General features: G+C 45.6%; 2 protein-coding genes, 2 long non-coding RNA genes and 1 other non-coding gene across 7 annotated transcripts; 4 read left to right on the forward strand and 1 right to left on the reverse strand.

Annotated features, from left to right (window-relative positions):
• LOC106507693 lies at positions 10,989–19,500 on the forward strand. Its single transcript, XR_002345768.1, has 3 exons — positions 10,989–11,155; positions 15,812–16,052; positions 16,487–19,500. It is a non-coding gene; the product is annotated as an uncharacterized LOC106507693 (long non-coding RNA).
• MIR184 (microRNA 184) lies at positions 15,183–15,265 on the forward strand. Its single transcript, NR_031535.1, has one exon. It is a non-coding gene; the product is annotated as a microRNA 184 (primary transcript).
• On the reverse strand, positions 33,520–101,713 carry LOC110261544. 2 transcript variants are annotated; one of them, XR_002345770.1, is made up of 6 exons: positions 101,467–101,713; positions 86,542–86,650; positions 86,272–86,332; positions 74,913–75,016; positions 37,307–37,449; positions 33,520–33,750 (listed from the first exon to the last, which is right to left on the reverse strand). It is a non-coding gene; the product is annotated as an uncharacterized LOC110261544 (long non-coding RNA). The 2 variants fall into 2 exon arrangements; XR_002345769.1 differs by lacking the exons at positions 86,272–86,332; positions 86,542–86,650; positions 101,467–101,713 and adding an exon at positions 76,177–78,099.
• Positions 75,012–91,267, forward strand: ANKRD34C (ankyrin repeat domain 34C). The gene is made up of 2 exons (XM_005656254.3): positions 75,012–75,761; positions 86,185–91,267. The coding sequence occupies exon 2, from the start codon at positions 86,229–86,231 to the stop codon at positions 87,834–87,836; it is 1,608 nt and encodes a 535-aa protein (XP_005656311.1). The 5' UTR covers positions 75,012–75,761; positions 86,185–86,228; the 3' UTR covers positions 87,837–91,267.
• Positions 101,795–112,413, forward strand: TMED3 (transmembrane p24 trafficking protein 3). 2 transcript variants are annotated; one of them, XM_021098044.1, is made up of 4 exons: positions 101,795–102,093; positions 103,813–104,061; positions 105,590–105,766; positions 111,568–112,413. In XM_021098044.1, the coding sequence occupies exons 1-3, from the start codon at positions 101,929–101,931 to the stop codon at positions 105,737–105,739; spliced, it is 564 nt and encodes a 187-aa protein (XP_020953703.1). In that variant the 5' UTR covers positions 101,795–101,928; the 3' UTR covers positions 105,740–105,766; positions 111,568–112,413.

The raw sequence follows: 144,179 nt of genomic DNA on the forward strand, positions 1-144,179 counted from the left end.
TGCAGGGAGCAAGCTGACTGAGGCATCCTTATTTTGTGAGGGCTCCATCTTCAGTAGTTTTCTTGTTTGCTCTGGCAGGAAACACTAGGCTCCTCTCTGTTTTGGGCTGGAAGTAGCATATGTCACTTCCTCTTGAAGCCTGTTGGCCAGAGCAGGTCACATGACCCAGCAGCAAGGCACCTCTGGGAGGGGCTGGAGGTCTGGGGATTTTTTTTTTTTTTTTAATGAGTTATAAAACTCTCATTGTTTCTTCTTCTCCTCCTCTTCCGATTCCTTCTCCCCCTCCCCCCTCCTCTCCTCCTATTCCTCCATGTGCATGATGTTTTTAAAATGTGTAGAGGATTTTTTCCCATCATAATTTTTTTTTTGTCTTTTTTTTAGGGCCGCACCCGAGGCATATGGAGGTACCCAGGCTTTAATCGGAGCTGTAGCTACTGGCCTACACCACAGCCACACCCACGCCAGATCTGAGCCACGTCTGCGACCTACACCATGGCTCACGGGCAATGCTGGGCAATCCTTAACCCACTGAGCAAGGCCAGGGAACAAACCCAAAACCTCATGGTTCCTAGTCGGATTCATTTCCACTGCACCACAACAGGAACTCCCCATCATAATTTTTAACTGCAGTGTTTCTTAAGGTTAATATTGATAGGTGTTTGGGAATAGATATTTTATTAAGAAAGTATTTTAAGTTCACAAAGTTTTTTTGTTAATAGTAGATATTGGATATTATAAAACACCTTTTTTCAACCATCTGTTGACACAATGTATTTTTTGTCCTTTTATATCCTATTAATGTGATAATAATCATTTTTTTGGAGCATTACACTTAATCCCTAAGGAGTAACAGAGGAGCTGGCTTTGCATCTGAGAGCCTTTAAAAACGGACCTAGAGTCAGTTCCTGTTGTGGCTCAGCAGAAATGAATCTGACTCGTATCCATGGGGAAACAGGTTCGATCCCTGGCACCACTCAGTGGTTAAGGATCTGGTATTGCCGTGAGCTGTGGTGTAGGTCAAAGACATTGCCTGGATCTGGCATTGCTGTTGCTGTGGCTGTGGTATAGGCTGGCACTTGTAGCTCTGATTCGACCCATAGCCTGGGAACTTCCATATGCTGCAGTTGCAGCTCTAAAAATACACACACACACACACACACACACACACACACACACTGACTTTAAAAGGAATTTTTCAGTCTTACGTTCTGTCGTCTCTCCAACCTCACTTCAGGACACCCGAGGATGAGCATCCACAATCAAACACAAAATTTTTGTAACCCCTCACGTTGTTCACTTTGTCTGATGCACAGTACCCTTATCTTCCAAATGGGGGCCCCCTAAACAATCTTCAGAGCTAGGGTGACCAGGTGTCCTTGTTTGCCCGGGATGGTTCTGGTTCGTACCTACTGCCCGAGGGGATTTTCCACTCTCAGCTATGTCCTGGGTTGGATAGTGAGTTATAGGGTCACCTTCTCCTTAGATAAATTGTCCCAACACCCCCTACCCCCATAAGGGTTGACTTTCTCCTTTCCTGTGCAGAATTTCACTGTGGCATTTATTACAATGCATTAGCCATGATTGTTGGTTGAGCGAATGAGTGAACGTCACGACCTCGTTTTTTCCTTTTTCATAAGAGAAGCTCTCCTTGCCGAGCACCTCCCTTCTCACGGCATTTCTGATGGGCACAGGCCGTGCTGCTTGGCCAGCTGGCACCAGCAGCCACACACCCTCAGAGCAGTGGAGACAGGACCCTGGAAGGGATGTGTGCTGAAAGCCTGCTTCTTCAGGGCTGCTGTGAAATGCAAACGGTGGGGCTTGGGGCCTGCCAAGGACAGAGGAGGGCGTGGAAGGCTGGAGGAGGGACAAGAGGAGAACGGGAGAGACGAAAGGGAAGAACGGGGAAGGAGAGAGAAGGAGGAAAGTGGCAGATTGGAGAGAAAGGGAGGGATGGCGGAGAAGCCGAGGAGGAGGAAAAGGAGTCGAGGCCGCCCCAGAACAAGCCTTGCCCCCTCATTGCTCTTATGCAGCTATTTCGGGGGCGCTAATTTCTTAGCTATTTGGGGAAACTTTACAGGCATATTCACCTCTCTTGAATGTCTAGGGCCTCAGCAGCCTGTGATTGCAGAATAAGGTCACATTCCTCCTAAGTACTCAAATGAAAATAGGACAAACCTGACTGCCTTTGGTGTTAGGACAAAACCCCCCGAAGGATTCCCCCAGCCCCATTTCTGGGGCGTCTCAGTGCAGTCTCATGGGTGTGCAGAGGATGGAGTTGGTCAAGCCCTGGCACTCTGGGCCCCTCTTTCCTCTGCTCCTTGCTGCCTCTGGTGTCCGTGACCCTGGGTGGGCCCCATCCCTCAGGGTTCAGCCATTCCAGTGATTCTCCTGCTCCCACCACCCTGGTCTCAGGGGAGATGGACTCAGGTTCCCCTTTGCTCCTTAGGTCCTTTGCTCAATTTCCTACTACACAGCAGACCCTGGACCTTAAGATTTAATGAAGTTTTATTGAGAGTTAAAAGAGAATGGAGAAGAAACACAGAACACAGGTCAGGGGGAAGCTTGCAAAGATACCTCTCTTTAGGATCTCTTGTTGTTGTCTTTTTAGCGCCACACCCACGGCATATGGAGGTTCCCAGGCTAGGAATCCAATCAGAGCTATAGCTTCGGCCTATACCACAGCCACAGCAACGCAGAACCCGAGCTGCAACTTCGACCTACACCACAGCTCAGGGCAACGCCGGATCCTTAATCCACTGAGCGAGGCAGGGACCGAACCCTTGTCCTCATGGATGCTAGTTAGATTCGTTTCCACTGAGCCACGATGGGAACTCCCTCTTTAGGGTCCTTTTGAGGGACCTCCCAGCTTGGTCTTCATCCTGCAGGCTTTCTACATGGTGCCCTCACTGCCCTACCCCCTTCCCCATGGCCATGTGGCCCCTGAGATGAACCATCCCTCTTCATTAGTTATGTGACCTTGTGTAAGATTCCACAGCCCATCGCCCAAACAGTGTCTTCAACCAATAGCAACAGTTTATTTTGCTCAGCCAGGGGCAGTTCCCATTCAGGGTCAATGGGGGGTTGGGGCGGGGTCCTCTCAAAGCCTTCTTTGCTTTCATATCTGGCACCTGGGCCAGGGAGATGCACAGAGCAGGTGCTCCTAGTGCAGCAGCCTCAGGGCAGCTGGCTCCTTAGAGTGATATACATGGATCTATAAGGTTCAAGGGATCTGGAGCAAGTGTCCCAAGTGAAACCAGAAGAAGCTCTGTGGCCATTTCCCACCAAGCCTGGAAGCCACACAGCAGCCCTTCCATCTCATATCCTTCATTGAGGCAGCCACAATCCACCATGCCCACAACCCAGGCTCAAAGGGCGGGCCACGGGCCCCACCTCTGGATGGGGTGAGTGTCAAAGACTTTGAGGACATGTTTTAGACCCATGACACCATCCAGTCAAATGGGCTGGTAATACCAGTTCACAGAGAGTCGATGCACCCAGTTTATTTACCCCAACTTTTCCTAGTGCCCATCTTGGTTAGTCTGGTTTTTCAGCCACGGTCCCCAGTGTCAGAGAAAACTCTCCATGTGTAGCCACCCTTTCTATTTTCTGCTACTTCCTGGGGAAGGGGTGCCCGGAAGGGCGCTCAGAGGATCAACAGGTACGGACATTTTAACCCTACCCTGCTCTTTCCAGGTTAAAATATCTTGTTGAGAGAAAACATGTAATCGAATATAATAGCCTCGAATATATTCAAAGATATCCTGAGAAGACAGCAAGGAAAACAAAAATATATTGTTTTAACAGAATATGTTGTTGTTAAAGCTATTTGAAGACACGAGAAGCTTTCTGAGCTGGATTGAACTTTCCGCACCTGGGTTGTGTGTGTACATGGGCCGGGGGGCGGGGGTGTTCGGTGCGGGGGTGGAGGGCTGGCTTACATTCCACCTTCACGATGCATAATAACAACACTTTTGCTGAAATGCAGATAGGTTCACAGCTCTAAAAACAGCTCCTGCGCTCTGCAGGAGAAGGCTACCCCTTTTGAAAGTCTGATGTGTCCTCACTAGTTGGGGCCAGGACAAAGCAGAGAGGACATGACAGGACCCAGCTATGCAGAGAATTGCCCCAATTACAGGCCCACACTCACTCAAAGTAGTGTTTCACTGCCTTTTAGAAACGTCAGCCCAGGTCCCCATCCCAGTCTTTCTTACTTGATTTTCTGGCTGTCCCAGCAGCCACATGATTTTGTGCAGTGTACTGTGGAGAATATACAAGCATTTGAATAAGATTGTTTTGAGCTCCATATTTCCTTTTTTTTTTACAGCTGTACCTGTGGCATATGGAAGTTCCCAGGCTAGGGGTTGAATCAGAGCTGCAGCTGCAATCATGCCACAACCACAGCAACACAGGATCCAAGCTGCATCTGCAACCTACACCACAGCTTGCAGCAATGCCGGATCCTTAATCCACTGAGCAAGGCCAGGGATTGAACCAATATCCTCATGGAGATTACGTCAGGTGCTTAACCCAATGAGTCATAGTGGGAGCTCCCATCTTTCCCTTCTTAAGGATAGGACTGTTTAACCGAAGGTTGAGAATCTCTCTTGTTTGCTAATAAGCTCTGGGTCTCCTTGACCAAGACCAAGAAGAGATCTGGAGATGTGGCTGTTGTTTGAACGGTTGTCTTGAGAGCAAACCTCCCCAGGCTTAAATTGTCAGATGATTGTCTCTAGAATTGACTTCTCTTTGCCATATAGACACATAGGCTTTGGAAGGGGCTACTTTTTTTTTTTTTTTTTTGGTCTATTTTTTGCCATTTCTTGGGGTGCTCCCGCGGCATATGGAGATTCCCAGGCTAGGGGTCTAATCGGAGCTGTAGCTGCCAGCCTACGCCAGAGCCACAGCAACGCAGGATCCGAGCCGTGTCTGCGACCTACACCACAGCTCACGGCAACGCCGGAACCTTGACCCACTGAGCAAGGGCAGGGATCGAACTCTCAACCTCATGGTTCCTAGTCGGATTCGTTAACCACTGCACCACAACGGGAACTCCTGGAAGGGGCTACTTACTTTTAAGTTTTTGCAAGGTTCATGGAATATTAGAACTTGAATTTCTTTGGCTGTGAACTTAGCCAGTGACCTTGGGAGGGACATGGTACTTGGTTAAACCCTTTCACAGCAAGTTGGCCTAGAGGATTCAGCCCTCTTGAGAATCAAGAGACTAGAGTCTTAGTTCCAGCTCTGTCCTTAACCTGGTGGGTGACTTTGGGCAAACTGCTTCTCCTTTGGTGTCTTTAAATGCCCCACTTGAGAAGGATGGAGCTGAACTTGTTCAATCCCTAGAGACATCACAGTTCTAAAACTGGGTGGTGTGTGACTGAGTAAGACCTCCCCTGAGGGTCTTACTTTGTTTTAGAATTTCTTCCATCTTTCTCCTGATGGTTCCATATAGAAAAGAGGGCTTGGGCATGGAGGAGAAGCACTTAGCATATTCTTGGAAAAAGGCATTTAAAAGGGCAGGGAGATGGTCTTAGGTGGGGATTTTCCAAAGCACACTCTTAGACAAAGACTTGAGTACCAGTGGTTCATTTAGGAAGCTGAGTGGGGAAATGAGACAGGAAAGAGACGGAGTCTAACACAGGGTGTGTGAGCAGGGTAGTGCTGTGGGCAGCTGGGGTGCCATCCTGCTGGAGACCTCTGGGACAACAGAATTGCCCACCAGAGGGTGAGACTGCTGGGATGGTTTCCCCCCAGAGGTGTTAACTCCCCAGCATGTGCAGCTTGCCCTTGGCAGAAGCCAAGAAAAGTCTCTGGGATGCAGCTGTAGATGTTTGTAGCCATGGGCGTGCACGGGATGCCGAAGCCAAGAGGATATGGGTGTGGTGTTGACAACATCTGCTCCCGCTCATGCTACGTGGAACATTTTTCCGATTTTCTTGGCTGTTCATTGTACTCTGCATACAAGATATACATTCCGAGAAATTCCATAGTTACTTATGCAAGTTTTGGAGTCTTTTGATGTTCCATTTTGTTTGGGGGACAGAGATTGTACTGAATGGGAAGGAAATGTCTCATTGGGCAAGAGGCTGGAGACATGGGATGGATAGGGGTGGGTGTGATTATGTTGAGATCACAGGATGTTGGATGAACTTAGGGAATGTGGGAGGAGCCTGTGGACAGAAAAATGACTGAGACCCTGAGAAGGAGAAGTTCAAGTGTGGAAATAAGGATACACATGGAACTTAGATGCCCCAGAGGACTGTGTACATGAGGCGGGCCTGGCATCTTTCTCCCCAAGGTGCTCCCAGCTAGTGCAAAGTTGCCAAAGGTTCATTAGTTTACCCTTTTCCCCTTATTTTACATGTACTGTTGTTGTGGGGAAGGAACTCTTAAAAAGTGCCACACAGCCACTTGGATAAGTTTTTGAGGGCATCCACCATGGCAGACAGAACACTCAACATTCAGGGCATCTCAAGAGACCATGTAGTGAAAATGAACTACAGTGGGAATGGGAGGCAGGGCAGTAAGGACCAGGAGGGCGATGCAAATGCACAACTGGGCCAGAACAGAGCAGGTGACCTTCCTTCCAACCACCAGGATCAGGGCAGGCATCTCAGAGGCATCTGAGCTGGGCTTGGGTTTGGAAGAACAGGCAGCGGGCGTGAAGAAAACCACGATGGACAAAGGGATGGAAAAGGGAGAACATTTTTTGAGAGCAGTTGAGAACATTTTTGCATTTTGCTGGCTGGTCTGAAGTGGCCGAGACGTAGGCTTCACACAAGAATATTTTGGACAACATGCGGTCAGGTTGTTCAGAGCCCTGAATGTCGAGCTGAGGTGACAGGAGCGGACTCTGAGGGTGGTGGCAGCCCCTGAAGCTGCCAGAGCAAGGTGGGGTGAGTCTGTGGGGTCTTTCTAGAACAAATTTGAGTGTGACTCATGACTCAGAGGCCCCCAGTTGAGAAAGAAGTGGATAGGAGCTTGGTGAGGGCAGCTGGTGTGCTCGCACTGAGACAGCGTCTTGAGCATGGCGGTTTCTGAAACGCTGCATCTAGTTTTGGTTTTCTTTCTCCTGGACAGCAAGGCACAGATCTGGGGCTTGAACCCTGGTCTTCTGGCCCCTCAACAATTGCTTTCCTCCAACAAATCTGAATTTTTTAAAACAGGTCTTGGCACTGGAGGCAGTATTGACACAAACTTAAATTCCTGAAGAGCCGCTTGCCCAAGAAATCAGTTCCCTGCTCATTCATTCATTCATTCATTCACCAAATATTTATAGACTGTCTACTCTCTGCTAGTCCCTGTTCTAGGGACGTTGGAAGCAGCAAGGAACAAAACAGGCGTTCCTCTTGTGGCTCAGCAGAAATTAATCCGACTAGGATCCATGAGGATGCATGTTTGATCCCTGCCTTTGCTCAGTGGGTCGGAGATCCAGTGTTGCTGTGAACTGTGGTGCAGGTTGCAAATGAGAATGGGATCCCGCTATTGCTATGACTGTGGTGTAGGCTGGCAGCTGTAGCTCTGATTCATCTCCTAGCTTGGGAACCTCCATATGCTGAGGGTGTGGTCCTAAAAAAGCAAAAAAAAAAAGGAACCAAACAGAGAAATGTCTTGTCCTCCCAGGGTTTATATTGGAGTGGGGGAGACAGAGACGAAATGAAGGATAAACAGGTGGGTGAGATGTTTTTTCACATCCTTGCCCAGCTCCTCACACCTTCCAGGTGAGAGGCCCCTCTCCCCTGCCTGGCCTTCCAGACACCCCTCAGCCTGGGCCCGGCCACCTCCCCAGCCTCTTCTGCGACCCCTCCCCCACCTCGCCCGGAGATCCAGCCCAAAGGCTCCTTGGATTTGCTCCACTTGCACCCAGTTTTCTTCCCTGGCTCTGAGTTGGGCTGCACTAGAAACTTAGAACCCAAGTCTTCCGGGACCATTCCAAAATCAATTTATTGATTGTTTTCTTGTCTTTCTTATGTAAAGTCCCAAGATAGGACAAAATTGTACCCTGATCTCAAGTTTGATTGGGAAATTCTGGCCCCATTTCCATACCCCTATTTATCTTTTCTTCAAAAAATTTTGTTTTTGTTTTTTTTGTTTTTTTGCTTTTTAGGGCTGCACCAGTGGCCTATGGAGCTACAGCTTCTGGCCTACACCACGGCCATAGCGACTGGGGATCCGACCTGCATCTGTGATCCACACCACAGCTCAGGGCAACGCCGGACCCTTAACCCACTGAGTGAGGCCAGGGATTGAACCCACATCCTCATGGATACCACTCAGATTTATTTCTGCTGAACCATGACAGGAACTCCCATTTTTTTTTTTTATTATAGTTGATTTACACTGTTCTGTCAATTTCTGCTGTACAGCAAAGCGACCCAGTTATACATTTATATACATTCTTTTTTTCTCATTATCCTCCCTCATGTTCCATCACAAGTGATTAGATATAGTTCCCCGCGCTATACAGCAGAACCTCATTGCTTAGCCACTCCAAAGGCAATAGTTTGCATCTGTTAACCCCAAACTTGTGCATCCCACTCCTCCTCCTCCCCCTCAGCAACCCTAGAGCCCAGCTCATAGCTGGTGCTCAGAGAGCGCTTCCTCGGCCAAGCCAGCGTGCAGACTGCCATGTGGGGTTCAGAGGGAGCAGATGCTGCCAGTGGTCCTCAGGATCGGTATTCAAGGGGGAAGTAGCTGGTTTTTGACCTGCAGCCTCTGGCTCTGAGGCAGGCTGACAGCTGAGCTGGAACCAACTTCAAAGCCATGTGGCTTCCCTGGCTCTCAGGACGGGGTCTGCGCCGTCTCTGCAGGCCAGGCCTGGTACATGTTTATTACGCTTCCTAACATATTAACTGCAGGTGCAGAGCCCTGTCCTGGGCGTAGGTCACCTGTTACCCCTGGATGTTCTCTGAGGACTGATTTGAGCAAGCCTGCATGCGGATGAGCAGAGCCCGGGGCGCGCTGCAGCTCAAAGGGGCCAAAGCAAACACTGGGTGTCTCAGCGGAGCACATTCCTGAGCTCATTAAACTGGGGGAAGTGAGCCCAGCCGGATGGAGACGGGGGAGGAGACAAGTTGCAGCCCCTGAATGCAACCAGGCAGAGCAGTCTGCTGGAAGGGGCTCGGCACCCAGCATTTTCCTTTCCCCCACCTGTCCTGACCCCATCCCTGACACAGCCTCTTACACCCCCCAAACCATGGGGCAAGTACTTTGGTCCAACTTTAGGGGGAGGGGGTTGGCTGGTTGCCGGTCACCATCAGCCCCGCCCGTAAGGACTTACGAACAGGCGGGCAGACAGGCTGTGGTGGAACCAGTCAGCCGGCAGGAAAGGATTATGTGAGATGGAAAGCGAATGTGACAGACCACGCCGCTGGAGACCTGGGAGGGTGGGGATTTCATAACCCATGAGACTCAACCGAGGCCAAAGGAGTTATCAAAAGCACCAGGTGGGATCCGCAGGGGAACTTCTTGGATGAGATGCCCATGAAAGATGAGCAGGGTGTGGTTCAGCTTCTCAGCAGTCACTCTGCTTCACCTTCAAGCCTGCCTTCTTGACCATGACCGTCCTTTGGGTTCCGGGCTAATGAATGGTAAATTGTTTTAAGAGGCATGCGTGACTTGGGGTGTTTGTGAGAGGCATTGAAGGTGACGTCCACTCCCATGTTTGTCCCTTAGAAAGGGAGGGTGACGCAGGAGAAATCGGGTGGACAGAGAAATATCTGGGATTTAATTCTGACAAGCTGTGAAGCCTTGGACCAGTTGCTTAACCTCTCTGAGCCTGTTTTTTATTCTACACAAAGAAGACGGTGATGCTTTGAGTAGAACTAGTCCCCCCCCCCCAATTTATTGTCGCGGAAGTGGGAAAACTCAAGTCAAATATGTACATAAAAGTATATTTTAGAGCATACATATTGAGAGCGTCATAAGTGGTTTTAGAATGTGTTTTGTAAAAATCCAGGAAGACACAACAAAAGGAAGAGAGGGAGGCTGGACAGTGTTTCATTTCTGGGGCCACAGAGTGAGTGAGCCACGGGGGCAGCTTGTGTTTGATCATGTGGGACAGAGGATCCAGCTGTCATGACCCTGTGCAGGCAGCCCCTCCAGACTCCCTGGCTAGGGGGCCCCCTCCTTGTGTTGATGCGTTTTAGTAACTAAATTCATGTGTTTTTGAAGTCAGCTTTTTTTTTTTTTTTTTTTTTCCGGCCACACCTGCCACATAAGGAAGTTCCCAGGGTAGGGACTGAATCCTAGCCAGAGCAGTGGCAACACCAGATCCTTAACTGCTAGGTCACCAGGGACCTCCCGAAGTAAGTCTTAATTGAGCAGAGCCATACATTGTCTTAGGACTTAGCCAGAGAAGATGGGCTGGAGTGAGTTTAGGAGCGGAAGAAGCCTTGGGTAGAAAATCAAATGTCTGCATTGAATGTGCACAGCTCATGTGTGTCTGACGCATGGGGCACTGCTTGGGGTTTCTCCTTCTGGCATGGCAGTGATTATTGTAAATAATCCAGGGTTGCCGTTTCCTGGTGGTGCAGCAGGTGAAGGATCCAGTCTTGTCACTGCTGTGGCTTTGGTGAAAGCTATGGCGCAGGTTCGATCCCTGGCCCCAGAACTTCTACATGCTGCAGCTGCAGCCAAAAAAAGAAAAAAATCCAACAGGTGCCATGGGATTATCCTCCTTTTCCATTGGACAGTCTTGCTCTCTGGACAGGACCTTGGAAGGGAGCTCATTCTCCTGGGAGAGTTTTATGAGTTTGACATTCTGTTGTCTCCATAGCTTCTCAGGATCTTTGCTGCCCCCATCCCGCCCCAAATACACACTGCTCAGGGCTGCTGAGAGGATGAAATGAAGTACTATATAAAGATGAGCTGAGCCCAGCAGCATCTACCTACTGTAGATGTTATGCAAATATAAGTATCATTACTTGTCTCCTTTAGTTATTTAAAGAATGCGTTAAGTTTAAAATTAACTAAGGGCACCATTCCGAGTGACTGCCGCTGCATTAATTCAGACATTTACCACCTCTCAGCTGCACTGAACAACAGCTGCCTGGCTGGTTCCTGTGCTGCCCTCCTCTTCCAAATCTTTGGCCCTTTTTACCTTGAATCGGATGTGACTTTCCTCAGAACTCTGGAGCTTCCCGTTGCCTGCCAGGTAGGACCCAAACTCATTCACCCGATGTTCAAGGTGGGGTGATTAGGCCCCTCTTACACCTCCAGCCTCATCTGACACCAGCACCCACATCAGGCTCTTTGCTCTTCCCTAACTGAGCTGCTCCCTTCACCTTTCAATCCCTTCCTTCTCCTCTGCTCCAAGGCAGAGGTCCAATGTCACCTTCTCCCAGCTGCCCCCAGGCAGAGTGAACGGCCCCCTTCAGACATAGGTCAGTACCAGCCCTGAGCTCTCATTTCCTTGAACACAGAGACTGAACTCACACCTCCCTCCCATGGCTCAAGCCATCCTTGGCAATGAAGGGTCTCAGCCGTTGGATGAATTATAATGAAAAAGCCCCATGCAAATGAATCCAACAGAAAGGTTAGAAGGAATATACATGTTAAGCAATCTGTCTTATTTAAACACCCACATGAATATCACGTGGACTAGGGAATCCAGGCAAGACGAGAGGGGCCTTTGACATTTCTCTCTTTCTGGAGTTCCCGTCGTGGTGCAGCGGAAACGCATCCAACGAGGAACCATGAGGTTGCAGGATCGATCCCTGGCCTCGCTCTGGCATTGCCGTGAGCTGTGGTGTAGGTCGCAGATGCGGCTCGGATCTGGCGTGGCTGTGGTGTAGGCTGATGGCTACAGCTCGGATCTGGCGTGGCTGTGGTGTAGGCTGATGGCTACAGCTCCGATTGGACCCCTAGTCTGGGAACCTCTGTATGCTGCGGGTGCGGCCCTAAAAAGACAATAAATGAATAGATAAATAAAAAAATAAAGAAAAAGAAAAAGAAAAAGAAATTTAGCTCTTTCTACCTGCCAAAGTGTTAGCTTGTAGACTGGGCGTGGAGGAGAGCATGGAATTCTATTTTCAGACACTCTCTAGGACGGAACAGTCCAGAGTACCTTTCTAGTTTCCAAGCTCATGTTAGTGTTTACAGAGACCAAGGCGTGTATCGTGAAGACAAGGATTATGGGATCCCTGAGATGTGGGACCGTTGCTTTCATGGAAAAAGAAAGGAACCATTGCGTTTCCTCCTGTCACAGATTGGGTCTTTGAGGCGTGTTGCCTGGGCCCTGCAACTCCAGCGGCTGGTCAGTTACCAGTTTCCCCTCCTCTCCTTGCTCAGGAGCCCAGGTCCTCTCTGCCAACACCTGCTTTCTGATCAGCACCATGTACATGCTCTGATCTAGGGTCAAAGACAAGAGAGCAGCAGCCTTGGGATTGTGGCTGAGTTTCAACCTGGGCTCTGGTTTCCCATGTATAAAACGAGGGGGTTGGACCAAAGAGGAACACATGTACTGTCACCCCACAGTCCTAGCCTCCCCAAGAAGCCGACCTTAGAGACGCTCCAGTGAGCTGAGACCAGTTCAGGTCAGGGCCTGCCTTCCACACACCTGGCCTCCTTGAACAAGCAAGCGCACACCTACCTCCTCCAGTCCTGGAAACTGGCTTGATTGTTCCATTGCCCAGAGTCCCTGATTCCATTTGTTTTTCTGAGCCCTGGACTATTTGTTTATTTATTTATCTTTTTAGGGCCGCCCCTGTGGCATATGGAAGTTCCCGGACTAGGGGTGGAATCAGAGCTGCAGCTATAGGCCTCACCACAGCCACAGCAACGCCAGATCCTTAAACCCACTGAGCAAGGCCAGGGATCAAACTCGCATCCTCATGGATACTAGTCAGATTCGTTACTGCTGCTGAGCCACCACGCCAACTCCCTGAGCCCTGGCCTCTATGTAATTTACTCTCAAGAGTTTGAAGGCTGGGGCCATATAATCGCTTGGCCCTGAATAAAGGGCTGGTTTCCAAAGCCCTGTGGGTCATGACCCCGCGCCTTCTCTACAGGACACAGATGGAGCAGAAGCTTATCCACAGGACTTGACTGGTCTGGCCCCAGAGAGCCCGTCCAAGGGGCCCAAGCAACGCACCTTCCAGAACATCAGCTGAAATAGCTGCCACCTGGAGGGCGGGTCCTAGGCCAAGATCACTGTCAGTGATGGTATTATCTTATTAATGATAATAGCTATTCAACTTCTGTTGAATTGTCTGTGCCTAGGGCTTTTTCTTCTCTCTCTTTTTTAGCTTAGGGCTTTTTACAGCTCACCTCACCTAACCTTTACTACAACCCTATGAAGTAACACTGTCAGGACAGTCTCGGCCATTCTGTAGACGTGCAAAGTGAGGCTCTGAGTGACGTACCCAGTGCCAGTAACCGACAAAGCCAGGATTTAAATCCAGCCTAATTAACCACAACGTCCATGCTTTCAACCTTATACCATATATCTATTTTAATCCTTAGACCAACCCATTCGAGGTAGCTATTAGAACCCCCTTTTGCAGAAGAAGCTAAGATTTAGAGAGTGTAAGACACCTGCTGAAGGCTAGGTAACCAAAAAGCAGCTTATGTGAATTTGAACCTAAGAATAAATGCTTCCTGTAATTCCCTTTGTGGCTCAGTGGTTAACGAACCCGACTAGGATCCATGAGGATGTGGGTTTGATCCCTGGCCTTGATCAGTGGGTTAAGGATCTGGCGTTGCTGTGAGCTGTGGTGTAGGTCACAGATGTGGCTCAGATCCTGAGTTGCTGTGGCTGTGGCATAGGCAGGCAGCTGTAGCTCCAATTCAACCCCTAGCCCGGAAACTTCCATATGCCACGGGTGAGGCCCTAAAAAGCAAAAAACAACAACAAAAAGAATAAGCACTTCCCATCCCTTTTTTCATTTAATTCTCACAAAAATCCTGGGAGTTGGGTGACACCGTTTTTTCATTTGTTTGGTTGTTTTTTTGCCATACCCATGGCATATGGAAGTTCCTGGGCCAGAGCTTGAATCTGAGTCTTAGCTGCAACCTACACCACAGCTGCATCAACACAGAATCCTTAACACATGGGCTGGGCCAGGGATTGAACCTGCACCTCTGCAGTGACCTAAGCTTTTGCAATCACATCCTTAACTCACTGCACCAGAGCGGGAATCCCATGGTACCATGTGTTTTATAGATCAAGTACCAAGGCTCAGAGATGCGGTCACTTGCTCTAGGTCACACAACCAGAAAGTGAGTGGCAGGCAGCTGGGAACCAACACTGACAGTCTGCACACAACGTGATGCACTAATCTATAGAGAGCTCCCTGGTGGCTCAGCGGGTTAAGGACCTGGCATTGTCACTGCTGTGGCTCTGGTCACAACTGTGGCACAGGTTCACTCCCTGTGAACTGCATGTCATGGGTGTGGCCAAAAAATGGATTACTATAGAGAAACCCATTCCTGAAAATTGGTGCCATCCTGACACAGAAGCATCTTAAAGTCTCCACAATTGAAGCCGAGTCAGTAGTGTTTGGTTTCCAAAGACTCTGTGTGTGGAACGGTGTGGAAGGCCAACCACCAAGAGGGAAGGATCCAGCATGATGGGGTGGTGAGCTCCGACACTATTAGACCCAAGCTCCACCCCAGCCTGATCCCATCAAGGCCCCACAGCACAGTAGACACAACCAGCCCCAGCAGATTTGCAGCTGATGGGTCCTGGCCTGGGGCCAGCACCTCTGGAGGACCAATCCTGGCAGGAGGAGGAGACTCAGAGTAGGGACTTTATGAATGGCCTGTGGGTGTGGGTTTAGACGCAGAGCCAGGGAGGAGGAGAACAAGCCGAGGGCCCCCTGCCTCAGACCTGCAGGAGCTGCTGGGTAAAGACTTTGCTAACTTTGGTTTATTTACTAATTTAAAATTTTCAATTAACTTAAAAAATCAGTTTTTTAAAAAAAACATGCAAAAAATCCACTGTTTGCGATAGTTATCCAGGGCTGCATGTCTCTATGACCGTGTGCAGAGGCAGAAAAGCCTGGCCAAAGGTCAACAGGAGTGACTCCAGGAGAGCCCGGAGCAAAGCAGAAGGGCTCGGAGAGGCTTTGGGGGCGGGGGAGGAGTCGCAGGGAGGGTCAAGGGTGCATGTTTTCACCTGGAAATCACATGTCGGTTTTCCTCACAAAGCTTCATCAAAACGTCGCCGCTGCCACCACAGGCCAGTCACATCCCCTTATCACTTTTCCAGCCAGCTTTGTGACTCTAAATGTTGGACGGAGAACTGATAAGGGTAGGTGATTGACACTCACAGCCTCTGGAAGCCCCGAGGGTCACCTGTAGGTGTGTGTGGGGGGGTGGGTACCCAGTGCTCCTGCTCGGATGCCCCGGCACAGCAGGGCAGGGAGTCCGAGGAGAAGGACCTCGCAGGCCTCCGGGAGCCTGGGCTCTGCTCCCTGCGGAGGATGCTGGCAGCTCTGAGGTTTTGTGTGCAGGAAGGTCTTCACTTGGTTTATTCAAAATGTGCTTTCTGTGACTGGGTAAGGGCCCCTGTGAGAATCGCAGTGGAGTGGCTGGCGTGCTTGCTTATTCCTGAGGCTTCCTCACAATAGTCGGGGGTAAAAAAGAGGCTAAAGGGCTTTGGAGTTTTAGGCAATCTTAACTAAAAAAAAAAAAAAAAAAAAAAAAATGAGAGCAGGAATTTCCATCTGATTGGAGTGAAAGTCCCATCCCAGATGTTTTCCTCAGCCAACGACAGAGAGTCACTCAACTCAATGTGTAAGAACTGTATGTTACGACAGAACGTTTCAAGGCACTGGCTAAACTTATATTCTTTCTATTTCTATTAAAGGTAATTATTTATAATGTTGTTGATTCAGAATGATCCTTTAAACTTTGCTTCTACGAAGGCACACTCAAAACTTTTCTGTCGAATGGGCCAGTGATGGTAATCGCTCGACACAAGCAAGTCTAACGACACCTGCGTGTAAAGGCAAAATCATGGATTCATGTTCCCACAACTACAGGTGCTTCTGTGTCTTGGAACGTGCATACAGATTAACAGGCAGTGGAGTGCACCCCAACTTGAACAGGTACATTTTTTTTTTTTTGCTCAATTAAATCTTACATTTTCCCTCAAGAGTACACGGTGTTTTCACATTAAGAGGCCACACTGAACACAGTGGCTCTCAAATTCAGCTGCACACTGGAACCATCTGGGAATTGTGAATGATCCTGAAGCACAGCTAATTACATCAGAACTTCCTGCATACGGCTTGGGTGCCGGAAGACTGTGAACCCAGGCCTTTGTGTTCACATGGGGGCTCCTCGCTATAATGCCGTGGCACATAGCCTTGGGTACCAGCTATCGATGCCTGGGTCCCACCTCTATTGATTCAGATTTAATCAGTCCAGGCATGGCACTGTAGCTGTGCCCAGGTGACCGGAGTGTACAGCTGTAATCTGGGCGTCCAGTGGATAAGTCTTTAACTTTCATTAAGCCTGGGTTTCCTTTATCCTTCAACAGAACCATGCTGGGCCTGAATGTCCCCTCCCAGCCCTTCCTGCTCCAAGAGGTGGCTGAGGTCCCCTCTTCTTTCACAGGAAGTGATTCAGCACCTGGAGGTCTCCGCTTTGGGTCCAAGAGCACAGAGCACGGCTTCAGGGGGGTGGACGGACAGAGGCTGCGGCGAGCGGCAGAGAGCACAGCCCAGAGACTCAGCACCTCCTTCAGACAGAAAGAGGCCAGTTAGGGGCTGGCCGGTCAGCAAGGGAGCCATGTACAAGAGGGGCTGAGAACTCCCCATCCTCCCGTGGGGCCTGTGAGGCTGGAAGTACCTGGCAGTCACCTGGCAAGATTCTGTTGAGTGCAGAACGACAAACAGAACACCTCTCTTTGCAGTCAACTCTCCAAAGGTTTTGGGTTATGTCCACAGTTGATCACTCTATCTTTGTGCAGTGTGAGTGCTCTCCTATTTTTTTTTTGTTTGTTTGTTTTTTTGTCCAGTCCAAAGACTTCTATGTAGAAAGAGAAAAATACCTTAGATTAGCCTTTGGATTTTAAGAATATTAGTGATTAAAAGTAGAGCTCACATTTCTTTAGGGCTAACTGGGAACATCTCTGTGCAAAGCCCTTTACTTTGAAACTGTCATAACTTTTATTTTTAAATTACATCATTTAAGTATCACACCCACAGTCTGAGCTAGGTACTACTCTTGCCATCTCCAGTTTACTGCTGGGAATTTGAGGGCCCAAAGAAGCTCTGTACCAGGCACCAGGCCACGCAGTACGTGGCAGAGTTGGATTTTGAATCCAGGATGGTCAGACCCTGAAGGCAATGTGTGCAACCACTGTGCAATCGGAGCGACCTTGGATATGTGGCAGAGTCGTACCTCAATTTACAGATGTGGTGATAGGCGAGAGGAGGCAGGGCAATTTTTAACCTATGTAATGTCCATTCATCCCTCCAAAGTGCCCCGAGAGGCAGGTTTTAGCGTCACACACAAGTTGCAGATGGGGAAACTGCGATGCAGAACAGATCACCTGCCCAAGGACACAGGGCAGATAAGCAGAAGTGTGGGGACTGAGTCACCTCTTCTGGATCCGTTGCCCACACTCCTTCTACCACTCACGCTGCGGGGATTGGCAGGGCACGACAGGCTTGGTCTACCCTATCCCCCTGTCCCCCACCTCCGAATCCCAAGCACCCTGTACATGGTGGGCTCACAATGAATGTTTGCTGAAGAAAAGCCCCTCAGACCTGCCATGCACAGCGGCAGCATCAACCCTCCCAGCCCCCACACTCCACCAAATGCAGCCTTTAGAAATTCAAGCTCTCATGCCATCTCCCCAAGAAGGACCTTTGGTGGACGTGTCTCACCCGCGGACCCGCTCCTCTGAGTATAGTTACCTTCTACACCCAGATTCCAAGTCAGGGATGGCACAATATTAGCTCCTGGCAAGGACCAAAGGCCACCCCAGCCAAAAGGTAGCGGGGGGCTCTGGGTGGTGATTCAGGAAATCTGTCTGGGTTAAACTCACCTATTGACACAAGTAGATCTGGTGTCATCCCCAGCCTTAATTTCCCCATTTCCAGATGGCAGACGTTGTCCTTTGGGTTCTCCTGAGGCCTGCATGCCGCCCCCAGGACCCAATGCCTGGGGTCAGGGAGAGGGGAGGCCCCTGAGTTGCACTGTCTATAGAGACCCATGGTGCAGGTTGTGTGTGTGGGGGGCAGTCCCCCCCTTCCCTCACTGCTCCAGGCTGCTGCCTGATTGCCCCTGAAAAGAAGGCTTACTTCTGCCTGGAAAGCCCTGAGGCAGCGGATTTCAGTGTGAGTAAGCGATTCCAGGGGCATTCAGGGGAATGCGGTCTGGTCTGGAGTGCACAAAGCCGCCCCCAGTTAGATTCAAAAGGAGGAGGAAGCCTGGGCTTTCTCAGAGGCCAGGCATGCAGCCCCAAAATTAAATCCCTGCAAAGGAATGTCTTCATCTTTATGGATGCAGGAAGAGTCCAGTGTTTCATAAAAGGAATGAGGGACAGCAAAGCCAGCTTCAGGAAATTCCCTTCATCCTGGATGGAGATCTAAACCGCTCAGATCCCAGGCCCCTCCTGCCTCCAGCCCTCACCCCAGGGCAACCTCTAGGTGAACTTGCTTGATTTGAAGGCGGGTGCACAAGCCCCTCCCATTTCTGCCACTGTGGATACTCCAGGCTGGGACAGAACAGAGTAGGGTGCTGCGTTGGGGCTTTACCGCTCCTACAGTGCTTGCACAGTACTTTGCTTAATTCAGTCTTTACGGATGGGGAAACCAAAGCTCACAGAGGTCTCTGTCCTTGGCCTAGATCACACAGCCAGGCCTCTGGTGAGAGAGGCCTCTGCAAGGCAGCCTCCCTTGCCGCCAGGGCCATGCCCACCCCTAGACTGGGCACAGCATCTATTGCCACACACACCTCCCTCAAACATAAGCTGGGTGTTTGTCTGCCATAAATAGGAGAAAGTGTGCTTCTGGAGGGCAGGGCCTCCAACTTTCATGTATTAGCTCTTAGCTCAAGGCCAACCACGGGGAAGGCTAAGCGTTAATATCACTGAATGAATCCTGTGCTTTCCTCGCCTCACAAGGCCAGGGATCCTGATAACCAGAAAAAGAATCACAATGACAGCAGACAATGTTTGCATCTTGCTTATCAGCATTTTGGAGCCAGAGGCACGTTTGATTCCTGCAACAACCCCAAGCCCCAGTCAGTATATCTATTAAGTGGCCAGAAGACCAGAGCTCACATAAACCACAGGGCTTGCTTGGGCTCCTGGGTGAAAAAGGTGGAGCAAAACTGCTATCCAGCTCCTCCAGTTCCAAATCCTGAATGATCATATACAATTATTATTTTTTTTGAATGCCCTCACTCACAACATATAGAAGTACCCTGGCCAGGGACTGAATCTGAGCTGCAGCTGCAACATATGCCACAGCTATGGCAACACCAGATCCTTTTAATCCACTGTGCCAGGCTGGGGATTGAACCCTTACCCTCCCAGAGACAATGCTGGGTCCTTAACCTGCTGTACCACAGTGGTAACTCCTGTAATTATTTTATCTAATCAGTAAATACCTGGAGTTCCCTGGTGGCCTAGTGGTTAAAGATGTGGTGTTGCTGTGGCTCAGGTGTGTGTGATCCATGGGAACTTTTGCATGTCATGAGCACAGCCAAAAAATATAAAATAAAATAAAATTTAAAAAATAAAATAAAAGCAAGCACTCATATATTTTTTGCTATATGCCAGGCAGTACTCTAACCTGAATGGCAAACATTAACTTATTTAATCATCTAGAAATGACACAATGAGGAATGTATTATTATTTATTATCATCTACTTGACTTCTGAGGAAACTGAGGCAGAGAGGCATTTGGGAACCGGATAGGCCACACAGCTGGGAAGGGCCAAGCTGGGATTTTCCTCAGGAAGTCCGAGCTCTCACCACTTGGCTACACTACCTCTCATTCAGAGTGACTATTCATAAGCCTCTGCTCTGTGCCAGGCACTGGTCTCACTTCATTTAATTCTCACAGGAGCTCCTGGAGCAGATCTGGGCATCCCCAGCTGAGACTCAGAGTGATGTTGGTGGTGAGTGATGGAGATGCATTAGGAGCAGGTCTGTTTGATTCCAGAGCCTGGGATCTGTGCTTCCTGTGGCCCTGAGCTGGCTTCTTGCTCATTTTTCAGTGGTCCAAGAGGCTGTGTCCACACCCTTAGCTGTGACTCAGAAGTGCTGTGGTGCAGGTGGGGTTGGGAGCTGGGGTCTTGGTAAAGCTGAAGTTTCTAAATTAGCAGAATTAAAGCAGAACCCCTAATTTGGGGGCATAGTCTGGGGCTTTGAGAGTGGCTTGGGTGGGGCGCCACCAACCCTTGAAGTCGGGGCTCTGGGCACTGGTGCCAGGAGAATGAAAACGCCCTAATGTAAGATTAAATTCTCCAAACCGAAATGCTGGATTGAGCGGCACACACATTTTTGAAAAAATTTTTAATAAATATTGCTAATTTGTCCTCCTCTGATCTATTTTAGCAGATTGTTTCTTCATTGTGCCAACAACTATTTCTGTGTAACTGACTGCTGTAAAATTTGGTGGCTTAAATGACAATACTTCTTTTGGACACAAGGCTGCCACTGAGGCAGGGCTGGGTGGCTCTGACTTGTTTCTCCTTCATGCAGTGTCAGCTGGGGCTGTTCCATCTGGGTTCAGAGAGTCCACTTTCTTTTTGCCTTTTCTAGGGCTGCTCCCATGGCATATGGAGGTTCCCAGGCTAGGGGTCTAATCGGAGCTGTAGCTGCTAGCCTATGCCAGAGCCACAGCAACGTGGGATCCGAGCCACGTCTGCGACCTACACCACAGTCATGGCAATGCCAGATCCTTAACCCACTGAGCAAGGCCAGGGATCGAACCTGAAACCTCATGGTTCCTAGTCGGATTCGATAACGCACTGCACCACGATGGGAACTCCAGAGTCCACTTTCAAGACGTCTCATTCATATGCTGGCAAGTTGGTGCTGGTTATCAGCTGTGAGCTTACCATGAACACATGCACGTGACTTCCTTGTGGGGGCTGCCTGGGTTTCCTCACCACGTGGAGGCTGAGCTGCAAGAACAGGGAACTGGGAAGTATCGGGAAGACAATGTGTCACTTTCCATGGCTAGCTTTGCAAGCCATACCTCATGGATTCCACTGGGGTCCCAAATCCAGATTTAAAAGGAGGAAACCCAGACCCCATTTCATGACTGGCGGAATGTCAAAGTCATAGAGTAAAAAGATCATGTGGGAGGGAAGATACTATTGCAGTCGTCCTTGGCAAACAGAATCTGCCACATATTAATCTGGGCAGCCAAGTTTTACAACTTTTCTAGAGCCTGACCTCTGATATTATTTTTCTAGTTAAAAGAGTTCTGAGTTGTTCAAAGGCAGGCCTAGGCCAGCATCTCATACTTTGAACAAGGATTTTAAGAATGTTAGCACTTCTGAGTTGGAAGAGGCAGCCCCCTATCGGAGTGTGTTCCAACAGTCTTTCATGGAATGGTGCCCTTGTTAACGCTGACCTTACATGTGGGGTTAACTGGGGGGACTTGGGGGCATCTATGCGGCTACGTGAAAAATGTCATTACTCTTTTTTAAGGGCATATAATTAAGATGAGTAAAATAACACTATAGCAGGGAAATCACTAAATCCTGAATTTGTATGAAACTTACACATAATATATTTTCAAGTTTTTTTAATGAGAAATGAGTTTGCATTTATTTATTTTTTAATAGTCAAGTTTTATATTGAAATGGCCACATGAAACTTCTGATCAAGTTTTTTTTTTTTGCTTTTTAGGGGCGCACCTGTGTCATATAGAAGTTCCCAGACTAGGGGTCGAATTGGAGCGATAGCCGCTGGCCTACACCACAGCCTCAGTAACATGGGATCCAAGCTGAGTCTGTGACCTACGTGACCTACACCATAGCTCATGGCGACGCCAGATCCCCAACCCACTGAGGGAGGCCAGGGATCAAACTTGCATCCTCATGGATCCTAGTCGGGTTGGTTAACTGCTTAGCCATGAAGGGAACCCCCAAGATTTTTTTGTTGTTGTTGCACTGTGGCCAGGGATCAAAACTGAGCCATAGCTGCAAATTATACCACAGCTGTGGCGACAATGGATCCTTAACGTACTGTGCTGGAGTGGGGATTGAACCTGTGCCTCAGGAGCAACCTGAGCCACTGCAGAGACAATGCCCAATTCTTAACCTGCTGTGCCACAGTGGGAACTCCAAGACTTTTAAACTCAAAACACTGACTAGGGGAGTTTCCGCTGTGGCATAGTGGGTTAAAGATCTGAGTGTAGCAGTTCAGGTTGCTGTGGAAGCATGGGTTTGATCCTGGACCTGGAGCAGTGGGGTAAAGGATCTGGTGTTGCACGTGTAGGTTGCAGCCGCGGCTCAGATTCCATCCCTAACCTGGGAACTTCCATATGCTGAAACTGTGGCAAAAACAACAACAACAACAAAACACCTTACTAGAAATTTTCCCACCCAAGTACATGATAAATTCAGAACAACAGCAACAGAATTAAGAGCAACTGTCATCTTATGAAATCGTTTAAATAATCTAACAGTCCTTTCTTTTATTTCTTTGATCCTTGTGATGCTGAATTTTTTTGTTTTTTGTTTTTGGCTAAAATGGATTTTGAGTCATACTTTTCTCTATCAAAATTTTGAAAATCATCCATGAAGCTCTATTTTGCAAAAGTGTACACACGGAGCAGTCACCTGCAAATACTGGGCAGGTCACAGATGTCAGCAGAGATTCAGGATAGCTGCCTGCTCTCCACACCCAGCTTTCAGCCATATCTTATCTGTGAAAGGCAGGCCATGCTCAGCAGCAACATTACAGTAGATGCCAGGGCAGAGGGTACCTCTTGGCAGCACGCAGGGCTTGTAGCCTGGGGAGACTGCTCTGGGACTCCAGCCCTCCACTTCTGCCTTTCCAACATCTTGCAGCCTGCAAAGGCCCCAGTGCACTGGCTGGGAAACCCTGCCTCTATTCAATGCACAAATTATCTCCCCAAATCCTCAACACACAATTGTAGGAAGTGGAGTTGAGTCCTGGCAAGAAGCTCCCTGCTGGGACACATAGGATGTGCAAGGCCAAGACTTTCCCTCCAAGAGTAGAAAAGCAGAATGACTCTGAATCGAACCCCTTATGTGCCTAAATCAGAAAGCCCTGACCAATCCATTCTTGCAAACAGCAAAAGTTAAGCAGAAGTGCAATCTAGCAATTGGACACTAGAGGGTGGACATCTGAAGCTGTTTTGGTGATTAGGGAGGGCACAGTTTGTCATATGAAGGTCACAGACATTTCAAAGTAGAGACATCTCCAATTATCTGAGGCCTCAGTCTGGGGCCTGGGTGCCTTTGAATAGTGGGAACATGATGGGGAAAAATGATGCTTATTTTCCAACGTCTTCATTCCTGCATCCATCCATCCATCCATCCACCCATCCATCCAACCACCCACCCAGTCATTCCACTGCTCATCCAGCCATTCATTCGAGAAGCACCAATTGCTCACCTACTATGCCTGGGTTTCTGCTGGGTGCTGGGGAGAGATGAGTCAGAGCCCACCCTGCCTAAGACTTCCTCAGTCTTCGGGGAGAGAGAGTGTCATAAGCAGCCAGTGACCATGTAACCTTGGGACAGTGTGAGCTCAGAGGAGGGCACAGAGGAGACTGTGGCTGGACCAAGGGCACCATGATGTATGAAGTCCCCCTACTTCCAGGTCTTTCCCCACCGGTTCTACATAGCAGGGACTGGTCGCTGGGGGGCACAGAAAGTGACCAGCAGCCTTTCCAGAATGAACTGCTACATCACTCTGCAGGCACCCAGCCCCTCTTCCTCTCTCCCTCCCCATTGGGAACCAACTCAAATCCAGCTCCAGCTTGGCATTCCTGTCCTTTCCCAGTGTGACTTCGGCTGGCCCTGGAGCGGGACCTCTCCTGGCTCTGCCACACAGCCTCATCCCTGGTCACGTTTGTGGTCCCTGAGTGGGGTCCTCACTCTCCTGCATCTCATCAGGTTGTGAACGTGAAATGAGTTGTTCAGTTTTTCTGGTCACTGCCCTGGGTGTGTTACAGTGAAGGCCTTTCCCTCTGGGTAGCAGCTCCGATAGTGGTGGCTCAGCCTACTTCCAGAAAGTTCAGTTGCTTGCAATGAGGAAGAACTCAGGTCTGTTCATTTTAAAATGTTGATCTCACGTCTATTTAAAGCCCTTCTTTTTTTTCCCCAGAGCAGGTGAGACTGGGAGCGCTAAGGTTCAGGATGTGGGCTGGAGGCTGGGCTGGGGTGAGGGGCAGGGCCAGATCTGCTGTCACCGGCCCCTGCCCTCACCCTCCTGGCATGTCTCCTAAGAGGGGGTGCAGGAGGAGAAAGGGGAAGACAGGTTTTCTTCACATCCCCATGGCAGCTGTCCCTCTGCCTGGCCAGCCACCAGCCACACTAGGCAGGATCCCTTTTCCACCCTCTTGGTGGTCAGTGGGGATGACCCTGATCTGTCTTCCTGGCTGTGGCCCGTTACACCCCCTCCCTCCAGAGAGCCCCTCCCAGCCCTGGTCACACAGGTAGGAGGATGTCTGGAGACCAAATCTAGTCTTTTCATTTTGGAAACAGCCGCTAAATTGGGATGTTCTCTTGGCACTGCCCCCCTTTCCCTTGGGGAGAAACACCCCGTTTCCCCTCCCGCAGGAAAGCGGAGGACAGAGTTCTTTTTCTTCCCAAAGGCAGCATTTCTTCAACAGCTCCTTTCCCGTTTCCTGCCCTCCCTTCTGTCCCAGGGGCTGGGCGTGGTCAGAGTTCCAGTTGGTCTCCAAACTGACACCTCTAAGTGGCCCCCGCTGCCAGGTGACTGACCCAATGCTGTGGGGGTCTCTGGACTCCAGATGTGCAGGAGTTACCGCCTCCTCTTCTCAGCTGTAGGCTTGAGTGGCCCTTTCAGAGCAGTAAGAAAAATCTGGCTAGGCACCGTATAACATGGGGACACCGGCCTGGGTCATTTATAAAGGGGTGAGGAAGCCATCCCGGCCTTCTGAGTCCAGCCACAGTGCTGTTTCTCCAAGCCACCCATCTCTCTGGGGCTCCGATCCGTAGTTCACCTACTGTAGCGACACAGGGCAGCAGGAATAGGGTGTGTGAACAGGGCTGGCCTGGGCATGTGGGTATCACTGGATGCTAGAACCTGGGCCCTGTATTTAGTTATTTATTTTTACTTTTTAGGGCTGCAACCTCAGCACATGGAGGTTCCCAGGCTAGGGGTCGAATCGGAGCTGTAGCCGCCAGCCTTCGCCACAGCCACAAGGGATCGGAGCTGCATCTGTGACCTACACCACAGCTCATGGCAACGCTGGATCCTGTTGAATCAGCCAGGTCTATGAAGTATTTTCTCAACTCCTGCAAACATAAGGGATCCCAGAGAGTTCCATGCTTTGCAGTGAGGGTGCTGTGTCTGTCAGTCACTTCCAGTCTGTTTCCTGGAAGGAGGACTGGGCACTCTGACAGCTTCTGCCTTTCTGACTGGTCTTCTGTCTGCCCTCCTTTCACCTCCTCCATGGCCTGTGGTTCCTGCCAGCCCTGAGTGCTTCTCTTTAATGACCTGCAGGATTGCCATGGCAATGAGAGATGACTGGAACCCGTAAAGTGGTGTCTTCATTAAGCTCCTCTTAAAAACTGCTGGAGCTGGAGTCTGCAAGATGCATCTTCAGGCAAGTCCTGTACCATCAAAGCACCCCTCTGGGTGAGATTCCAAACAGAAATCTATCTTCAGAGCCTCTGAGGACAGGTGTCCAGAAGAGAGCCTGGACATTTTTCCTGTGAAGGAGGAAATCTGAAACATTTCTGTTCTCTCAGCAGCCACTCTAAGTGACTCATGACTCTGCACAGAGCAGGTGCTCTATGGATGCTGGTTGACTTGAGTAGGCTGGCCTTAAACACCAGACTGCATATTGATTTCCCATAAGTGGCTGGCTCTCCCCTCCTGCACTGGAGTGGGTCCTCACCCTTATTAGTCAGCTAGCCAGGTGCTAGCAGCGAGGTCAGGACCTGAATCAGGGGCCTCTATGATGCAGGCAGGGATCCCACTCTCAGAGGGTTCAGGGTGATGGAAGATCCCTTTGAGGAGGGCACACAGGTGTGAGGTGATATCTCCACATGGTTTTGAGTTGCACTTTCCTGACAATTAGTGATGCTGGGCATCTTTCCAACATAAGTGCTGGGCATCTGAATGCCTTCTTTGGAGAAATGTCTAGTTGAGTCTTTGTCCATTTTTGTTTTGCTGTTTAGGGCTACACTTGCGGCATAGGGAGGTTCCCAGGCTAGAGGTCAAATCAGAGCTACAGCTGCCGGCCTATGCCACAGTTCATGGCAATGCTGGATCCTTAACCCACTGAGCAAGGCCAGGGATGGAACCCAAAAGCTCACGGTTCCTAGTCGGATTTGTTTCCGCTGAGCCAAGATGGGAATTCCAGTCTTTGCTCATTTTTCATTAGCATGTCTATTTATTTTGCTATTGAGTTAGTTGTAGGAGTTTTGTATATTCATGTTTGTACTTTATTGCTGCCTCCCAGATGCATCCTTTCAGTCCAGGAAGGAAGCGAGAGAAGGAGGTGATGGCTAAATCACAGGACCACCAGCAAGGGATGGGGCTCCAGCTCCTTCTCACCAAAGTCTAGGATGGTGTGAGCAAACCCATCCATCTTGAGGAACAAGAAGGGCGGTTATGAGGTGAGCCACGTGGGGCGAGGCTGTTTGGTCCTGGGGTTCCAGTTGACATTGCCGTGCCTATGCTCAGAGACAGCAGGTTTTGTATTTCCAGGGGCAGGTGCATTCGCCCCCTGCGAGATGCTGGAAGCTCTGTAGAAGGAGGGCAGCAGCTGTGGAGGAGGGATGGCAGAGAAACTGTGATGACACCTTCAATTCCTTGAAAATAAATGCCTACGTAAGAGAGCTGTGTGAAATTCTCAAAGGAGCATATGGCTGGAGGTTAGGCAACAGGGTTGGGGGCACAAGGCTGGAATCAGTATACATGGCTGTTGGTGCAGTGTGTTTTCAGGGATATAGGGACTGTTCCATCCAGCCTGGTGGTGCTGTTCAGGTATCTCGATGATACCTGAAATATCATCGAGAAAGCCTTTTGGCACAAGGCTAACATCTTAGAGTGGGTAAAACCTGAATACCAGCCAGGACTTCTTCTGTGCCATGGACTTGTTGAGAACTTTTTCTGAGGACAAGTTTTGGGAAAAGGAGCAAGGAAGAGACAGCCTCTGAAGAGGGCCGATGGGGAGTGGAACAATTTGTTAAGGGAAGAGAATTATCATGCAGCTATTATTTCCCCATCATACACATTTTCTGATTATCAGAGTAAATGCGGATTCATTGGGAAAAATAAGAAAGTATAATGATGAAAATAAAAATAACCTATTTACTATATTCCAGGGATAACGGTCCTGGACATCCTGGTGTGTATCCTTTCAGATTCTGGTTCCATGTGTGAGCTCTGGAATCAGATAAACATTCGTTGGAGTGTAGCGTCAATACCCATGCTCTCCTCCCTCACAGAACTTTCCCGTAGGGCCCTTGGAAATCCTGTTTCCAGAGTGTAATGGTCATTAACACTGGTCTCTAGATGTTTTTGAGGCTCTCATTTGTGAGCCTGCATTTCCTGGCTCCCTGGCGATTAAGTGGGACCACGTGATCATGTCTGGCCAATGAACTGTGAATGGAAGTGACATGTGCCATTTTCAGGCAAGAACTGTAAGTTGCCCAGGCAAGACCCTCTGGAGTTCTCTTTGACCCCTCTTTTGACAAATTTTCTTCCTGTGTAAAATGGGGATGATAACAATTCCTGCTTTATAGTGGTTTTGGAAGGATTAAATAAGATAATACCTGTAAATCCCTTAGCAGTGTGCTGGGCTCAAAGGAGCCCCCCTCCCCACAGTGTTACCTGGCATCATTATTGCTAATATCGGTGATCACTGGGAGCAGTTCAGCAACATCACTTGCAAAGCTTTTTTCAATTCCATTCAAAGGTTACTGAGCCTGTTCTCTTTGCCAGGGGCTGTGGTAGGCACTGTCGGCGTACCAAAGAGTACAGGAAATGCTTCTTGTTTTATGAGATCACAGACAAGAGCAGGGGCGACCACACATGCGAACACCTTGACTTCCAGGCAATGGGGGTAACTGTTCTGGAACAGAGGAATAAGCAGAGATCAAGGGTTTGGGGAAGACTCCCCAGCCCCATTCTGGGTGGGGCCAATAGAGAGTCTACCTGCCCACCTGTCTTATTTCTGTGTCTCTGCTGATTGAGCTGACATATAGCCAAGCTGCAGCTCACCAGTTTGGCTGGGTTATTTTTGGAATGATTCTGTAATAGTTTTGCCTCTCTGAGTGCAAGGAAAGCTTAACAAATGTCTTCCCTAACCCTACAGTATGCCTCCTGATGTACCCAGAGACACTAATTGGATGCCAAGCACTCGCTTTCCTGCTGAAGGAAATGTCAGGTACTAATAATATTCCATTATTAGGCCCACATAATTTCCTGCCTGGACAATTCCAACAGCCTCGTCACTGGTCTTCCTGCTTTCAATACCTTCCTGTATGGCGGATCCTCAATACTGCTACTTTGGAATTGCCACTTCTCTTCTCAAGACCTCAGTGATTCCCTATTACGTGATATGGGTCTAGGAACTAAGGGATGGAGGAAGAGTGGCCCTGCTGCCATTACCTCTGCTGACTCCCTTGAAGAATGTCTGCATCCTACTCCCCAGACCTCGGACTCAGTGGTTGAGTGGTTTTGACCCATGGGCAGGGGGTTTGATGATTCCATCAAAGGCTTTAACATGAGTTCCATTAAATTTCAAATGATGGCTGCTGCCTGCTCCCTTGGGGCTCTTTGTGCCAACAGAGAAAAAAGGAGTCCCTGTCTTGGCAATGGTAATTGACTCGCATCCTCAGGTGAGAAGAGGGCGCCTGTCATATGGAGACTTCATATTCCAGTGAAGAATATAAGTGACCCACGAGGGCCTCTCTTAGTCCTCCCCTGTCCAAATGCGATGGTGAATGGCATCAAAGGCATAATGACCAGGAGCTCAGGCCCCAGGGGAACCCATCGGAATAGGTGCTTCCGGGGAGTGGAACGTGGAGGCAGGAAATGGTGAGCATCAGCTGTGACTGCAGTGGCAAAGCTGTCCTTCACCTCAACCCCTCACCACTTTTTTTTTTTTTCTTTGAGGAAGAGAGAAAACACCTTTATTGCTTTGCCAGGCAAAGGAGGACACAGCAGGCGAGTGCCTCAGAACTACATCCTGATTTGAGAGGGGAGAGCAGGAGGTTTTACAGGTTTAGCTCAGAAGACAGGGTTATTGATCAAGGTGTCTATATTCTTCATTCATAGATCATGTGCGTCGTCAAGGCCGGTGTCAGGGGGTCCAGTGATGGTTTCTGGTGTCTTCGGGGTTATTGCTCCTTGACCTTCGCTCTGGAATGAAGACTGTGGTGTCTGGACTCACTGAGGTTCAGGTTCTTCATGCCTCCGTGCAGGACTTCAGCGAGAGACAAAGTGATAGGCAAGAAATAGATTTATTAAGATAGGACGCTTGTGAGAGATGCACTCAGGCAGGCAAGGAGGCTCTGCCTCATCCTTCTCTTTGTAAGTTTCTCCTAGGAACAGAAGCCCTCTGGAACCCTGAAGGCGCTCCTTTCAGACCTTATCCAAAGCAAGTGGATCTGAGTGGCTTGAGAGGCACTGGGGTGGACTCTGTCATTTTCCACCCAGGTTTCTCCCGCGTTCAGGACCGAAGCACAATTTATTCTCCCCGCTGCAAGGAATTGGGAGGGCTGACAGTTTTCAGCAAAGTCCCTCTTGTCAGAGATTGTCCTTGGTGAAAGACAGCCACTTCACCCAAAGTAAGGCCCTTTCCTGGTGCAGCCTGCATCTGGTGACTGGGTGAAGGGATTAAAAGACCTGGTTCCACCACCCAATTTGGGGAAACTTTTTTTTTTTTTTTTTTTTTTTTTGCTTTTTAGGGCCGCACCAGTGGCATATGGAGGTTCCCAGGCTGGGGGTCGAACTGGGGCTGCAGCTGCCAGTCTATGCCACAGTTGCAGCCATGCAGGATCCAAGCTGTGTCTGTGACCTACATCACAGCGCATAGCAACACTGGATTCTTAACTTGCTGAGGGAAGCCAGGGATTAAATCCTTTGCAACCTCACGGTTCCTAGTTGGATTTGTTTCTGCTGCACCACAACGGGAACTCCTGGGGAAACTCTTGAGGGCCATCTGAGTGCAGAATTTGCTGAGGCCTTGTCTTGGTGAATCACTGTTCCACTTCTCCTTCCGCTCAATCCTACTTCTGTTCCTACCCCACGTGTTGACCTCAGATATACATCCCAATGGGCTTCCAGTCTCCAAGTCTGCCTCCTGGGGAACTTGACCTACAACAGCTCCTTCGGCACTCCTTCCTTTATCCTGCTGCCTGAAACCCTGTTATGATGGACGGGACTCCATCCTGTGCCATGAAGATGAGAGCCACCCTCTGAGTTTTTGGAGTAAAAATCTAGTAAAGTCAGGGTCCCATATGACTGTGGAGCCACCATGGCTTATATCTGAGCTTCTGTCCTTTTAAAGTCACTGATATTTTGGGTCTTTGTGACATGCAACTGAACATTAATTCTGATACCCAAGTAGGGATGGAGAGTAAGTGACTGAATATATGCACCTGGATCTGGAGGTAGGAGTTGAAGCTAGTGATGTAAATTTGGGATTCGGATTTTCAGTTGTGGTGCCGCAGAAACAAATCCGACTGGGAACTATGAGGTTGCAGGCCTTGCTCAGTGGCTTAAGGATCTGGCGTTGCCGTGAGCTGTGATGTAGGTTGCAGACGTGGCTCGGATCTGGCATTGCTGTGGCTCTGGTGTAGGCCGGCAGCTGTAGCTCTGATTAGACCCCTAGCCTGGGAACCTCCATATGCTGAGGTAGGGTCCTAAAAAGAAAAAAAAAAAATTGGGATTCATCTGTAGAGAGATGGTATTGAAAGCCATAAGAATGTATACATACAGAGAAGAGGAACAGATTAAAGCCTGAGCCCTAGGGCACGCTAATATTTAGAAGATGGAAAAACAGAAGGGTTCAGAGAAGGAGACCACATTGGAGCAGCTACTGAGGAGGAAAACCAGGAGTGTCCAGCGCCTGAAGCCAAAGGCAGATGGTGATTCAGCAAAGATGGTCTGGTCAGTGAGTCCCCATCGCTAACCTGAAGAAACACCACGACTTGCAAGACAGCATCCAAGGCCCTTCATGGCTACTGATGCTCCCATGATACCAAACTGCTTTTGCCTCCAGCACTCACTATGCTGTTTCTTGCCTCAGTGCCTTTGCTCATGCGGCCTCCACCAGGAATGCCTTTGGCCCCTTCACTAGGGTAACTTCTACTCATCCATTCATGCTCAGCTCAGCTCGCTCTTAACTCCTCCAGGCAGCCTTCCTTGACTTCCTCCCCGCTCCTTCCTTTACAGTATCAAGTGCCTCTCCTCTGCACAGACCTCAGGTCTCCATCATGGGGCTGATAACACTGTATTTTAGACAGAACCTCACTTCCATCTCCCACAGTAGATTGCGAATCTCTTCAGGGCAGCGTGTGGCTCATTGTTATACCACAGCTAGCATGTGAAACCCAGGAAGTGCTCTACAAACGTCTATGGAATGAAGTAATAGTTCACTGCAACTTACATAGCTTATTCAGATCTCTCCATCTATTTTGGAATATCATAAATAAATCCCTTTATTAGGCTATCATGAGTATGTATCTGTTTTATTTTAAACGCTAAATACACAAAAGCTCTTTGCAAGCCGTAAGCTACCAGAGGCATCGAAGGGATGGTGGCAGGGTCAGGATTAGGGGATGGCCCCTGAAGGTCATCTCTGGGCCGAGTGCCTCCTTCCGACTGGCTGTCCCCGGCTGTCGGGAGACCCACAGGCTCTTTCCTTGCTCTTGTCGCAAGAACATTTACGTTCCGTTGTTCTCACTCTCCCCACCTACACCTTTAAAACCTCTTCTTGGAACAGCAGACTTCGCCTCCTACTCCAGACAGGTTTCTGTGCTACTCTTAATTTGGGAATAATCACTACAAATTGGATTTCTATTCAGCACCTCCTACACCTCTCTATTAACTCCAGTACGTTAACAAATACCAAAATATTCATGTAAAAATATTTCTCCCTTTAGAGAACATTGTTCCTTGTTGCGAGTTCCTCTGTTTAATGCCATCTGATCTGCGTTGACTATAGATGTAATTATAATTTTACTGAAACCTGACATTGCTCTGTCAGATGTGCAGGGAAAAGAGCTCGGATCAGCGACCAGAGAGGAGACAGCTGTGAAGAGTGGTGAAAGTCCCGGTGAACATGAACCTCCTTCTCCGTGAACCTAACAGGAGACAGAAAGAGAAGACACACCGGCGAGAAAAGAGTGGTCATGTTTGCGTAAGTGGAGGACCACGATCTCTGACCGTGGATTTGAAAGGTGTCACCAGAGATGGAAGTTTCTAACATTCGGAGCAGGTGCTCTCTAAAACCGCTGCTGAGAAGCAGCACGTCTGCCACACTTCTCACTTGGAAATCTCTATTTGGAGGGAACAGATGGGGGTAGGTGGGTGGGAAGTCCAGAGAAAGATGTCCCTTCTTGATCAGAAGTTCTAAACGGGGGGAGACATTGTCCTGCAGCAGATGCTTGGCGGTGTCTGGAGACGTTCCTGGTGGTTACAGCTAAGGCTGGGATGGGGAAGGGCTGTTGGTATTTAGTGGGTAGAAGCCAGGGAAGCTCTTCGGTATCCTTCAATGCACAAGACAGCCCCCACGGCAGGGGACCATCCAACCCCGGATGTCAATAGAGCTGAGGCTGAGACCCTGCTAGCGATGGAGAAGCTCGTTTCCTCCTTCCATTGGTAAACTGTACTCACTAGGAGTGGAGGAACTCTTTTGTTTTTCTCTGACCACAGTCTCTGTGTTTAACTGGGTACTTGTTTTAGTGGTTAACGGTATATATCTGCTCAGTGAAAACCTAGTTATATGCCATTTACCCAAAAACTCCTCTAAAAAGGCAATTCATATGAGTCACATGCAAACAAAAGGAAAAAGGCATACAAATGCCTATCAGGAAAAGGCAAATAAGAGCAGAAGTTATACATAACTATTAATAATTTAAGGCCAAAAAAAAAAAAAGACAAAAGGGGGAATTTTATAAAGGTAAAATTTACAATTTCCAATGAAATCCTTAAACACTAAGTAAAATAACATCAACATAAATTTTTAAAAGGTTGCCAAAAAATGGAAATGAATAGAAACGAGATAATAAGAGCTGTAAGATGATGTTATTTTTAGGGTAGATAGAGTTATGCCATTTGGCTTATGGTAGATATCCCCCCCAAAATAGACATGAATAATTAAATGAAGTCCACACCCTAAAAACAGACAATTCATCTCTTTTGCAAGGAGCTATGGAACTTTTATTTGAAATTATATTTAAAAACCATGACTACTATTAATATGACAAACACCAACCACTTTCAAAAAATGGAAAAATACCACATTTTCACGTTCAAAATAGAATAGATCATATTTTCTGACCCCAATGCAATCAAATTATAAATTAAAGATGAAACAGCAACAAAGAGCTTAACTCGGATTCCATCTTCATCTCTTCTTTGAACAACCCTGTCAAAGAGGAAACCAAAACAAACTCTAAAGCAGTGCTGCCCAACATGGTAATGATTATAATGTCACATGGAGTGACTGAAACGTGGCACCTGAAAATGTGGCTAGTCTGAATTGCTGTGAGCGTGAACACACTGGATTTCCAAGACTTAACATGAAAAAAACAATGTAAAATAGATCATTAATATATTTATATTATGTTTAGATGATAATGTTTGAGATATATTGGATTAAATAAAATATATTGTTAAAGTAATTTCACCTGTTTCTTCTTTTCATTTTTTTTTGCCCCCCCCCCACACTTTTTTAAAGGCCTCACCCACAGCATATGGAGGCTCCCAAGCTTGGGGTCAAATCAGAGCTGTAGCTGCCGGCCTACACCACAGCCACAGCAACGAAGGATCAGAGATGCACCTGCAACCTACACCTCAGCGCATGGAAACCCTGGATCCTCAACCACTGAGGGGAGCTAGGGATTCAACCTGCGTCCTCATGGATACTAGTCGGGTTCATTAACCACTGAGCCATGATGGGAACTCCCTTTTTACTTTTTTAATATGGATATCATACACTTAAAAATGACAGATCATGCCATATTATATTTCTATTGGTAATGCTGCTCTAGAATATGCACAAAAATAAAATGTGATGACACAATAAACACTATACATCAAACACTGTAGAATGTGGCTAAAGCAGTGTTGGGGAAAAATTATTAGCTTACATATCTATAGTAATAAATAAGAAAGAATGAAATGACATAAAATTAATCAATTCATGTAAAAATTTAGAAAACATGTTAAAACAAACCTAAGGAAAGTGGAAGGAAGACACTAATGAAGAGAAAGGCAGAAAGAAATTCGAAGAAGAAGAAACATAAAAATGGACACAGAGATTTAAGAACATAAATTCAAGATTTGCTGAAAAAATTATAAAATATGGTAAACGACTGCCTTGCCTATTTTTTAAAATTTAAAGAAAAAATTTTATTTTGTTTATTTATTTTGGGCCACATCCCCTGAATATGGAAGTGCCCTGGCCAGGGACTGAACCTGCACCACAACTGCAGCCTGTGCCACAGCTGTGGCAAGAACACGCAAACAAAATTTTAATTAAAGAAAAAAAAGAAGAATTTAAGAGTTAAAGAATGATTATAGAGTGCTTTCACAACCTCTATGGTGAAACATTAGACAATCTAGATAAAATGCATAATTTTCTAAAAAAAATTATAGGTCATCAAAACTGAATAAAGAGGAATCAGGCTATAGAAAAAACTGAGAAAGATATCTAAGACCTACCCCTTTTCTTATCCCACCCCCCAAGAATGAGGCCAGTTTCGTAGATGAAATTCCATCTGTATGGAAAATACAAGGAGTTAGATGACCTTTGAAAGGTTCAAAAGTATAGAAATCAATTGAGAAAATCATAATAAAGCTACTCTCTAAAAGTACTAAGTCCCTAGGTTTCACAGGTTAATTTCTTCCAAACCTTTAAGGAACAGATAACCGACAGTTTCCAGAAACAAGAGAGCCTCACCTAACACTTTTCCAAAACCTGATACAAAAAGGAGAAAGAAAAAAGATCAATCAATTACGACAAGCAATGCAAAAATCCTCAGTAAAATATCAGTAGGGAGAATGCAGAAGACACCAAAAGAAAGACACATGAAGTGAAACAAATCTTAAGACTGTAAGGATGGTTCAGTATCAAAAAAACTTATGCAAAAGAATGCATTTGATTTTACTCCACCTTCATTTCAATTTTTTAAATTAACAAATAGATAATTTAATGTGAAAAGCCAGAAACATTCCCGTTAAAGTCAGAAACAAGCACTCCCACTCTTGTATATGGGAAAGACATTAAAAAGTACAAAACTTGGAAAGGAAGAGGCATCTGGTTATAAAATTTATGCCAAAAATCAAACCTTCGCTATCTTACAAATAATAATCAGCTATAAAATTTAAGGGAAGAAAAGATGTCCTTTACAATAGAAACATTAAAAATACTAAGGAACAAATGTTCTAATAAATGTTAATGCAATCATAACCCTATGCCAAATTCCTATTACAAGCTATAAAAATTATTTCAGTAAGTGAAAAACCTCCCTTGTTTTCTCTGGAAAACTATTCAGTAGGATAGTTTTAATTCCTGAATTTACTCTCTAAATTCTGTACATTCCCAGTCTAATTATCAGTAGAATTTTGTTTGGAATTTGATAAAGTAAAGCTAAATTTCATCTCTTAGAATAAACACATGATTGGAGGCAGAAGAAGATCTGAAAAAGAAGAAAAAAAAGGGAGTTCCCATCATGGTCCAGTGGTAACTAACTGATTAGAATCCACGAGGACACAGGTTCCATCCTGGCCTTGCTTAGTGGGTTCAGGATCCGGTGTGTGGTGTAGTCACAGACACGGCTCGGATCCTGCATTGCTGTGGTTGTGGCTGTGGCTGTGGTGTAGGCCGGCAGCTGCAGCTCCAATTGGACCCCTAGCCTGGGAACTACCATATGCCATGGGTGTGGCCCTAAAAAGCAAGAAGAATAAAGAATATGACTATGATACTATCAGGCATATTACAACATTGTCTAAAGTCACAGATATTTTCAGGTAGGAATAGACCAAGAGATCAATGTAGGAGACTAGAGGGTTGAAAAATAAATTCAAGCACATATGAGAATTGAATTTTTGATTAAAATGGCATTATTAAATCATCAGCAAGGATGAGGCATTCCAAAAACTGCATTGGGAAACCTGGTTAGTTGAAGAAAAAAAATGATTTATTACCGTATTCTTCACATGCAAATAAACTCCATGTGGATCCAAGAGTTACACACAAAAATGGAATCATAAAAGCTAAATTAAAAGAATGACAAAAAAATAAAAATAAAAATAAGAAAATAAAATAATGATTACAGGAGTTCCTGTCATGGTGCAGCAGAAACGAATCTGACTAGGAACCATGAGGTTGCGGGTTTGATCCCTGGCCTTGCTCAGTGGGTTAAGGATCTGGCATTGCCATGAGCTGTGGTGTAGGTCAGCAGCTATAGCTCCGATTAGACCCCTAGCCTGGGAACCTCCATATTCTGCAGGTGTGGCCCTAAAGAGCAAAATTAAAAAAAGAGAATGATTACAGAGTTGTCTGTATAACTCTATGCAAATGAATTTTATTTTATTTTATTTTTTTCAGAATATGAAATATTTAATATTTATAAAAGCAGGGCATTAAAATAGCAATGTGACTTACTACTATGATTTTTGTGACACATCAAATAAATAAATGCATACCTATAGGAAATTTCCACTCAGATTTACAGATCCTCCTTTATAACAAAAGAAGTTAAACTATAAATTTCACTCCAAGGTAATGCTCTAGGAGTTCCCCTCGTGGCTCAAAATGAATTTTAAACCTTGGATTAAAACAAAGATGACTGCTCCCCCCCAAACCCAAAGGTGATTTTTTTACAGTGTTAAAAAAGAGAAGCCCCTTTTAAGATTGTGGTGAGGTGCTCCAGGAGGTAGGTTGCCCCAGGGAACTGTGGGGTCAAAAGTTCTCCTACCTGGTGAATCCCAAAGGTTAGTTGAGGTCAGTTTGGTGGCCAGGTATCCGGGAAGTGTGTTCCAGGACAAGTCTGTCCCCCAAAAGGCCCTTGCTCCCTTCTTCCTTCCTCAAGTCTGCCTACTCCTCCAGTGGTCCCTGAAGCTGAAATGCAAATAGTCAACATTAGGCCCACATTAGGCAGTATTAGCATTCCAAAGATATCTTGAAAAAGACAATCAACCTAGCTGTTAAAAATGACTAGGAATAAAGAGGTCAGAAAAGTGAGCAGTTACTAATGAATGCTCAGAATACAGCTGAATACCAGGCATCTTGAGTTAGAAAAATCCACAGCTCTCATTCACAATAACAAAATACGCTAACTACTTTGGAATAAACGCAATGCGGGATGTCAGTGCCTGGGTAGAGAAGACCCTGATGCGAGAGCAGAGGAGAATCGCGTTTTCCTGGCAAGCAAGAGTAATATGGGGAAGATATTGATCCTCCTCACGTCAATGTCTAGGGCACGTGTGGTCCGATTACCATGAATCTGGTTTTGTCTCTGCTGCTCTACATTTGCAGCAACCTTCCAAGTTGCCTCGATGCAGCTGACCAGGCTACCAGCCTGCCTAAGATTTCAGAGAGAGGTGGAGGTAGGCTTTGAGTAAATCTATGCTTCTTTAGTCTAGCATCTTGCAATTTTGAGCGTTCACCACAATCACAGGGAGGCTTCTTAAAAAACAGATTTTTTTGAGGCCTCTACCCAGAGCTTCTGATTCAGCACACCTGGGATGAGGCCCAAGAACTGGCATTTCTATCAAGTTCCCAGGAGCCACTGATGCTGGTGGTAGGGAGGCTTCCACCTGGAGACCCACTGGATTAGTCAAATACCTTAGAGGCTGAAGTAAGGGGAAGCAGGTAAAGCAGTTCTAGACTCCAAAGCTCCTAGGATTTCCCTTGGACTTGTGCAACACTGGATTAATTTCTAGCCTCATCCTCATGACTTTCAAGGCGAGGCAGGCCTGGCAAGGTGTCCTAATTGGGCACCAAACGGCTGTCATTTTCTGCTTTCTTTGGTGGGGAAGTGTTGGAGCAGCAAGTAGGGAGGGAATAGGGTTGTGTGTGTGTGTGTGTGTGTGTGTGTGTGTGTGTGTGTGTGTGTATGTCTGAACACGTGAGATTTCAAGACTCATGGGCTCTAGACACAAGTTTCCTAAAGTAAGTGCATCCTTTGTGTAACCCAGCAAATCCTCATTTAAAGCTCCAAAATTTCTCTTGAAACCTGACAAAAGAATATGGCTGGAAGAATAAATGGCTGAGAAGAATAAATAATTCAGGTGGGGGCATGAGAGCAGGGATGGGGAAGACTTATCCGCCTGGTTACAAAAACCTATTTAAAGCAACAGTAATAAAAACAGCTGGAGTGCAGATATAAAGAGAAAACCGTATATAAATCATGCCGAAGAGGGCTAAGAATTAGATCAAATGATATGAGAGACTGTATGATGCGTAAGCAGTATGGAAGGGGAAGGTTACTTAATAAATCATGTTGGAATACTGAAGACTGAATTTGAGAGAGGAATTAGATTCATCCCTTATCCTACTCGCCAAAATGAAAGTTAAATCTTTAAAAATAGGAAATCATAGAGGAAAAAGTAGCATAGACAGAATTTACCATTTACCACGCTTCTTTGGAAGTGGGGGTGGGGGTGACGGGAGCAGCTCGCTGAGTGCCTACTGTATGCCACAGGGGTCTTTATCCCATTATGATGCACAGCAACTCTGTGAGACCGGTATTACCCTCAACATTTAGATAAGGAAAATAAGGGGTAGAGAAACCCAGTTACTCTCTCAAAGTCAAAGGGGGAGCAATCAGAAGCCCCTCGCTCTGTCCACATGCTGTATTGTCCAGCTACTGCCCACCAGTCCAAGGTGCTGGGAAGATGGGGCTGCCCAGTTTAGTGCCAGTCTAGTCCTACACGGGGCTGGGATGATAGAAACTGAAACAAGTTAGAACCAAGGTTGGGGCCCAGGCAGCTTCCCAGTGGTACAGAATTAATGAGTCTGGCCAGGAGGAGAGGGGCAGTAAGTACACTCCAGGGGTCCATCTGCCAGAAGTTGAGAAGGAGGATGAGTAATTGGGTTCCTAGAAAGGTTGGGTTGGTTGATGGAGACACTGGGGCACACAAGAGCCATAATTTGTGGTCCAATCCTACTCCTTCCTTCTACCAGACATAATCTTAACTGCCCTTCCTAGGAGCCTTGAGAAGCCACATGGTATCATCAAAGAGTAGGTGGGTGGGGTGGGGGTGCCGCAAAAACTTGGGTTTAATTGTGCTTCTATAGCTTTCTAGATGTATGGCTGTGATCCAGGAACTTAACCTATCTGAGCCTTAGTTTCCTAAACTGTATATCAAGATAACAACACCCACCTCACAGAATTCATGAGGGGATTACATGGTCCAATCAGGTAAAGCATCAAGCATAATAAACTGTGCATAATAGGCGCTCTATCGATATTTATTAAATAAATGAGTTTACGTATTTGCTCAAGATGTGTATTTATTCATTAGGTCTGAAGAAAAATTAAAGCCCAGAGAAAGGAGGTTAATCTAGCTCGTTCTGCTAGGAAGACAAGAATTGCACATTTTTCATCAGTTGTAGTTGAAACATTCTAATTTGGGAAACTGGGTCAAGCCATATTGCTGCGCGTTAATTATAAGTTGTGATTCTAGCAACCTGTGGAAAGATGAGAAAATGGTCCGGCGCCTGCATTTCCCACAGCAACAAACATGCCTCCGATGACACTTTCATAATCATCACTTCTGCCAATTGCCTACATCGTGGCAGCTTACAAAGAACTGCTCACGCCCATGGTTACAGAAACCTGCCTTCAAGGAAGGTCATGGTATCCCATTTTGTGGATGAGGAAGTTAAGGTTCAATGAAGTGCAGAGCTGGAGCTGGAATTCCTGGGTGGGCATGAAGTTATCACTGTGGGACTTCAAGGCCTCTTCGAGGAGCTAGAACTCAAAGCCTCTGGCCAAGACCCTTATCATCGCCCCATCTATCTCATTGTAATGCCCTTCCCCCACTTTGAGCAACCTGGCCTACTCCTTCCTGACCCTTACTAGGAAAGCTGTGTGGCTCACTCCTCACCCCAACCCTATAGGGGCCTTATATGCCCCAACTTACCTACAAGCATATCCTTAGACCCCTCTTTGCCCAACCAATCAGCAGGTCAGCAGGTGTATCATAAGACCCCTCCTCTCTCCCTGGGCTATAAAAACAGGCAGGACCACATGCTCAGGGTCTGCTCTCCCTGATTATCAGGAAGTCATTGCACTGTGCTAGCAGCATCTCTTATCTCAATAAACCCTTCTTTCTCTTCACCTGACTATGCTGGAAAATTCTTTTCCTGACCTGCGTGCACTGACCATGACAGTCATCACTACGTTGTATGCTTGGTTACCTTGCTACGGCTTAAAGGATGGTGCCATAGAGGGTCCTGCCTGCTTCCAGCTGCCTCTGTCTCCCTGAGGCCCTCATGTGGAGGTTCAGAGGATCCCATTTGTACATGGCAGCCCATCCCCATTCCGCAGCCCATTTGGAAGGAGACAGAAGGAGTGCAACAGCCTCAATCCTGTAGACTTATGAGGCCATAGGAACTATGCATCCCTTAGTCCATCATATCATTGCATCCCAGGATCTGGCAGCACAGCCCAGATGCTGGAATCCACTCTGGAACTGCAAAGATCTAGCCAGAGACCTTGGATCAAGCCCAGCCCAGGATTAAAGGTGATGGTATTTACCCAGAGTGATAGGATGTTACACAGGTGAGGGAGAAGCTGCTGTTAGTCATCACCTACATGTGACAGGTTCACACATTGTCAATAATTCCTACAGCATCTTGTGACCCTATTCCTATTATTCTCATACTGATGATGGAACAGTGCCTTGGAGAGTGACATCTCATGCAGCATCCCAAAGTTGGTAGTTGTCTAAGATTCAAACACAGCTCTGTTTACTGTGATGCCCTGCTGTTGGCATCAAGGCCCCTGTGACGAGTTGAACTCTGAGATCCTCTCTGCTTTCTGGAGAGAGAGGAGTCACAGTCCTTGATTACGACTGCCACTGGGAAGGTAGGGGTTAAGTGTAATGCTCTGTTTGGATCCATTAACAACCACTGGGTTCCCACAGGCAGCCTGTGCAGATGGAACAGAGCCTGCCTCCTGCACGTGCGTAGGAGGATAGGACCAACAGGCAGCACCATGCTGGAGTCTGGAGCACCTGTTGCCATAAAGAGCTCCCAAACTGAGTTTTCTTACTGAGTCTGCGATTAACCTCTCTCCTCAAAACTTTTTATTTATTGATTTATTTTTAAGTGAGAATTGCAATGATTTTTAAATTAATTGATTGATTGATTGATTTTGCTTTTTAGGGCCCCACCTGTGGCATATGGAGGTTCTCAGGCTAGGGGTCAAATCAGAGCTGCAGCTGCCGGCCTACACCACAGCCACAGCAACGCCAGATCCAAGCCCAGTCTGTGACCTACACCAGGGCTCATGGCAACATCGGATCCTTAACCCACTGAGCGAGGCCAGGGATTGAACCTGCAACCTCATGGTTCCTAGTTGGATTCTTCTCTGCTGTGCCAAGACGGAAATTCCTCTCTCCAAAACCTGATTCCCTGCCTTGTTCCCTCTGACCTCAATCCTGTGCTAACTGAACACTAGTCAACCAGAGTCAGGTGACTAAAACTGTGGTTGTTGACATCATTAATGCACTAAAACTGCTGTCATAGATATGGCCATTAACATACACTCTCAGGGGGCTGCTCCAGGGCAGGATGAGTAACAGACCACAGACCCTCAGCCATGGGCCACTCGTCAGAGGATCATTAACCAGACATCTCGACTCCCGAAATGATGAGTAAGCCATGTTTTAAGATGATGTTAACTCTGGCCTCTTCATTCCTCTTTAAACCCATCTCTCCTTCCCTCCCCCTGACTCAAAGACCAAGTGGGAATGGACCTGAGGCCTGTCTTCCACTCTCTTGCTTGGCTCCCTGCAATAAATGCCGTATTAATTTTCTTCACCACAACCTGGTGTCGGCAAATTGACTTTGCTGCCCCTGGGGCCATCAGGCCCCGACTGCGTTCAGCAACAATAGAGGATGTGAGCGAAAGGCAAGAGGCCCCAGCCCAGGATGTGAGAGGAGGGCTGATTCTCTACTTCCTAGAGGAACGGCTGATGGTTGACAAGCTTGACCGAGGCAGCAGCAGCAGCTTTGCTACTGTCTTTAATGTGCAAGAGCACAATCAGATCCCTGGGAACCATCTGGAAAGTCTGTCCTTTCTGGTGTGCCCCAGTTCTAGATGAGCTGACACTAATAATACCCATTCCCTTCCTGGGCTGTGAGGAGTCAGGAGCTAATGTATGCTCTGGGCTCATTATGCAAATAACCTGTCTTGGGGCACAGACGGGGCTTGCTGATCATTCACTCTTTCCTCTCCTCTCCCAGGATTCTGGAATGGTCTGTGGCTGCCAACACACAGCCCTGGTCTTCTTCCTCCAGGGAGAAAGCCTGTATGTGAGCCACTCTTGAAAACAATGAAATTAATTGTCAGAATTGTCTTAAAACAGTTCTGGCTATGAGGATGTGCAATTAAAGCCAGTTTCTATTTCTCCATAAGAAAAGCGAAAGAAGAGGAGTTCCCGCTGTGGTGCAGTGGAAATGAATCTAAGAACTATGAGGTTGTGGGTTCGATCTCTGGCAGTGCTCAGTGGGTTTAGGATCTGGTGTTGCCGTGAGTCGTGGTGTAGCTCACAGACGTGGCTTGTATCTGGTGTTGCTGTGGCTGTGGTGTAGGCCGGCAGCTGTAGCTCCCATTAGACCCCTAGCCTGGGAACCTCCAAATGCCTCAGGTGTGGCCCTAAAAAGCAATAAAAAAAATAAAAAAATGAAAATAACAGAAAAGCTAAGGAAGAAAAAGTACTGCACTGGAGGTCTCAGGAGATGGACCTGTCCAGCTAAGGGGGTCTTTCTCTGAATTTTGGTAAAATGTGGACGTTGAGCTGGATGAGCTGTCAAGACCCAGCCCAGATGTGCTGGGTATATGATTCTAGCCAACATACATGAATGAGGGCTTGCTAGTGCATGAGTCAGAAATATTAAAATATGGTTCAAAACAAGGAGTTAAAAATGGTCATTTTCAAGGTCTTAAGTATTTGTTCAACAAATAATTACGGAATACCCCCTAAAGGTCAGGGTTGCAGGTGAAGCACTGGGAGCCAACACAGGCCCTCTTAAGAGTCTAGCTGCAGGTAGTTCCCAATGTGGCTCAGTGGTAAGGAACCCGACTAGCACCCATGAGGATGAGGGTTCAATCCCTGGCCTCACTCACTGGGTTAAGGATCTAGAGTTGCCGTGAGCTGTGGTGTAGGTTGCAGATGCAGCTTGGATCCCAAGTTGCTGTGGCTGTGGTGTAGGCCAGCAGCTGCAGCTCCAATTCAGACCCTAGCCTGGGAACTTCCATACGCTGCAGGTGCAGCCCTGAAAAGACCAAAAAAAAAAAAAAAAAAAAAGTCTCTAGCAGGGATCAGTAGCTGCACAGGGGGTGCTGGGTGTGCAGAGGTCGGAAAGGAGGCTCTTCCAATAATCCCAGCCTCCCTCCCTGGCTGACAACTTTCCCACAGGATGTGCCTGGTCCACTCTACCTCCTAAAGAAAATCTGCTGAAGCGCCGAGAGGATGTGGTAAGGAGCACCCCGTCCTGGGAGGGAAGGTGCTCATCCCTGCAGGCCGCCGCCGCCGCCGCAGGGAGCCTTCCCAGTGTCAGCGCGCAGTGACACCTCAACTTGCGCCTGAACTATTTTTAACTGGCTGTCGCCATGGCAGCATGAAAACCGCTGGGAAAGATGTGGCCTTTCTGACAGCATTCAAGATGCTGGCTGCCCTCTCTGCTCACTTAATCCTCTGCGCGCCACAGCCCGGATAATCTATATTATATCCCCGCCTTCGCCTTGGCAGAGCTAGAGCCCAGACGCCTCTCTGTGCTTCCTCACCTGCTAAGGAGGGAATTGAATAAAACAAAAAATGAAAACAAACAAAACATCTCCCCTCTGTGGGCCTGTGGTGGGAATCCAACGAGGCTGTTAAGGTATGAATGGCACTCTGCGTGGCCATGCTGGTTTCTGTTGCCCAGGAATGAGTGGCCACACCAAGCCCCCCTCTGCCTTTTACCCTCTCCTTTATGGTCTGAGGCCCCGCAGCCCTCTACAGGTGTCCATGGAGTCTGGAAATATATCATTTCCTTCTTGACAGACTGGCCATGTCCTTGACATTCTGCACCTTTGCCCACGTGTCCAGACTTTACAGACTCCCCTGCAGGACCAGGTCTAGGGCCTGCCTCCCCCAGGCCCAGGTGGGTGCTGATGCGGGCAGAGCTCTCTCTGCCTCTTCCTGCACTGCAGTTCATCCTTGTATCTCAGCCTTGTCTTTACTCCTTGAGAGCAGGGACTGCGTGTCTTTTTGCCTTTGTATCCTGGCACCCAGGACCAGGTCCTGAGGATAGCTGAAGTATCAATGAGTATTTTTTTTTTTTTTAGGGCCACACCTGGGGCATATGGAGGTTCCAAGGCTAGGGGTCAAATCAGAGCTGTAGCTGCTGGCCTATGCCACAGCCACAGCAATGCTAGATCCAAGCTGCATCTGTGACCTACACCACAGCTCACAGCAATGCCGGATCCTTAACCAACTGAGCGAGGCCAGGGATCGAACCTGCATCCTCATGGATGCTAGTCAGATTCATTTCTGCTGAGCCATGATGGGAACTCCTATCAGTGAGTATTTACTGAAGGAAGGAATACAAGTGCCAGTGGAAAGTGCAAGTGTGATGCTGTGATTTATAATAAGAAATATATATTTGGTTTGTTTCCCCATTTCTAGGAGAGCTTCTTGGAACTTCCTGAGTGCTGAGATTGAACAAGGTTTGTTACATAAATCAAGTGACTTTTGAAAGGCCCCTAGTTCGTCTCAGGTTGGGGACTGGTCACTGCAACTGACCCTGTGCTTAGAGGGTTAGAACTTTTAGTTCCACCCCTCTGATCTCTGGGGAGAAGGGAGGGGCTAGAATTGAGTTCAATCAGCAATGGCCAATGATGTAGTTAATCACGGCGACGTACAAAATCCTCCATAAAACCCCCAAGGACAGGGTTCCAAGAGCTTCCAGGCTGGAGAACAGGTGGAGGTACTGAGAGCTCTGTGCCCTTTCCCACATACCTCGCCCTCTGCACCTCTCCCACCTGGCTGTTCTTGAGTTATATATCCTTTTCTTATAAAGCAGTGATCTAGTAAGGAAAATGTTTCTTTGAGTTCTGTGAGCTATTGTAGCAAATTAATTGAACCCAAGGAGGGGGCCATTGGAACCTGCCGGCTATAGCTGGTAAGTCTATAATGGGACAACTTGGATTTGCCATTGGTGTCTGCAGCATGTTGGGGAGTGGGGAGGGGGGTAGAGGTGGGTCTTGTAGGACTGAGTCCTTAACCTGTGGGATCTGATGTTTTCTCCAGGTAGATAGTGTCAGAATTGAGTTGCACTGTGGGACTCCCAGCTGGTGTGGGAGAACACCTCAGGGTGGGGAACAACGCCCAGATGGCAGCAAGTCAATGAGGCCACCTCTGAGAAGGTGCATGAGCAAGGCTTCAGGGGTCAGGACCCAAGCCGGGGTGTGGAGGATGGAAGGGAAGGAGGTAACCTGAGCACCTCTGACTTAATCCTCATATCGTGCCCACTTTACAGAAGAGGACACTGAGGCACAGAGGGGCTGACTGCCCTGCTAGGGAGAGGCTGAGATGAAATGCGAATTCTGTGGTTTGGCTCCTAAGCTCTGGTTCTTTCCTCTCAGCCCTCAGGGAGGGGAAAAGGAGTCTGGGGGTGCATTTCCCCCAAAAAGAAGTGACAAGGAGTCCAGCGTTAGATGGAGTGAGCACTGCCTGGAGGAGAGGTACTCTCTCTGCCCAGCACTGCCAATCGTCCGCGCTTTGGGCACAAGCTCACAGGTGTATGTGTAGGATGTGCATTTTGCTTTTTCTTTCTTTCTTGCTTGCTTGCTTGCTTGCTTGCTTGCTTGCTTGCTTTCTTTCTTTCTTTCTTTCTTTCTTTCTTTCTTTCTTTCTTTCTTTCTCTCTTTCTCTCTCTCTTTCTTTCTTTCTTTCTCCCCCCCCACCCCTTTTTAGGGCCACACCCGCAGCATATAGAGGTTCCCAGGCCAGGGGTCAAATCAGAGCTGCAGCTGCCGGCCTACGCCACAGCCACAGCAACGCAGGATCCGAGCCGAGTCTTCGACCTACACCACAGCTCAGGGCAATACTGGATCCTTAATCCACTGATCGAGGCTAGGGATCAAACCTGTGTCCTCATGGATACTAGTCGGATTCCTTTCTACTGCACCACGACGGGAACTCCAGGACCTGCATTTTTCAACGGGAAGGATGAACTTCACTAGATTCTTCTAAGAGTTCTGCGCCTAAAGAAGCCCCTCACTCTGAGCATCAGGGAAAAGCACAGAGGGGCCGGATAAGAACAGGGAGCAGAAAGAAGCGACCGAAAGTGTCCTGGCTCTTACGCCCATCTCCACAGCATACCTTGTGTCCAAGGTGCCTCGCCCCTGGAAGCCAATTGTGGCTTCTCTCCCTCTACCCTTCCTCCCACTGAAGCTTCTTCCCTTCAGACCTGGCCTGGAACGCAGTCTGCCCCCTTTGGGTCACTATATGTCCGGGGGCACAGGTCTGTGAGGATTTTCTAGTTCGACTCTCAAGGACAACCAGAAATTTCTCCCTCCATCCCCAATTTTTTTTTTTTTTTTGGCTCATGGACTTATCTTCAAAGGTGCTTTCATAAAAATATATCTGAGCAGCTGAAGACGCTTACAGAATCCAGTAACTATAAGTGGCTCACACTCCAAAATTCCCAGCTAAAAACAAAAACTGGCCACAAAGGCAATGGCTGGGAAGAGGAGGCAGTGTCTGAAGGAGGCCTCCCTCGCACACTCTTACAAATAGAACTGCGGCAGACAGAGCGTGTGGCTGGGCTGTGGCTCCCAGGGGGAGGCTGGTGTGGAGGAAAGGAGTGGTTCCTGGGAGCACAAGCCTGAGATGGAGAGCCAGCGGGCCTGGACACCTGACCTCAGGGCCCTGAGCCCTGCAGAGGCTTCTGATCTGGTCTTGATTTTGCAAGAAGCCCTAGAACCAGGCCCTTGATGGAGGGAAGGAGCACATCTGGGGGAACGCAGCTTGATTCCTCCTCTGATGGGCCACGGGGAAAACTGGAGGGACCCTCTAACTGGAGAGGCGAAGACTCTGGGTCAGGGTCCTTTCAGGTCACAGCAATTTTGCTCCAGACAGGAGACAGCCCCAGGGAAAAATGCTCCGGGCTTTTGCAGCAGTTGGAACTTTCGGGAAAACCAAGGAGACATCCTATGTGTTCTGTCTGTACCGCTGAGTGACCGAGTCACCTCTTCAGCCTTTGCCCTCCCTCCCTCCCCCCTGCCAAGGTTATTCATGAAGGCTGGACTTGAACAATGGGGGTCTAATCTATGCCACGATCCCGGTCTCCTCCTCAGGCTTGTTTTGAAAAAATAACTTCTATTTTTTTTCTTATAACACAAGGAATCAACCCTTTGTAGGCGATTTAGAAAGGTAGCAGAGCGCAAAGAAAAGGAACCAGCTCTGATCCAATCGCTCAGAGATAATGACCCTTCATATTACAGCATCTAGTCTTTTCTGCAGGCATACGTATTACACACGCACAGACATATGTGTATGCACACTTATTTACATATATTTAGGGAAATACCTTTCTATCCAATGTGTCAATATTTTTAGAAAAAAGGTGTCATATTGCATTTGAGAGCTCAGACTCTGGAGCCAGGCTGCCTGGTTCTGATCGTGGCTGTTATGTGCTGCCTGTGTGGTCTGGATGGTAACCTTTCTGTGCCTCGGTTTCCTTATCTGTAGACAGGCAGATTGGTTGATGAAAAATAGTATCTCATTGTGGTCTAAAGTGGAATTCAGACATCATCTCTAGCATTTGTTATTTGTTGACTTGTTAATGATGGCCATTGTGACCAGTATGATGTGGCAGCTCATTGTAGTTTTGATTTGTATTTCTTTAATAATTAGTGATATTGAGCATTCTTCATGTGTCTGTTGGCCATCATATGTCTTCTTTGGAGAATTGCCTACTTAGGCCTTCTGCCCATTTTTCAATTGGGTTGGTTTTTTTGTTGTTGAGTTGTATGAGTTGTTTGTATATTTTAGATATTAGGCCCTTGTCTGTTGCATCATTTGCAAATATATTCTCTGTAGGTTGTCTTTTCATTTTTGCTGTGCAAAAGCTTTTAAGTTTAATTAGATACCATTGGTTTAGTTGTGTCTTTACTGTCATTATTCTAGGAGGTGGATCAAACAAGATGTTGTTGTGATTTATGTCAAAGAGCGTTCTGCATATGTTGTAGGAGTTTTATAGTATCTGGCCTTATATTTAGATCTTTAATCCGTTTCAAGTTTATTTTTGTGTATAGTATTAGGTAGCATTTTATTTTCATTCTTTTATATGTAGCTTTCCAGTTTTCCCAGCACCATTTATTGAAGAGACTATCTATCTTCCACTGTATGTTCCTGCTCTCTTGGTCATAGATTAGTTGACCATAGGTGCTTGGGTTTATTTCTGGGCTTTCTATTCTATTCCATTGATCTATATTTCTGTTTTTGTTCCAGTATCATATTATTTTGATAACTGTAGCTTTTTGTTTGTTTGTTTGCTTTTTTTGCTTTTTTAGGGCTGCACCTGTGGCATGTGGAAGTTCTGAGGCTAGGAGTTGATTAAAGCTGCAGCTGCTGGCCTACACCTCAGCCAGAGCAATGCCAGATTTGAGCCATGTCTGTGGTCTACACCACAGCTCATGGCAATGCTGGATCCTTAACTTACTAAGCGAGGCCAGGGGTCAAACCTACATCCTCATGGATGCTAGTTGGGTTCGTTACTGCCAAGCCACAATGGGAACTCCTAATAACTGGGGCTTTGTAGTATTACTGAAGTCAGGAAGACTTCAATGTTTGGTTCCTTCATTTTTGTTTTTCTTTTTCAATATTGCTTTGGCTATTGGGGGGTCTCTTGTGTTTCCATACAACTTTTAAGATATTCTGTTCTAGTTCTGTGAAGAATGTCATTGGAAATTTGATAGGGATTGCACTGAATGTGTATATTGCCTTGTGCAGTGTAGTCATTTTGACAATATTGATTCTTCCAATCCAAGAGCATGGTATACCTTTCCATCTGTTAGTGTCATCTTAATATCATCTAATACTAGCCTGTGTCCAAATTTCCCCTAATGTCTAAAACATTTTTTTTTTTTTGGTTATAGCTGCTTTGTTCGAATCAAGATCCAAATCATGTCCACATATTGCAGTTTTTGATGCATCTTTAAAAAAAATCTATTTTTCTGTCCCTTCCTTCCTCCATTTTTATTACATTTTCGTTGTTGCTGTTGAAGTAATGGAATTATTTGTGCTGTAAAGTTTCCAGCATTCAGATTTGGCTGATAGAATCCTTGTGGCATCATTTACAATGATGTTTGGTTTCTCATGTTCCTGAAAACAGCTTAGATCTAGAGCAGGGTTTCTCAACCCTACACTGTTGATATGTTGGATCAGAAAGTTCTTTGGGAGTTCCCGTCGTGGCGCAGTGGTTAACGAATCCGACTAGGAACCATGAGGTTGCGGGTTCGGTCCCTGCCCTTGCTCAGTGGGTTAACGATCCGGCGTTGCCGTGAGCTGTGGTGTAGGTTGCAGACGCGGCTCGGATCCCGCGTTGCTGTGGCTCTGGCGTAGGCCGGTGGCTACAGCTCCGATTCAACCCCTAGCCTGGGAGCCTCCATACGCCTCGGGAGCGACCCAAGAAATAGCAACAACAACAAAAAGACAAAAAAGACCAAAAAAAAAAAAAAAGAAAGAAAGTTCTTTGTTGTGGGGGCTGTTCTGTGCACAATGGGGTGTTTAGCAGCATTCCTGACCTCTGCACATTAGATGTAATTAGCATCCACTCAGCCCCATGCTGTGACAACCAAAAATGTCCCCAGACATTGTCTGATATTCCCTGGAGGGAAAATCAGCCCTAGTTGACAACCACTGACCTAGAGGCTCTAGAGCCTTGATTAGATTCTGGTTCAGTTTGGCAAGAATAATTCCTCGTGGTCCAGAGTATTATTACATCTTATCAGGAGGCACCTAAAGTCTGATTGCCCTACTTTTAATAATGTTAAGATTGATCTAGGAGGTCAGGGTTGTCAATCTAATCCATCAACTTTAAAGCCCCCCCAAAAAACCTTCTAAAAGTGTTGGCATTGGAGTTCCCAGTGAGGCACAGTGGAAACAAATCCAACTAGTATTCATGAGGAAGTGGGTTTGACCCCTGGCCTTGCCTAGTGGGTCGGGGATCTGGTATTGCTGTGAGCTCTGTTGCAGGTCACAGACATGGCTTAGATCCTGCATTTCTGTGGCTGTGGTGTAGGTCAGCAGCCATAGCTCCGATTCTATCCCTAGCCCGGGAACCTCTACATGCTGTGGGTGTGGCTCTAAAAAGCAAAAAAAAAAAAAAACAAAAAACAAAAACCAAAAAAAACAAAAACCAAAAAACAAAAAAAGTGTTGGCATTTACTGATGATTGCAGCCTCTTCCATTGTTTCATTAGAGATTTCAAAGCAGTGAATTTTTTTCTAATTCAATCATTGGCTTCTGTCTTTATTAGCTGGAACACTTCTCTAAAGGATTTTCCTTGATTAACTACTTGGTTACCCTGAGATGCTGTCCATACAGAATAAAGCAAGATATGTGTCTGATTTTTTTTCTATTTGCTTATTTTCAGAAAAATAGGCTAATGCTTTGTGGTATAATTATTTTAAAAACTATTGGCCTTTGTTCTAGATTCCTTGATGACAGGAGTGTCTGTTGTTCATAATGATCTCTTCCCATCACACTGGAGTTTATACTAATGAGGTAACTTAGGGCAGGGCCCCTACATGGCCTCAGGATGGGGCTTGTCCCTTGAAAGACCAAGTGCTTAGATGGGTGATCTTTCTGCCCCGCCCCCCAACCTGGGGGGCTGAGAGGGAGCTCTATAAAAACTTTCCAACAAGAAGACTCAGAGAGCACCTGGGTTGAGGAACACGCGGAAGTGCTGGGAAGGCACGGAAGTGCCGGGAAGGCATGGAAGTGCCCGCCCTTTCCCCACACCTTGCCCGTCCATCTCTTCCATTTGGCTGTTCCTGAGTTGTGTCCTTTACAATTAATGTAAAGAAAGTGTGCTCCAGAGTTTGGTGAGTTATTCTAGCAAGTTACACACTTAAGGAGAGGGTTCTGTGAACCTCCCATTTTTGTTTTGTTTTGTTTTATTTTATTTTATTCTGTTCTATTCTATTCTAGTCTATTCTATATATATAAAATATATATTTATATATATATTATATATATGTGTATATATATATAAATATATTATATATATATTATATATATTATATATATGTGTATATATATATAAATATATTATATATATATATATATTTAGGGCCACGTCTGTGGCATATGGAGCTTCTCAGGGTAGGAGCTGAATCAGAGCTGCAGCTGCCAGTCTATACCACAGCCACAGCAATGATAGATCTGAGCCACATCTGTGACCAACACCACAACTCACAGCAACACCAGATCCTTAACCCACTGAGAGAGGCCAGGGATCAAACCCGCATCCTCATGGATACTAGTCGGGTTCATAACCTGCTGAGCCATGATGGGAACTTCAGAACCTCCCATTTTTAGCTAATTGGTCAGAAGTACCCCATGGATGTCTGGAGAATCACAGGATCCACTGTTAATACTGGAAACCACCTCGGAATATGCATCCATTTTTTTCATTCTTTTTTCTTTCTATTGAGAAGTAATTCCAAACTTTCAGAAAAGTTGCAAGAAGCTAGCTTACCCTCTTCCCAAATCATTTGCAGGTGGAGTTGCTGACACAGCAGCCCTTCATCCTCCCACACGGCTGTGTATATCTGCTACACATGAGGGCCATAACATAACCATCAACTGGTACCCCACGCTGGGGCGCTGCTACCGCCACTGCCACCTCCTGGAACACAGATGCCCCCTACCCTCAGCTTAGCCTCAGCATCCAGGTCAGCCTGTGCTTCTTCTCCCACCATGGACAGTCAAGATACCACTTATTAGAGTCACTTGAAAGAATTCTTCTCTTATAGTCATGCAACAAACTTGACATATATAATTTATTTGTTTTAGTTTGTTTCTAGTTTAGGGATTACATTTCTTATTGATTTATTCTATATATTTAATTATATGAGCCATTTTCATAGTTCCACACTTGAAACTATAAAACCAGAGAGGATCTAGCTTTTAGAACTCAAAAGAGTCTGACTTCTTTCCATGTCACCCTCATCCTGTTTTTTCCTCTCCCTATGATAAATATTCTATTTTTCTTTTGTACTTCCACTGTTCCTGTTTAACATCTATGTCTTTACAGAAAAGGGAGCTCCCTCTATATTTGGTTCTGCATCTTGCTCTTTTTTTATTTTATTTTTTTAATTTGTCACTAGATCCTGGAGACCACTCCATGGCAGAACACAGGAGTCTTCCTTAACCATTTTTGTTTAACAGCTGTATTGAGGTATACTTTACATAGTATAAAATTTACCCACTGTAAGTATATAATTCAATAATTTTAGTAAATTTATAGAGTTGTGCAACCGTAACCAAATGCATTTTAGAACATTTCCATCACTCCAGAAAGTTCCCATCAGTAGTCCATCCTCACAACCCCAGCCCTAGGAAACTATCGGTATGCTTTCTGTCTCTTTAAAATAGCTTTTTCTAAACATTTTATGTCATCGCATGGTCTTTTACATCTAACTTCTTTAACATAATGTTTTCGAGCTTCCTTCCCGCTGTGGAAGGTATCAGTACTTTGTTCCTTTAAAATGTCTAATTGTGTTCCACTGTATGACTATATCACATTTTGTTTATCCATTCACCAGTCAAAGGGCATCTGCAGCGCTTCCAGTTTGGGGCTATTATGAATACCACTGCTATGAACACTCACATATGTATCTTATGGACATACACTTTTATTCCTATTGGCTGGGTACTAGAAATGGAATTGCTGGTTGTCCTCATTCATTATTACAAGGGCAGAGTTATTCTGTAACTTATTCAGCCAGTTCCCTACTGATGAACATTTGTGTTGTCTCACTTCTCCTTTTTGCTATTGTGAAAACAGTGCTATGCTAAATAGCCTGTGCGCATGTAATTTAGTCCCCTTTAAATGTATCTTTTTGATCGATTCTTAGACACAGGTTGGCTGGTCAAGTGGGAATCCCATATGCAGTCTGACTAGATACTGCCAAGTTCCCCTAACAGGGGCCATGTCATTTTGCATCCCTACCCACAGTCTATGAGAGTGGATTTCCACAGCCTTGACATCAGCATGGATTATTCAGCTTTTGTATTTCATCCATATAATATGTAAAAGATGTTATCGCAGCATAGTTTTAATTAGGAACACTCTTTTCCAATGTGTCACTTCATTCATTCACTTGCTCATTCGTCCATGCCACACCATAAGAAGCAACATTCCCACAGGTTGCTCTGATTGCTATCATTATCATCATAAATGTCAAGTATAGCCTGGAACGAAGCAGAAGTACTCCTGCCACCCTCAGGTACACATTCCAATAAGGAAAGGCAAATAATACAGTTACTAAATATGAACATGTACACCTGGTGGTCAGTACTCAGATGAAAACTCAAACAGGTCAGTGGATGACATCCATTCATTCAGTTGCTGAGTCACACCTATCATGCGCCAGGCTCCAGGTGAAGTGCTAGAGATTTCCTGGTCAAGGTAGAGCCAGAGTCTTTTGTGAAGATGATAGGGGTAAGTGTGTGGGCTCCCAGAGGTCCAACAGAGCAGGAGACACAAGCTGACACTCCTGTACTGGGCCCTGGGAACCCAGAGAGGGGCAGAGGTGGTGGCTGCTCACAGTCCAGTGGTGGAGAAAGATACAAAATCAAGCCAAAAGTTAGAAAAATGCCCTTATAGGTGCAATGGGAGCCTATGAGGAGATTCCAGGACATTTCTCAGGTTGCTCGAGGGCCTCAGAAGGTGAGTGAGGGGGTTCGGCAGCCTTGCAGGGAGAGCACATTGGGCTGCCCTGGGCAGAGCACCAAACCCCGTGATGGAAGTGTGACATAGCAAAGGTCTCTGAAATGAAGGTTGGCTATCAATTAGGCAGCTTGAGGGGCAAGATAGCAGCCATCAGGTGCCCTCCCATTAGAGTTCTTCGTGCTTCCTCAGTACGAGGGGCTTGGGCTGGGTGCCACCTGCTTCACCCTGGCCCTTGGCCTTCCCTCTGCTTTACTAGGTCAGTGAGAGGTGGTCCTGGGTCCCAACGCTCCTGTTGCTGAGAGAGCTCTTCCAGCCCAGCCTCTGCCACCCACCCCCAGCCTACTGAGCCTGCTTCTAGAAAAAGGACCCCACTAGCCAAGCCCAGTACATCCACTGACACTGACCTCCTGTCTGACATGGTGCAGTTTCCCAGAGTGGGTGTTCCCTGCATCAGCTCTGCCTGGGATACTGCCGCGGGACACACAGCCAGAAAACGTGGGCACAGAGAGGGATGGACATTTTTCAATCAGCTGCCCAGGTTGTCCCTGTGTATACCGACATTTCGATGTCACTTTTCTAGGGTAGTGGTTCCCACCCAGGAACTTAGAAATGCAAGTTCTCAAGCCTCGTCCATGCCCCCCCACATCAAGAACTCTGGGGTGGGCTGGGCACTCTGTGTTTTGACAAGCCTCTGGGTGATTCTGAGGCACGTTCAAATGTGAGACCTGCTGGATTAAAGGCAAGATTCCTCCGCTGAGGATCATGTTTGGAGAACGCCCGAGGAAGTTTTGAAATTCTCACTGCTCAGGCTGCAGCTCCAGGGGGCCCGGATTTAGGTGATCTGGGGGATCTGAACCATGTAAGCTCCTCAGGTGCTTTCAGTGCAGACAGCGATGAGAGCTGCTGGTCCAGGACAGTGGTACTCCGGGGGGGATTCTGCATCCCAGGGGATGCTTGGCAAAATCTGGAGACATTACTGGTTGTTACAACTAGGGGGTTGCTACAGGGATCCAGTGGGGAGAGACTGAGGATGCTGCTAAACACCCAACGATGCACAGGACAGCCCCGCACAACATCTGGGGTAAAATGTTAATAGGGCCGAGGTTGAGACATCCTGTTCTAAGAAAACAGTCATATCCAAGAATCTCAGCTTCTAGACTTAGCCTACACACACATATATGTGTATATATATGTACATGTGTATAGATATGTACATGTGTACATATATATTTATATGTGCACTTAGAATTCTTTTTTTAGTCTTTCTAGGGTCACACCCATGGCATATGGAGGTTCCCAGGCTAGAGGTCCAATCGGAGCTGCAGCCACCGGCCTACACCACAGCTCAAGGCAATGCCAGATCCTTAACCCACTGAGTGAGGCCAGGGATCAAACTTGCGTCCTCATGGACACTAGTCAGATTCGTTTTCACTGAGCCACAATGGGAACTCCATGTATATGTGTATGTATTATGTACATATGTATATATATATACATATACAAGTGCATATGTGTACATATATAAATATATATATGCAGACAATCCTTTCATTCTCAGAAACAAAAGACACTCCCTACAGCTTAATTATCATACCTACATGACAACAAATACAAAGATGCTTATACATACTAATATTCATAAAAAGGCATCCCCAATACACACATAGACACAAGCAGAAAGATACATGTGCATGTGACCACATACACACTGATTCTCATATTTACCAAACCACACACCCAGCCTACAGTAACTCAGAGTCCTTAACGTGCACACACATACATGTTCACACACTCACAACCCCATTTGTTAAGTGCCAAGGGTCCTAAGGTCACCCAGAGTCTCATGTCCTCCTCCAGGCCCTTCCTTCCTTTCTTCCTCCCTTCCTTTTAATCCTTTTAGAGCCACACCCATGGTGTATGGAGGTTCCCAGGCTAGGGGTCCAATCGGAGCTGTAACCGCCGGCCTACACCACAGCCACAGCCATGCCAGATCCAAGCCGAGCCTACGACCTACACCACAGCTCACAGCGATGTCAGATCCTTAACCCACTGAGTGAGGCCAGAGATTGAATCTGAGTCTTCATGGATCCTAGTCAGGTTGGTTTACGCTGCACCTACTCCCCCCAGGGCCTTTCTTGCTTTGCCTTACCCAAATGGCCTGGGTGTTGACACATGCCTGTCCCTGGGGTGCTAGCCGTCAGGCAGGGTGAAAGCCTGTACTGGGCAGGTGCTTGGGTGCAGAACAAGGGAACAGTGAGAAGGGACTCGGGGTCCCAGGAGCTCCAGGAACGTGAGAAGGAAGAGGGCAGGGGAAGGAAAGGAGTCAGACTGATGCCCAGGAAGCTCTGGGAGGAGAGCGGGAGAAAGGGGGGACAAGGGAGGGGTGGGCCTGCGTCTGAGGAGCACACTGCATCACTGTCGGCTTCAGCTGTCTCCTCGGCGCCTACTCAGATGCAGGCAGAAATCATATATGCTGGACACTTTCGACACTTCCACACCTATCTTAAAAGTGCATGGGTGGTGGAAACCGTGTCGGTCTTAGGAAACAAGTGGACCAGGTGTGAATCCCAGGCCTGCCAACTGCTGGGCATGCAACCACAGGAAATCCTCCCAAACTCTGATCCTTGGGTCTCAGGTAAAAAGTGGGGATAATGATACCTACTCCAAATGGCTTTGTAATGATTAAATTTCACGACATGTATATACTTCTTATAAAGGGCCTGGCACGGGGCAAGCCCTTAGGCGTACTGCCTCCTTTCTCTCACCCTCCATCAACTCCAGCTACTTTGGACTCAGGTATGTCTGACTCCTCCCTAGAATAAAAGTCTCCTCATGCCTTACTGAATCGGAAAACATTTCCAGAAACATGATAACTGAGTTAAAGGATGTGACCATCTCAATGACCTTTTATTTTATTTTTAATTTTTATTAAAAAAATTTTTTTTTTTTGGTCTTTTTGCCATTTCTAGGGCTGCTGCTGCGGCATATGGAGATTCCCAGGTTAGGAGTCTAATCAGAGCTGTAGCCACCGGTCTACGCCAGAGCCACAGCAACGTGGGATCCGAGCTGTGTCTTCAACCTACACCACAGCTCACGGCAGCGCCAGATCCTCAACCCACGGAGCGAGACCAGGGATCGAACCAGCAACCTCATGGTTCCTAGTCGGATTCGTTAACCACTGCACCACAACGGGAACTCTTTGATGACCTTTTAGATTATTGTCAATTGCTTTTCAAATACTATTTCTGGATATTTTTCCCAAGGGATGTCTCTCAAAGACACGAAAAATCTCATGTATGAAGGTGTTCCTTTCAGTGCCATTTACAAACAACCTAATTATCCAGTAGCGGGATAGTGACTGAGTTAACCCTGTTAGGAATAAGGCAGCCCATAGTCAAACAAGCAATTCATGGTCCAACCACTTGTGAATGATATTACTTCTTGAGAGATTATTGATCGGCTATTGAGATAATAGAAAACAAATACAAAATAGTAAAATTTAAAACTCTGGTCAAATGAAAATGTGAAACTGATTCTCAACAATTATTACCATATTTTAGGACACATGCACTCAGACACAACTTAGAGAGCAATTTCAAGTGAAACTCGGCAAACCTGCTGTCAAGGGCCAGATAGTAAATATTTCAGGCTATGCAGGCCAGATGGTCTCTGACACAACGGCTCAATTCTGCCTCTGTACTGTGAAAGCAGCAGTCAACTGTATGTAAATGAATGAGCGCAGCTGTGTTCTAATAAAACTTTATTTACAAAAAAACAGGTCGCAGGCTGGATTTGGTCCATGGGCCAATTTGCCAGCCTCTGTTTTAAAGGGAAAAGAACTGTGTTGTGTCTACAGATGTGATTAAAAAAAAAAAAAAAAAAAAAAAAAAAAAAAAAAGAATTGTGTTGTGAATACATGAGAAGGTTTTTTACTTTCTATTTTTTCTTTTATAACCTTACTATACCATCATCTTTTAAAAGTTTAAGGAAAAGGTGGGCCTATCATGTAAAAATGGGCAAAGTCCTGACTTGATGATTCACAGAAGGAATACCAGAGTACTATCAGCATACGAAAAATAAAATAATGAGGGCTGACTAATCCAACCAAGTATTAAAACAAAATAAGAGTAATAAAATCAATGTTCAGCATAGGAGACAGAACAATGGAAAAGGATAAACGGTTCAGAAATAAACTCTGGAGTTCCCGTCCTGGCTCAGCAGTAATGAACCCGACTAGTATCTACGAGGTTGTGGGTTCGATTCCTGGCCTCGTACAGTGGGTTAAGGATCTGGCATTGCTGTGAGCTGTGATGTAGCCCAGAGGCTGCAGCTCCAATTCAACCCTTAGCCTTGGAACCTCCTTATGCTTCAGATGTGGCCCTAAAAGCTAAAAAAAAAAAAAAAAGAAAGAAATAAACTCCAAAGTATGTGGAAATTCATTCTATCTTATAGGTGGCATTTCTAACAAGGGAGAAAAAATGTATTTATTATTCAAGAAGCAGTGTCGAGACAACTGTATGGCCAGTTGGAAAGAAAAATTGGATTCCTACCTCACAACTTCCCAAATCAATTCTATATCAAAGATTTAAATGAAAAAACAAATTACAAATATACCTTTAAAAATTGGGAATTTTTTTAAAAAGAATAAACTTAGGGAGAGGAAGGCCTTTTGAAGTATGACACGGAAGCCATAAACAATATGAGTATGGTATAACATTTTCCTTAATTTTTTTCAGACTTACTGTATCAGAAAATTATTTTTAAAAAATCTGTTAACACACTGTGTTATGGAGGGTGTGGGAAACATGTTCTCTTACTGCTGTACTGAAAGCTGGAAATTTCTAGCTAAATGAAAATGCACATACCCTCTGATTGAGCAATAATTTCAGTCCTAAATATTTACTCATAATATAATTGCACATTTGGAGTTCCCATTGTGGCTCAGCGGGTTACAAGCCCAACTAGTACCCATGAGGATGTGGGTTTGACCCCTGGCTTCATTCAGTGATGGATGAATGAGGATCCAGCGTTACTGTGAAGTGTGGTGCAGGTCACAGACACGGCTTGGATCCTGAGTTGTTGTGGCTATGGTGTAGGCGGGCAGCTACAGACCACTGGCTTGGGAACTTTGATATGCTGCAGGTGTGGCCCTAAAAAGAAAAAAAAAATTTAAATGAACTATACAAAAGGTCACTATATATTTCAATACTGCCTGTAATAGCAAAAGCTTGGAAACAGAGACTTAAATGTCTATCAACAGGGGACTTGTTAAAAATAATATTGTATGTGTTATGTACAGTCATGCAAGGGAAAACTACAAAAACTATGCAACTGTATGAAGAATTGACAATGCTCTTTCTTTTTGATATGGAAATACTGCAAGATATCTGGTTAAGTGGCACGATGAAAATGTGTGTGCGTATCATGCTAAAATTTTATTCGGATGAAAAAGAAAATGTTTACTTATAAATGTGTAGACAGATGGTTTCTGGAAAGAGATCTGGATAACCTGTAAAAGGATGTGTCTGGGGGAGGAGGGGGGTTGGCTATGTGGAGGAGAGGGAGATAGGCTTAATTTTCATTACATACCCTTTTGTAATTTCTTTGACTTTATAATAAAGCACAACCTATTTAAAATTTAAAATTTCCAATAATATTTAATGACACGAGGAGATATTTTTCTCAACAGCATCCCCTGTTTTTCCACTTGGACAGCTAAGAACAATCTAAAACTTGACGTGTCTAAATCGGCACTCCAGATGCTGCCCAGAATCGGCTCTGTCTGTCATTGGCCTCACATCAGTTGGTGGCAACTCTGTTCCCCTAGTTCTGCAGGCTGACAATCATGGAGTTAGAACTGGCTTCTTGGAGTTCCCGTCATGGTGCAGTGGTTAACGAATCCGACTAGGAACCATGAGGTTGTGGGTTCGATCCCTGGCCTTGCTCAGTGGGTTCAGGATCTGGTGCTGCCGTGAACTGTGGTGAAGGTCGCAGACGTGGCTTGGATCCCGTGTTGCTGTGGCTGTGGTGTAGGCTGGCGGCAACAGCTTCGATTAGACCCCTAGCCTGGGAATATGCCACAGGAGCGGCCCTAGAAAAGGCAAAAAGAGAGGGAAAAAAAAAAAAAAGAACTGGCTTCTCCTGCTCACTTTCCACTCTGGCCACACGTGATGTCTTGTTATTCCTAGAAAACCCCAAGCACCATCTAGTCGGTGGGCTGTCGTGCTAGCTGTGTTCTCCCCTTTGGAGGGCTCCTCCCTGCAAGCTGCATGCTTCACCTCCTCTTCCCGCCCAGGTCTGAGGCCATAAATCACTTCACTGAGAAGGAATCAGCCTTCTACCCAGCACTCCTGACCCACTTTCACTTTGCCAAAAATAAAAAAATAAAAAAATAAATACAAGGTATCCATGACTTCTTAGCATAATATACAATATACTTCCTTTTATATTTGTTGTCTATCTCTTAGCACTTGACTAAGCTTCATGAGGGTATTAATTTTTGCCTATTTTGTTCACAGATGTTTCCGCAGTCTCAATACCTAGCATATAATAAGCCCACAATAATTATTTGCTGAATGAATGAATAGAATAGAAAGTTTACAGAACACAATATGAAATCACAATACTGAGTTTTTCAAAAAATGTATTTAAAAGATTTAAAGGTTAGAAAAAAAGAAAGATGTGCATCATGGGCATTTGCATAGTTTCTAATATTTGTTTCCTTCTGTTGCCCATGAAAGAATATTCTGTCATTGATGGCTTGACTTCTTCTCCTCTCCCACCTTCTGTGGAAAGGAAGGCACCTGTTAGCTCAGGTTCTTCCTGATAGAACTGGGGAAATAGGCAGAAAGAAAAGATAAACTGCAAGAAGTGAAACGAGCTAAATTCACTTAATATTGGAGATGGAAGCAGAGTCTCTTAGAGGAAGAAGAGAAACTTGAAAAAGGTAAGGAAGGGGAAAAGGGAAGAGGAACACCTTGATGTTGGGCTTGATGACAGATTTTTGGTGGTAGTTGAGAGCGAGGGGCTAATGAGCTTTGGGGAAGCTGGAGGGTGAGGGAGGTGGCAAGAGAGTGGGCACGGGAAAGACAATTTTAGGAAGTGTTTCTGCCAATTATAAATTAGATTCCCTTTGATTTTCTTTGGGAATTTCTAGTGGAGATCTCAATTGCTTTGGATGACTCACTAGGACTGGACCACATGGATTCCGGGCTTTTTTAGTGGGAAAGAAATATGTGACCATTTTACAACCGGTTTGTTCAGGGGGGTGGCATTCTGTGTTATTTTATTTTTCTTCTTTGTATCTGTCTGTACCTTTCGCATTTTCTCCGTGATAAATGTATTCCTTTTATAATAAAGAAGGACATGCTTTCACATTTTTCTTTACCCTTCATCCTTCAAAGAGTCTCTATGGTGCAGTCAGTAGCTGCCTCAGGCATCTGGCTTTTTGCTGCCTTTTTTTTTTTTTTTCTTTTTGTCTTTTTGTCTTTTTGCCATTTCTTGGGCCATTTCCGTGGCATATGGAGGTTCCCAGGTTAGGGGTCTAATCGGAACTGCAGCCGCTGGCCAACACCAGAGCCACAGCAACGCGGGATCCGAGCCGCGTCTGCAACCTACACCACAGCTCACAGCAACGCCAGATCCTTAACCCACTGAGCAAGGGCAGGGATCGAACCCTCAACCTCATGGTTCCTAATCAGATTTGTTAACCACTGCGCCACGACGGGAACTCCTTTGCTGCCTATTTTAAGCAGACTTCTGGGCCAGGAGAAGGAGCCTGCTGAGCTGCAGCCAGGGTCTTCTCTTGACCATTACTTGAGCCCTCTTCCCTCTGACTCTCTCTCTGGCTGGCTCTGTCCTGTGCTTGCTTCAGCGCCCTGGTACCCTTAGCAGTTGGCTGCTTTGGGTGGGGTCCCTTGTCTTCGGGCTGGCCCTTTGGACCGGAAACCGAAGCTGATCTATGTTTACCTCTCCCTAAAATGGAGCTTTGGTTAACAGCAATAGCCATCGGACTTGGGTACCCGAACTCTCTGTGTTTTCTTATATTTTACAAAATTCCATCATGATACTCAGCGGGGGCCACCACCCTTCCAGATCATTGGAGAGGCGGCTTTGGGCTGCCAGCTAAGGTCTCCAGTTGTTCTGGCTTGCTCAGGACTGTGAGGGGTCTCGGGACACGGGTCTTTTCACTGCTGAAACTGTGAAAGGAGATGAGCTGGTCACTGCTGTCATCACAGACTTGATCACCACTGTCTTAGTCAAATGTTGAGTTCAGCAGTGAGGACACCTTCCTCCCTCTGGTACAGGTAAGTGATCTCCACAACAGGGGAAAAACATGCCCATTTCTCTTCTCAATTATAGCAGGAATCAGGTTAAAACACAGGAACTCTCCTCCGCATCTGCTGCTCTAAAAGAAGTGACATGAGTATCACAGCAGGGCAAGGGGGCCTCATAAGTGTCCACACCCCCAGCAGAGAAACACAGCCTGAAGGAAACATGGCAGAAGGGCTCCAAAAGGCCTTCTGCTCAGATACTGTTGCTGGTACAAACCTCACAGTGCTCCCCTGGGGGCCTGCAAATAAGAGCTGTATCTCCCCAAACAGGGTGGCTCGATGCTCCTAGTTCCTGGAAATTTGCATATTATGCATCTTCACTGGGAGATGAGGAAGGTTTTTAGACAAAATTATTTTAAAAACACAAGGCTCTCACAGGACCCAAAAGCACAAGCTCACAGCTTCTAACTAGGTTAGCTAAACAAGGACACTCCTTGGAGGGAACTGCTAGCACAGACTCTATTTTAGGCATTTCAGAGGAACACTGGTGATCATGACTTATACTGGATAGAGTGGCTATTTGGGGACATTTATTTTTGCTGAAATATTTGCTGAGCATTTTTATAAAGTACTCCACATCTGAAAAGATAAAAACAATTTCTGTAGGAGACTTTAGAAGAGGATGGGAAGGAAGATGGTGATCATAAAATGCACTAGCATTTATATTGAGGGGATACTTTCTGGTGCCTTCAATACCATCTCTTTAGCATGAAGCGAAAAAGGACCAGAGCAGAGATGACAGCACACATTTGGCATGAAATGAATATCGTGAGCTTGTTGCCTCTGCTGGTTTTCTCCTAGCTCTCATTTTCCCCAAAGGACAGGACAATATTAAAGAAGTTCCAAGAAGGCAATGATGCCTTCTGCTGGGAGGAAATGGGTGACTGGGAATTGGGGATACATTCAGATCTCTTGGGGTTCGGTTTTCAGGCAGCTTGTCAGGGATGGGTTCCAGCCACCCAGACCACTGTCACTGTGGCACCTCTGGGTGCATTCCCTTTCGGCCTTGCTTCTAGAAAGCTACTCTGAGCAGCTTCGGGCATCTAAAGGGATAGATGATTTTGGAAGTCTTAGAGGAAAACGTGGTACATCTGAGAGCCTGAGCCCTGCCTCCACATTCAAGTCTGGAGATCTTTTAAAACCATCTGTGCTTGGATTCTCCAAGTACACAACTGAGGATGGGACCCAGGTATGGATACTTTTTTTTTTTTTTTTAATACCCCAGGTAATTCTACTAGACAACCTGTGTCAGAACCACCGCTGAAATTCAATGCTGTTCAAACTGTAATGTGCATGTGAATCACTGGAGATGTTATTTTCCTGATTCAGCAGGTTTGGGAGGAGGATAAGATCTAGCATTTCGAAAAAGCTCCCAGGTGAGGTTGCAGCTACTGGTGCCACACTTTGAGTAGCAAGATGTAGAATAGAGCACACTAGCCTAATTGCTGGGAACCGGAGGGTTTCTTTTCTTTTCTTTTTGCTTTTTAGGGCTGCACCCGCGGCATATGGAAGTTCCCAGGCTAGGGGTTGAATCTGAGCTGCAGCTGCCGGCCTACACCACAGCCACAGCAATGTGGGATCCGAGCTGCGTCTGCAACCTACACCACAGCTCATGGCAGTGCCAGATCCTTAACCCACTGAGTGAGGCCAGGGATCGAACCTGCAACCTAGTCAGATTCATTTCCCCTGAGCCACGATGGGAATTCCTCAGTCAAGCTAAAAATAAACTTCTATATATGTGTGTATATACATTCATCTATAAACACACACACACATGCATATAGACATATACATTACACTCTTCCCACCAGAGAACCAGTTGCATTTTCAGAATACCGCTAGATGTGAAGCTACCAGTTTTCCAGAGTATCTTCCCACGCTTCTTCCCAGGTGACAATGCCTCTGAACTCACAATTAGAGATGAGTTTTGAGAGGCAAAAATCTCTGAGAATCTGGTCCCGACTTCCCATGGAGGTGTTTAGGATTGCTGCCTGAGCCTTTGTGAGATAGGCATCTACATATACATATATTGATGTATATGCATACAAGTATATATACACACATGTGCATATATGTCTATACACAGGCATCTGTATGCATGTGTGTATACATACAAGTCCTTACTGAATACCACCTTACATCAATATTACTGCTTTACAGGCTGGTGCCCAAAGTTTGGAGGGGTTTCAGGAACGTCTCACTGCTTAGGAAGCCATGGGCTGTTGTGGTTCCCCATGACAGCTGCTTTGAAGGATAATGTCCCTTGGGTGACTTACTCCCTTTAATAATTAAATGAACCATAATGGGTAATCCAACCAATCTTGCTAAGTGTTTCCATGCTTAGAGCATAGAGTTGAAGAGACGAAAGAAACCAGGAGTTATTTGCAGAACATACTTCTTATACTCCTGGATATCTCATCCAAAGAAATAAGCTGTGAGCATCATGGGGAGAGAGTCATCAGCGATGTGACTCAGATGGATGGCTGAACTCAGAAACCTTATGGTCCAGTGTTCACAGGTTGTCTTATTCTGCCACTGACTGCCATAACAAAATACACTAGACTGAGTGCTTCAATGATAAATTTTTTGTTTTTTCTTACAGTAATGGAGTCTAGGAAGCCCAAGATCAAGGTGCTAACTGATTTGGTTCCTGGTGAGGGGTACGGCTCTCTTCCTGGCCTGCAGGTGGCCATCTTTTTCTTTTCTTTCTTTTTTTTTGTTTTTTTTTGTTTTTTTTTTTTGTTTTGTTTTGGTCTTTTCAGAACTGCACCAGAGGCATAGGGAGGTTCCCAGGCTAGGGCTCAAATTGGAGCTATAGCTGCCAGCCTATACCACAGCTCACGGCAACGCTGGATCCTTAACCCACTGAACAAGGCCAGGGATCAAACCCTCATCCTCATGGATACTAGTCAGGTTGGTTTCTGCTGCGCCACGATGGGAAGTCCACTCATGTCTCTTATAAGGGGCATTAAACCTATCTTGAGAGCTCCATGCTCGTAACCTCATCTAACCCTAATTACTCCCATAGGCCCCACCTCCAATACCAATATAGTGGGGGTTATGACATCAACATGGGAATTTGCAGGGCTCCAAGATGGGGCTTATGGTCAAAGAAACAGTCTTCTCTGTGGAGGTCTGCAGGGATGTGGTCACTACACCTTAAAAAAGACTAGGATCACACCAGACTGGAGCAATGATTCTTAAACATGACATTTTTTTTCCGTTGGAAAGACAGCACTCAAATTTATATTCTGCAATAAGAAGATTATTCAGTAGTGTTATAATGATTAGAAAAGAAATGCTGTTTGATCAAAGATGTAATCTTTAGAATCTAAGATCATTTTAAAGTTAATCTGAAAGAATAAATTTCTGGTAAAATTCAGGAGGTTTAGGAAAGGGAGTTTAAGGAGAAATCTGTTTCATTACATTTAAAACTGTAATATAAACTTAATCAGAGTGAAGTGACATAAGTAGAAGGAAAGACAGAGCAACAGAAGAATGAGAAGCTCACAAGTTCAAGATTTTATGGAAGTTTTATACATGACAAAGGTGACATTTAAAAGCAGTGAGGAAAAGATGGATTCTTCAAGAAATTTGTTGAGGTAGTTAGTCTGTCATTCGGAATCCAATGAATCCCCAAGCACGTCTAGTTAACTGCACAAACTAAATACCTGATGGAGCAAAAACCTACAGGTAAAAGATCAAAACCTAAGAATGTTTAAAGAAGGCTGGGGTTTTTCTCATCATCTTCAGGTCAGAAAATTTCTAAGCATGGTACCTTAAAGGCCAAAATGTTAACGGAAAATATAGATTTGTACAACTTAAAAATTAAAACAGATTTATGACAAAAGCAACATAGTAAAACTAAAATACAAATAAAATATTGGAGAAAGTTTGTAATATAAAGGATAAAGGGTATAAATATAAAATACAGAGAAAGCTTTAAAAAGCAATGAGACAAGTCAAATAGAAAGTGGGATAGAATATGAACAATCAAGTCACACACACACACAATATGAACAACTGATAAACATGAAAAGGGGATCAACATCATTAGTAACTGAAAACATCTTTTTTTCTTTTTCTTTCTTTCTTTCTTTCTTTTTTTTTTGTATTTTTTCTTTTTAGGGCCGCACCTGCGGCATATGCAGGTTCCCAGGTTAGGGGTCTAATCGGAGCTGTAGCCGCCAGCCTACACCACAGCCATAGCAATGCCAGATCTGAGCTGTGTCTGTGACCTACACCACAGCTCACGGGCAACGCTGGATCCTTAACCCACTGAGCAAGGCCAGGGATCAAACCGGCAACCTCATGGTTCCTAGTCAGATTCATTTCTGCTGCGTCAAGATGGGAGCTCCGAAACACAGTGAATTAAAAATAGAAAAATGCTACCACTAGCAAATGTAAACAGTCTATGTTTAGAAGAAAAACAATATAGACAAGTCCTGATCAACTCTTTTTGTTGTTGTTAAGCATTTTATAATGACTTTTATTTTTGCCCATTATAGCTGATTTACTCAATCAACTCTTAAGAAAAAAGAGTAAAAAGGCCCCAAAGAGCCAACATTAGGGATAGCAAATGAGAATATGATCATAGACATAGAAGAAAACTTACAAATTTGCCTCTCAAGTTGGCAAATGTTTTTTTAAAACAGTATGACTGTAGGGTGTATCATGGAGTGATACCCTGCTATCATATTTCACAGAACAATTTGACAAATATTATTCAAAGCCTAAATATTCTTGACATCCATTGACTCAGCAATCTGACTTTTGGGTATTTATCAACAGGAAATTATCACAAGATAGATAGGTGGATAGACAGATTGAACAATAAATAGATGGATGGATGGGGCATGAGAAAGAGAAAGAGAGAAACAAATATATAACCCGTATGAATAACAGGTGAGTAAGAGTGATTATCTCTGGGTAGGAAAATTATGAATAATTTTACTTTATGTCTATTTTCTAATCAAGTGTGAATCACCAACAGCAACAGAAAAATTATTAGAAGATGTAAGTGAGCAATTTATGAATAGGCAATAGACATTAAAAAAAATTAACCTGACTAGTAACAACAACAACAAAAAAAAAACCCAGATTAAAACAATAACCTGATGCATTGTAAAATTACCATTCTGGCACACTTCTCTCTCTTTTTTTTTTTCTTTTTCTTTTTATGGCAGCTCCTGTGGCATATGGAAGTTCCTGGGCTAGGGGTTGAACAGGAGCTACAGCTGAGGCCTATGCCACAGCGACAGCAACACTGGATCTGAGCCACATTTGTGACCTATGCTGTACGTTGCAGCAATGCCAGATCCTTAATCCACTGAGTGAGGCCAGGGATTGAACCTACATCCTCAAGGACATTCTGTCAGGTTCTTAACCTGCCGAGCCACAACGGGAACATTCCTGGTGCATTTCTTTAATAATGAGACACAGTGTGGTTGAGGATGCCTTTAAAATGAGCAAAGGGTAATGAAAATTGGCACAATCTTTCTGGAGAACACATTTGCAATCTGTACCCCAAAAATTAAAAATCTGCATACTTTTTGTCTAAAACCTCAAATACTTTGTTCTAAGGAAATAATTCTGAAATTAGAAAAGGATTAACTAAAGGATCTTCATTGCAATGCTATTGATAATAGAAACTACGTGAAGCCTTCATACCTTTAACAGAATTGGATAAAAAAAATTATGGTTCATGCATGTACTAAAATACAACATAGCCGCTAACAACAAAGTAAAAGAACAGCATGCAATATTGTGGAAGTAAGTTCTCAGAGTAAAAATATATAATGTATTTATTTATATTTAGTTAAAAACGATTTATTCGTTCTAGAGCTTTTTTGTTGTTGTTGTTGTTTTTTGTTTTTGTTTTTTTAGGGCCACACCTGCAGCACATGGAAGTTCTCAGGCAAGGGATCGAATCTGAGCTGCGTCTGCGACTTACACCACAGCTTATGGCAACGCTGGATCCTTAACCCACTGAGCGAGGCCAGGGATCAAACCCACAACCTCATGGATACTGGTTGGGTTTGTTAACTGATGAGCCACGATGGGAACTCCTCTAGAGCTGTTTTAACATGATGCAAAATCCAATTTCATGTGAATGGTTGGATACTATTTAGACTAAAAAATATAATAGAGAGCTATTCAGTTGCTCGTGATGCGCTGGAAGAAATAAGTAAACTGTGAGTAGATATGGTTTGGTTTTGAAATTTTTAAAAAGTATGTAATTTATTATTTTTTAATTTTTTTATTTTTTGTCTTTTTGCTATTTCTTTGGGCCGCTCCCGCGGCATATGGAGGTTCCCAGGCTAGGGGTCAAATCGGAGCTATAGCTGCCAGCCTACGCCAGAGCCACAGCAACGCGGGATCCGAGCCGCGTCTGCGACCTACACCACAGCTCATGGCAACGCCGGATCCTTAACCCACTGAGCAGGGGCAGGGATCGAACCCGCAACCTCATGGTTCCTAGTCGGATTCGTTAACCGCTTCGCCACGACGGGAACTCCTAAAAAGTATGTAATTTAAATTGATAGTTTTATAGCTGATTTTTTTTTTTTTTTTCGGCCATGCCTGGAGCCATGTGAAAGTTCCCAGGCCAGACAACTGAACATGCATCACAGCATTGACTTGAGCCACAGGAGTGACAACACTGGATCTTTAGGCCGCTGCACCACAAGGAAACTCCTATAGCTGATTTTTTTTTTAACTTTGTTTGTTTGTTTAGAACTACACCCATGGCTTATGGAAGTTCCCAGGCTAGGAGTCAAATTGGAGCTGTAGCTGCCGGCCTACACCACTTATGGCTGATTTTTTTAAGGAAGAAAAGAATGAAGGATGAATACAATACATTCTATTTAATTCTAGTTTTATAAAATTATACTTGTAAATACTATATATAGTCTCTCTCTTTTTTTTTTTTTCTTGGTCATCTGAATTGTCCAAGTGTTAATGACAAGCACTGTGATGGTCACAGAATCCATTTCTTATTTATTTACTTATTTATTTGGTGGTACCCACTGCATTGACAATGCCAGACTCTTCACCCGCTGTGCCACAGGGAACGCCTCTATTTCCTATTCATTTTCTTGCTAACCGAGTTCTATTGTCATTGAGGTGGCATTAGACCAGATCAAGGAAAGGAGTCATTTCTTGGTCTAAGCCAGCCACAGCAATCTTGCTTTCTGTTTCCCCAACATCTCTGCATAGGACTGATCTCTATTAGACAGATTCAAAGAGGAGTCGGCTGTGAGATGCCGTCCTGGGGAAGCTGTGCTCCTCTGATAAAACAGACAGATGTGTTTGGCTCTATTCCTTTGCAGTTTTCCTGTCTGGATGGTGGATGTTATGCCTGGAGCTGTCAGCAGCCTTCTAGCACACTTAGGGGAAAGGCTACCAGCATCACTGCTGGTCCTGAAAGTTTAGAGCCTCTGAACCATGAGTAGCAACTGTCTACCTTCAGACACTCTGTTATGTTAAGAAAACAAGTCCTTCTGTGTAGATGGAATTTTCAGGTACTTGCAGCAAAAAGCATTTCTGATTTAAATGCGCCATAAAAACATTTGAGAGAAACGCTTTCTTTAATTAAAAGGTAGACTAAAAGGACTAGAAGAATCAGTCTGTATCGCATCTGTATTTTGAAGAATATATCTGTAACACATTCATAATGACAACCCAGAAAAAGTTATTTAAAAATGTATAATAGTCTGGAACACAGCCAACACCACAATGCTGATCTCCCAAGGCCTGGCAGTCCTGATATTGATTTGCTGAGTGATCTTGGGGAAGCATCTAATTCTAGAACTCAGCCTCCCAATCTGTGTGAAGACAATGAATCAACGGATCATAAGGCTCGCTAACAGCTTTAGCTAAAGAGCTCAGAACTCACCTATGAGTCTGTCATTCTCTTCCCTATGGACAAGGACTGACTAAAAAGATACTCTGTGCAGAGAAACTGCTCGAGAATGGGAAAGAAACACTATACTTCCTTTGCTTAAAACAGAGTGCATACTCATGGACCTGGAGACCAGACTGGAGGTTACCAGAAGTGGGGAGGGGATGGGGGCGGTGGGTGATATGGGAGAAGGGAGTTAAAAAGAATGAATTCTCTGCTATAAAATAAATAAGTCATGGCGACGCAATGTACACCTTGGGGACCATAGCTGATAACACTGTATTGTATATTTGAAGTTGCTAGAAGACTAAATCTTAAAAGTTCTCTTCACATACACAGAAAATTTTGTCACTATGTATAGTAAAGAGGTTAACTAGATGTATTGCGGCAGTTATATCATAAGATATACAAATATCCACTCATTATGTCATGCACCTGAAATGAATATAACACCCTATGTCAATTATATCTCAACAAAAAACAACAACAAACCCCAAAGTGCCCAGGGAACCAAGGCGCCAAGGATCACTCTATAATTTTCTATGTGGTGTCAGGACACCATCAAATTGGGTTCTCTTCTGTTAAGAGTGGAGTGAGAGTTCCCGTCATGGCTCAGTGGTTAATGAATCTGACTAGGAACCATGAGGTGGTGGGTTCAATCCCTGGCCTCGCCTGGTGGGTTAAAGGATCCGGTGTTGCTGAGAGCTGTGGTGTAGGTTGCCGACGGGGCTCGGATGTGGCATTTCTGTGGCTGTGGTGTAGGCCAGCAGCTACAGCTCCGATTAGACCCCTAGCCTGGGAACCTCCACATGCCGTGGGTGCGGCCCTAAAAAGACAAAAAGACCAAAAAAAAAAAAAAAGAGGGGAATGAATGCTCCCCAGATCTCTCAACCTAAGCCCAAATTCTATAACCCACTCTTTCTAATGCCTCACGGAGATGCCCCATGCCCCCCTGTGGTATGTGTTTTCCTTTGCTGCAACAAGTAATACGTCCAACTTGTTTAACTATGGATGTGTTCCCGAAGGTCTTTGCTAGAAGGCACTGGCAACAGTAAGCGTTGCAAAATGTTTATTGCTACTATTAGCAATCATTATTTTTAAAATTAATTATTACTGTTATTAATCAAGTGGGTCCAGCATATAGGATGCTATCTCTGAGGAAGTGGTTGAGATACCACCAGAAGGCAGACTTGAAATAGGTTATAAAAGGCCTTTGCCTCACATCCTCTTGTATGAAATGGATGGCACAGAACAGAGCACAGCCTCCCCTACCCCCACCCCGAGGAAAGGCTGATAAATCTCCATCTCCTCCATCTAGAAGGTTCCTCCACAAAGAGAGAAAACTTGCCTTTCTTGTTCACAGCTGAATCTCCAGCATGCAAAAGAAGGCAGGTCACATCATTTAGTCCAAACTCAAGCATCCAGGGGGACTTTAACAGTTTCACTTAATCATTAATAGATCAGGTAGACAAACATAGCTAAGATGTACATAGTGCTTACGCACTTTCGGGCACTGCACTAAATATTTTACATGTATTAACTCAGACGCCTCCTGTCCTAGTCCTATGAAGTAGATACTATTATGAACTCAATTTTTTTTGGGGGGGGGCTGCACTCACGGCATATGGAGGTTCCCAGGCTAGGGGTCGAATGGGAGCTGTAGCTGCTGGCCTACTACGCCACAGCCACAGCAATGTGGGATTCAAGCTGCATCTGTGACCTACACCACAGCTCAAAGCTAGGTTGGATCCTTAATCGACTGAGCAAGGCCAGGATGAAACGTTTGTCCTCATGGATGCTAGTCAGATTCATTTCCACTGAGCCACGATGGGAACTCCATTATGAACTCAATTTTAAGGAGTTGAACACTGAGGCAGAGGGAGGGTGGTTTAATGGCTCACCATGGCTGGTAGGGGACTGAGTTAGGATTTAAATCCAGGTAGCCTGACCTCAGAGTCTGTGCTTGTAACTAATATACTTTACTGCCTTGAAGTATAAAATACAGACACAGAGGGTAATAACCCCCAATTAACTTTACAGGTGGATCTGTGCTGTTCGTATCTAAAAAAACAGAAGGTACCTTTTTTCTTTATTAAGTATGAGTATTGAGTACATTCTTTGAGTATTTTTTTTTTTTTTTTGGCTTTTTGCTATTTCTTGGGCTGCTCCCATGGCATATGGAGGTTCCCAGGCTAGGGGTCGAATCGGAGCTGTAGCTGCCAGCCTATGCCAGAGCCACAGCAATGCGGGATCCGAGCCGCGTCCTCAACCTACACCACAGCTCACAGCAACACCGGATCATTAACCCACTGAGCAAGGGCAGGGACCAAACCCGCAACCTCATGGTTCCTAGTCGGATTCGTTAACCACTGCGCCACGACGGGAACTCCAGAGTATTTTTAATAAGTCACTTAAAAAGGAAATGGAAATTACATTGATCACATAATTTGATCACAGCAAAATAACACTGGATATAAACCCAAAAAATAACAAGGGGAAAGCACAATATCAGGAATGAAAAAGGGATATAAGAACAGATTCAGTGGGGATGAAAAATGATAAAGGAGTACTACTTATAACTTTATGCTGGTAAATTTGAAAATGTAAATGAGATGGACTTCTTTTCTAGGCAAATATAAATAGCCCAGAATTGACTCAAGAAGAATCAGAAAATGAATACTTCCTTACCAATAACTTTGCAAAGATAATTAAAGATCTAGCATTCTAAAATTCACCAAGCCCAGATTGTTTTATACATGCGTTCTATTAAATTATCAAAAGCAGATAGCTATCTTGATAATTTAAAAACAACAGTGTGGAGGAAAAACCAGGATGCTTTCAAAATCATCCTAAAAAGTTAGCATAACCTTGTATCAAACCTGCATGAGACTCCCACCACCCCCTAAAAAGGAAAAAGAAAATAATTTTATTTATTAATACAGATGTCCTCAAAAGCCCTAAGATAAATAATTCAAATTCAGCAGTATACTTTTATAAAAGAACATACACCAACCAAAGAAAGTTTGTTGGGAGAATATCTATGTGATATGCGTTGCTGTGAGTTGTGGTATAGGTCACAAATGTGGTTCGGATCCCGCATTGCTGTGATTGTGGTGTAGGCCAGCAGCTACAGCTCCAATTTGACCCCTAGCCTGGGACCCTCCATATGCCGCAGGGTGGCATTTGGAATCAGCAAGAGAAGGATGGACTATTCAGTTTTGGTGTTGGGGCAGTTGGCTTTTCACCTTCAGCCAATCCTTACCCTACCCTGTGTATATATATAATTTCCAAGTGAAGTGATAATCGAAACATCATCACAACAACAATAACAATCAATTTATAAGTTACTAGAACATTTAAGCAACTATTCTTGTGATTCTGGGTGTTCCTAAGCAAGACAAGAAATCTAGAAGCCATGAAAAATAAGACTTACAGATTTGGATATACAAAACCTTAGAAATGCTTTCTAGAGAAAGATTCCCCCCCAAATATTATTCATCGCTTATAACTAATAGATGCTACTTGAAAAGGTAGGTAATACCATTGAAAACCGTGTGATAAAGGCAGATTATAGGATGATATTTATACTTTTAAGAGGTCAATAAAATTGATAGCCCTGCAGCAAGTTTGGTTTTAAACAATGAGCACTGGGGAGGGAGAACACACAAATATACAATATTAAGAGTGAAAAAGGGGTACAGTTTCAGAGAAGAGCAAACACCATGAGGTGATACTAGTTGTAACTTTGTGTCTGTGAATTTCACATTGTAAATGAGACAGCTGATAATCTAGGAAAAGGTAAATGACTAAAACTAACTCAAGAAGAAATAGGACTTTTTTTTGTTTTGCAAAAACAGAACTTTGTGTCTATATAAATCTAGATCATATAAACCAGGGGGTTTGTGGTTTGAAAATGCAGGTTACTTCTGGGTGATGGACTAACAGTAGAAAGACATGAAAAGCTAGGTGAGGGGGGCCACAAGCTTTCTAAATATAATGCCCTGTGCTTTGCATCCTATACAAGCTGTGAGTTACTTTTGTCACAAAGGAAACAAAAATTGTCGATGAGCAGCTCTGGGAACAAGTAGGAGGTAGGTTAAAGGATGGAGCTGGAATGGAATCCGACGGTTTGTGATCATCAGATTCTCCACAGATCTTACCGTCACACTCGCCCACTCTTCTCTCCCTCTCCTTCCCACGCTGTGGACAGACATCCTGAGATTCGAGGGTGTTTCACGAAGGAAACTGGAGGAAGGCAGAGCTGCTGAAAGAGCAAAGGAGAAAGGAATTCACATGCCTACTCTGGTCTGGGATCTGCAGTGTCAGACTCTGGGAGTGTCCCCTCACTACTCCTGACCTGAGGGTCGCCATGCCCCATCTGCCCCCACCCCCTGGGGCTCCTAGAGGCTCAAGCTAAATTGCTAAGGGAGTCTAATCCCTCAAGAGCTGGGGATGAGGGGGCGGGGTGGCCGGCGCCTCTGCCCGCAGCTGCAGGTAGGCACTTCCCCACCCCCGCTGCCCCCTCCTTCCTCCTTCCTCCTCAGCACACACACCCACACAACCCGCTCCAGCCTCGGCTGGAGAGATGCTCTCAGGCACCCGCGGGCAGCAGCACCTCATCAGCCAGTAGAGCCGGAGAAGGAGCTGGAGGGCTGGGGTGGCGCAGGAGATCTGCAAACCAGAACTGGGGACAATTCTTGTCTTTCTTTCACGCTTTCTTTCTCTTTAAAAAAGCTCCCTTGTTCCCACTGCAACTTGGAGGAGCAGGGAGTGATTCGAAGGAACTGACGCAGAAGCTTTATTTATAAACCTTAAAGAAGTTCTGGGCAAGTCACTCAACAGGACCCGCGAGGCCCGGGTTCCCCCAGCTCCCAGCGCTGGTTCAGCCTGGCAAGCCAACCCACAGCCTCAGGCAGGGGTGCGGGGCGCCCCCTGACTTTGCTTTTGGAGTCATGACACTACCCGTGGCTTGGACCCAGGTGGTCTCGCTTGGTGAGCGTCCCCACCAGGTAAGCACACCCCCAGGGGTCTCCATTGGTCACCTGGGTGGGACCTTCAGCTCCCAAGAAGTAAGTCCACACAGTTTAGCCACAGGCATGAGTGGGAGGCTGGTAGGAGAGAGTGCTTTTATCACAGGAAATTGTGGGAGATGGGAGTGGAAGATGGATTTAGAATTTTTTATTTTTGCATTGATGCGTGGGGATGAGATGCGTAGGGGGCCGAATTTTTGTAGGAAATGATTGCGGATCAGGGCTAGGTGATAGGCGTCTGAATTCTGCAGGGACTGAAGGGGGAGCAAAGTCCACATTTTTGCAGAAACCTATAAGGAACAGAAGGTGAGAGGTTATGATGCCGAGAAGGTGCAAGAAATTGTAAAGAGTATGAATCTAAGCATTTTAGAGAAATGATGGGAGAAGGACTTACCGTCCTGGTTTCACCTGACCCCCATACTCGGCCTTCTCCACGAAGATGCTCACAGACACTGGCAACAATGGTCGCCCTGACACACTGCCCGCGCACCGCGATACCGCGGCGTTCAGCACCTCGGACAGAGCCCAAGGGCCGCGCGGCGCCCATTGAGCACTGGGCGGCATTGTCTCCTCCGCCCCAGACCTTCGCAGCTCTCTGCGGCAGGCGACTACCTAACGCCGCCCCTAGAGCCAGGAGATAGGATTCTCGAATCGCAAAAGCAAACGTGGACCTCAATTTCTGATCAGCTTCTAACTGCTTCCCGTGACTGCAGAAGGAAGAGGCGGAGAATAAAGATAGCCCCCAAGCTTCCACAAATAGTACAGCTGAACAGTTGTGGCCTCCTGAATTTTGAAAGATGTACCCAAACTTCTTCAAAATTAACATTTATTGAGTATTTTCCATGTGCCAAGGCCCTGTGCTGAGCACTCTACATGAGTTATTTTATTGTTATTTACACCACAGTTGTCTGCTATGAACCCCATTTTACAGATGAGAAAACTGAAGCAAGAGGGATTGAGCAACTTGCCCCAGTTTCTAAAACCACCAAATGGTATAGCTGCATTTGTACACTCCACTTCAGGTGGCAGTGGTCGGAAGATGTGCCTGAGCAGAATTCTTACTGTGAAAGAGTTGTGAACATGGGATCAGAGGAACAAAGTTTGAATCAAAGCTGTATAACTTGCAAATGTGTGTTCTCGGGCAGAATTACTTAACGTGTCTGAACTTCAGGCTCCATGTCTATAAAATTAGGATAAGAATGCTTCCCTTGCAGAAGTGTGAGAGGAGGGTGATCAAAGGTATTGTATATGCAGAAAGACTCAGCAGAATCTGAATTGTGGTTGGGTGGTGGAGTTAAGAAAGGAAGGGAGGCAGGTGATTGGAAGAGAAAAAGGATTGGTAATGAGCCCTAGTGGCACTGTATAGGGTACTGAGCACAACAAAAAGCATGGCTTGGAGGTAGGTATCTGTGTAAGTTAAATTCAACATAATAACCCCTTGCATTTTTATAGGACTTTATAAAGAATGTTCACATATTGCCTGTATCTGCTCCTTTTAAAATCCGGTAAGGCGAATTGGAGCTCTTCTATTCATTTGGCAAAATGATGCTTGCCCCTAATTATTCAGCTTCCTAGTAGCAGAGCTGAGATTAGAATCCAGGTCTGCTACTTCTCTATCCTGTAATTCTCCCACCATGACTGGCACATCCTCAAGAACTTGGATTATGGAGCATGACAGCATTAAAATATATTTAGATAAGCACCATAAGTAACAGTTTGGATCATGTGAAACCGATGGTTTTTTGACCATTTTTACTTATAGAAACAGTAACTCCATATGAATCAACCTAATAAATGTTCATTGATTATATCCTACATTGTTCCACAAAGAATGTAAAGCAATTGATAAAGATCCACAAGACACCAGGTTTATATATATATATTAGAAGTAGTCAAGAAAGATTTAAGCTATAGCCAGAAATAAGATGAATATGAAATAAGCATATTATAACTTGCTCTGGGTCAGAAAGTACAGTAAAGTGTATATCTAGCCCTTTGTATAAGGATATGAGGAACTTTGCAGACTTTTGCAGGAATCTGTTGCCCCTCCTCTTTTGCATACTTTTTCTACTAGGTCTAATGTGAGTAGTCTTGAAATCAATGCAATGCCTCAACCCTCTGAAAGATTTACCACTGTGACAAACAAGGGAAATTTAACTGGAAATCGGATGCAAATGTGACTCAAAAGAAGGGGTGATAAAGCAAATGGTATCTTATCTGCCCTGAAGTAATAAAGCATTAGGTATTTTTAATGGTTCACACAGCACAACATACTTTATTTATTTATTTATTTTTGTCTTTTTGCCATTTTTTGGGCCGCTGCCGCGGCATATGGAGGTCCCCAGGCTAGGGGTCTAATCGGAGCTATAGCTGCCAGCTTACGCCAGAGCCACAGCAACACCAAATCCGAGCTGCGTCTGCGACCTACACCACAGGTCACGGCAACGTCGGATAGTTAACCCACTGAGCAAGGGCAGGGATCGAACCCGCAACCTCATGGTTCCTAGTCGGATTCGTTAACCACTGCGCCACGACGGGAACTCCAGCACAACATACTTTAAAGTTCATAAAAGGGCTTCTACATCAGCTCTTTTAAGCCTCCTAACAAACCTGTAGAGGTAAGAAGGTAAGATGTGATGGGAAGAACAAAGACACAGCACTCTGACGCAGATTCCATGTATTTTACTTTTATGCCGAGTATCACAAACCGGCATACCTACAGAGGCTAGGTAAATAACTTGAATGTGTGAATTGGGCCAGTTGTTAAAGACTACAGAGAATGGTGGGGCCTCTGTCAAATTGGACAATGAAAAATCCATCTTAAAACATTCAAATGTTTAAAAATTAAAGCACAGTTCCAGACAAGCAAAACATAACTGTGCCCCGCATTTAGCCCTCAGCCTGTCACTCTGCAGTCTTGTTCCCCACGAATCAGGTCCGGGAAGCCATGGGCACAAAAGAGCCTGAATTTGGTTGAGATTAAAGACGAAATCTCTGTTATTTAAAGTCCCCACTTATAAACTGGGAAAGACTGAACAAGACACCTCCTTTGAGCTTCAAAAGTCTAAGACTTTCATAATTTTGTGAATAATAAAATAATCCAAGGGTTTCTGGACAAAAAAGGCAAACCATTCTGCCCATTCAGCCCCTCCATCAAAGATTTTTGGTTTTTTTTCGACTTGCATCCCACAAGGATGAGGGTTCAATCTCTGGCCTTGCTCAGTGGGTTAAGGATCTGACATTGCTGTGAGCTGTGGTGTAGAATGCAGACGCAGCTCAGATCCTGTGTTGCTGTGGCTGTGGCGTAGGCTGGCAGCTGTAGCTCTGATTTGCCCCCTAGCCTGGGAACTTCTATATGCCACACGTGCAGCCCTAAAAAGGCAAAAAAAAAAAAAAAAAAAAAAAGATTCAGGATTTTTTTTGTTTTTTGTTTTTTTTAGTGTTAGTGATGTTTTACTTTTCAGCATTTCTTGTCTACTCCCTGAACCTTCAGAAATTATGTTAGCCGTCATTATAGTGGAGTTGAGTTAAACAGAAAACAGCCCTGAGAAGCAAAGAGGACGAGGAGGAGAGGGAAAGGGAGCATAAGCAGGAAGGAACCAGGCAAACTTTGTTTATTTCTGTTTATGCTTCTTCTGAAATGCGTGATGGAAAAAGACCCCACCACTTTAGGGCTGCTAATTTTTAAAGATACAAAGGTGGAGCTCAGAGCTGCCAAAGGGGATGGAATTTCCAAATTCTGAACATGTACCAGCTCTTCTTGATCAGGATTGCTTCCTTTTCTTCCAACAAACTTGGAAACCTTGAAGGACATCAAATGCTTCCAGCATTAGGTGTCCTTAACGTTTCTTCTCTGTGATGCACAGTAGGGGATAAATGCCCAGGTTAATGTAAATTAGGTCTTGGTTGACTCCCACATCCAATGGGTCACTATTCAATTCTACCTTTCAAGCATCTCTCCAGCTTGGTTCTTCCATAACCTTTTCACTTTGGTGGTTCGGATCCTCTTTATCGTGGAGAGGCTCCTTCGTGACCTCCAGCCTCTAGTCTCATCCTTCCAATCCTGAACTCTGTGGACTTCTTGGTCCTCAAAACCTAGCATGGTGCCAACACATTGAGTGGTGGGTAGTAAATGTATGAATGAATGAGTCAGCAAGTAATGAAGATTTACCTTATTATACGTAATAAAAATGCAAGTGAAAAAGAAACATGGCTTCTAGAATGCTCACAGACCCCAGAGGAAGCTGAACTTCTGAAGAGAGAGGGGGTTCTCATCTTAGCTTCTCAGTGTGTTTACTTCCATGAGCACATCAGCTTTTCTGCTTCTCTGTGCATGTGGCTACCCCACAAATGCAGCCTTGTCTCCAGAGTTCCTAACACTTCAGTTCCTACAAACAAGCCCAAGATAACTGGTGTTTCTTGATCTCAAATTCCACCCAAGGTCCAGTCAGTCAAGCACCTGGGGCATAACAAAGAAGACAATGTCACCTGCCAAAAGCTGAACACTGAGTGTGGGGGGGATCGATGTCAGAGAGAAAGAGTCACTGTGGGCTGGCAGAAAGTCTCAGAAGAGTCACCCACTGGTATGTGAATGACCACAGACAAGCCAGTGATTCTCTCTTGGCCTCAGTTTCTTCATGTTAAATGGGGGAGAGGGGATATTCATTTAATAGGGACATGTGATGCTTCAAGCAAGGCAGCTGCTGTCAGATTAGGGCAAACATACATATTAACACTTTATTGGGTTATAAAACACTGAGAAGTAGGAACAAGGGGAAATCAAACCTGAAGCAAAGAAAGAAGAAGAGCAAATACAAGGGTTATGGCTGGGTGACAAGCCACTAATTGCTCAGTCTTGTGGAAGTTGTATAATCCATCACCTCCCACCAAAGTCTTTTAAACCAAAACCAGGCTAGTAGGAGAAGAAAAGGAAGAGTTCAGCCGATATCTACTTCCCACTTGCCATCACCCATTGGTCAATTATTTGCTCCACAGAGAGTTAATTCCCAGGAAGTTCGTCATGGCTCAGACTAGTATCTATGAGGATGTGGGTTCGATCCCTGGCCTCACTCAGTGGGTTAGGGGTCTGGCATTGCCATGAGCTGTGGTGTAGGTCACAGACGTGGCTTGGATCTGGTGTTGCTGTGGCTGTGGTGTAGGCCAGCAGCTGTAGTTCCAATTCTACCCCTAGCCTGGGAACTTCCATGTGCTGCAGGTGTGGCCTTAAAAGGCAAAAAAAAAAAAAAAAAAAAAAAAAAAAGTGAATTCCACCACATTTCTGAGCTGAGTGATCTTGTCACACCTGGCAGCTATCAGAGAAAGTCAATAGTCAGTTTCTCCTGATTAGCTGAGACGAGGTGTGAGGCTTGGCCATCTATAGCAGTGATAGCAGCAGCAGTAACCTGACTCAAAGACCAAGGCATGGACTTGGCTAAAGGCACTCAGGCAAGAAAGCAAGGTGAGTGGCCAACCCCCAGAGAGAGGGAAGTAGACAGGGCTATGTAATCTGGGTGATGCATAACGTCTGGTGACATTTACAAGGCTCTTGACAACTAGCCGTGTGAGATCTTTAAAACCCAATGTTCTTGACATGAAAAGTGTAAAATGACAAATGCAGCACACCAACAGTTAATGTCAGGGTGGCATATTTTATCTGGGCTGTAAGAATGAGGTAAGGATCTGATTCTCTCCTCACCCTCAGCTCCTGCGTTTTCATCATTTAAGGAATTTCAGGGGGGAGGCCCGCAGTGAAAAAACAGTTAGAGACAACCTGAAAAATAGCTCCCTGTGGACAGAGAACATTCTATCTATAGCGAGGCTGGACATTCCAGACCTCAGAGGTCAACTCAGAACCACACCTCTCTCCTGCTCTCTCCTGAGGGGCTGGGGAAGAGCTGATTGGGGTACAAGCCTGAGCTCAGGGGAGGAGATGGCCCCTGATTCCAACTGAAGGAGAGAAGGATCTCCCAGACACTCCACCCTCTTCGTTCCTCTCTTCTTTTTCTCCTTACCTGCCTCCTTCTCTCTCTTCCCGGGCTTTGAGCTAGTCCAGAACTATGTGATGCAACGTAGAAAGAGGACCCAATTATCCATCCTCCTCTCCTCCACACCTTCCTTTTCTTTTTCTCTTCCTCCCTCCTTCCCTCCATCTTTTCCTTTATCTCCCTTTTGAGTGATCACACAGCTGATGAAGGAGAAAAGACTGTTTTCCTGCCTCAAGGGGCTCCGAGTTCTGGGGAGGAGGCTGAACCAGATGATTAACCAAATCCATACTCTAGTTGAGAAAGTTGAACGCAGGGGATGAGGTATTCATTTTTTTTTTCTTTTGGTATGTTGTGTGTGTGTGTGCATGGTTGAGAGAGAGAAGAGATGGAATGCAAAGATGGTGTACAGTATCCTACCGTATGAATATGAATATACTATAATTTCTTTATTTTCTTCTTGATGGGTTGGTTCTAGTTTTTGTTTTTTATGAAGAGTGCTGCCAGGACCACCTTTGCATGTTCTGCTACACATATTTACCAGTCATCTATTGCTGTGAACAAACTATCCCTGAATAAGTGGCTTAAACCAGTAACTGTTTATTTGTTCATATTTCTGCAATTTGGACCAGCCTCTGGGAACTTCTGCTGGCCTCCACTGGGTTCCCTCATGCGGCTGTAATCATCTGGGACGTGGCTGGTCTGAGGTGGCCTCTCACACATGCTCATGTTTATCAGGGCTGTCAGCTGAAGTGCTGTGTCCTTTCTAGGAGGACACCCCAGACTTCTTTCCTTGGCATCTGGGTCACGGGAGAGCAAATCTTTTTTCCTTCCTTTCTTTTTAGGACTGCACCTTTAGTATATGAAAGTTCCCAGGTTAGGGGCTGAATTGGAGCTACAGCTGCCGGCCTATGCCATCGTCCAGGCAATGCTGAAAGCTTAACCCACTGAGGGAGGCCAGGTATCAAAGCCAAATCCTCAAAGACACTATGATGGGTTCTTAACCCATTGAGCCACAATGGAAATGCCCAGGAGAGCACATCTTGAAGGTGCAAGGTTCATTGATGCCTTGCCTTGAAAGTCGAAGTGAGTTTGGCAGCATCTTATTGGCCAAAGCAAGTCTAGATCAACTTCTCCTTCTGAGGGGAGGAGAGGCAGTATCTTATCTCAAGTGGTGTGCATGCTGTGATGGGAGGATTCTGCAGTCATGCTTTTCAATCTACCACACATCTAAAGCCAGGCATGGAATTCCCGAGTCAGAATATAGGCCTTAGTTTAGTGGGACCAATTTATGCCCCCACCAACTTGTTCCTGATGCTTTCCATCTTCATCCATCCTTGGCACGTTGGTCTAATTTTAGCCATGCTAGAGGGTGTAGTGGTATCTCATTGGGCTGTAATTTGATTTTCCTTGATTCCTAACAAGGCTGAGCACCTTTTTCTGTACTCAGTGGCCATTTGTGTATCCTCTTTTGGAGGAAGTGATTTGTAGGAGTTCTTTATATAGTCTGGATATGAGTCAGTGGTAATTTTATTCCACTCTCCCTCTTCGATCTTGAGTGCTTTTTCTCCTGATTAAAAAGGAAGTAACATTTGAGCTGAGATTTGAGGGATGATGAATAATTAAAGAAGAGCAGGAAGGTCTTAAAGTTAGAAACAGGAACAGTGCTAAAAGGAAGAAAAATAAAAAGTGGGGCATTTGAGAAACAACCAGACTTTAAGAGAGGTGGTTCTGCAGAGAGGACAGGCGTAGCAGGTGAGGGTGCTGAAGACATGGGGCCAGGAGATGGAGGGTCCCAAGGATGGAATGGAAAACAGGGTGTTGGAGTTCCCATCATGGCTCAGTGGTTAACGAATCTGACTAGGAACCATGAGGTTGCGGGTTCGATCCCTGGCCTTGCTCAGTGGGTTGAGGATCCGGCGTTGCCGTGAGCTGTGGTGTGGGTCACAGATGTGGCTCGGATCTGGCGTTACTGTGGCTGTGGCGTAGGCCGGCGGCAACAGCTCCAACTGGACCCCTGGCCTGGGAACCTCCACATGCCACAGGAGCGGCCCTAGAAAAGGCCAAAGAAAGAAAGAAAGAAAGAAAGAAAACAGTGTGTTTTCAGTGCCCATTCCCTTTTCTTTATTTAGCCCTTGAAAATTCTGCTTTAAATGTCCAGAGCGTGGGGACCAACAAGCTTATCAACAAGTAGAACTGTAATAAAATGATCGTATGCAGGACCATAGAAGAGTTCAAGTGCCAGGAACAGAAGAGAAAGGCCACGTCAGGGGAGAGAGAGAGAGGGAGAGGGAGGGAGAGAATATCGGCAGGCGACTGAAGAAAGAAGCATAGAGGTGAAGGGACAGAAGCAGAGACTTCTTGTGAATACACTGAATAACATTCAGTGTCTTTGGATGGTAGTGATTTTATAGAAAATCTCATAGGAACACATAAACACAACTGCAACAAGATCAAACCATCATACAGAGAATGGAACAACAAGGTCCTATTGTCTCGCACGGGAAACAGTATTCAACATCCTGGGATAAACCATAATGGAAAAGAATATGAAAAAGAATGCATATAGATGTATAACTGAGTCACTGCGCTGTATAGTAGAAATTAACACAGCACTGTAACTCAATGATACTTCAATAAAATAAATTAAAAACAAAATAAAACCACACAATACATTTTGGAAGAAGCAGAAAATGATCTGAAGCAGAAAGATATACCCTAGACTAGTAGCCACTGTTATTTCTGAAAAGAAGAGTGGCTTCAAGGAGGGCTGGGGTTGTGTAAAGGATACCTTTTTTTCCCCCCCTTAGGGCTGCACCTGCAGCATATGGAGGTTCCCATGCTAAGGGCTGAATTGAAGCTACACCTTCTGACCCACGCCACAGCCACAGCAATGCAGAATCCGAGCCGCATCTGCCACCTATACCACAGCTTGCAGCCAAAGCCAGATCTTTAACCCACTGAACGAGGCCAGAGATCCATCATGGATACTAGTCAGATTCGTTTCCACTGTGCCACAACGGGAACTCCAGATACCTCTTCTTTAATACACACACACACACACACACACACACACACACACGTATATATATGTGTGTGTATGTGTGATTTGGGCTTTTTTAAAAAGTGTCTCTTCCTGTATTAAAGGTTTAAAAAGGATATATATTAATCTGTCAATTTCAGCCAAGAAAAGCTTTTGACTTCCTATTTAACAGAGGAATAGAACTTGATCAATAACTGCTCCGGGTGGTGGGGTCAGAGGAAGGACGATGCGCCTCAGAGGAGACAGGAAACTCAGGCTTCTTGACCTCTGTACAGCGGAGCCTGAAGGACAAAGAGTCCACATGGAGGGACCAGGCTGGCAGAGAGGGACCAGGCTGGCAGAGCACGGCCAGTTGGGGACAAGGGGCTGGAGGGACACCGATTCTGGGAGACCATTTCTCTTTATTGTGGAAAACCTCTGGATCAACCCCCAGCTTGGAGGCTCTGAGTCCAGGAATTAGGTAACTGACACAAGGACAACCAAAGCAGAAAACTAGGGTTTCTCAAAGTCAGCGGGGGGAAGCGCTGGTGTGAGCTTTAATTTCCTAGTATTTATGAGCAAAAATGCAATCCCCTGCCCATCCCTCTGTCTCAGATCTGTTCAACCAGAGGGGAGGGTGGAGCACTGCATTATGCCAGCTCTTCTGAGAGTCTGAATGAGGAGGATGAAAACTCTGACATCTGCTGGAAAAGTGGTGACTACAACCTGCCCAGGGGACAGTTGGATTGCTTTTGTTTTACAGTATTCCTCCCATGACAACTGTAATCCATATTTATTTTAGGAAATACAGAAAAAAGAAGAAAATGAAAACTATCCATGATCCTATCACCATTTTGGTGCATTTCCTCCGGGTCTTTTTGATACATACCTAGAACAGCAATGTGGTAAACCATTATTTATGATGTAATCGATTAAGTGTGACTCATTGCTAAATGCTGGGGCTACAGTAATGAACGAAGATAGACACAGACCTTGCCTTACTGAGGACTTGGACGTTACAGGTCCTGGCAGACAGAAAATCAAGCTTCTTAAACTGCTTTGTGATAAGTATTGCATAGTCAACACAGCAAGAGCATGCGTGTTTCATTGGTTCCTCCATACTAGGCATTATGTCAACTGCTTTCCGTGTGGTTAAGTGTTTTATATCCACTATCTCATTTAATCCTCACAATGACTTTACGAAGTAGCTTGCTACTAGGACCACCCCCACCCCCACCATGTTACGGATGAAGAAACAGACTCAGAGAAGTTAAATAACCAAGCCAGGTGGCCTAACGGGATCAGGATGGGACATGACTGTATCCAGACTCTGTAACCGCCATGCTGCTCAGATCAGTTACAGAACACATGACACCTTTCTCTCTTCTTCCCTTGCTAGGTGTGATCACCACTGCGGCTCAGGGACGCTAAGCCGTGGCCAGTATGATGGATGACGACACGGAATTAAGAACGGATGGCAACTCACTTTTAAAGGCGGTGTGGCTGGGGAGGCTCAGGCTGACCCGACTCCTCCTGGAAGGTGGCGCCTATATCAACGAAAGCAATGACAAGGGTGAGACGGCTCTCATGGTGGCATGCATCACCAAGCATGTGGACCAGCAAAGCATCAGCAAGTCCAAGATGGTGAAGTACCTGCTGGACAACAGGGCTGACCCCAATATTCAGGATAAGTCCGGCAAGACCGCCCTCATCCATGCTTGCATCAGAAGAGCTGGGGGAGAAGTGGTCTCCTTACTTCTGGAGAATGGAGCGGATCCCAGCCTCGAGGATCGCACAGGGGCTTCAGCTCTGGTTTACGCAATAAATGCAGATGACAAGGATGCGTTGAAACATCTCTTGGATGCCTGCAGAGCCAAAGGCAAGGAGGTGATTATCATAACCACAGATAAATCCTCTTCAGGCACCAAAACCACCAAACAGTATCTTAATGTCCCTCCTTCACCCAAAGAGACAGACAGACAGTCGCCTCCACTGTGTGCATCCCCCTCGGACATTGAACTGAAGGCCCCAGGCCTGGGTTGTCCACCCAGTGAGAAGGAAGATGACTTCTTCAGCCTCCAGGCAGGGCATCCAAGTGGCTGCAACACCTCGAAGGCTCTGAATGACCCCGGGTCACCCACTAGGAAAGTTGGGAACCTCAAAAGGGCCCGTCTGCCCCAACTGAAGAGGCTCCAGTCCGAACCCTGGGGCCTGATCGCACCCTCCGTGTTGGCCGCCTCCACACGTCAGGACGAGAACCATGGTGTTGGCACAGACAACGAGGTCATCAAGAGCATTAGTGATGTGTCCTTCCCCAAAAGGGGACCTCTCTCCAGAACCAACAGTATCGATAGCAAAGACCCCAGCCTCTTCCACACGGTCACAGAGCAGGTTCTGAAGATTCCAGCCTCTTCAGCACCGGCATCGTGGAAAGCAGCCTATGAGAAAAGTCAGGCTTCCCACCCGCGTCTGGCCAGAAGGGGAACGCTCCCCATTGACCAAGAGAAGGGAGGTATCAGCCCCTCAGGTCCCTCTGCTCTCAAAGATGCAGTGTCCCTTAAGCGGCTGGAAAATGACCTCTATGACTTAGATTTACAGGCAGGGACGGAACTGCCCAACTCTATTTCCCTTGAACCAGGCAAAGGACCCTTAGATCGAATGAAGCTCAACAGTTCCCACCTGTCCCTTTTCCAGGGCTCGAGGGAGTCCCTGGATACTGTGCCCAGCACATCCCCCAGCTCAGCACGCCACAGACCACCCCATCTCCTAGAAAGACGGGGTTCCGGAACTCTGTTACTAGACCGAATTTCTCAGACCAGGCCTGGCTTCCTTCCGCCTTTAAATGTCAATCTGAACCCACCTATCCCCGATATTAGATCGAGCAGCAAGCCTTCCTCTCCACTTGCTAGTGGCTTAAAATCCATGGTTCCTGTAGCCCCAAGTTCACCAAAGAGAGTTGACTTGAGAAGTAAAAAGAAGCTCCTAAGAAGGCACTCCATGCAAGTTGAGCAGATGAAGCAGCTGTCTGACTTTGAAGAGATCATGACCTAGAAGCTTTCAGAGAGGGTTTTCTTTTTTTTTCTAAATCTCTATAGTTTATGAAAAGTACCATAATCTAGACCAACACAGGCACGCAGATTTTCTGCATCCCGAACACCCCTTAATGCTGGTCTGTGGCCGCTTCAGAAGATACAGGGAACAGGGTGCTGCTTCCCTTCTGAAATAATGTCTGGGTTTTGATAAGAGCTTGAAAAGAGCAGAGAGTATCTGGGTTTTGAAGAGGAAATTCCACCCTCCCCCCAAAAAAAATCTCCAATGGAAGAAAAACCTTTGGGGTTTGAAAGTCACAGAGAAGGTACAATGATCTAAGCTGCTGATACCAGTTATTGTCTATCAGACAGACAAGCATTTAAATTATGAGATGGTATTTGGGGTGTGTCGTGTGTCATAAATCTATGAAGTGCCTATATAGAAAACGAGGCTTTAATATTTGGGAGATGGTGCCGAAGCTCAAAACCAATCCTGAGGCTATGAAATCTGGGTAGCTGGGTTACAGCTGGAGGAACAGAGGCAGAATTGTCCCATCAGAGAAATTCTAGCAGGTTGGTTCTGCCTCTTACTGTGTGTCATGGGGTTTAGTGGTATAGCACACTGAGGTTGAGACCTTACAGAACTCCAGTAACAGACTTTGTTCACGTCCTAATTTGGCTGTGGTTTGAGTCCCCAAATATTCCATCTACACCCCTACCCCCAATTCTATTGTGTCACAGTAGTGGGTGCCTCAGAGATGAATCTTGCCCGGGAATGGCGTTGGTCTCCCACCCTGACACAGGTTCTGTGTTATAGTCATGTGAAAAACAGTTGGGGACTATTAGCTAATTTGGAGGTCAATGTTACACAGCTCATAAAATAGACCCACAGGAGGCATTTCCTGATTGTTCTAAAAACAAACAAACAAACAAACAAAAACTTGGTGAGATCTCCCCCAAACTAGAATGATTCACAATGATGGAATGTGCGAAGATGGAAAGGCAGAGCCGATGGTTCTCAGGCCAGAGGTGGTGGGGACCACCTGTAGCCTGAAAATGTTAAGGGAGGCAAACTGTCATTTTCCTGTCACTTATCTGGGTAATTCAAGAACATCTGGCTTCTTCTTTGCCTGAATTATCTACGTGATGGGAGATTTGTCGAAATAACCTGTAGAACCTTTTAAAGTCACTTTTCACAAACCCAAGAAGGGAAGCAGACATTTAGCGCATTTGGTGGAAGGTAGCCACATTCTCCACGAAGACATTTCTGGTTATTTCCTCACTTATTTTTCCTTTCATGCTGCTTAGATATATTTGCTCTAATGTTAAAAAAAAAAATCAGTAGTCCTTGGGGAGAGCATCACATAGAGGAAAGAAGAAAGGCCTTGAGATCTGGATTTGCATCTCTGTTTCATCATTTACCAGCTGGGGGACCTTGAGGAAGCAGCTTAACTTCAAGCTTCCCCTCCCTCTTCTGTAAAATGGGGTCAGTAATGCTTTGCCTTGCAAGGGTGTGGTGAGAATTAAATGAGATAATGTATGAAAGAGCTTGTAACTGTGCCTGGCGCAGTCAGAAGTAACTGGATAAGAGGTGACAAGCTGTAATATTTTTCAGACCTCTGAACCCTCAAAATCTCAAATAATACATAATACCTTACACAAAGTGAAGTAAAGTCTAGCCGGAAAAAGTCAAGTGTCCCTTTGAGATGCTCAGGGGTTCTATAAAGGCTGAGCCCTAGGCTCATTTGTAAAGGAAATTAAATTCTGCCACAGAAGCTCTGCATATCAGTCCGTTTCTACAATGACATTTGCTAGAAGTTTATCTGAATATCCCAATCGAAAGCGCTAATGATGGTTATGAATGCACCAAGTGTTTTGTTTTTAAGTAATTCCTTAGGGCAGGCACATACTCAACCTCGGCACTAGTGACATTTTGGGTGGGATAGTTCTTTGCTGTGGGAGGCTGTCCTGTGCCTTGTAAGTTGTTTAGCAGCATCCCTGGCCTCTACCCCCTTGATACCAGTTCCATCTTCTGCCCACATTGTGACGACCAAAAATATTTCCAGATATGGCCAGACATCTCCTGGAGGCAATATCCCCCCCCCCGCCCCAGCTGTTTCTACTGCTCTAGGAGGACCACTGTGTAGATGGCAGTAACAGGTCAAGAGAAATGAAACTGCCTGTGCAGGCTGGCTAGGAGGGCTCTCACAATAACTTAACGGCAAGCCAAATTGTGATTTGGTAAGATGACTAATATGTAACATGGGCCTTCAGGATTCTTGGCATGAGTGCCCCTTGTACGTTGCAGGAAGGGTAGAAAAATGGGAAGAAGAGCACGTAAGCCAGTGACAATCTAGGGCTCCTGGATTTGGTTTTACGTGGACAACCCGTAAGGACCACTTAGATGGTAATAGTTCTCACCAAGTGGACAGGATTCCAGGCAAAGCAACGACTCTGCAATGCATTAAAGAGAGAACCAGACAGACAACAATTGTTCTCAGCAGCTCGTTAAACAGACACACACACACTATCTTAAATACTTTTCCTGTGGTCCTTAGTGTCAGTTAAAACTAACCTCGGCTAGCAGTATCTAACTGTGGGGATAGCCAGACACTGCATAAGAGAATTTTTCTTCATCTTCAGCTAAGATTTGAAAGCCTAATTCATCCTCAGTCGTGAACGTGGTACATTCGTAGCAATTAGCTTATAGGTGAAGCGCTGAACATGAGGAGCTGCCCACTAAGAATAGAGCCTGTCCCTCGCACCAACGTGCAAGAGGTACGCTCACGCCCGTCACTGCCTGCATCCGTCAGTCGTGACCTTTTCACTGATCTTTCCGTAGACAGTCATCAGGATAGCACCTTGTTTTATCACACTCTGACGATGCGTTAGTTGAATTAGGCTATTCCAAACTAGAACAACTGCCGCAATACTCAATTATGGTTAATACATACGTGGGCAACTTTCTTCATGTGACCAAACCTTACAGGAATGCTTTTTAAAAGCATCTTTAGATTCAAACATGCTTTCTCGATTAGAGATGATGGGGAGCCTTAGCGTCACTACAGAAGTTAGCTGCAAACTGTAGTTTTAATAACCCATCTACTTAAGACTCTTTGGAATGTTTATCAAAATATACTATAGGATGTGAGTCTAAAGTGGAATGCCTGGAGTTGGGGTTTAATTCCTAGACATTCCAAAGCCTTTGTTTGTGTGCTTAAGTCCACTGTTGATTCTCCTAGAATTTCACCCAGTAGATGCAGGTTTCGTTTGACCATTCTCCTTTGTGTGTGTTGGTACTTCAGATGTACTGTGTGTTGCTTGAACTGGTTCTCTACCATGTTCTATCCTAGTCTCAAGCTGACGATGTGCTCAGGATGTATCAAAATCCATGTAATGGAACTATTTAGATATTTCTAATACATCAATAAAAGATATATTGCAATCCTTCAAGAGTATTTCCTATTTTTCTTAGTGAATTTTCAGTGATAAACAGTAATTTTTCCTGAAGATGCGGTTGACATGAGAGCCTGGTAACATCCCAAACTGAGCACACTCAGTAGTTTAAGAACATGTGATTTTTTTTCTTTCTTCTTCTTTTTTTTTTTTTTTTGCTTTTTAGGGCCACACCAGTGGCATATAGAAGTTTCCAGGCTAGGGGTTGAATCAGAGCTGCAGCTGCCAGCCTATGCCAGAGCCACAGCAACGTCAGATCTGATCCACATCTGCGACCTACACCTCAGCTCACAGCGAAGCCGGATCCTTAACCCACTGAGTGAGGCTGGGGATGGAACCCACATCCTCATGGACACCAGTCAGGTTTGTTATGACTGAGCCACAAAGGGGAACTCCTATGAAAAAGTGATTTAAAAATTTAGTTTTTAATTACACAAGTATAGTTTCTCCTCTGGTTAAAAAAAAAAAAAAAAGGCTAAGAATGAGAAGGTACACTTCCGCCATGGGGGGTTTTTCTTTCCTCTGCCTCTGCTGCTCAGGTCCCCCAGGGTTGCACCTGCCATCTGCTACTGGTAGGGACTAAAGGGTTCCTGGAGACCCTCCCGGGGCCCTATTTTTACTGTCGATGAGTGTTAAGATAAGCTGATTTCTCTTAGTTCTTACTCCAGAGCAGGGCAGTATGTATCAAATGAACCAGCTGCACAGCCTCTCTTACCACATAAACTCTAGAATTCTGTGATTCAGATTTCATCTAGACTTTCTGATTCCCTGGGGAGTTCCAAACCTTACCCTTAGTAACAGCTGAAATAAATTCTGTTGTTTTGTGCCCGCCTGAGTCTATGGATAACCAGTGTACGGACAGACTAGCTCTCATGGTTCTTACTGTGACTGCAAGAAGCCCTCAGCAAAAATCATCAGGAAATGCTGAAAAGAAAGTGTATTACTTACAGGTTCTGGAAAGTAGGGGGCACACCTGAGGCCACAAAGTGGGGTTGTGGGTGGACAGAGGAAACAGGTTTGAGGTTCTGCTTTTGTTGGGGTCCGAGACGACGAGGGCCTAGGGTTTCGTGGGCTTGATCTTAATTAGCGAATTTAAAACATAAGAGTGGGAATTGAAAGTGTAGGAAGCGAAAAAACAAGTGGCCCAAATGGTCAGGCATTGAAATCAGTCTAGATCTCTAAAACAAAGTGGGGGTGGTGGTGGTGGTGCTTTGCCTGGCTCTATTTAGTCCTCTCTGGCTGGTGACTTGTTTGTGAGAGAACCATCTTGGGGGTAGATGCCTCAGCCATCAAAACTTAAGTCAGGCACTTGCATGACAAAAAGAAAAAGCTGGCTGGTGGGACTTAAAGCACAGTTAATGAAAAGAAAAAAAAAGGTGGGGGGACTAGTTTCAGCAAGTCTTTTCCTCACTTCGGTCTGCAGGAGAGGGAGGCCAATATTGTTTCCAGGTCCTCTGAGGAGCGATTAAGAGGGACCCTTGACCTTGGAGGAAATTAAGAGGGACGCCCTTGGAGGAGTGTTGGGGGAGGGGAGAGGCGATGAGGGACAAGGCCCCTTTGGAGAGAGCGAGTGAGTTCCCAAGATTGACAGAAGGTTTGGGGGGGGGGGGCTTGTTCCTTTTCAGAGCAAAACTTTAGAAGGGTGTGGCTAGATGGCGCACCCTGGAAGGCTGGGCACAGGTTGAGCTGGACAGGTGGGCATCTGTGGCATCTGACTTGAGGAACACTGGAGTTTGGACAATGATCACATCAGCGTGAAGATCCCAGGGCTCCCTGAACCTGAAAGCTTCGCACTGTCTAAGACCCTACGCCATGGCCGAGATGGATCTTCTTATCACCTTCGGGGAGGGAAGGAGGGTTGGGAACTAGAATCAAGTTGCTAAACTTGATTCAGCAAAGGAAAGAAATGTGACATTTCTTACATCCAATGGTTAAGCTAGTGAAATTTGTAGCAGTCCTTTTCCTATGGTCCGAGTTACCAAATGGCATGCACACAGTAGGAAGGAAAAAGCCTACTCATGCTGGAATCCAACCGGGGCAAGGTGTCAAGAATAAGGAGCAGATCTTGGAAAACGCAAGGCACTAAGTATTTCGCAACTGTAACACTATCTGATAAGGTGACATACAAATAAGTGTCTGGTAATTCTCACCAGGACGCCTTCGCTGAAGGTGATGCTGGGGTCCAACTCCAGCAGGCTGGTTGTGGAGTCAGAGAGTCAAAAATACAACGATGTGCACAGGAGAAAAAGGTAATCATTATGCATGAGGATTGGGGAGAGGGCAGAGGAAGAAAAGAGAAAGAGGTGAAAGGATAGAAGAGGTCAAGATTGATGGAATAAAAATTCACATTTTAAGGCAAGATGAGAAATACTGAAACGGAAAAACATTTTCTCTGCCTTCTGGTCTCCCCCCTTCCCTCTGGTGGTCACTGCGCATCTGCAATAGGTGTTAAGCAGACCACCTGGTGGCAGAAACCTGGGGAGATGGTGGTGCCACCTACTGGAAGTTCATAGCTTAAATATTTATGCCCTGGCATGTCACTAGCTATACTGTTTGTATTTTACCTATTTCACAAGATTATTGTTTCTTGCATTGCCAAATACGTGGCTGAGCCTCAGATAAAATTAATGATCATTAGGTGATTTGCAACAATTGATCAAAATATAGTCCTGTAAGATCAATGATTGTAATCATGTAACTCTAGATATGGGAAGAAGCGACAAGAGGGAGCCATTTCCTGGATTATAACAGCCTAGTAAGGCAGGTGGTCCAGAGGCTTTTGGCTACTGTGAACAGAGCCTAATCCAGTAACAGCACATGCCATGGCCTATCAACAAATGCTCATTCTTAATGCCCTGGGACCAACTGGTCACAAATGCCCCCCAAACATTCCTTGGTTGAAATTAAGACAAAAGGAGGGGGGGAGTTCCCACTGTGGCTCAGCGGTAAGGAACCGGACTAATATCCATGATGATGCAGGTTCGATCCCTGGCCTCACTCAGTGGGTTAAGGATCTGGCATTGCCGTGAGCTGTGGTGTAGGTCCAAGGTGTGGCTTGGATCCCCCGTTGCTTTGGCTGTGGTAGAGGCCGGCAGCTGCATCTCCAATTGGACCCCTAGCCTGGGAACCTCCATATGCCGAAGGTGTGGCCCTAAAGAGAGAGAGAGGAAAAAAAAAAAAAAAGGAAGGGACTGTAAAATAAAGCATATTGCCCACAATCTAGTTCTACGAGAATCAAGTCATCAGCCACCAGCAGTCACGGCCTACATACAAATACACCCCGAAAGGACTTGAGGGTGGGGATCAGGATGAGGCACTCCATGCTCTGGGACTGACAGAAAAGGCCCTCAGACAGTTAGATATCCTCAGGAAAAATTTAGATTTTTTGGCGGGGAGGGGCTATGGTATGCAGTGTCTTGATGTGGGAATCTTAGGAGAAATTTTTTATGAACCTGGATTCTTGAATCTTCCCATTATTAGAAAAGCCCTAAGACCATTAATTAAGATGTCTGCTCCTTGTGACCAGCAGTAACCTTCTACTGAGATGTGTGCTTGGATGGGTGTTCCCCCTTTGCCAGAATCACATGTATGCTGGCTTCCTGGTTTCCTCCTCTACCTCTTTTTTTTTTTTGGTCTTTTTAGGGCCTCACCCATGGCATAGGGAGGTTCCCAGGTTAGGGGCTGAATTGGAGCTTTAGCCACTGGCCTGCACCACAGTCACAGCAATGCCAGATTCGAGCTGTGTCTGGGACCTACACCACAGCTCATAGCAACCCCAGATCCTTAACCCACTGAGTGAGGCCAGGAATTGAACTCACATCCTCATGGATACTAGTTGGGTTCATTACCGCTGAACCTTGACAGGAACTCCTCCTCTACCTCTTTGGAACAGTTCTCAGAACTCTGAGACTGTCTCCCGGGTTATAAATACTCAGACTGACTCAAATATAATTTTGTATTTCTTTTTTAGATTGAGTATGGATTAATATTTTTTCATTGACAAGGTCTTGCCAGCGTGAACCGGTCCAAATAACAGCCGGATGAAAGAAACCACCTGGATGTCTCTTCTGGAATCTTCTGCCTCCTCTAGAATGCTGGACCCCAAACCACTGACACACCTGATCTAGGGCAAAAATGATTTCTCATATGATGAGAGGGAAGGGCCTAAATAAAAATTTTAAGTATCCCACTACAACTTAATCAGTATTTAATCCTTTCTTTGCTGCAGTTGGATATTGCTGGTTGTTTACCCAGGTGGATTCTCCCTTCTCCTTCCCATTAAATCCTGTTTTGTTTATGAGGTTAGTCACCCTGTATCCCTGAAGCCCTTTTAACTTCATCTGGATCAATTTGGATTGATCCAGTTAATGATAATCCCATTCTCCTCATTAGTAATTGGCTGAAGGATCAAACCTAAGCCAATTAGCACTTGACTTTCCCCCTGTCAGTGTCTTAGATTCAGAAATGGGTACATGACCTAAGTTGGACCAGTCTGGAAAGGATATATATGTCTTAAGTGAGAGAAAGATTTCTTTTCCTCCCACTATATGTGACTGAATAAATATGTTATCTCAAGTTTGTTTGAGTGACAACCTTTGTGTGACAATGGAAAAACAGGAGTCTAAGAATAAAGCCAAGATGCAGAGGAGTGAGTAGTTGAGAGAAAAGCAGGGAAATGTACTATAGCCCTGATCACACTCTGCCTGAAGCCAACATCATCTCTGAACTTTCTGCTATATGAAATAATATATTCTTTGATATATGTGATATGAATAATATATTTCAAAATTCTAGTCTATTTAATATGGATTAAATATATAGATTAAACATAATCTCTATATATTATATAGACTATAATATTAAATACATATTATTTAATCTAGTTGGAATTATTTATTTAAAGTTAAAAGTATCCTGATATCATTCACTGATTTAAAATATCTTTATAATATGCTAAATTCTTGCTTTTAAAATTCTTGAGTCTATTTCTAAATTTCCTCATTCCATCTCATCTCATTCTGTTCCATTCTATTACATTCCATTGGTGTATTTGTTTTTTTTTACAGAAAGTGTTATATGCAGTACTCTAATTACTGTAGGGTTTAACTCATTTTCACAAATGGTGGATCAAGTTCATTCTCAATAATCTTCATTGGACACATTATTTATTTATTTATTTAGGGCTGTACCTGTGGCATATGTAAGTTCCCAGGCTAGGGTCTGAATCAGAGATGTAGCTGTGGGCCTATGCCACAGCCAGAGCAACACCAGATCCTTAACCCACTGAGCCAGACCAGGGACTGAACCTGCATCCTCATGGACACTAATCGGGTTCATAACATGCTAAGCCAAAACAGGAACTCCTGGACAAGTTATTTATTAAAATCACTTTGTTAGGTGTTAAAAATGTTCTGAGACTATGAATGGGATTCTTTGACATTTAGTTGTTTTGGTACAAATTAATATTTTAAAAGATTAAGTTTCCCAACCCAGAAACATGGATTGTTACTCTAAAAACCTAAGTCTTCATCTTTTTTATCCTTTGCTTCCTAAAGTGTTTAGTTTTAGTATCCATTTCCTTTTTATCCTATTTCTAGGCATCATATATATCCTTGTTGCTCCTATGATACTTCTTCCTACATAATTGGATATTGCTGGTATGCAGCAAAACTAGATTTTCCTTAATGTGATTACAATAAAAACACCCACAGGACTTTTTCATTAAAAATGACAAAACTATTCTATAATTCATATGGAAGAGCAAAGAACTAAAAATATCTAAGACAATTTAGAATAATAATAATAAGACTGGAAGGATTATGGTAGATGACAAGATTTAAAAAGTTATATATGGCACAGATGAACCTATTTACAGAACAGAAACAGACAGGCATAGACAGCAGACTTGTGGTGGCCAGGGGGGAGGGGGAGGGAGAGGGAGTGGGATGGACTAGAAATTTAGGGTTAGTAGATGCAAACTATTACATTTAGAATGTTTAAGCAATGAGGTCCTACTGTATAGCTACTGTCCTACTGAGGTCCTACAGGAAACTATATCCAGTTTCTTGTGATAGAACATGATAGAAAATAATATGAAAAAAAGAATATATATATGTATGTATAATTAAGTCACTTTGCTGTACAGCAGAAATTGACAGAATATTATAAATCAACTATAATAAATTTTTTTAAAAAGTTATAATAATTAAAACAGTGCGATAGCATGCAGTAACAGACAAACACAGAATAGAGGACCTAGACACAGACTCTCCAATAGGTAGAAAATTTAGGTATGATAAAGATTAATTTATTGCATATTAATAAATGGTGCATGGACAATTTGTGTTCCACAGGAAACACAAATGAAATTGGATTCTTTTTAGTGCATAACCTATAAACTTAAATGAAGAGAGGAAGACAAATTTTGATTATGATGTTTCACATTTCTATTCATAAATTATATTTGCTTCCAGGTTTCCCCTTTCACAGTCTTTCTTAATTTGATGTCAAGTTTATACCAGTCTTATAAAATGAATCGTGGCATGTTCCCTCAATTTATTTTCTCTGGAAAAGCTTCTTCATTTGGATTAAATGCTTCTACGCAGGCTTTTCCCCTAAGCTGATCTTGCTGGTAAAACTACCTGGTCCAGGTGGGATTATGTACGTGTGTGGGCACTCCTGGGAGCACACATATATACGTAATTATCATCTCCACTTACAAATTATTATTTATATTATAGCATAATTTTTTTTCTTTTTACAGCTAAACCTGCCATAATATTTTTGTTTTCCAAATTTCCTACTTTTGGAAACTTCTACCATGTATCATGGATCACAAAGACTGGAAAGAACCTTCAAGGTGATTACCCATTACACTCGTCACTCAGTTCATGAATAAATCATCTCTACAGCCTCCCAAGTGGCTGGCTGTTTATCCAGTCTCTGCTTGAATATTTTAAGGGATTAAAAAAAAAATCACTATCTCTGCTCATCAATTTTTAGAAAGCTCTAGCTGCCAGAAAGCCATTTCTTTTCTTTGTTTTTATTTTATAGTTTTTATTTTTTTCTATTATAGTTGGTTTACAGTGTTGCCAATTTCTACTGTACAGCAAAGTGATGCAGTCATACATATATATATAAATATATATAAAATATATATGAATATATATAAATATATTAAAATATATAAAAATATATGTAAATATATAATATAAATACATACATAAATATATAAAATATATAAATATATATAAATATATAAATATACACATATATAAATAAATATATATATATATTCTTTTTCTCACATTATCCTCCATCCTGTTCCATCACAAGTGACTAGAACCCTGTGCCATACAGCAGGATCTCATTGCTCATCCACTCCAAATGCAAGAGTTTGCATCTCTTTCTTTTTTTAACATTTTTATTTTTTGCTTTTTAGGGTCACACCTGTGGCATATGGAAATTTCCGGGCTAGGGGTTGAATAGGAGCTGCAGCTGCTGGCCTATATCACAGCCATAGCAACACTGGATCTGAGCCTACACCAGCAGCTACACCACAGCTCATGGCAATGCCAGATCCTTAACCCAGAGTGAGGACAGGGATCAAACCTGCATCCTCAAGGATACTAGTTGGGTTTGTTACCACTGAGCCACAATGGGAACTCCTGAAAAGCCATTTGTTTTGTTGAGTTAAAATGTACCTCAATATTAGAGTCATACTTCATCCCAGGTTAAGGCAGATGGAACAAGCAGGACAGACGTACCCTGAGGGATGGGTAGAGCTGTGTGTGTGGTGAAAAGCAGTTTAGACCTAGGTAGATCTGGGTTCAATTGCTAGCTTCGCCATGAAAAGGCTGAGTGAGTTTGGGCACTATGGGAGATTGTGCAATGACCACAGTTTCTTGCCATCCTAGTATGCTCCTCCTTTGAACGTGACTTTGCAGCTCCTCCAATCCAGAGAGGGGTGGAGTCTATTTCTTCTCCTTGAATCTGGGCTGGCCTTGGAACTTGCTTTGACCAAAAGAATGTGGTGAAAGTGACCCTGGGCAAATTCTGCAATGCAGTTCTGGGGGCAGGGCAGTGGGGAGGCCGTTTCTGCCTTGGCTCTCTTGGGACACTGCCCCAAGCCCACCATATAAGGAAATCATCTAGCCTACAGGAGGTGAGAGGATGCTTGGGGAAGGGAGGTGACCCCGCTTCATATGCATGAGCTGACTGCATCAGCTGCCAGATATGTGAGGGGGACCATCTTGGATTTCCCAGCCTGGAAGACCGTCCAGCTGAAGGTGGCAAAACCAGCTAAAGAACTGCCCAACCAACCCACAGAATCATGAGAAATCATGTCATTGTCTGTTTAAGGCACTGGTAGTGATACAGCAAAAGCTAACAGAAACAAATGCTATTCAGACCTCACATCTTGAGCTTCTGTTTCTTCACTGTCATAAGGGAAAAAAATAATACTTTTCACGGTTGTGAGTGAGGATTAATGAATGTCAAATAGGTAAAATGCATAAGTAGCCATCACTGTGCTGGTATGCTGTAAGTGCTGAATAATGGCAGCCTTTACACTGCTGTTATGCAAACTTTCAAAGGTAACACTCTTTTCTTAGTTCTACTCTTCCAGGTTAAATCCTTTGATTTCACCTTGTTTGAGAAGCCTTCCCGGCAATGTATTATACTGCTCCCCTCCTAATCACCTCCCTGTGACTACACCTCTTATTTTATTAATGTCCCTCTTAAAACAGAACAATAGATGTGATCTGATCATTGCTTGTTACAGGGCAGACAGTTACTTTCAGTAATAGTGACTTCCACATAATAGGTGCTAAAACAATGCTGTTCTTTTATTAACCTAGCCCAAGTCAGGCTTCCTTTTTTTAGTTCATCTGTCTCCTTTGTCTTATACTCAGCGAACTGTTGATTATCAGTCTTTACATGCTCTGACTTGAGCTACTGCCAAGTCAAGTGTCTCGCAGGTGTTTTCTTGGAACTCATTGTAGGATTTGACATTAAATCTGGTGAAATTTCTTTTTGTTAGTCTTATCTGAGGACTCCAGATGTAATCTTGGTCTTACATCTGTCATGTGTTGCTCTAGTTGGTACATCTCGATTAGATGATTGCTACTGTTTTCTACCAGTTACTTAAAAAATCATGTTCACCAGGGCAGAGCCATGGAGAGGGCTCAAGGCATACTACACAACCTACACCTTGATCTGGTACAGGGTCAGTAAATATGAATATTTATATTATGTGTGCATGTTATTTCACAGCCAGCAGACTGCTTCCACATACAATAGCACCTGAATCCATGGCCAAATACGCCCAGTGGACAGTACCATGGTCAAGTCTGCCTCGTGATTGGCCTCACCCATGTGGACACCTATATGGGCAGTAAAATTTTTTGCTAAAATCAAGATACACCTCATCTAATGAGGTTCTGAAAAAAATTCTTTACTGAGCTTCGAGACCACAATCAGTGTTTTTTTCTCTGATTAGAGTGACTATAAAACCTTACAGTAATGATTTCACAAAATACCTTCTTGGAGTTCCCACTGTGGCTCACTGGTAACCAACCTGACTAGTATCCATGAGGAGGCTGGTTCATTCCCTGGTTTCGCTCAGTGGGTTAAGGATCTGGCACTGCTGTGAGCTGTGGTGTAGGCAGGCAGCTGCAGCTCCGATTGGACCCCTAGCCTGGGAACCTCCATATGCCATGGGTGTGGCCCTAAAAAGACCGAAAATATATATACCTCTTCTTAGGTCAATGTAACAGATGAGACTGTAAATTAATTTATCTGCTTTCAGTGCTTTTGAGAAGGCAAAGGGAAAAAAAAAATGATTGTTTTGTCTCAGAAGAACCTTCAACTTATCCTCACAACCAAAACATACCCGAAATACCTGTGTGAGAGACTCGTATTTGCACCTTCATGAAGTTTTGTGTGTGAGCATGCTTGTTGTTTTTTCCCCAGAGCAGATGTAGTTATGGGGTTTTACTGACTCCCACCTCCCCCAGCACACTTTTTCACATTAGGAGGGGGAGGGGAATAAAGAAAGGGGTCTTACTGGGTTCTTTCGGCTAGCCTTCCTAACCACGTGTACATAGGTTTGGGTACACCCATTTCTAGACCAGGAGACTGATTCTCCAGAGAAATATGAGACAAGTTACAGAGCCAGTCAAAAGCAGAGCCTATACCTTGTGAAACCCCACGTGCTTCCTGCTGCTGCAGTCAGAGAGGCTGGACTGTGGATCCGGCCCAACTCCGGGGGATGCTCAACCGGGCAGTTCCCAGAAGGTGCAGAAAAACGTCTGTCAGATAGGCCGGGCGGCCGCCCTACCCGACAAGTGCGCGCTGGGGTAGGGGATGCCGCCTTTGTGCCACCGAGACGCCCTCAAATTACAGTAGGGGCAGGGAAAGGGGCGTGTCCCCTACCCCCAGCCCAGCCAGTGCGCAGGCGCAGGGGGCAGATGTGGGCGGGGTGGGCGGCGGCGCTCTCAGGCCTAGTTCCCGGGCCCACCCTAGAGCGCGCGGCTGCGCACTGGGCCGCCCGCCCGCCCTCCCGGAAGCGCAGTGCCGGGCTCCCGCCACGTCTGCCGCTGCACTTTCTCCCAGGTCCCGCCAGAGCCGCGGCGCACGGGGACTGGGCAGGGAGCATCATGGGCAGCGTGACACCGCGCTCCGCCTCCGCACTGCTTCTGCTGCTTTTGCTCCAGGTAGAGCGGCCACGGGGTGCGGAGCTCACCTTCGAGCTGCCTGACAACGCCAAGCAGTGTTTCCACGAGGATGTGGAGCAGGGCGTGAAGTTCTCCCTGGATTACCAGGTGAGGCCCTGGCGCCCGGCAGTGCCTCCCCTCTCTCTTGCTTCCAGGTCTCTGGTCATTGGTGCGCCCCAGGCTGGCCAGAATTAGCCAAAGAGGCTGCTCCATGGGGCGGGAATGACTGGGAGACCAGTTCACTTTCTCCTGAGGAGGAACGATTTGATCAGTCTGAGCCCCCTTTAGACGCCCAATTCTTTAGGGAGGTAGCGCCTTAGAGACAACCCTACTCTCTAGGGAGGTGGCGCAGCAGGTGCGTATCCAGGATGGGGATGCCTGGGTTCGGCATCCTGGGGAGTTGCCCAGAATGACCTTCTGCAAATCCCTTGACTCTAAGGAATGTCATCTCTGATTAGCTGGACACAGGCTCTCTGTCTCAAGTTTCTCGGACCGCTTTGTCCCTGTGCATACTGAAGAACGGCAGCGAGAGGAAATAGGCTCATGGTTTTATTTTTCCCCTCTTGCCAGCATTTGCAGTCATAATTGGGGTGAGCGCGGAAGTGATGAGAATGGGCCCTTTGGAAAGGAGCTCTCAGCTCAGCCTTTGAGCCCTGACAGTGTTTACAAGGAGTGATGTGGCTGCAAGACTTGGCTGCTGCCATATGGCTTAGAAACGTTCCCAGATCCTGCGCTCCTGGCTCCTTTGAGAAATCTTATGGCTCACAGTTCAGGAGAGCAGGTCTTGAGTGAGGGATCTGCTCCTAAGGTGTAGTAAGCAGATCTAAGTTTAGAGGGCAGAATGGGAATCATACCCAGACAGGCATTCACTCATGGACAAATACTGGCAGGCATGACAGGGATGAGGATATGCCATCTGATGGGCCCTCTCTGACCAGAGCCACTACAAGAGGCGTGTGCTTGGGGGCCAGCATCATGTTCGATGGCCTCTGAGTCACTGATTTGGCCACTTTCACGTCTCTGTGGACAGAGCTAGATTAACAGGGATAACCAAGGTACAATCACCAAAAAAAAAAAGGTCATCGTGAGGCTGGAGGGGCCTGAGAAGTCATCTGGTCACCGCTATGGCAGGAATCCCTGTGAAGGTGTGAACGTTCAGCCTAAGTTTAAACACCTCCAGCATTAGGCTCACTAATCACAAAGCAAATGCTTCCATCTGGACAGAAGGAAGTTTTAAAGTTCAGAAGCAGATGGAAGCCATTAACTGTGTTCTTTGATGGACCTTGGTTATAGTCATTGACCACCTTTGTGGTTTTGCCCTTAGCAGGTCTTATCTTTTCTGTGTTTACAAAGGGAGTTGGAACTAATGATTGCCAAGGACTGTCCCACCTCTGGTAGTCACTGATTCTGTGAACGCTTCAATCTGTATTTGCCTTCTGCTGCATTTCATCAGCAAAAATATTAACATTTACCACGTGCATTCAGCAGTTTACTTAACCTCGGAGCCTCAGTCTCCTCTGTAAAGTGAAGCAGATTAGGCTTCTGGCACTCTGGCAGAGCAAAAGCTTTGGAACGAGGCAGACATGGATCCATGTCTTAGCCCTGTCACTTTCAAGCTGTGGCTGTGGCTAGTTTACTTTACCTCTCTTGGCCTCAGTTTCATCCTTTGCAGCAGGGGGAGTATCGTAGCACCTGCTATAGAAGGTTGTGAAGATTAAATAAGAAATGTTGGTGACATCTAAACACACACATGCCCTGGTGGGCATTTGGTAAGTGGTGGCTGCCTCTTGGTAACAGCGGACTGTGGCTCTCTTTTGTGATTGTCAGGTCATCACTGGAGGCCACTACGATGTGGACTGCTATGTGGAAGACCCCCTGGGGAACACCATCTACAGGGAAACCAAGAAGCAGTATGACAGCTTCACGCACCGGGCTGAGGTCAAGGGCGTCTATCAGTTTTGCTTCAGTAATGAGTTTTCCACCTTCTCTCATAAGACCGTCTACTTTGATTTTCAAGTGGGCGACGAGCCTCCTATTCTCCCAGACATGGGGAACAGGGTCACAGCTCTCACCCAGGTGAGTGGACATTAACAGTCACAGGCTGAGCTGAACCCCAGCCCCCCGTCCCCGTCCCCCGGCCTGCTTCTCCTCCTCTGTCCTCCCCGTCACTGTGAGGTCTCAGTGTTGGCTCTGCCCTCTTTTCACATCCAGTCCGTAAGGACACTGTGTTCTCTCTCTCTCCCATCATCCTCTCCATTCTTTACCTGGATCCCTGCAGTACTTTCTGGTATATGTCTGTGTTGCCAGTCAGTCTTTGACATAGCACCCCTTTCAAAGTACACGTACTGAGTTCCTCTCTTGGCTCAGTGGAAACGAATCCAACTAGCATCCATGAGGATGCAGGTTCAATTTCAGGCCTTGCTTAGTGGGTTAAGGATCTGGCATTGCCGTGCGCTGTGGTGTAGGTTGCAGACGCGGCTTGGATCTGGCATGGCTGTGGCTATGGCACAGCTGATTCGATCCCTAGCCTGGGAACTTCCATATGCCTCGGGTGCAGCCCTAAAAAGACAAAAAAAAAAAAAAAAAGTACATGTAGTATTTTCCTCTCTGCTTATCTGATGTTATCTACATCAGAGAGACCACAGTCCTATTTTGGAAGGTGTATTAGTAAGGATAACATAAGTTGCTGTAACAAATAAACCCCCAATCCAATGGCTTAACACAATGGAAATTTTTTTTTTTCTCTCTCTCTCACTCAAATAATAATCTGAACAGCAGGGGTAGGGGTGGAGGGCTCTCCTCCATGGAGTGACTCAGGAAGCAGGCTCCTTTCCTGTCCTCTTTCTGCTGTCCCTTAGGGCTTCAGAGTCCCTTGCCTGTAGCCATGAAAAGAAGGAGAGAATGAAAAGCCCCACCTGCTTCTTCAAAGCCCTGGTGCCGAAGGCGCACCATCACCTCCACTCACATCTCATTGTTGAGAAATAGGCATGTGGACAGTCTGCTTGAAAGGAGGGCTGGCAAATACAGTCCTATTGGGCACTTGACTCCCAGCAACACCTCTGCACCCTGGAGGAGAAACAGTGATAGTTTTGGAGGACCGATAGTCATCTCTGTCACCCATGGCTCTCACAGTTAATGATAATCTGACCCTAGCCTCCTCTGTCAGTCTCCCCTCCTGCTCTTCATGGTCCCAGATGCAGGCCTTGCGGCTAGGGCTCTGTGTTATTTACCCCTGTATCCCCAGCGCCCCCATGCATGGGGTGTGGTGTAGAATAGGAGCTCAGCAGATATTTGTCAAGTGACTGGTGGCAGGACCCAGGGAAACCCGCAAGAACAGGAATGGCCATCTGTGGCAGCACCTGTTCCAAACCCAAAGCCAGAGCATCTGTGTCTCCAGCGAGGCCAGATTAGCTTCTGGGCTGCCTTCCAAGGTGACTGACCACAGACTCCATGCCTCTGTGGCTTGGTGGCTTCCTTCTCTGAGCAGTCGGAGCTTAGTGTTGCGCTGTCCAGTCCATCACCACTATTACAAAAGGCTATTTACATTGAATTCAAATTAAATTAAAAATTCACTTACTTGTTTGCTCTCTGCCAACATTTCTAGTGCTCAGTAGTCACAAGTGCCCATGCGTGGAGAGTTCTGTTGGACAGCACTAGGTATGAACTTGGCAACGTGACGGCTGATGGAAGGTCTGGCCCAGAGTGTGTCTTATGGAGAAGCTCTTTCACAACCTGTCCGTCTGCTGGTCATTGATGAAATAGCTTCTGTTTTGGAGATTGTGTAAGTTTCCAGAAGCTGAGCTGAAGGACTTCCCTGTCTAAGCCATGGAAGAGAAATCGGTAGGAAAAGGCTTCATGGATTAGGATGATAGGGACATTCTTTCTTAGAGCCTTAGAATTAGTTTGGTTTTGTCTCAGGAAAGGGGGATTGTACCCCCCCCCACAACCTTCTGTATCTGGGAACCTCATCCTTGTTCCTGCCCAGCCTCACAAGAGCTGTTTCCTTCAGTTCCTGTCCCTCTGACCCCTCTGCCTGAGTGAGCGGTGTTCCACCTCTGCCTCTGAGAGCACAGGCTCGCCTCCAGCAGGCACGAGCTCAGTCTGCATGCTATCCGAGGTGGGGTTTGAGGAGGTTGGAGGGCGTGTCCTGGCCGTCTGAAGCCCTACCTAGAACGTGACCCCCCTGTCAATCATGGAGCCACAGGACATGGATCAGAGCTGTGATTTGAGGGTGAAGGTTCTCAGGGGAGGCACTGATCAATTCTTCCAGGAGGGTCAGGACGTCTTCAGAGGGAGCGTTTTTGGCTGAAAAGTGATAATGTGGGTGATTGCCTGCCAGCATCAGGAGAGGAGAGAGGACGAAAGACCCGGGGTGGCGGTGGGGAGGGCGGGCAGCAGATGCAGATATTCAGAGCTTATCTTTTACTTTCCTCACGCACCGGCCCTTATCTTAGTTTGCTTTCTGCCTGCAGCTGTCTTCTTTCTTGCCCTGAGGCTCCGTCTTGCCCAGAGCTGTGCCAGAGGCCATGTGTTCTGGCATCAGGATTAGTACCAGAGAGAAAAAACAGCACTCAGAGTGACCAAGGCCCAGGCCAGGGCTGCAGGCCAGAGGCACTGTCTTTGGCCTGAGTTCCAGCATGACCAGTCTCCTAGCAGAGGACACGGGCCAGGGGTGCTGCTTAGGGAAGCCAAGCTTGAGGTGCTCTGGGCTTCCTGAGAGGCTGGGCAGATGCTAGTGGAGGCGAAGGCTTCTGACAGAGGTCGAAGGCCCAGGGCTGCCCCAGTGGTGGTCAGAGGATGATTAAAGGTTTCCCTGACCCTGCTCTGAGGCCAGCTCATGTGACCCTGCTTTTGGGTTCTTGAAGAATATAAAGAACCAAGTACTTCTGTCAGTGTGGCCCTGATGAGGTGAGGCTCAAGGCATTTACCAGGGGTTACGGAATGAAGGCCTGGGCGACAGCAGGTGCTAGACGTGGGACAGGATGTTGGCATGAGATGGAGGAAAGGGGGCAGCTCAGGTGTCTCCAGAGACCAACCATCATGATGGAGCAGTGCCCAGAATCCTGTAAGGCTCCATGACACTGGAAACCAACCAGAGCTGGAGGTCTCCGCAGAGGTGAAGGTCGCACTCCCGGAGAACTGGGGACCGGTGGCCCAAGGGAAACAGGGCTGTCTGAAGCAGAAGGCCCTCTACTGGCTTTCTGCTAGGCAGGAAGCAGGCTGGCCGGGTTGCCTAACTGAAATTTTGTGGTAACAGGATGAAGAGGTGTCTCAGGCTAACGCCAGTGGCATGTCCTAGTGGATGGGGAAGTAGCATGTTTTAACAGTAAGGGGGTGCTTCCAGGTGTCTCTGACTCCTGCTGGGGGGCTGTGCTGGGGTCTTCTGTGGGGTTGCTCCCAGATTCTGAAGGAGTTTGCTGGTTTTAGATGCCAGGAAAGCTGTGGAGTACCACTCGCTACTCTCGCCCTCTGGGACTGGCCTCCATCCCTGTCACTGATCTGATCTGAGCTTGTTCCTCTGAAGGCCCCAGCCCCTCTTCATGGAATTACAGTGCTGGTCTCTGGTCTGTGACATCCGATCCTAGCCTTTGAGGTGATGCTTTATGGGGCATATCTGAGGTCTCCTCAGCCCGGGGCCTCGTACTTGTGATTTCTGTGTCCTCCTCTGTTTCTTTTCCTCTTCTCCCTGCTCCTTTTCCAGTGATTCTGGACCCTGGGAGAAGACTGGGGCTGCCAGCCTGCACTGAACACCAGGGCCAGGGCCCAGGGGTCCAAGAAGCATCTAGTTCTAGTGAGCGCAGTGTACACTCGGAGTTTCTGAATGAGCTTGGGATGGAGATAAACACGGGGCATGGAATTCGAGCTGGGAAAACCAATGGGCTCTTCCCTCATGTTTAAAAAGAAAGCTTGTGCATATTTATACACACTAAATGTGTGTATATAGGTATATATGTGTATGTGCACACGCATGTGTACACATATGTATGTGTGTATCTGTCTGTCCCACTCATTTCAAGAATGAGCTGCCTTGTCACAAGTCCTCCAAACCTCTCCTGGGTCCACTTTTCTCCCACTTAGTGACCTTTTTTTTTGTCTTTCTGAGGGCACACCCACAGCATTTGGAGGTTCCCAGGCTAGGGGTCCAATCCGAGCTGTAGCTGCTGGCCTACACCACAGCCCTAGCAACTTGGGATCCAAGCTGCATCTGCAACCTACACCACAGCTCAAGGATCCTTAACCCACTGAGCAAGGCCAGGGATCGAACCCGCTTCCTCATGAATGCTAGTCGGGTTTGCTAACCGCTAAGCCATGATGGGAACTCCTTGCTGACCTTCTTAATTGAGCCCCTCATCTTTTCTTGCCAGCAGAACTGCAGCAGCTAAAGCAGTTCCCCTGCCTGCGATCCCCGTCTGCATTGTGGCTTCTGTGGGGGGTGGGGGGTGGGTCTCCAAGTGGGATTCTGGACTTGCATTTCTTCTGCTCATAGACCTCATGCTAAAGTCTTGACTCTCAAGGCCTTTACTGTGAGCCTCCGTGTATCCACGGCTTCCTCCCCGTACAGCCCGATCCCAGGCAAGGCCCTGCCTGTGCTTTTTTTTTTTTTTTTTTTTTTTTAGCAATAAAGTATTCTCTAATTAGGGTATATACATTGCTTTTTCTTTCTTTTCTTTTTTTTTTGGACATACTGCTATTACATACTTAATACACTACATTATAGTGTAAACATAACTTTTATATGCACTGGGAAACTGAAAAACTCAGTGGGACTCACTTTATTGTGACATTTGCTTTATTGCAGATCAAACCCACAGTATCTCCAAGGTGTGCCTGTAAAACCTTCCTACCAAATGTGGGGAAGGTGACGAAGCCTCATGCTGACTAACTCTAGGCAGAAGAGAAGACTGGAATACAGCTCCAGTAACAGGGCACGCAGATGTTACTGAGAAAGCAGGATCAAGCTTCCCCTTGGGGGAAAAATCGAAGCATAAATGAGCTTGTTCTTTATAGTGGATTCTGCCCTTTGAGCTGATGCCCAGTCGAGCTCTGCTAATTCCAGCGGGTATGCAGTGGCCTTGTCAGTTCTTCCTCCATGTGACATTTCTGCATCTGTTTCCCACAGGTCAGAATGAGGGGTCAGCCAAGATGGGCAGTGGAAACCCATGCCCCTAAGAGGTAGACCAGTTGTCAGACAGAGAGAGAAGCCACTGCTCTGTTGATGCAGAGGCGGAAGGAAAGCTTTCTTCTCTCTTCATGTAGTCTAGTGTAGCTCCCAGAACAGCCCGAAGAACATCTAATGAGGCAATAAGGGCAACACATTTTTTTAGTCAGAGCCTCCCATTTGCCTTCCAGAAACTGTTCAGTTTGGGAGAGAGATGAGGGGTTTGGGGGATCAGTCAAGGTGGCGACACAGGGTTCAGCCCTTCCTCATTTCTGATGCTCTACTTTTTATAAATAGTTCATCTTTGGAGTTTGGGAACAGAAGCAAATGTCTGTTGGATGCTTTATGAACCTCTCTAGCCTGAGGACTCATTGGTGGATAGCATCTTCTAGGTTTTGTATAAAATGATGCTTTAAAGGTTGCCTGTGAGTAAGAACTCATGTGCTTTCACAGGCATCATGTATTCGTTTTCTGTTCGTTTGTTTGTTTGTTTGTTTGTTTTGTCTTTTCTAGGGCTGTACCCGCGGCATATGGAGGTTCCTAGGCGAGGGGTCTAATCGGAGCTGTAGCCACTGGCCTACACCACAGCTCACGGCAACGCCAGATCCTTAACCCACTGAGCGAGGCCAGGGATCTAACCCGCAGCCTCATGGATCCTAGTCAGATTTGTTAACCACTGACCCACAATGGGAACTCCATATATTCGTTTTCTGTTGCTGAGTCAGTAATTACTACTAATGGCTGAAAACAAAACGCATGTATTATTTCACAGTTCTGCAGGTTCAAAGCCTGGACAGGCACAGCTGGGCTCTGTGCTCAGGGTCTCAAGGCTGAAATTAAGGTGCTGATTTGGTTGGCCTCTTACTTGGAGGCTTTCTTTGGGGAAGAATTAGCTCTGACTCTCATTCAGGTGGTTGGGGCAGAATTGAGTTCCTTGCAGCTGTAGGACTGAGGTTCCTCTGCCTTGGTGGCTGTGGTGCTCTCAGCTTCTAGAGGCCTTTCTCTGGTCCTTTGCATGTGACCTCCTCTGTCTTCAGAGCCAGAAATGGTGCACTGAACTCTTCTGTGCCCGGCTTCTCTGACTTCTCCGTCAGCCTCCCGCTGGAGAAGGCTCTGTGCCTCGAAGGCCTCCTGTGATTTGGTCAGACCTGCTGGACAGTCTCCCTGTCGTAGGGTCAGCTGTGCCATGTAACGTAATCACAGCTCGTCATATTCACAGGGTCCTGGGATTAGAGCAGGGGACCTTGGTGGTGCTGGTGATGGTGGTGGGACATGTTTAGGATCCTGTCTGCCACACATAGTATTTTAGCAGGTAAAGGAAGTCGAGCATTAGTATGTGTTCCACGTGAGCACATGTGTACCTGTGAGCACGTTCGTATGTACCCATCTGTCTTTACACATGTGTGTGTGCGTGGGTGTATGTACATGAGAAATGTATGTCTTCATGTGTTCGTATATATACATAAAAGTGTAGGCAACAAACTTGACTAGGATCCGTGAGGATGTGGATTCGATCCCTGGCCTTGCTCAGTGGGTTAAGGATCCAGCATTGCTGTGAGCTGTGGTGTGGGTCACAGATGTGGCTTGGGATCTGACGTGGCTGTGGCTGTGGTGTAGGCTGGCAGCTGTAGCTCTGATTCGACCCCCAGCCTGGGAACTTCCATATGCTGTGGAGCAGCCCTAAAAAGAAAAAAAAAAAACTGCGCACCCTGCTGTTTGTTAGCTGTGTGACCTCGGGCAAGTTATGTCTCCTCTTTGAGCCTTCCTTTCCTCATAGTATGTGCAGTAAGCGGTCAGCCAGTCTCCTTGGCACTGGGGGTGATGATCCTTGCCTGCCAGGGCCATGGAAAGTATGAAATAAGAAAACTCAGGGCAGTGTTGAAAAGCATAGGCCCAGGATTCAGACAGTTGAGTTTGAATCCTACCTCTGCCCTAACTGTGTGACTCTGGACAAGTTACTTAACTTCTCTGAGCCTCAGTTAGGCCTGTTATGAATAAAACTGTCAAACCCTTAGCGCAAACACACTGTTAGTATTCATTAGAAGTTACCCAGGATGGAGTTCCCATCGTGGCTTAGTGGTTAACAAACCCGACTTTGATCCATGTGGATGCGGGTTTGATCCCTGGCCTCACTCAGGGTTAAGAATCCGGTGTTGCCGTGAGCTGTGGTGTAAGTCACAGACATAGCTCGGATCTGGCATGGCTGTGTTTGTGGTGTAGGCCGGCAGCTGTAGCTCTGATTAGACCCCTAGCCTGGGAACCTCCACATGCTGTGGACCCTAAACACACACACACAAAAAAAAACAAAACAAAAAAACAAAAAGAAAAGAAATTACTCAGGATGTTGATGATGGCGTTTGCCATGTGCTGGATTCTGTTCTTTTCTTCGGGTTAGCAGTGACTGCTTTGCTTGTCCTGCCCAGATGGAGTCCGCCTGTGTGACCATCCACGAAGCTCTGAAGACCGTGATTGACTCCCAGACGCATTACCGGCTCCGGGAGGCCCAGGACCGGGCCCGGGCCGAAGACCTGCACAGCCGCGTCTCTTACTGGTCTGTTGGCGAGACGATCGCCCTGTTCGTGGTCAGCTTCGGCCAGGTGCTGCTGCTGAAGAGCTTCTTCACAGAAAAACGACCCATGGGCAGGGCGGTCCACTCCTAGTCGGGTGCTCTGCTCCTGGGCCCCTGCCATCCTGGCGTGGAGCAGCTCCCTCCATCACAGGCTCCTGTGGGCCGAGGGTGCACCCCTGGGTGGAGGCAGAGCTGCCTGGCAAAGAGCACGGGCTGATGTGCTCTCACCCCGTCCTCTGTTCGGATGCCTAGTCCTTGTTTGCCAGCCTCCACATCTCATGGATCCCAGTCATCGGAGGGCATTGAGCGGCCTTCCCTGTGTAACCGTGCACGAAGAAGGGGTGCAGTTAGGCTGGGATTGGTCACATGGGGGTGCAGGAAGGCAGCGTTCCAGTGGCCTGGCTGGTAGGAGGAACCCCAGGGCTGTCTGCTCTGTGACATGTGGCTTCTGTGGCTTGGGTGTGTGTCCTATCCTGTGTGGGGAAGACCAGGCCCTCGGTCTGGCCTTTCCTCCCACGGAGCTCTCTGCACCTGTGGAAACCAGGCCTGGAAGCAGCTTTGCAGCAATTCCCACCCTGGGTGGGCCATGAGGTCAGCCAGGCAGGCAGGAACAAAACGGTGGCTGGGTGTCTTGGTTGGCTGTGTATGTATCTCCCAGGAGGCGGGACACTGGCTAATAAAAACTGTGTGAGCACCACGAGACCCGTGCTCTTATTTCTTTGCCCTAAAGGTGGTCACAGCTTAATGGGGAGCATTGGCATGTACGTCAATACAGTGTAACAGAGCAAGTGGTGCCCCAGAGCGGTACGTGTCCACGTTGGTGCAGGGTTGGTAAACTACACTCAGTTAAATAAAAGTAGTGAAATAGGAGTTCCTGTTGTGGCTCAGGGGTTAGGGACCTGACATCTCCATGAGGATATGGGTTCAATCCCTGGCCTCGCTCAGTGGGTTAAGGATCTGGCATTGCTGCAAGCGGTGGCGTGGGTTGCAGATGCAGCTTGGATCCTGCGTTGAGGTGACTGTGGCATAGGCCTCAGCAGCAGCTCCGATTCAAACCTTGGCCTGGAAACTTCCATATGCTACAGGTGCAGCTGTAATAAACATAAAAAAGAAAACAGTGAAATAGGGCGTTGGTTATTTTGTGGTCTCGGACTCCAGAGCTGACTGTCAATGACCGAGTGATTCATTTACTCCAAATTTAGGTGCTACGAACAGAAAACGAGAAGACTGAGTAAAGGTGAGTGGCTGTCTCAAGGCCATTTCCACAGCAGCCACCACAATGTCTTTAAAACGTGTCAGACCCTCCCGGTTAGAACCCTCCTGAGGCTCCATGTGTCATCGGAGTTCATGGCGAAGTCCGCCCTGAGGACCGCGATGTCCTGGGTCATCCAGTGAGTGGGAACCAGGCCCCAACGCAGCTTTGCAGAGATCCCCAGCCTTCGGCCCTGTGAATCTTAGCCTGCGCCCCTCTTGCTCTCTCCACCGTGTCCTTCTGGTCTCGCTGTTCCCATCACAGGCCGTGCTTCTCCCCCAGAGCTTTGGCACAGCTTGTTTCCTCCGTTGGAACACCCTCTCCCTGCTCCGTCATTTCCTCCTGAGCAGTGTCACCATGTCAGTGACGCCCCCCCAGCCACTTGATTTAAGCGGGCATCATCTCGCCTGCCCCTGGCCTTCCAGGGCTCTGTCTCTGTTTTAGTTCTCTCTCTGTCACTTATCACCATCGACAGATATGTCTACCTGTCTGTTTGTTATCTTGCCTACCTCATGAAGATGGAAATTCCACAAAGGGAGGATTTGGTTTACTGCTGTATTGCTAGTGTGTAGAATAATGCCTGTTAGATCCTCAGGTCTTAATCCATGTTATTAGGTGAACAGCCTTGTCCATGAGTAAGAAATCAATGTGTACTGATCAAGGGTCTGTGTAGCAGGTCTTGAGGGAAGACAGGAGGTCTGTTCTAAAAAGGAAAATCAAAACCAAAAAAAACAAAACAAAAAACCTAGCAAGAAATCTGAAATCCTGAGCTGTCTGGCAACTGTGAATAACGCATTTTAGGGAGCAGAATAAACAATCCTATTAGAAAGAAACTCCATAAGTTTTACCTGATTGAAAGGTAAATCTTGCTACTGGTTTGTATGGGTGTGTTGGTATTTCTTCTTATTTTAAAATTAAGTACCAGAGTTTCTGTTGTGGTGCAGCGGTTAACGAACCCGACGAGGATCCGTGAGGATGCGGGTTGGATCCCTGGCCTTGCCCAGTGGGTTAAGGATCCAGCGTTGCCATGAGCTGTGGTTTGGATCCCCAGTTTCTGTGTCTGTGGCTATGGCTGTGGCGTAGGTTGGCAGCTGTAGCTCCGATTGGACGCCCTAGCCTGGGAACTTCCATATGCCATGGGTGCGGCCCTAAAAAGACAAAAGACAAAATATAAAACAACAAAATTAAGTACCAAGTATATATAAAAGGTGGTTTATAAACTATGTTTGGAGCATAGCAAAAAATGGCACAACACTTCCCTACGTATCACCACCTGGATTAAGTGGGACAATGTGTCTCTTTCTTTTTTCCCCTGATTTCTCTTCACCCATCCCTTCCTCTCTGTATCCCTCTACCACCACCAACCTGGACTGAGTGTTTAGCAAGTGCCTAGAAGGAGTTCAAAGAATTGAGTGGCACTGCTCGCAGAAATGCCTCCTGTCATCTGCTTTGTAAGGGGAGCAGTGTTCTTCAGTGCTGACAATCTTTAAAAAAAAAAAAAGAATTGCTGGTAACCTCTGTTTTGATTGATATACTCCTGTAATCATTCATCCATAAACACGTGGTCTGTTTGGGGGAAAAAAAAGCCTTGGCCCATTCATTGAACTAGGAGATAATGTTTATGTTAAAATTTACTCTTCATGTTTACTATTTATCAAATGTTTATGTTTTGATCAATTATGTACTACTAGCAATTATAATAATTATCTGGTGTAGAAGCAATGCTTTTTAAACACCCAACTTTACCGTTTTAGGACATGAAACAAGTTTTAAAATTTCAGTGTATAATCACATACATATTTTTTTTTGTATAGAGAAATACAATAGGGTACTCAGTGTAAGAATTTCAAACAGACAAATATATCATTCCATGGAGAGGGGAAGTGGAAGTAGGGAGGAACGGGAAAGATGGAAATTTTCTGATCATGTATTTAGGGACGATGTGCCAGGAAACCTCCTTCGTCTCTATTTAATTTTGTAATGAAAAATTTTAGCTGGCAGCTGAAAAGTATACGAGCCTTTCATAGCTTCTCAAGCTCTCTTGCAGGATGCTCACGGAAAGAAATAGGAGACCCTCTTCACTTTGCACCCAGATTCCCTAGGAGACTTTCTCTTCTTGGCACCGTGGTGGACAGGCTGGTCAGCATTGGCACTTGAGCAGAAAGAGCACTGAGAATGTATATGTACGTATGCCTGGGTCACTGTGCTGTGCAGCAGAAATTGATAGAACATTGTAAATCAACTATAATGAAAAATATTAAAAAAAAAAAAGAGTCCTGGGTTGGGACTGATCCTTCTGGATTTGACTCCAAATCTGCCTCCTGGGCAAGATGCTGAACTTAGTTTCCTCACCTGTAAAATGGACATTAGGAATGTTTCATCTGGGCAAGGCCTTGGGGCTTGTGTGTCATTGGTGAGCAGAACTGAGACTCACTCGTCCCCAGTAAAAAATACATTTTTTCTTTTTCTTTTTAGGGCCACACCTGTGGCCTATGGAAGTTCCTGGGCTGGGGTCCAATTGGAGCTGCAGCTGCCGGCCTATGCCACAGCCACAGCATCTCTAGATCCTTAAGCCAATGAGCGAGGCCAGTGATGGAACCTGGCCCCTCATGGATACTAGTTGGGTTCGCTGCTGTTGAGCCACAATGGGAACTCCTAATCCCCAGTAAAATTGATTTAAATTTGAGGCCTGGATGCTATTGAACCAACACATTTCTACAGAGTTGCAGTGCAGCGCAAAGAACATGAAAACCTAGATGCCTGGAGGGGTGTCTAGAAATGCAAAAAATTTTTCCGTGATTTCTAAAGGGGTGGCTGAACTGTCACACCACCTGGGATGTGGCAGCGATTTCCGGTTTAATGAACAAGACCAGCTGTTCCATCTTCTGATGCCGTAAAGGCTCTTCCCTTGGTCTCTGTGGGCCTGGAGTGGGAGCAGCTGTCAGCAGTTGCTGGTCTTGGGGGTGTCACCCTGAGCCCTTGCTTGTTGCTCCCCTTAACCCCGGCCAACCTTTGTCCCCAGCCCCTCCACCAAACTCTCCACAACTTAATATAGGAAAGAAGGAGGGAGGGAGGAAGGAAGAGTCACTCGTTGCAGATGCTAGAAATTGAGGAGGGTTAGAACAAAACTGTGGATACTTATAACTACCCCTAGGAGGTCGCGGTGGGAGAAGGCTGGGTGTTCTCCCAAAGTGGGTCCTTGGAGCATAGAGATGTGTGCCCCCATGTATTTCTTCCAGCCGAGCTGTTTCATCACTTTTGTGAAATGTACCCTGTGCAACACCAGTCTGAAGCAAAATGCTAACTTCCTGCTCCTTGTACTCACACCAAGCAAAACACTAATAAATAAACCAGACATAACGGTACCTGGGCGGGTTTGAACCTTGAAGTTCATCCGTGAGAATTTATGTGCAGGCTTTCATGCTGTTCCTTGCTGGGACTGACAATTCAACAGCTTTTATTTGCTTCTCACTGGCGTTTGTGTGCTTGGGCTGTGCTCCTTGGAGGGATGGTCCATTTTGCATATCCTAAATAAGCCTTTCAGGATAGAAAAATAGCTGCTTTGGGGGCGGGGGGTTAGAGTGACAGCACCCAAGCAGTAGCCATACCTTTTTAAAGAAGATTCTGTGTATTGGGGGGCTTCTGTAAGCAACCTAAGAGTTGTGGAAATAAATACCGTAGTTATTCCCAAATGGTATTTGAACTGTTGGAGACCGTTCTGCCGTTGGTAGAAAATGAAGCTGATACTGCCCCAGCTCTCCAGTGAGTGCCAGAGTATGTAACTTCCTCTTTGAGGGTGATCCAATCTTAGTTTCAAAAAGTCACCTTTCTTGGTGATGGTGTCTGTGGCAAAACCAAAGAGGCACAGGTGATGTGCTACACCAAGAAAAGTCATGGCTTTGCCTCTAGGATCACCCAATTTTGAATTTATACATTTATGTCCAGCCAAATTGTATACACGAAAGCCCGCTGAAAATTTCAGGCACGTTGGACCACAGCAGGGGAGACGAGAACAAAAGCTTGGAAGCAGCTGTAAGACACAGGAGAAGTGATGCTTTATTGTTGTCTAAAAATCTAGGGCCAGAGAAAAGGGGGAAAGAAAATACACACCTACCAACCAAGAATGACCGTTCTGATGAAGTCCACAAAGTTTACAGATGAGGAGTTCCCATTGTGGTTCAGTGGAAACAAACCTGACAAGCATCCAGGAGGTGGAGGGTTCGATCCCTCGCCTCGCTCAGTGGGTAAATGATCCCACACTGCTGTGGCGGTGGCGTAGACTGGCAGCTGCAGCTCCAATTTGACCCTTGGCCTGGGAACCTCCACATGCCGCAGGTATGGCCCTAAAAAGACAAAAAAAAAAAAAAAAAAAAGGGCATGAGAGTTCTTGTCTCATTTGGGAAAAGATACTGATATTGATGAATGTAAAAAATCAATAAAAGCTAAATAGATATGAGTTTAGTTTGGACCTTAAGTTAAAAGCAACCACCATAAAAACAAAATTAGAAAAAGTAATTTTGAAAACAGTGAAAGAAAACTTGGTCTATCCAAGGAAAAAGTGAAAGGAAGCAAAAAGACAATATAGTAGATGAAACTAGAGGGAAAAAAAATTCCTATGTTTATTTTTAATAAAAGAATGATTACAGTAAATGTAATCAATTAAATGGGAAAAGCTCTTTGATTAGATAAAAATATAAGACCCAATAATATGTTTTCTTTAAGAGATATGCCTAAAAAGACACACAAATGTTGAAAGTAAAAAGATGAAGAAAACCTGCTAGGAAAACATCAACCAAATGAAAATCAAGGTAATCACTGCATTTAACAGCATGGAATTCAGGGAAATTACTGTAAAAATCATTATTATTATTATTATTTGTTTTTTAGGGCTGTACCTGAGGCATATGGAAGTTCCCAGCCTAGGGGTCGAATTGAAGCCACAGCTGCCAGCCTACGCCAGAGCCACAGCAACGCCAGATCCCAGCTGTGTCTGCGACCTACACCACAGCTCATGGCAACACCAGATCCTTAGCCCACTAAGCAAGGTCAGGGATCGAACCCGAATCCTCATGGATCCTAGTCGGGTTTGTTAACCGCTAAGCCACAAAAGGAATGCCTAAAAATTATTATTCTTGTAAGAATGCAGCTAAAACATTCTTAGCCAAACTCAGACAAAAGTACAGTCTAACACAGTTGAATGACAGTTTCTGGAACAAGTTTGGGGAGAACCTGTTTTCCCAGCTCTGGTGACAGGCTGTAGTTAACCCTTCCCTACTCACCATGGAAATTGGGGTTGTATAAATTGGACTTTTTGGGGGTTATGCAGAAAGCAACCATCTCGAGCTCATGGTAACTCTAGACATAAGGCTTTTTACACCCTCGAAACTAGGGAGCTATTATAAAATTCTGGATTCTGATACAGTTTTACCCTGTTTTCTTTGGCTGGTTTGTTTGTGTTTTTCAGTATTGGACCATAGGAGAAAATCAGCTCCACCATGGCTTGCTTTGTCAACAGCCACTGCTTGTACAATTTCTTCCACAATGTGGAGGGATCATTTAAGAACTTGATAGGACTGTGGTACATCATTTGGAGGTTATTTCTGGCTTTTGGTGACATGTAGGAAACAAGTTACAGCTCAGCTGACTTTGCTCCATATAGATTCCTTGTTATAGAGGCCCACATACCCCTGTGTTTAAAACTACTGTGAGGGAGTTCCCGTCGTGGCGCAGTGGTTAACGAATCCAACTAGGAACCATCAGGTTGAGGGTTCAATCCCTGCCCTTGCTCAGTGGGTTAAGGATCCGGCGTTGCTGTGGCTGTGGTGTAGGCCGGTGGCTACAGCTCTGATGAGACCCCTAGTCTGGGAACCTCCATATGCCACGGGAGTGGCCTTAGAGAAGGCAAAATAAATAAATAAATAAATAAATAAAAAATAAAATAAATAAATAAAACTACTGTGAGCATGAGAACTAGTGGGGAAGAGCCCCTGAAGTACAATAGAACATTTTCAAATGAAATAAAACAGGGTGGTTCTCAGGTAGCTTTTCCTTCAAATACGGTTGGAATTGACAGCAAGCTGCTTAATTCATAAGCACCCACCTAAGCTATAAGAAATTAGAGAAAAGACATCCTTCTAAGCATTTGTAGCTCTTGGTGATTGTCACAAATCTGGAGCAGCCTCATAGTAAATTCTTAATAGAAATAATAGCTTAAAAGTAACTCTTCTAAAGTAATTACCTTGGGAGATCCCGTTGTGTGACTCAGCGGTAATGAACCTGACTAGTATCCATGAGGATGCGGGTTCGATCCCCGGACTTGCTCAGTGGGTTAAGGATCTGGCATTGCTGTGAGCTGTGGTGTAGATTGCAGACATGGCTCAGATCTGGCCTTGCTGTGGCGGTAGCGTAGGCTGGCAGCTGAAGCTCTGATTCAAGCCCTACCCTGGGAACTTCCATGTGCTGCAAGCGAGGCCCTAAAAAGCAAAAAAAAAAAAAAAAAAAAAAAAAAAAAAAATTGCCTTGGACTTCTGATGTAAGAAGGAAGACCCTTTCCCGTCCCCACCCCACCCCTGTTTCCCTGAGATTAACCCACGTAAATAAGAGTAAATAGAAAGAATTTAAATCACTGAAACCAGGGAAAGGGCATGATCCCAGATCATTAACTATGATGGGTGGCTGTCAAATGCGGTGATATTTGAAACAAAGGGAGAGAGATGCTTAGAGCAGATCCAGAGGGTTAAGACTTGTCTAAAAGGGGAGTTCCTGTCTTGGTGCGGAGGAGACAAATCCTAATGGGAACCCTGAGGTTGCGGGTTTGATCCCTGGCCTCGCTCAGTGCATTAAGGATCTGGTGTTGCTGCAAGCCATGGTGTAGGCTGGCAGCAACAGCTCTGATTAGACCCCTAGTCTGGGAACCTCCATATGTTGTGGGTGCGGCCCCAAAAAGACAAAACAAAACAAAAAAAGTATTCAGGTATTATCCTGAATAGTTAAGCAGCAGAGCTTGGAGTGGTGGCATCTCAGGGCAACGTGTGAGTGGCAGGGAGATTCCTGTTCATCTCACAGTGGCAGGAGAGGTGGGGTGGAGGGGAAGCCTGTCGGTGGGCAGGCGATATGGTAGGTGGAAGGAAGGTGTGGGGAACAATCGACTTTGTGGTCCTGATTACACCACACCTTCCCCCCAAAGGCCTGTGGCTGGCAAGGCACCACTGAAAATCATTGAAATCTGACGCCTTGATCACCTTGAAGACTGCTGAGCAGAAGCCTATTCTCAGGGTGTGCCCAGGAGAGCTGATGGAAAGGCATCCGGAGATGCCTGGCTCTAAGCTCCCTGCTGCTCCAGTGCAATTCTTTAGCCAGTCAGTGACCTGGATGACAAGAGGAGGAGGGACAAACCAGGACCAGACATAGGAGTAAAGGAACAAATAGAAGCCGTGCAAAGGATACACATCAGGAGAATTACTCCATGAAGCAGAACAGTGCAAACATACTTTTTTCCCCATATTCTTTTTTTTTTTTTTTTTTTTTTTTTACTTTTTAGGGTTGTACCATGGCATATGAAAGTTCTTAGGCTAGGGGTCAAATCAGAGCTGCAGCTGCTGGCCTAGGCCACAGCCACAGCAATGCCAGATCCAAGCCATGTCTTCGACCTACACCACAACTCTTGGCAATGCCAGATCCTTAACCCACTGAGCAAGGCCAGGGATTGAACCTGCATACTCATGGATGCTAGTTGGATTCATTTCCACTGTATCACAATGGGGACTCTTTTTATGAGATATTGATCATACTTTATCCTCATCAGGAACATGCACAGAAGATGCCTGGAGTGCAGTACAGTTTGGTTGCAATCGAGCCCTGACTCTGCCATCTGGGAGTGGTGTGAGGGTGGGCACATCCCATGGTCTCTGTCCTTGGAGCCTCATTGTTCTCCTTTGTGGTAAAATGTGATATTAAAGGACATGGATAATGATGTTCATTGCAGCACTGGATGTGGTGATAAAACACTGGCTATAAACCAAATGTCCATCAGCAGGAGAATAGATAAGCAAAATGTAGTCTATTTTTACATGTTAATCCTTTACAACAGATAGAAATAAATGGAATAGCTCCCTATACAGCAACAAGAAACGGTATTGAAAATACACTGCTGAGTGAAAAAAAAGTTGGAAAATGGTTTTAGTGTGATCACTAAAAACACACAGAAGAGTGTATTCTGAACAGTTTATGGAAACCCATGTATTTATGTATGTATTAAATATGCTACAAATGTATGCTATAAATGTATGTACTAACATTATGTACTGACATAGATGGATACACCCCAAACTGAAAAAAAATGTTTACCTCTGGGAATGGAGGATGGGAAAAGGGAATGGGGAGGGAGGGGGGACTTCTGTTTTATCTTGGGGGTACTCCTCTTTCCTTTTTTTAGAATAAAAAATATGAGCTATATATGATAAGATATTAGCATTTGTTAATTCTGGGTGGCACTTATGTGGGTATTTGTTGTGGGTATTACCTTTTGTATTTTTTTTTTCGTATTAAAAATTTCAAAAGCAAAGTCAATAAAAGGACGATAATAGCACTTCACCTCTTAAGGCTATTGCAAGGTTTTGCTGAGAGTATTTGTGAAAGTTCTTTGCAAAATTAAAAGCTCTGTACAAATATTAGGTATAGCTAATCTGCTTCATTTGCTGTTGATTCTGTTAACTTCCATTTCAAAAGTCCACATGGTCTGATAGCTTCAAACTTTGGGTGGTGTTTGTAGTAGGTAGCGGTCATTAATGGAGGTGACAGTGATGGTGGTGGTGACTGCGGTGACGGTGGTCGTGATGTTGCTGAGTGTGGTGTGTGTATGGAGTGAAGTCAGGTCTGTGATCCAGCTCTGCGCCTCGCCACGCACAACCACATGATACAACACGCTTCTGGGCTGAGGGGCTTCCTTCTACAAAAAGACTGTGCTCTACAGAGGCAAACTGCATAAAGGTCTGTCTCCTGCTGCTCCTAGCAAATGCTGCTCAAATGCTGTATTTAGCACTGTTATTCGTTTTTTTGGTAAATACCAAATGAATGTCATCTTTTTCTTAGAGCTGCAGCAATATGGGGAATGACCACTAGAGGACAGTAGAGAAACATCCGTAAAGTGGACTTGCTTGGAAGGTGGGGCCGCCACAAACCACAGTCAATGCTTTGAGCAGAAATGTGCCTCTGTAGAGAGCCTCAGTTTACTGGAATTATTCAGGGATATTCAATGTCTCACAGAATGTCATGGAATGTAAAAGGTGTAGAGAACCACCTATTCCATCTCCTCAGCCCTAGCCAACATCTTGGCTACAACCGTTTGAGGCCCACCCAAGGAGATGAGGAGCTGTAGGCAGAAGATAATGTTTTACAGCACTTTTGCTTTAAAGCTTTGCTGTGTTTGAACTGTAGCCAGGGGGATGTGGAGTAGGTTGATTTTAAAGAGGGTAGGTCGTGCACCTGATGGGAATCCTCAAGTAGAGAGAGAAAAAAAGGGGGAAATTAAAGACATACACATAGTGAGAGCTACAATCAAGACTTACCCACTGAATGGAAAAAATGGGTCAAAGATGCAGGAAAAAAAAATTAATTACTAGTGCTTCAAAATAGATTCCTTCTCCTCTCTTTCCCAGTAAAATAATTCATAACATTAAATGGGGAAATCGGGTTTAAAAAATCCTCTCTGACACACATTTGTGTGGCATAGACCATGGGTTCCATTTTTGGAGTATCAACACACAGTCCTTTGACCTGGTTTCACCCCCGTTACTGGACTCTCCAGAAGGTACAGGTCACATTAAAATTAGCTCTGGTCCCTGGTGAACTTTTAAGCCTCTGCTCTCACCTGTCACAGGCCTATGGTCATTTTTCAGGAGACCGATGCTGTCCAGCCCCAGAACATGTGGGGCCTGTGGTCAACCCCACACAGGGCTGTCGATACGATTTCGGATACAGCAAAGCCAGGGAACGCTTGAGACATATGTGCCATATTCCTTTTAAAATTGATCTTTTGGAGTTCCTGTCATGGTTCAGCAGAAATGAATCCGACTAGTATTCATGAGGATGCAGGTTCAATCCTTGGCCTTGCTCAGTGGGTTCAGGATCCAGCTGTGCCGTGAGCTGTGGTGTAGGCTGGTGACTACAGTGGTGACTACAGCTCTGATTCGACCCTGAGCCTGGGAACCTCCATATGCCGAAAGTGTGGCCCTAAAAAGCAATAAATAGATAAATAAATAAATAAAAATAAAAAAATTAAAAAAGGATAAGAAATAAAATTGATCTTTACATAGAAAAGGACAGAATACTGTAAACCAATTATAATGGAAAAAATAAAAATCATTAAAAAATAAAATTGATCTTTATTTCTGCACTTAAGACTTTGCGATAATAGTCATAATTGAAAAATAATCTTTATTTGTAGCCCAGGCGATGTTTGATGTGGAAACCCCAAGGTAATTAATTAAAAAGCTATTAGAACTAACAAGAGTACAGTAAGGAGAATGGTTTAAAATAAAGACCAAATCAATATTCTCTTGCAAACCAAGAGCTGGTTAGAAAATTTAATGGAAAAAAACTCCCATTTATTACTACAACAAAATTATATGTGTTTTACCACTAGAGGAAAGAGTGGTCTTAAAATATGTAGGAATTTTATGGAGGAAATAACTTCCTTGAATTACAAAACATTATATACAGCAACGGTCCCATTTGGTGTTAAAATACATATAAGCACAAACGCATACACACATCTTTGCCTAGATAAAAATCCAGATAGAATATCACTGAAATTTCACCAAGTATTTTTTTTTTCTTAGTGGCAGATCAAGTGTGACATGCAGATTTTTGTTTTAGTTTTGCTTATCTATGTTTTCTATTTTTTTAAGAAAAGGAGTTCTCTTGTGGCTTGGTAGGTTAAGGATCCAGCACTGTCACTGCAGCAGCCCAGGTTGCTGCTGTGGTGCTGTTCGATCCCTGGACTAGCAACTTCCACATGTCCAGGGCATGGCCAAAACAAACAAACGAACAACCATAACAAAAGCTGAACACATAACATTCTGCAATAAAACAAAATCTAAAAAAGAAAGAGGTCACACTACTTTCAGCAAAATGGTGTCACGCCTTCATTTTTGCCTGTCCCCAGATATTCAACACACACTGTCATTTGATTCTTCCCATTGTGCAGCTGTGGGCTTTGCTGGAGAACAGAGTGACCCCAGCTTTCTTATCTAAAGCAGGCCTCCAGTCCTGGGAGTGGCTGCCGTTGCAGACCAGACCTCCGCCACGGCCAGTTAGCAGATTCAGCTCGTCTGCACTGAGCATCTTTGTCTGGCTTGGCGCGCACACTGTGACTCTCCCTGAAGGGACAGCCAGATTTGAGAATGGGAGAACAGGCGCCAGCCAGTCTTCCTCCCTTGGTTCAGGCCTGGCTCAGCATCTGGGGTGCACCTGTCGGCAGATGTGAGCTTGGGAGAAATCCAGCTTTGAGGAGCCAGCCTTGCCCTGGCTTGCCCAGCTTGTCCCTGCTTTCTCCAAGCCTGTCCTTTACCTTTTCCAGCTGTGGTTTTTCTGGGCGTCACCTGCTGCCCACATTACAGCTAGTTTTTAATGGATTCACTGAGGGGACGTTTGAGAAGATGCAGTTTTCTTTTAAAACGTTTTAATGAGAGGTTTAGTTTTCGCTGTTTGTGCCCAAGTGAACATCATTACTAGAAATGGAATGTCAGAGACATCAGCAAAATAACAGTCTTCTTATCCGTCTCTTCCTCATTGTTGGGAGATCTGGCCTTAGTGGACATGCGGATGATCCGTTTGCTCAACCCCCAGCACATATCCGGGATGCCAAGTACATGGAAGGAACCCCTTCTAGACCTAGAATTGACATGGGTCTGTGTGATGCTTTCCCACGGGGACGAGGCAATTCAACAGAGTCTTGTTAGACGGGGGAGGAAAAACGACGCCCTGCTTTGAAGATTTCCAAGTCTTCTCCAGCCCCAAATATTCCCCCTTCATTCCTTAACTAGCAGGGTGGGATTTTTATCCACACTCGTTAGTGACATAGTCCCCGTGCTTAGAACAGTGTTGCCATATAATAGGTGTTCAATACGGACTCAGTGAGTGAAAGAAGGCGAAAATGATGAAAAAAACACTTTATTGGACACCTGTTATGCGCTAGATACTGTCCAGAACCGGAATGGCACAGGTGAACAGCTGCAGCAGTGAACTGACAACCAGAGCCCCTCTTGTCACGAGTTTCCATAAGGAAGAATGAATGATATACAAATAAATACATACATACTGTCTTAGATGGTGATGAGGGCTGTGGAGACTGAAAGAGCAACTTAACGTGATGGAGAGGCTCAGCAGACAGGGTTGGGGTAGCAAAGGAGGTCAGGAAAGGCCATTCTAAAAATATACAATTTAAAGTGCTCATCCTCTTATTTTTTTTACTTTTTTTTAAAGGGCTGAACCCGCAGCATATGGAGGTTCCCAGGCTAGGGAATGAATCGGAGCTATAGCTGCAGGCCTACACCACAGCCACAGCAATGCCAGATCTGAGCTGAGCCTGCACCGCAGCTCATGGCAACGCTGGATCCTTAACCCACTGAGTGAGTCCGGAGATTGAAACTGCGTCCTCATGGATGCCAGTCAGATTCGTTTCTGCTGACCCATGACAGGAATGCCTTCATCCTCTTTATGTTGCATTTCCACTTTTAGAAATTTATCCTACAGAATCTCAGCCGTGCCCAAAGGCCTATATGGAGATTTTCACGGAAGCATTATTTATAACTTCCTTAAACTGGGAATAGTGCAAGTATCCATCATAAATTAAGTTATGAGGTATCAACACTATGGATTACTATTCAGACATTAAACAAGAGGGGCATTTATATGCGATGACATAGACAAAATGTACCGAATACGGTAAATAAAACAGAAAAGCAAATCTCGGAGCAGAGTATTTAATACGAGCTCTCTTTAATGAAAAAATATATGTATATATTTGCGCATTTATAAATAAACATAGAAATATGTATCTATATATATATGTGTGTGTATATAAAAATGTTTGAAAGGATACAGTAGCTTGAGTGAGTGCCTCTGGGGAAGGGAGCTCTATTAATGAGCAGGTATTCGTTTTAGAGTTTAAAAAGGTTTTTCTAAAAAAACAAAAATCAGGAGTTCCCATTACGGCTCAGTGGATTAAGAACCAGACATAGTGTCTGCGAGGATACAGGTTCAATCCCTGGCCTCGCTCAGTGGGTTAAGGATCCAGTGTTGCCACAAACTACTGTGTAGGTCGAAGGCGTGGCTTGGATCCAGTGTTGCTGTGGCTGTGGTGTAGGCCGGCAGCTGCAGCTCTGATTCGACCCCTAGCTGGGAACCTCTATATGCCGGATGTGTGGCTGTAAAAAGAAAAAAAGAGCAAAGCATTAATTAAAATAGAACAAAACAAAGGCCACTCTCCTTGACCTAATGTTCCACTGTTATTCCTCGTTCTCCTTAGGGTCCTGCTGTCTGTGAAGGTATCTTCAATCCTTGCGGGGGGCTTAGTGCCAGGGCATTCAGAGCCCCCTCTGATATCAGTTGATTCCGAGGCAGGAGGAAGAACGCTGGCCTGGAAATCAGGAACCATGGGCTCTACTTCTTTGTAATGATACCAAAGCATTGAAACCTCACCTCCCCTTCTGAGCCTCAGTTTCCCCATCTGGGCAATGGGTGTGTTGGTCTAGAGACTGGCTGAAGTCCTTAGGAGTCATATCCTAGGAACTTTTGATTTTGTGACTCTGGGTCACAAAAGGATTTTTTAAGCACTTTTTTTTTTTTTTAATGGCCACACCAGAGCATATGGAAGTTCCATGGCTAGGGATTGAGTCTGAGCCACGGTTGCAGCAACGCCAGATCGTTTAACCCACTGAGCAGGGCTGGGGATTGAACCTACAGCAACCTGAGCCACTGCAGTCAGATTCTTAACCCACCGCACCACGGTGGGAACTCATTGAGCACTGTCGGGGCCACTTTTCCTAGAGGTAAAGATCAGAGTGTAACATCTTCCAGTCAGCAACTACCAGGAACACACCTGAGGGTTGGGTTTGGTACCTACTGCAATGAAGGGGACTATAGACCAAAATATATTTCTAGGGTGAAGTGGATGTGCCATCCTAGGTATTCAAAATAGCAAACTCCAAAACAATTAAAGACTTAAATGTAAGACTTGAAACCACAAAACTCCTTTTTCCATAGGGAAAAAGCTCCTTGACTTCGGTCTAGGCAATGACGTTTTTGGCATGATACCGAAAGCACAGGCAATGAAAGCAAACTGCTTCTGGGTTCTGTGTCAAAAATGATATCCTTAACGGTCATCAAAGATTTTTTTTAATATTAATAATCATCTGATGACTTAAGTAGGTCCTCCTGTGAAGCTGTTGAAACCAAAGAATGGGAAACCACTTTTCTTGCAAATGGATGCTACCCACTCGTTAAAGTTATTCTTTACTTACGTTTCTGCAAGAATAACCAAAACACTCTCTCAATTTGTATTATGGGATGACTAATTATACCTGTCAACCCTTCACTTTCCTCATTTAATCAGAGAGGGTTGGGAAAATTGACATTTTAATTCCATTATCATCTTGTCAACACAATATTAGTTTATAAAATGTCTTTATCATTTTACCCACTTTCTAAACATTTTCATTTTGGGTGGAAACCTTGGGACTGCAGATGTAGGGTATTAAGTTGATGGCAAATATCTGCCATGTAACCCAAGTGGCTAAGTCAGTCCTTGTTGGCAAACCAGTCCATCAAATCGAGCTTCCTTTATTTAATAACATTAGAAAGCACCAACGTTATTTTCCAGTGTTATTTTCTGAACAACATTATTTTAAAAGAACTATTAAGAAAATAACAAAGTTATTTTACTAAGAGGATATTTAAGTAATATATATTAGGAGATAGTACTAAAATCAATCAACAACAGTGATATATATCTAACATAATTATTACTCTTTAGTCTGTAATAGCCCATGTAAAGTGCCGCTCAAATATTGTTTTTTGAAGCAAGACATATGAAGCATGATATTTGGAAAGTGTGCATGCACTTGTATTTTGAACACTGATGTCAAGCTTTTTGAAATAATTAAATAAGAATCATGTATAAAAATCAGAAATGATTAATTACATTAGCTATCAGGATCAAACTTCTTTATATTCAGTGAAAGTGTAAGCATGAATGGTCTGACAACTGGCACATAATTTCATTTTTTGTTAAAAGGAGATAGAGAAATATTAAACATTTTATGAAATGAAATAAGATAATGTCAGACTCTAACTGGAATAAATATGTCATGATATGCTGCGGTAAAATAGGCTTCCACTATCTTGAGTGAGATGCACCAAATCTGAGAGATCGCAAAAGGTTTTTATCTGCAGGGTTGAGTCAGTGTGTACTGAAAAATTCTGGTAGCTCAGAAAGCATTCTAGTCATGCTCAAAAGAGTCAGCATCAGCACCACTAAGCTGTACTTGTCCTTCAAACACAAACCCGTCTGAAAAGAATTTACCATTAAATACTGGGAGGGGACACATTTTTCTGGGGCTCTTTGTTCAGTTCTCAGGGGATTTGCCTTCAAGCGGGATCCTTTATTTGACAGTATTTGGGGGCTAGAAGAGGTGAAACCCTTCTCAACTGCCTTACTCTGCCATTTATCCAACTTCGGAGCATCCTAACCCAGGCCAACACACTTGGGTTCTAAAGCTCACTTCACCTGCACAGAACCACCTCCAAGACCTACAGATAGAGACAGGCCCAGGCCCTAGACAAGCCCATGGTGCTTTGGTTAAAGGAGTTGTCCCCAAGGCAGTATTTTATTTTTATTTATTTTTTTTTGTCTTTTGTTGTTGTTGTTGCTATTTCTTGGGCCGCTCCCGCGGCATATGGAGGTTCCCAGGCTAGGGGTTGAATCGGGCCATAGCCACTGGCCTACGCCAGAGCCACAGCAACGCGGGATCCGAGCCGCGTCTGCAACCTACACCACAGCTCACGGCAACACCGGATCCTTAACCCACTGAGCAAGGGCAGGGACCGAACCCGCAACCTCATGGTTCCTAGTCGGATTCGTTAACCACTGCGCCACGACGGGAACTCCCCAAGGCAGTATTTTAAACAGCCTCTTTGGCATCTGCAGTTTTTTTACAGCTCAGCATGATGTACAGTGATAAGATTAAGGATGAGTGAGGGCATTCCTATCTTTTTTGTCAAAAAGGCCCCTGTGAAAGGGAAGCTGGTAAAGGAAAATCTACACGGTCATTCTAACCTGTTCTCAGGCAGATTTTATGACTGGCTGATGAGGCACCTAGAAATTGATTCTCTGTTTATTTATTTTTGGCCCCACCCAGGACATGTGGAAGTTCCAAGGCCAGGGAGGGAACCCTTGCCACAACTGTAACCAGAAGCAGTGACAATGCCAGATCCTTAACCCACTGAGCCACCGGGGAGCTCCATAACCAATTTCCTTTAAACTCTCTATGTAAAGGGGATCCTTGCCAAGTCACCTTTCCTTTTTCCCCCTCCCCCTTTTCCTCCAAAGATCCCTCCTTCTCCTCTTCCTCCCCCACTTCTTCCAAAACAAGAGAAAAATCTCATTTTATAATTTAAAGTTCAATGATATAGGCCAAAATCGAGTAAGGTATCCTCAAGGAGACTTAAGTCTTAGAAATCAGTTCTGAGGGATTTGAACACGGTTTTCTTACATATAAATTTGAACTCATTAACATACAATTGAAACTATTGAAAACAATTTCCAATAAGATACAACTTCTTGGCTCTTGGTCCCTGAGACCTTGAGTCCCCTTGTCCCCACCTTTACTGCCTTGTGTCTTGTTTGATGATAACTTTTTTCCTTAAGCTCCACAGCACCCGTTCTTCAGCTCCATCCTGCTGAGCTGGTCTCAGCACGTGACAACCAACTTGGGGCAGGCTAACAGGCTAACTAACAGGCATGCATGAAAAATGAAGGTCTGTGACTACAGCAGAATTTGTATTCACTGGAAGTGCTCTGGAGCCCTGAGAAGAAGGGAGGAATTTTGTGTGGCCACGCTAAAAAAATCCTGCAGATACATTCCCTCTCTCAGGTCATGGATTACAACCTGTTTGAATTCCATCAAGAAGAACCAAACCATATCATGAGCAAGCCTGTGAAGCATCCTTCGACTCCAGACCCTAGAAGGAGGATGATGAGGGCTCATCTTCCCACTTGGGGTCAGATCAAACATCTAACCCGAGAAGTTGCAAATCTACCAAGAAGAGAAGGAACGCCTCTCACTCCAAATAATTTGGTCCTAGCTGTCTTTACTTTGGTTTCTATCGCAATCTTCAGCAGTAGATTTATGAGCTGTCCTATCCATCTCCAGCCTTTGGAGCTGCCCTGTGGAACCAGCTGACCTCCTCCTGGTGAAAATATTTCTTCACCATATTCATTGTGATCTTGATCCTTTTATTATAATTAATTGTATTTCTTGCTTCATTACATCCTGATTAAAAGTTATCAATGTTCAAAAAAAATACAACTTCTTATTCCAGGATAACACAGACAGGGCATTAATTTTTAAAATGTATTTATATTTCACCCAATTGAGGATACATTAATGTTCAGATCTTAAAGCAGAGTATGTCCCTATAATTTCCTTTTAAACATGATTTATACATAATTTAAACGTGATCTTTTAATCTCCTTTTTAAATCAACCACCAATTTACCAAGGAAGAAGAGAAATCTATAATGTATATTAAATTTTTGTTCTCATTAGCCAAACGTACATCAAATGAATGTGTTTTCACCAAATCTTTCTAACTTCGAAGATGCACTATTTTGCTCACTCTTGCTCTGGAAGTTTTATATTTTAAGTTTTTTCAAAGTCTTCTTTTTTTATTAACTCTAATTTTATTTTATCTTTTTATTTTTAAAATTTTTTCCCCACTGTACAGCGATTTGATGCTCTGGTTCGAGGCCCAGGGGAGGCAGTTCCCACTATCACCACCAGGTGGCAGAATTCCCCAGTTGCTGGTGAGCTTTAAAATGGGGAAGAAACCTGGCAGGTTTGCAACCTCAAGAGCCCTGACGGGAGGGCCTGAGCTAAGGCAAAGTGCACACACACGCCCCGAACCAAAAGGAGAAAAAGCCACCACAGACAGAAGCGAAGGTGAAGGTCTCTGAGTCGCGTTTTCTGCTCACTTCAGCACGGACGGCTCAGGAGATGCACACTTAGCAGAACAGGATGAAGGTTTAAAGGTCTCTGGAGCGGTGAGGAGGTAGCAGGTGATCTGAAGGCACAGTCCTCATTGTTTCCCCGTGGGGAAGCTCTGTGCCATTAGCAGCTGACACTCTTGGGGAGCTTTTGTTTAGAACAGTTGCTGGATGGCAGAGAGGTCTGTTCCCCTGCACCGGGTGCACAGGCTGGGAGGTGGGATTTGGTGTCTCATCAGAACCTTCAGGAGAGGACAAGAGAAGACAAGTGATGCCATGGCTACTCTGACCTGGCCCCGCCTGGTTGGAGCTCTTTGCTGTCCCTGAGGGGTGGCGAACACGATCTTCTGTTTGATTCTTTCACTGCTTTAAAGGGCCCTGTGTTCTGTGTGATTGACAAGTCAGCCCAGCCTCTCTGCTCACCAGCATCACAGCTGCCTGTCCTGTGTCCCCAGGACCTACCCTTTCCTCCCCAAACTCACAGGACTGTCAATGCTGAAAGAGGCAGCGTGTAGAATTTGGACCATTGTGCCATGGCCCAAACCTGGCCCATTCTGCCACTAACCAGGGGGCGATTTATGGCTTCTGTGCCTCAGTTTCCTCCTCCGTGAAATTATTGCAAAGCAGCTGCTTGAGGGGACTTCTATCCCCAAGGCTTCCCCCGAGAAAGAGGTCTTGGATTTCTCTGGACTTTGCCTGAAGGAATCCCCTCCCTTCTGGGTTTTGTGCTCTGTGGCTGGTGATGCAAAGACCACTCAAACCGCCTGGCAGCCTTGGCCATGTAAGCGGCAAGCCTGCCCAGAGAGGCCGTGGAGATCCCAGTGCAGGCTCACGTGGAGGCCACGGGCTCACTGTACTGCTGGGTTCTGACTCTTTACTCAAGAGCCAGAATGAAATGATCAGCTTGCTGGGTGTTGCTCCTGGAAGGATCTTCTTTCTAGGAAGGTCCTGAGCTGGATGGACCCCCAACCTTTCCTCTCTGATCTGCCTTCCTGAAAAAAAAAAAAAAAAAAAAAGCCCTAGCTTCTCTTGGTGGACAGCAGGACCTGATTGGAGCTGCCATCTGCCGAGACCCACAGGAGAGACCACGCCAGAAGACAGCTAAGTGCTGGCGTGAGGGCATGGGCCAGGCTGCCAGTGGAAGCCTCGTCTGCACGGGCAGCACCTCGCTCCTGGGGATCATTGGCCTTCCCCAAACTGCCAGAGGCTGGTGTGGTTGGTCTTCGGCCTTTCACAGTTCCTCTTGGTACTTACATGTTTTGCTTTTTTTTTTTTCCTTTTTTCTTAAAGGGCCGTCCCCAAGGCATATGGAAGTTCCCAGGCTAGTGGTCAAATCGGAGCTGGAGCTGCCAGCCTACACCACAGCCACAGCAACGCGGGATCCAAGCCATGTCTGCAATTTACACCCCAGGTCATGGCAATGCTGGATTCTTAACCCACTGAGCGGGGCCAGGGATCGAACCCACGTCCCCATGGGTACCAGTCGGGTTCACCGCTGAGCCACAGCGGGAAGTCCAGTACTTAGCTGTTTTGATTTAGAAGGTGGTTTCCTCTGTCTGCGCCCCCCGCGACTGGAAATCCTAATCTTTACTTTTCCTTGGGTCTTCCACTTCACTCTGAACTCCTACTTTTTTCAGCCACCTATCCTGCCTGACCCTCAATTCCTGGCATTTTGGTCAGATCCTCTGCTTGTGGAGTAGGGTTTTTGGACATAGAGGCAGAGAGCTTCCATTAGATTCTATTTTATGACTGTCTCCTGCCCTTGTTCTTGCCAAAAGAGTATGTCCTTTATTCCCATTGACCAAAGTAACTGCAAAGGCATCAGGGAGCTCTGTCTCTTCTCCAGGGTCCCAAGTGCTTCACCAGCACCAAGACCCCCACAAAGAGTTCTGGTGTGATCACCATCTGGCATGTATCTGTGCTGCTTGTTGATCGACTGCATGTGCTCAGGCAGAACTCCCCAGGGCGCTCAAGAGGAACAGGTGCAAATTATCAGTCTCATTGCTTTTGGTGTTTTGGGGCTTTTTTTTTTTTTTGGCCCACCTGTGGCATGAGGAAGTTCCCGGGCCAAGGATCAAACCCGTGCCACAGCAGTGATAACTGCCAGATCCTTAACTGCTAGGCCACCAGGGAACTCCATCCATCTCATTTACCAACAAACAGTGCTGACAAGCTGGCGCAAACCTTCCCCAAAGGTCTCAGACCCATGGTCATGATGCAACATGATTAATCAGATGTTTCACGCCCCTGATCAGGGGTCAGCGCAAGTCCTTCCGTGAAACAGCCCAGGCACAGTTCCAGGCCCAGAATAGTCCTCCCAGCACACACCAGCCTTTTCTCTTCCACGCCCCCCACCCAAAGCAAGTAGGTGCAGTTCAACATTATAAAGGAAGAACCCATTGTATCCCCACACAGGTAAAGAAATAGAACACTGCCAGCACCCCAGAGGCCCTTCGTGTATCATTTCCCACCCTAACACCCTTCTTCCTCATCCTGACTTTTGTGGTCGTCACTGCTTGCTCTCATTTCTGTTTTTACCACCTGAGAATGCATCCTTACGCATCCTTACGCATTTGGCTCAGCAGAGCCTGTTTTCCACCTTTTCGGAAGTATAAGCAGTAAACTTACTACCTTCTTTTGCTCATTGTTAGGCTTTAAAGATTCAACGGTGTGATCCCGACATAGTATTCCATTGTAAAAAGGCTTTATTCAGCCACTTTACGGTGTGAGAGATTTTTGGGTTATTTCCAATCTGGGGCAATTATGAAAAATTCTGCCATGAACATGGGCACGTGTGCCTGCAGAGCCTAGGGAATGTGCATGTTCAGTGTTTACGGGATAATGTGAAAGGCTTCTCTGGCGCCTCCAGGGTATGAGTGTGCCTGCTAGATCGTAGGAGTTCTTTTTGGCATTGGGGTGTTATCCCTTGCGGGGTCTTTGCTTCTCTGTTGAAGATGTGTTCTTACATGCTGGGAGTTGCCCCCCCCCCTTTTTTTGCTTTTTTTAGGGCTGCACCTGCAGCATATGGAAAGTCCCAGACTAAGGGGTGAATCGGAGCTGTAGCTGCCGAACTACACCACCGCCACAGCAATACAGGATCCCAGGCACATCTGTGACCTACATCACAGCTCATGACAATGCTGGATCCTTAACCCACTGAGCGAGGCCAGGGATTGAACCTGGGTCCTCATGGATACTAGTTGGGTTCATTACCGCTGACCCGTAACGGGAACTCCTGGCCTTTTCCCTCTCTTACGGGTGTTGTCTAATGGACAGCAGTTCTTCATTTTAACGTAATCTGAGTTATCAAGGGTTTTCTTTATGATTATACTTGATGGATTATTTTTTAAAAAGCCAAACATTCTCTACCTCAAAGTCTGAAGAGATTCTCTTGTGTTTCCACTAAAAGGATTCTAATTTGGCCTTTAATATTTAAGTCCATAATCTGCCTTTGTTGCTTTTTGTTTATTTTTCCAAGGGTCCAGTTTTGTTTAGTTTTTCCATACGATGACCCTCTCGTCCCTGTTCCATTTATTGAAAAGACCGCCCTTTCCCCTCTGCTCTGCGGGGTCATCTTTTGACATAAACCAAACGTCTACATGTGTGCAGATCTGTTTCTTGCCTCTTCATTTTCATTCATTGGTCTCTTTGTCAATCCCTGGGCAAATACCACTGCGACTTGACAAATGGAGCTTTCTAAGTTTTGACGTTTGGTAGACTGGTCCTCCTATATTACTGTTTTGCACGGGTGTCCTGGCTGTTCGCGGTCGTTTGCATTTTCATGTAAATGTTAGAGATGACTAGTCAAATGGAAAACAAACACCTATAAACAATATAACCCTGTTGGGATTTTCACTGGGATTGGATCGCATCTATAGGTTGGTTGGGGAAAAAAATGACAGCTTTGCAATGTGGAGGTTTTCAATCCATTTCCTTCCATTTGTTTGAATCTTTAAATTTCTCTCCATAAAAATTTGTATTTTTCTCCATTACAGGTTTTATTCATCTTTTATTCTCTGTATTCCTAGATACTTGATCTTTCTTGGTGTTACTATAGGTAATATTTTTAAAAAATATTCCTTTGCTGTTTGCTGTTGGCATATAGAAATAAAATTGATTTTATTTCTCTCACCTTTGTTTATCGTTCTTAGTAATCTTAATATCTTACCTGTAGTCCTTCTGGATAGTCTATAAGCACAATCATGATCCCTGCAAATATAGGAATTTTATTTTTTCATCCCAATCTTTATTTCTTTTTCTTGCCTTTTTGGGCTGGCTAGGCCCCTGGTGGAATGTTGAGTAGGAGTGGGGATAGTGAGTATTCTTGCCTTTTTCCTACTTTTAGAAGGTAAAGCCTTCTGCTTTGATTTTTACTGTAGCTGTTTCTTTACCTTTTATAAATGTCTTTATCAAGCAAAGAGTGTGCCCTTCTGTTCCTAGCAAAAATTCAGAAGGGCATGTCAAGATTACCTGTTTGCCATTACCAGATATGGACCCTGCTCATATTGCTAAGCCTGGAGTCCAGGCAATGAAGCTGTGTAACGTATGTTGGCAGAGAATAGAGCCGAGTCTCGCCAAGAACGGGGTATTGCTGAGTAGCTGGGGTGCACGGGTACCTATGTTAAGTGCTGGTGGGGGACAAGTACAGAAAGGAATCAGAGCACCGGTCCTCAAGCTGCTCTGGCTTGGGTTTGGAAGACATCGTAGACACATGAGCACAACACCCCTTATAAAGTGAGATGCTGTAAGAGATTTATGCAGACAAAATTCTGTGGAAGGTGGCTTCTGTCTGGGAACTTTTGGGAAGGCTTCAAGCAGAAGCGATTTTTAAACTGAATCTTCAAGGATAGAGATGATGGGGATATTCTAGAAGAGAAACAGAAAGAGCAACAGCCAGCAAGTGATGGGTGTCTGAAGGGGCAGAGGAGAGCCATTGGTCCAGGTAGGCACCTCATACTCTCCGGCCTCCTTTCTGCTCTGACTTATTAACAGTCATGAATGCAGGGCTGGTTTTGAGGGGGAACTCACTCCAAAGTATACTTGACTGTGTTCTTGAAATCCTGTGTGTCAGTAGAGGGGATACTTCAGAGTTCTCCAGAGAAACAGAACCAATAGGAGTCTGTCTGTCTGTCTATCTATCTATCTATATCTATCTATCTATCTATCTGTCTATCTATCTATCTATCTATCTATCTATCTATCTATCTATCTAATCTATCCATCTGCCTATTATCTATCATCTATGTATTTATCAATCTATCTATCCAGTATCTAGGTATCCATTTATACCCATCTATCCATCATCTATCCATCTTCTTAGTATCTATTATCTATGTATCTATCAATTTACCTGTTATCTATGTATCTGCCTATTTATATCTACCTGTCGGCCTATCTATCTATCTGTCAACAGCAGCATCGTTATCATCTTCTATAGAGAGATTTATTGGTTTGTGCAATTTTAAAGGCTGATAAGTCCCACGATCTCCTCTTTGGCAAGCTGAAGCCCCAGGAAAGCCAGGGGGCGGGGTAGCTCCATCCAAGTCTGAGGGCCTGAGAACTGGTTGATCAATGCTGTGAGCTTCAGTCCAAGGGCATGAGTAGACGTGCCTCAGCACCCGCAGTTGGCAGAGAAGGACAATTTCTCCCTTCTTCTGCCTTTTGTTCTGCTGGGCCCTCAGCAGATAAGGAGATGCTTGCTGATAGGCTGAGTGAAGCAGCAGGCTTACTCAGTCTACCAGTTCCAATGCCAAGGCAATCAAGCTGACATCGAACACTATCCAAGGGGGGTCTGCATGGGGGTGGGGGAAGAGGACCCGCATACTTTTAGAACCAAGTGACATTTTTGGACTGTATTCACAAGGCTGCCTCGAGTCTCTCAAAAGCTTGTTCAAAAAGGCATATTATAAAGAGTTTATTGTCCCCACAGACTGTCGTAACATCAGCTTTGTGGGTCTTTCTAGACTGTTAACTCCTGCAGAACGCCCACCATCCCAGTGACATGTGTCCCCCGGCTCTGGTCGTGTCTCTGGTGAGGAAGGTGCAGAGATCTACTCACCTGGCATCGGTGACTGGGAATTTCCTAAACAGTGCACAGGGGAGGGAAGCTTGCAAACAGATTTTGCGTTTCGAAGTCTGGCTGTGATGGAACAGCAGTTCTTAGACCCACAGGCTGGCGCTCAAGCCTGGCTTCTTCTTCTTCTCCTCCTCCTGGTGAAATGCCTGTGGGAGGGCTTGCCCAGCCACTCACGCCCCTGCAGATTCAGCCTCCCTCAGGCACAACAGCCAGGCTGCAAAGGGAGAAGGGGTTCCTGGATTTCTTCTCCCCCTACATTTATCTCATGGAGAATCTTTCTTCCTTCCTTCCTTCCTTCCTTCCTTCCTTCCTTCCCTTTCTTTCTTTCTTTCTTTCTTTCTTTCTTTCTTTCTTTCTTTCTTTCTTTCTTTCTTTCTTTCTTTCTTTCTTTCTTTCTTTCTTTCTTTCCTTCCTTCCTTCCTTCCTTCCTTCCTTCCTTCCTTCCTTCCTTCCTTCCTTCTTTCTTTCTTTCTTTCTTTCTTTCTTTCTTGGGCCACACCCACGGCACATGGAGGTTCCCAGTGTAGGGGTAGAATCAGAGCTGTAGCTGCCGGCCTACACCACAGCCACAGCAATGTGGGATCCGAGCCACATCTGCGAACTACACCACAGCTCATGGCAACACCGGATCCTTAACACACTAAGCAAAGCCAGGGATCGAATCTGCATCCTCATGGATGCTAGTCAGATTTATTTCCGCTGAGCCACAACGGGAACTCCTCCCTGGCTTTCTATTGGTTTGATAATGTAAAAAAACAAAAACAAAAACAAAACTCTTTGGATTTGTAAACTGTAGGTAATGTTCTGTTCTTTTCATGCCTACCTTTAATTAAAAAAAAATGTTTAGGAGTTCCCATGTGGCTCAGTGGGTTAAGAACCTGACGGACATCCATGAGGATTTGAGTTGCATCCCTGGCTTCACTCAGTGGGTTAAAGATCAAGCATTGCCCCCAGGTGCAGTGTAGGTCACAGAAGCAGCTCAGATCTGGCATTGCTGTGGCTGCGGTGTAGGCTAACTGCTGTAGCTCTGATTCGACCCCTAGCCCGGGAAGTTTCAAATGCTGCAGGTGCAGCCCTAAAAAGAAAAAAAAAAAAACTAAAATAATCAAAAATAGGTATTTACCTCTACTGGTAGAAATTATGGACCTGCTCTAGGAATTTAACTCTACTGGTAGAAATTATGGACCTGGACTTGGGGTCACAGCAGGCTGTATTGTTAGCCATTTGGGCAGAAAACTGAGGAAGGTACCAAATTGTGTGGATTTGGATGCCGTGGCTTGTTAGAGGAAAGGGGTCCTGGTAGGAAGAGAAGTTTAGAAAGTACTCCCTTGCTAGTGGGAACCCTGGGGTCACCTTTGCTGCACTGTTCCCTCAACATCCAAGACAGGTGAGTCACCAGGGATTCACAGAGCCTTGCCTTGGTTATGTTCTTGTGGATTCCACTGATGCAGGCAAGGGGACCACGGAAATAATGCACCACAGGGTGCTACACTAGCAGTAAACGGAGAGGAGGGAGACTTGGATGCAGAGGAGCCACCTGTGACTTGGGCTGGTGGGGTCACCGAGGGCTCCCTGAAGCAGGAAATGTTTGTATAAGAGTGACAATTAGCCAGGGTTCTCTAGAGAAATAGACCTGTAGGAAGTAGACTTATTCAGAGATGCATTATAAGGAATCGACTCATGTGGTTATGGAGGTGGGCAAGTCCCAAGATCTGTAAGATGAGTCATCAAGCGGGAGACCCAAGAGAGCCTATGATGTAGTCCTAGTCCAAGGCTGGCAGGCTTGAGACCCAGGAAGAACTGATGTTTCAATTTGAGTCCAAAGGCAGGAGAAGGTTGGTGCCCCAGTTTGAAGGCAGTCAGGCAGGAGGGATTCGTACTTGGGGAAGAGTCCAATTTTGTTATTCTAGCGGGGCCTTCAACTGATTAGATGAGGCCCACCCACCTTAGGAAGGGCAGTCTACTTTATTCATTCCACTGACCTGAATGTTAATTTCATCCAAAAAAACATTCTCACAGACACACCAAAGAACTGGGCACCTGGTGGCCCAATCAAATTGACACGCAAAATCCATAGTCACACCCACTGCCCTGATGTGCCCGGGACTGGAAAAATCCAGGGTTACAATGGAAAACGTCCTGCCATAAATTGCCTACTCTATGTTGCATGAGTCCAAAAAAGGCATGGAACTGGAGGAAAGAGAAAAGATATCGGGGCATGGAAGACATATAATGGATTCAGGAGACTTAGGAGTTCAGGATTTGGAGGAGCGGGGTGAGAAGTGCTGGCAGATAAGAGCAGGAACGGCACACCAGGGCCGCATCTTGAAAGGCTTTGAATTTCATGCCAGGCACTGTGTCCTTTATCGACCACGTAAGGAAGGGTCTTATGCCAGGGAGAGACACAATCAGATTTGCATTTTAGAAAGGTCTCCGCCACACCTCCCTGTGTTGGGCAGAACACTCCTGGTATTCATTACTCAAATGCCAACCCAGATGGGCTCTGGAAAGGCTAAATAAAAATTGCATCTGCGAGAAGTGTCAAGTGTAATCCTGCTCTTATCTGCAGTGACAGCTGAAATTGGGGAGTGTGGATGTGAGCCTGCTCGGCTGGCACAGGCCTCAGTCCCCATAAGGGCAGGGCCTCCCCCACCCCTTGAGCTCCAGTTACAGCCAATGAGCCCTCTCTATCCAGCAACTCGAGAGATTTACAAGGTACATCGGGTCAGGAAACTGCCGGCACCATTGGCTTTCCATTGCACTAGGGGTGAAATCCAAACCCCTGACCCCACCTTAAAGCCCGGTGCGACTCCCACCTTTCTCTCCAGCCTACCTCACTGTGCTCTAGCCACAGGAGCCTCCTTTCTCTCTCCACGCCACACTCCAGCCCCAGGGCCTTTGCACCTGCTCTTCCTATTGTGGGAGCATTCTGCTCCAGCTCCTCATGGCACTGGTTCCTTTTCATTCTTTAGATCTCAGCTTTGATGCCACTTCCACAAAGAAGCCCTCCTTTGTCACCTCCTCTCAAGTAAGTCACTCTGTTACTCTTTTATTTATTTATTTTTGGGGGGCGTGCTTTTTAGGCGATCTCCCATGGCATAGGGAAGTTCCCAGGCTAGGGGTTGAATCTGAGCTGCAGCTGCCGGCCCACACCACAGCCACAGCAATGCCAGATCTAAAGCGAGTCTGCAGCTTACACCACAGCTCACGGCAATGCCAGATCCTTAACCCACTGAGAAAGGCCAGGGATCAAACTTTCATCCTTATGGATACTAGTTGAGTTTGTTACCACTGAGCCATAGCGGCAACTCCCACTCTGTTATTCTTTATTGAAACATCTGTTTATTTTCTTCTTGGCTTCTTTAACAATCTATCATCATTTCACCTATTACTGTATTTAGCTATTGCTCGCCCAGCTCCCTTACTAAATTGTAGAGGAATTAACCGTGAGGGCAGGGACAGGTTCACCTTCGAGAATCCAATATTTACAACATTTCCTGGCATATAAAGGCATTTGGTAAGTATTTGCTGATTCAATGAGCAATGCAAAAATAACGTCCAGGGTCTAGAAGTGACTCGAACTATCTAATCACGAATACTGCTAACGTAAAATACTGTCTATTCCTAAGCACGCTCAAGAGACAGGCAAATGGAAGAGGCAGTGATCATTACAACACTTCACAATATTATCATTTCACTATAATTTTGCATGTATTATCTCATTTAATGGGCTGAGAATAAGACATTGAGACCCATGTTCGTACTAGCTTGGCACTATTTTAGGTATAGGTATTTTCTTCTATAATATGATGGAGTTGGACCATTTGATGTCAAAAGACCTTTGCATTTCCTATCTTCTGTCACAATGTAACAGACTTCCATTACTAATAATAACACTTGGCCTGTGGCAAGCAGATTCTGTGTATAAGCCTATGGCGTACATTGCTTCTACGATTTAAGCCAACCTGCCAAGGTAAGCGTTATAGTACTGCATTTGCTCAACTAGTAAACTGAGGTTTAGAAAAGCTGAGTGATGGAGTTCCCTGGTGACCTAGTGGTTAAGGATTCCTTGCTGTCGTTGCAGTGACTCTGTTCACTTCGGTGGCGCAGGTTCGATCCCCGGCCCTGGGAACTTACACAGGCTGAGGGCATGGCCAAAAAAAAAAAAAAAGTAGAAAAGCTGAGTGACTTCCTGCTTCCAAACAGCTTGAAGGTGACAAAGATGATATTTAAACATAGATCCGTGTTATCTCCAAACCCCAAACACTTCTTACTGTACCATGTGGAGTGACTAATACATGCTGTGAGATTTTCTTTTTTTTCCTCACTGGTGTTATATCCAGGGCAGAGAACACTTTTTGGAACGAAGCAGGCTCTCAATAAACATTAATTGAGTGAATGAATGAAATCAGACCCTTAAGTATCATGAAGTAGTTTTCTAATGGCATCGTGCCTAGTACATGCTCAGGCACACAGTGCTGTTGGACCAGTGTTTGCTATTTGTATTTTTCATTTAGAAAAGAAGAAGAGAAGCACTTTCGTGGCGAGAGTACAGGGGAGGCGATGGAGGGCCGGTGGGAGGCCATTTGTCACCCCCTAGAAGTTCATGTATATTCTTCCTTCAGCCCCCTTCTCGGTCTAGGCAAAGCGGGCAGCCAGGTGTGCCATGCTCAGCTCTGCTCACTGGAAGGAATTCCCTTGACTGTGTCCCTCAGCAGCTCCCTGCCGAGAGGGGCTGTGGAGGTAGCATTCCTGCTTTGGGTTCCAGCCAGCAAAAGTGAGCCAGTCCCTTACATACTAAGCCCCAGTTCTTCTTCTCCCAGCAGTGAAGCAGTTACCTTCTGCTCACTGCCGTAGACCATGGGCATAAATTGAGGAGAAGGCATTGGTGCATCTAAGATAGGACACTTGAGGTTTGGGCTCCCCATTGAGGCCACCTCTGAACCTGTTTGGACTCAGTCCTGAATATATGACTTTCATTATGACTCAGTGCAGCCAAAACAACCAGCTTGTGGTCACTCTAATCCCATAATCACTTGGAATCCCACAGTCAATACGCAGGCATGTCCAGCCACATGCCAGCAATGCTTTTCCAATTGCAAGAGGCTTCCTCCTGCAGGTAGTATGGCTTTGACCTGGAACTCTAGGGCTCTGAGTCTTATAAGACTTGCTAGAGAATCCTTGCTCACCATAGATCCTTCTAACCCAGCTGGATCTCCCAGCCTTATGGCTGGAATGATACGGAGCTTGGTGCCAATTAGTGTCAGCACAAACTTGGACTTGGTAGAGACGCCTGTCTCTCATTCTTGCCCTGCTCAAAACTGGAAGCCTTCTAGCATGCCTGAAAAATGCTAGAAGGAGTAATATTCCCAAGGGCTGAAAATGCTGCTTTCAAAATCCAACAAAGGCTGCCAAACCTTATTCTTAGTGGCGGGGGGTATAGGGGGCAGTCACTTACCTTAGGGGTGGATAACTCGGCCAGACTCAGACCATGATATGCCTAGAAACTTTGCCAGTGTGACCAGCCTCTGAATTTCCATGGATTTTTATCTCCCACATTTTGGCAGTTTTAAAATACGCTACTTCCTGTCCGTGAGCATGCTGTCACCCACATAATGGACCACTGTGACGTTTTGTGAATGTCAGCACAGTCACGATTGCTGTGGGCTGTATTGCGACAGAGAGCAGGAGGGATACTGAAGCCTCAGAACGAGGCAGTGAATGTGCATTCTCGTCCTTCCCACAGAAAGGTGAGCTGTTTTTTATTCTCTTTACTGATGGGGTTTAGAAAGAACATATTTGCCAGATCAATAACCACATTCCTAGTGCCCAAGGCAGCATTTCTTGCTTCCAGTAAAGATACCACATCCAGCACAGTGGCTGCAGTTGGGGCTGTCATTTGGCTTGGTTGATAATCATCTCCCAGCACCTACTAAATCCTTTTAGTTTTTGAAGAAGACAAGAGGATGAATTCAAAACAGAGACATAATGAAGACCACTACCCTTGCACTGGAGAGTCTTTGAAAGTGGCACTAGTATTTGCAGTATGATTTCTAATTTATGATCTTGGTTGGGGTGAGGGGCTGTTTCGGGTGCTCCAGCTGGTCCTTCCTCCTTGATCTCTTCCTCCACAAGTCAGGGAATGAATGGGAGATTCTGCCAGCTACAAAGCGTCATAATAGCCTTGCAATAAGGAAAATAGCAGGAGGTAGATCCATGGCTATGATGGACTCACTGTGGGACAACTTGGACTAGGGCTCCAGTTAATCTCCTAAGTGCTCCGTCTAACTGGGAAGCTGGGGACCCTTGATGGCATTTTGGGTTCCTTGGCGTCAGTGCTGGCCCAGACATCACATGGAATGACCCTAGGACATAGGCACAAGCCCTTAAGAGAAGGACTGGGGGAAACAACTATCTCACCCTTGACCACGTGGTCCTTGCTAATGTGGCAATTCTGTCATCTCCATTCACTATTTACTATAATTGTCACCTCTGATGCCTGGTTCTACAGCAGAATTTATGCTGTCAATTCACAACACAATTCACAATAGCCAAGCCTTGGAAACAACCTAAATGTCCATTGACAGATGAAAGGATTAAGAAGATGTGGTACATATACACAATGGAATACTACTCAGCCATAAAAAAAGCACAAAATAATGCCATTTGCAGCAGCATGGATGTAACTAGAGATTCTCATACTAAGTGAAGTGAATCAGAAAGATAAAGACAAATAAAGACAAATACCATATGATATCACTTATATGTGGAACCTAATACATGGCACAGATGCACCTATCTACAGAACAGAAACAGACTCACAGACTTGGAGAACAGACTAGTGGTTGCCACGGGGGAAGGGGAGGGAGTGGGA

Source organism: Sus scrofa, chromosome 7, assembly GCF_000003025.6.
Source record: "Sus scrofa isolate TJ Tabasco breed Duroc chromosome 7, Sscrofa11.1, whole genome shotgun sequence".
Taxonomy (NCBI): Eukaryota; Metazoa; Chordata; class Mammalia; order Artiodactyla; family Suidae; genus Sus; species Sus scrofa.

Excerpts from the sequence above, each read along its gene's own strand:
- ANKRD34C (XM_005656254.3), top strand. The coding sequence starts at position 86,229 with ATGATGGATGACGACACGGAATTAAGAACGGATGGCAACTCACTTTTA.
- TMED3 (XM_021098044.1), top strand. The coding sequence starts at position 101,929 with ATGGGCAGCGTGACACCGCGCTCCGCCTCCGCACTGCTTCTGCTGCTT. Across the intron at positions 102,094-103,812 it reads AGTTCTCCCTGGATTACCAG|GTCATCACTGGAGGCCACTA; the intron begins GTGAGGCCCTGG and ends TGTGATTGTCAG. Across the intron at positions 104,062-105,589 it reads GGGTCACAGCTCTCACCCAG|TGCTCAGTAGTCACAAGTGC; the intron begins GTGAGTGGACAT and ends CAACATTTCTAG.